Consider the following 123,153-nt stretch of genomic DNA (forward strand, 5'->3'; position numbering starts at 1 on the left):
GGACGTAGATCCTGTCTTGGACGTAACTTACGGATCCAGTCTTAGACGCCTTGAATCCGGCCTTGGACGCCGATCCCGACTTTGAGGCTGCGACGGATCCAGCCTTGACAGACGATCCGGACTTGGATGCCGTGGATCCCGGCTGAGATGCTCCAGTGGATCCGGTCTTGGCTCCAGATCCAGATGTTGACGTGACAGCAGTGAATCCAGCCTTGGATCCCGCACCCGGCCTGGGCGTAGCTACGGATCCGGCTTTAGATGTGGCGATGGATCCGGACTTGGATCCGGCACCATACTTCGAAGGGGAGGCGGAAGACCTGTACGTGGATGTGGATCCCGATTGGGAGACTGTCTTGGAGGCCGAACTGGTTTTGGGCTTGGCCTTGGGAGAAGCTCGCGCATGCTTGTGGGGACGGGGGGATCCAGTGCTAGGAGCAGGGGATGCGCTACGCGGTCGTTTCGCAGCCGACGGATCCGCTCTACTTACAGACGGTAGAGAGACAGAGACGCTAGCAGCAGGAGAGGATCCAGACCGGGGAGAAAGGGGATCCGAGATAGCAGCAGTCACCAGAGTCCGTCGGCGCGCCAAGTCCCGCTTTGATAAGCCGCGATCGCGCTCTAGAACTAGCTGCTGGTGCTGAGCATAAGCAGCAGCGAGTCGATCCCGGAATTTTGTTGCAGTTGCCTCAGCATCTTTCAATTTGTCACCTGGATCGACATAACAAGTGAATATGGGGTTACTGGCAGAAGCCAAAAGAAGATCCACGTACTCGTGCGACGGAGCTTGGATTCTAGCTCCGTTTTCGTTCGCTTGGCATCCGCCCACTCGGTAGCCGCCTTGTCACGCTGAAGTTCGGTGTCTGCCAACTTGGCTTGGACCTCGTCGCGTATTTGAGTCACGCGTACGAATTCTTCAAGCGCGTAATCTCGCCCAGCAGAGGCTTTCTCGAGTGACTCCTTGATATCTTTCAGTTCCTCGGAAAGACGAGCCAGAGCCACATCCGGCGACGAGGGAAGTGGATTCGGCGCGGGGGATCCTCCACGCCCCGACCCTAATGCAGATCCGCCATGGGTGGATCCCACATAGTCATTAGTCACCACCTCTTCTTGAGTCAGGCGCAACTCGTCGCGGAGCCGATCCAAGCTCTCGTCCGCGGCCGCACTAGCAGTTTGGAAGTTTTCCAGATCCCGCTCGAGGTCATGGATCCGGGATTGGAGCTGGTGGATCTCGGATCCGGCGAGCGTCATCTCCCCAAGGAGGTGGTCGTTGTCGTCTCGCATGTCATCCCGCTGACGGGAGGCGCGATACAGCCGTCCAGTCAAGTCGCGGATCTCGACCGCTTGATCGGCCAACAAGAGTCGCAGGTACTGCGAACGAGAAGCCGCACGGTGCTCCCACCCTTGGATCTCCATAGCCTTGTCATGGATTTGGGCTCGCAAGGTTTGGAGTTGGGTGGCGTGCGAAGACGCAGCTTGGTCTCGAGCATCTTGGGCCGTCTGGAGCTCCGCCGTCAAGGTTTGTCCCCGATCGGAAAGATCCTGGGCTAGAGCCCGCAGATCGGTGGGTGACATTGAGGAAGGGCTGACCGGAGGAGTGGTGGATGGGGCCTTGCCCGGCGATTTGCTGGTACGCTTGGTGGGAGACATGTGTCACGTAGAGGAGGAAGCGGTTGTGAATGCTGGTAGTGAACGTCGTGAGCGCTGTTGTGCAGCGCCGACCACGTACAGGAGGCGATTGTGGTGAAGTGCTTTCTCAGAAATAAGAGAATGGGCCTGACGCGGGGTCACTACCCCGAATCAGTGACAATTTCAAGTGATTAGAGAGGATTCGGATCGTCCGGCGTGGATGCAAGTTGCCGGTGGTGGATTAGCCATGACGAGCAGCACCCCGTATGAAACGACGATGGATCTGGTATGAGTGATGTACGGGAAGGCAAGATCCACCAAGACTTATCTCGGATCCACCCTTACCTGGGTTCACTAAGGTGGATATGGGATATACTATGTAACGGTGGATCGAGTGTGGATCCTATGAAGGAATGGTGGTAGGTGTCATCTGAAGGTGGATCTAGTAGCCACGACTAATGAGAAGTCACGATCCATCGCGAGGTGTCCCAGATTCCATACTTCTGAGTCCGGATCCAAAGGGGTGAGGATCCCATACGGAGTGACCTGAATCCAGGATATGGGGACAGCGGATGCAGTGGATATCGAACGTTCGCGGGACAATGGATATTGTGGACGGTCGCAAGACGATTTTGGAGGATGGAAGAGCTCAGATCCATGACGAGTGTACACTTACAGTGAAGTGGATCAAAGCGACCTGGAACCGGATGATGTACCCATAATATGGCGACCATAATGATTACGCCATGGATCCGGTGAATCTGAGGATAATACAGCTGGGATGATGGGTCAAGGAGAGAAAGGACATGCGGCCGAGCATGGTAAGGGATTTAGCAGGTAAAAGACATAGAAGGTAGAAATCCAGGCAGGTATAGGCTTAAGTATCAATACAAAACCCAATTTGTACAGTATCACACAAGTGCCTTTCCGCCCTCAAGAATCGGAGCTACATTGGCCGTACAGGCTCGGAGAAGGTTGGGAATTGCGAATCTAGTGTTGGTAGTGATAACTGGATAGTATATTGGCCAGATCCTACAACCTTGTGAGCTTTCCTATATACGTGCGGATCCGAAGAATTAACCGGATTTACAACTTGGCCGGGTATACCTAAGAAACTCTCAGCTCTCAAGCTTCCGTCACAGGAGGCGGCAAGTACAACGCAAAGAAAAACAAAGGCAAGGGAATACACCCGCAAGGCAACCCTACGACCAGATCCACGATCTAGGCCCCGGATCCATAAGCTCGAATATTCGCTTAGGATTCGGAGCCATCCACGGATGCAGAGTGAAGGTTTTTCCACTGCTGCTATACCCCATCCCCACGTCTCGCGAAGACACTCAAGCTTCACCAATCGAACTCTTCGGAAGTTACCGAGAGAGCAAGACCCCGCCCTACCGACGGGTACACAAGGTGAGGAAAGTTCAGCAGAACACGGATCATCGGGGGACCCCCTCCGTTAGTTGGTGTCTGGGCACAGTTGGTAAGTTGGATCCAGCAATCTCGCAGATTTTGCTGATCCCGCTACACCACAACGACGCAGGCAGTGCACAGAGCGAGCGATGGCTCTCTCTGCGTGGCTTGTGCTACGTTGTTGAACGAAGAGCCCTCGCGGTGTCGCGAAGTTGATGATGAAGTGGTCGAGCAGAGACTCTTACAGTACAAGACAGTGGTCGAGCAAGGGCTCCCACAACACGAGGTGGTGGTCGAGCAGAGGCTCCCACAACACGAGACGGTGGTCGAGCAGGGACCCCTACACAACGAGACGGCGGTAGAACAGAGGTTCCCGCCGAACGATTCGGCGGTCGAGCTGATTGGGCTCCCGTCAAACGATGCCACGGTTAAGCAGGGGCTCCCGCGTGTTCCCGGCCCGGTAGTGTACGATCTCCCGCGCCTACAGGAGGGTGATGCATCGTCAAGTAGCAGTGAGTCAGACTCGAGCGTGAGCTCGAGGAATCCGAAGAAGAAGTCAAAGAGACGGCGCCTGCAACCTCGTCGAGACTCCACGCTCAGTGATAGCCCGCCGATGGAATCGGTCAGCGCGCTTGAGTACGTGGAAGGTAGCCCGAATCGGTCAGGCTCTATCGCAGTCGCGAGTCCGCCGCGCGAAGCGGCGGCGATCACACTCCTTCCAGGCTTGTCCTGGAAGAACTTTCTTCGGGACCTCAAGGCTGGAGACGTCGAGCAAGTATGCTTGGTCACCGAGGCAGTCTCGGTGGATGAGTCAGCAAATGCGGTCGCAACGGACAGTGAACGCTCACGTCCGCTAGGTGCTGAACCTAAGTCCGCTCGAGAGAAACGATTCCAAACGCTGTCCTGGGAGGCCTTGCGGGAGTCAGCGAATCCCGTATACGACACCGCCTGCGAGTACGCCGACGTCTTCCCGGATGAGATCTTCGCCGAGCTACCGGCGGATCGTGGAGTTCAGCATTAGATCGACCTCGCGCCTGGTACGAAGTACGGCATCACCAGACAATGGCCACTTAATCGTGATCAAGTGAAAGCGATCGATGACTTCTTCGAGGGCCGCCGAAAGGCGGGTCACGTGCGTGAGTTACCTCTCCCCAGTTCAGTCCAACGTTCTGTGTGAAGAAAGCTACAGGGGGATGGCATATTGCTCACGCATTCAACAAGTTGAATGATGCCACCATCCCCGCACAACCTCCGATCCCTCGGAAGGACATGGTACTGGACTCCATGGCTGGCAGCGTCATCTACAGCGCCATCGATTTGACCGATGGATTCTATCAGATCCTGATGAGAGCATCTGATGTGCCTCTCACCGCCGTAAGTACATCGAGCGTGATGCTCTAGGAGTGGCTCGTGATGCCACAGGGTCTGAAGAACGCGTCTGCCACCTTCAATCGCATGGTATCCCATGTGTTTCGTCCGCTTCGAGACTTCGCGCCGAGTTACTTCGACGACATCTTCGTGCACAGCCGCGCTGAGGGCAACCTCGGTGCCGCCGTAGTACATCTGAAACACCTGAGGCAAGTCTTCCCGGTGATGCGAGAGAACAAGCTCTACGCAAACCTGAAGAAATGTGTCTTTTGCGCACCGGAGATCCCGGTGTTGGGATGCTACGTGAGCAAGAACGGTGTGCGCGCGGATCCCGAGAAGGTATCATCTATCTGTGCTTGGCCAACGCCGACAAGCCCCACTGAGTTGCGTCAGTGGGTTGGCATGGCCAATTACTTGCACAAGTACACGAAGAATTACGCTGGGTTGATCCAGCCGCTGTCCTCGCTGCTGAAGAAGGACGTGATCTGGGAGTGGAAATCGGACCACCAAGCTGCATTCGACTCGGTGAAGAAGAGCTTGGCGTCTGCGACGATTCTGAAGGTTGCTGATGACTCAAAGCCATTTCACGTCGTCTGCGACGCGAGCGATTTTGCCATCGGCTGTGCGCTAATGCAGTTCGATGATGAGAACATGAACGCGTTATCAGCTATCAGTCGCGTCAGCTGAAGCCAGCCGAGAAGAATTACCCAGTCCACGACAAGGAGCTCCTGGCAATGCGGTACGCTCTGATCAAATTCAGAGTGTACTTGCTCGGTGAACAGTCGTTTGCGGTTTACACTGATCACGCATCGCTGCGGACAGCGATGAAAAGCCCTCATTTGTCGCAACGGATGGCCCGTTGGGTGTCCTTTTTCTCCGAGTACAACTTCGTTGTTCACTACAAGCCGGGCAAGAATAACATTCTCGCCGACGCGCTGTCTCGGCGTCCGGACTACGATCCCCGTGAAGCGCTAGGACATCAGCTGGCTGATGAGGCAGACGACGAATGTGCGGTCTGCGTGTCGTCAGGCATCAACTTGACATATACCATGATCACACTCCCTCTGAGCGACGAGATTGCTACAGCGTACGATGATGACCCTATATACGGTCCCATCAGGAAGCATCTGCGTGTTCCATGTAATGACACGCTAAGTGCCCTGTCGAGGACCACGCGTAATCAGATCGATCGATATCGATTGGACGACAATCTGCTGAAGTACAGCATCGACAGGTTCGATGGACCTCGAGTCGTCGTCCCAAACGACGCTGACCTACGTGCGCGCATAATCCACGAGTACCATGACGCCCCGACTGGAGGACATCTCGGTCGCGAGAAGACGTACGCGGCTCTGTCGAGAGACTTCTATTGGCCGCACATGTGCAAGTGGGTACGCAAGTGGGTCCGCACATGTGAAACTTGCCAGCGAGTCAGACCGGCTTCGACGTCTCAGGCCCCATTGCGCCCTCTTCCGGTCGCCACGGAAGCCTGGCGCTCCATTTTGATGGACTTCATCTTCGGTCTTCCGCCCGATACAGCCGGGCGCACGGGTGTACTTGTGTTCGTCGATCGTTTCAGCAAGATGGTCCATCTCGTTCCGGTGGCAGCCTCAATCACCGCGGACGAGTCCGCGGCCCACTTTGTCGACGTGATTTTTCGTCACCACGGTATGCCGGAGTCTTTCGTGTCCGACCGCGACCCGCGGTTTACATCCGCGTTCTGGTCACGCCTCTTCGAGCGCTTGGGAACCAAATTGCTGATGTCGACTGCGGCACATCCGGAGACGGATGGACAAACAGAACGCTTCAACCGAGCCCTTGAAGACGTTCTCCGCAGCTACGCGACTTCGTACACGAGCTGGAGCTCGTTCCTACCGCTAGCCGAGCTCGCACTCAACAACGCCGAGCACTCCTCGACGGGCATGACGCCGTTCTTCGTGAACAACGCTCGCAACCCACGTGTTCCGGCACTTCTCGCCGTGGGCCACCCCACGGATGCTGGCGGCTCCACCCTTGGTGGGGGAGGATCTCCTTCGGTCGACATCGATGCTGAAGTTATGGTCAGTCCTGCGGACAACGAGTCCGTGTCGTGGTCATCACCGGTACGTGAACCGGTGTCTCAGCACGCACCGGTAGCCTCACCGGTGCCAACAGGCCTACCGGCGCACTGGACGTCAGGGTTATCTTCGGGTGTAGCCAGTGTGAACGCCTTGACTCGCTCTCCGTCCAAGCAGTCCATCGAGCGTCCTCGGCGTACTGCATCTCCGATAACGAGATGGACGTCGCAGTACTTGATCGATCCAGGCAGCAAAATTCGCGAGCAGGCAGTTACCACGGCCCATTTTACACCGAAACCCTCGGTGCTTCCTGCCGATCGCTCGGCAGTTGCGGAATTCGTCATGCAAAGGCAATCCATCTCAAGGTTCGTCCACGACGCACTGCAGAATGCAGTGGACAAGCAAAAGGAACAAGCTGATAAGTACGGTCGAATGAACGTGAATGTATTCAAGATAAGAGATCGCGATCTCCTATCGACCGAAGGAATCTGAGCTTCCGCCGTAACCAACCTCGGCGCCAGCAAACTTGCTCCACGCTTCAAAGGTCCTTTTCGAGTAACCAAGACTGTGGGCGACGCCTACACCCTGGACATTTCGTCGTCACTTAGACCCCACCCGACGTTTTACGTCGGGCGACTCAAGCCGTATTTCCCTACGACGATTCCTGACCCAAACCGGCAGACGGAGAATGCGTCGGGCGACCAGCCCGACGAGCCCGACGCACCAGAGACTCGTCAGTTCGCCAGGCACAATCGTCCGTCCGCTCAGCGCCAATATGAGCGTCCAACGCACGGTTCGAAGCAGTCTCCACCTCGCCCTGGACGTACAGGGCGTACGTCGTATCACCGTGAAGGTCCACCACCGATAATTGACTCGGTGGGTGACGCGCGCTGAATTGTGGTGCGTATCGTTGGCCACGAAGATCCCCACAACTCGGCTGTTCAACGTAACATCCGTAGTCATACTCTTCGCGCGGCCCCTACCGCGCGCCGCTATCTGGTACGTTGGCTCGGTTATTCTCCGAATCATGATACGTGGGAGCCCCGCGCCAACCTTCTCCGCGACGTTCCGGACGTGGCCCACGAGTATGAGACCATGCTGGTTGAGAAGAACAATTCCGCGGGCCACCCCGCGGAGACCGTGAACGAGATCGAGAACGGCCCCGAGAACGACCCGCACGAGGAGGCGACAGCGATGCCGCGCTCTTCGGGCGGACCTGAAGCCCCCCGTTCTGCCCTTGCACCGGGACAAACTGGACCTTGTAAACTACTTATATAGGCCAACCAGTAAAATAAGAACACGCTACTAGCACGAGCAAAGCTAGCAGGTGTTTTGAATCCTCGTGGTCCCAACAGCGGAAGGGTACCAGGCACGGGTAAGCCTTTTACGAGATCACCGAGTGTTCAACACTCGGCTGGAAGAAATAAAAGGGAGGCAATTCAAGCACTCCCAGTCGTGCAAATAGGCAACAATAAGCCGTCACGTAAAACCTCCCGATAATAATCGGCCAATACACAAAGTCTCTTGGCCTTGCCGGATGAACCCTCGCTACAGAGCTTCGAGTTCACCGACAGGCATAACACACACAAGCAAGCTTGACCTGACGCTTACCTTGAAGCCGGACGTCGCTCTGTGTGCTTGAGTGGAAATTCTGTTCTGTATTTAAGCTTACCCTTTCGGGTCTATTCCTAATAAGAAGTCCTAATCAAGTATACAAATATCAAGTGAACAATGATCCGTTATGGATCTTCTTGCATGCCAAGCGTCGTCTGCACCGTCGCATGAGCATCTTTAACGGTCCGCGCCCTGTCCCAGACGGTAAACGTGTCTTCCAAAGGTCGCTGAGTATTCCGCGAGCTCATCCCAACCGCCACTGAGGGTTCGTACCATAGATGGTCCGCTGAATGCGAATCCGGCCAGTCCATTATTAATAATAAGGACAGCCTGGATTCAGTGGCATCTCGACCGTATCCAATATCCGTTGAGAGTTCGGTATTGATGCCGTCGAGTCTCGCACCTTGAAGTCAATGTACATCACATGACTGAGTGCTCGTCGCTTGAATATCTTGGGCGGTGTCACGTCTTTGTCGACGGGCGATTATCCGCAACTCTGGAGAAATCACTACACCACAACTGCCCCTGTCGCTATGGAAGCCACGGTACTGGTGACCGTTGTGACATTTCTTCATTCTCCAATTCACCATACAGTCACCGTATGTCCAAGCGTTTGAATCGAGCCGTGTCCGACGTGTTTCAGCGTCTCAATCCTCGTCGACGCCGCGAACGTGAGCAGCTGGAGGTACGTCAGCTCATCTTCCTCTTAAATCATAGGCGCTTTGCTCATCACCATGCATTACTCGTCTTGGCTCTCAGGAGGGCGACACCGAAGTTTCGAACGCCCTTCATCCTGCTACACTTCCTCCGACGGCAACGTCATCAGCTGGACCTCCGGCGCTTCCTGCCCCGGACGCTTCACCACTTGCTGCAGCTCTTGCAGCACTTCCTGTTGTCGCTGAAGCCACGGAGATGGCCCCTGCTGGTCCGCCCAGCGCCTGCGGATGGTCCTCCACCACGCACCGAGGATTGATTGCGCGCCATGCTGGGCTGAAAATACGGAGGCGTCGGTCGATCATATGATGACCTCGATAATTCCGTACTTGACTGCGATGGCTCGTCACCAAGTGCAGGTCAACGTTGCACCTCCTCTTCCTGACGATGTCCGCACTCAACGTCGCATCGAGACCGCCGTGGGCTTCGACATAGTCCTCGCCGCCGCACAGCCTCTTCGTGATGCGTTGTCGGCATTGCCCGACCGAGTTGTCAGCTTGGAGCGGCAATTGCGAGCTGCCCAGACCGAGGCTGCTGCCGCCGTACGTTCGGTGGCACTCGAAATCATGGCTCGGGAGAACGCGGAGGCGTACCTCAAGGCAGCCAACGCCGAAGTCGAAGCTCTTCGCAAGGACGTCCAGATTCTCCGCGAGTCGAACGCCAAGAACGACGCCATGCTCTCAAGTGTTCAGTCCACCATGGAGCAACATACCGAAGACCTGAATCGTCTGCACTGCGAAGTCCAAGCTCGGGACGCATTCATCGCCACCTTGAACTAAAGCTGGCCCGTGAACGCGAGGTATACAAATCTTCGATTGGCGCGAGCACCAAACAGACTCGGCAACTTCATCTCCTCTCGGTCAAGCTTTCCAAGGGCAAGTACAGCCAAGCACCGAGGGATGTTGCCAGAAGTGGCCGAGAAGATGTTAAACTAGGACGCTCGCCGGGTTTGAATCCGGTACGAGCCGAGCGTTCTAGGTACTGCATTTATGCATTTGTGAACAAGACATCGCTAGATCCAGGTAGCAGGACCCTAGATCCAGTCGATAATACACGTGATCTACATGAAGTGTCAGTTGCCAAGATCTCTAGTTTGCGCCAAGTGGATGAGTTTGCCAGATCCGAAGTCTCTTCAACCCTGGATCTACATAGGGGAGAGGCACGTGGTTATTGGGAGAAGCGCCAACATGGTCGATGGTTTGAGCCTACCAAGGGTGAAGTCACTGCAGATCCACCTAAGGTCTGTCTGGTCACTGGATCCTATGGATCTGAGGATGTTGGATCCATGGATCTGCTAACAGGAGAGTCCCGTGGGTACAGGAAGTACCATGCCCCGGGAAAGTGGTTCAGACAAGCCAAGGTAGGGGGCAAGATCAGCAATGAAAAAGCAATCATACTCCTAGATAGTGGTGCCGAGGTATCTATACTAGATACCGCCTTTGCTCGTAAGGTTGGGTGCCAAGTGGATGGAAGTCGGATCCAAGACTGTGTTGGGATTGGTGAAGGCGTGTACCGTACGAATGGGAGAACGCGGATCAAGATCACGCTGGCAGGGTGTTTGGTATACTGATTCGATATTTGGGTTAGAGACCTCGCTGGTCAAGACGCCATCCTCGGGATGGACTTCATGGTACCAGCCGGAGTGAGGTTGGATCTAGCGGATGGGACACTGTGTTTCCCGGTCGAGATGCGGATCCAGCTCAGTGGACGGCGACCGTTGTACGGGGCGACGATGAAGATCATAAGGACAGATAAGACGACCTGGATCGAGCCCGGAGAGTCTTGGGCACTGCCAGATCGGTTTAAGGGGGTGGAACATGAAAGACTGTGGGTCACTCGGGGCGAGAAATGGGTACCTACCGTAATCCAAGGACCAGGTCGATCGCAATACCTCCAGGTCACGAATGTCAGCGACAAGAGATTATTACTGGACCATTATGAGGAGATCGGACGATGGTTGGCGAAGGACGGTATCCCTAGACGACCTGGATATGTGTCAGTGGGATCCCGCCGCTACAAAGAATGGCAGAATCTGGTGTACGAGGCAACTACCGAGATCGAATCGCTCGGAGAAGTGGAGCTCTCGGCGGAGCCAACTGGCCCCTTGGTGGATCGGCCTTCATATCCGACTCCGCGAAAGATCCTGCAGAGGGATCGACGGATTGAGATCCAAGCAATGGAGGTTGGATCCAGGACGGGGAACGATCCCCAGAGTCGGCCCTTAGATCACGCAGGGTCGGTGGATGAAGGATTGCAGAGGGCTAAAGCCGAACAGCCGGATCCCGCTGATCCACAAGTGGATCCAAGCTCTCCATTGGATAAAGTGCCTGGATCCCTATCGAGAGTGGCAACACTAGTCAAACCCGAACTGTCGGGCTTAAACTCGTTAGAGGACCAACTGGATCCAACTGGTGGTTTCCCTGATACCTGGGTACCTGAACCCCCGAAGATAGAAGGACTGCCAGGCGAGAGAGGGCCGCGGTGTTTGGATCCAATGGTGGATCCTACGAAGACGGAAGATGAGCAAGTCGGTTACCGTGAAGGCGGGGATCTACACGCCGAGGACCTGGGAGAAGGCATGGCGGTGATCCCGGAGGTACCACTGACCACAGAGGAGATCACGATTGATGATATCCAAGTGGATCCAGGGGCGAATGAACCTGCTGAAGTGGATCGTCTGCGTCAGAAAATCTGGGAGAGCCGACATCTGCTGATTGGTAAAGGTAATGCGTTACCGCCCGCTGCCCGCGCAGTCAAATGTGACATCGATGTCGGCGACGCGAAACCGATCGCTCAGAGGGTGAGGAAGGTGGCGCCTCAGTTCCGAGAAAAACTATCGGATCTGATTAAGGGCCTGCTGCAAGCCAAGATCATCAGTTTCTCAACGTCCCCGTGGGCATCCCCAGTGGTAATCATCATCAAGAAGAACGGGGTGGATATACGTCTGTGCATAGATTACCGGCTGGTTAACGGTCTGACTCGATTGATGGTGTATCCGATGCCTCTAATCAATGAGCTGTTGGAAGAGCTGGATAAAGTACTCTGGTACTGCTCTCTTGACATGGCCAGCGGTTTTTGGGTAGTTACTATGACGGATCGAGCTCGCGCGATATCCACATTCATCACACCGTTTGGACTGTTCGAGTGGAACCGGATGCCGTTTGGATTGAAGAACGCACCCCAGATCTACCAACGTCTAATCGATAACGCTCTCTATGGATTCACCCGAATACCGGAACCCAAAAGGGGTGGATCCGGGGAAGATCATACGGAAGTAGATCCATTTGAGGCAGGAGAGCCAGGGGATCCTGGAACCCCGTTCGTGCTAGGACGCAGATCTTACATCGACGACATTATAATCCCGGCGAAATCGTGGGATCAGTTGTGCGAGAGAGTGACGTCCTTACTGGAGGCGTGTACTAAGTGGAATCTCTCTATTAGTGTGGTAAAGAGCTATTGGGGGATGCGCAAGGTGGAGTACTTGGGCCATCGAGTTTCCAAGGAGGGATTGGAGGCGAATTCAAGGACCTGTCTTCATTAGCCGATTTGTCCTTCCCACAGTCGTTACGGGCGATGCAATCTTTCTTGGGCAGTTTGAACTACTACATTCGGTTCATCGAGGATTACGCCCTGTTTGCCGCGGTATTGTACGAATTGAGAGAGGTAGATTTTGCCGCGATAACCACTTCAGCTGTCCGGATGAAAATCCAACAAGCTCTGGCCCGGGAGATGTCGGATCCACGAAGGGATCCAAGTGGCATGACGTCAGAAGAGGACTTAACACAGGAGCTGGATCCACCCCGAGACCAACAGAGAGAGGATCCAGTCTGGATAGAGACGACGGATCAGAACATGGAAAAGGCAGAATCTCGGTGGATCCGAGCTCAACACGCATTCGTGGAACTGAGGAACAGGATCGCGACCACGCCTATCCTCCGTCATTTCGATCCGGAACGTCAACCTACGGTAATAGTTTATGCCAGTGACTGGGCAGTCTCAGCAGCTCTGGTGCAAGAACATGAGGGGATCTGCTATCCAGTCACCTTCGTCAGCCGGACACTGAAGCCGAATGAACTGAACTACGGAGCGGTGGAGAAAGAGATACTCGCGCTCCTGCGCGTATTGGATCTGAATTACAACCTGCTGGTGGGAAGATCCATCCGGATCCTGACCCGACACTCTACGCTAGCCTGGCTGTTCAAGTCGGCCGGGTTGCAAGGACGTTTGGGACAGTGGGCAGCTTTACTCTCGCCTTGGACGCTGGAGATTGTGAAGTGTTCGAAAGGGGAAGACGAGATCCTGGGAGTCTTGGCCGCGAGCATCACTCCTCGAGCTAAGATGGATGAGGTGCTGACTAGGATCGCCCCTAAGAAAGAGCCCAAACGCCGGATCCAGATCCCGATCCCGACGGTACAGGCAGATGAGGATCTGTACGTCCTGAGTTTCGATGGATCCGCTCGCGTACGACGCGGAGGCGGGGCGTACAGTGCAATACTGTGGAGACTACCTGGATGGGAAGTTGTACGGGCCAGATCCACTTATGCGGAAGGCCTCACCGTCAACGAAGCGGAGATTAACGGGCTACTGCTGGGTTTGGATCTACTAAAGGGACAAGATCCGAAAAGGCTGGTGATTTGTGGGGATTCAAATTTGGTGATCAGACAGGTGCGAGGTGAGATTGACTGCAATGCCCCGGCCCTAACACTGTTACGGCAGAAAGTGATGATCCACCTGCGTGGTTGGATGAATCACGAGTTGGTGCATGTCAAGCGAGATTGGAATGCCAGTGCAGATAGCTTGGCCAGCGCCGCTTTACGGAATCTGTAATGGGCCCCTCCATTACATAAGTAGGTAGATTTCTTTACAAAAGTAGGTGCCTCAGCACACGACTAGCGTGTGCTGAAATGCTGTCATGCCATTGGCTGATATATGGGGAGCCAGACCCATTATTAGCCAATTGGACTATGACGTATATTTGAGTGGCCAGGGCTGTGGCCTTGGTCCTAAAATAAAGTCAGAGTTGATTTTTCCTTAAACCTAAGACTCAGTCGTCCTATTGCGAGCTTCCTCAACACTATAGTGTAAGCAAGTAACGGAGTAAATACCTGGCCAGTTACACCTGGTAGCACTTTGTAGTCCTTCCAACGACCAGGTTCGACATGAGCCAAGACCTCGACCACGCTGCCTTTCTCCATCTCACTCGGATCGAGTGGGAAGCTCTCCACCGCCTTGCGGCGGTGTCCGGAGAAGCCGTCGTCACGTCGCTGCTGCGCTCAGCGACGCCCGACGAGCAGCGCGTTGCGGCACAAGAATTCATGGAACGCGAGCTCGCCGATGCGAATCGGCGAGTGTCAACTCCCTCGCGTATCTCCACGAATGACGTCGTGAAGCTAGAGACGTCCACCTACTCCGGTGCCGGAGGAGATCGACTTCCGCTGAATCGCTGGTTTCGAGAGATCGACATCGCCATCGCCTCGAGGTTGATCGAGGCGCCTTCCGCGAAGGTCCATTTCCTCCTCTCGCGGCTGTCTGGGAAAGCCAAGGAATGGGCTCTCGGCAAGTTGGTTGTCGATCCCAACGTCTTCCCCACTCTGGATACCCTCCAGAGTGACCTTCGGCTCGCGTTCGAGCCGCCGCAAGATGAATCCCGAATTCGGGCAGACTTCTTCGCTCTTCGGCAAGGCACGATGACTATGCGCGACTACGTCCAGAAGACACGACACCTCGCGTCGTGCATCGTGTCTAAGCCGATCGATATGGCCTCTCAGGTCCATGTATTCGTGTTCGGTATGCGCGAAGGCATGACGCGTGCCTTACAAGATCGAACCCCTCCACGCTCGAAGAGGCATTCGCCCTCGCCCTACGCGAGGACTACGTGGTCGCGGCGTCATAAGCTCACGCGCTACCTGCTTCAGCTCGGGATTCTGCGCCCGAGCCCATGGACATCGACGCTATCGATGCGACGAGCAATTGTCAGCGTCATATAGTGCGTCGAAGCGGTGCTCGGAACAATCGTTCTCTCACCTGCTTCCGCTGTCGGAAGGTCGGTCATCGCGCGGCGGAGTGCCGCGCGCCAGCTCCAGTGCTTGCGCATGTCGATGCCGAGCCCGTGAGTTCTGACCAGCCAAAAAACGGTCAGGGTCAGTAGGTGCGGGGCGCCCTACTGGCTGGAATGGAGGTCCGAGTCCCCCGGTGGCAACCCAACCTCCTAGCCCTCCTGTGCTGCATGCACACTTTCATGCCACCACCACGCCGAGCGATTCAAGATTGATCATTGTCAGTCTTCATGTCGCCGGTGCCCGGCGACCACTGCGAGCGCTCCTTTAATTAGGAGCGACCAACAACTTCTTCCGCGCGTCGTGCTTGTCGGTACTCCCGTCGGACATCACTGTCCGCAAAGGTAGAGGGGAGGTCGCTGTCAAGTTGGCCGATGGGAAATCACGCCGCGTAGCGCGGCGCGAGATTACCCTTCCGTACACGTTCGACGGTTTCCGAAGCAACGACGACTTCCTCGTCATTGAGATGAATTACGCGTTTGACTGCATCCTGGGTATGCCGTGGCTGACGCGCTATCAACCAGAGATTGACTGGTTGGCCCGGTCGGTCAAGCGCCGCAGTGATTATGATGTGAGCGAGGTGTTCACGCACCTCCTGGTCGCCCAGCAGGATTGGCCTCACGTCACCGTCGTGGACCGGTCATCCACGACGCACGTTGTGCACAGAGTGAGCGATGGCCCTCTCTGCACGGCTTGCGCAGTGCTGTTAACTGACGAGTCCCCGCGGCGCCGCGGGGATGAAGACCAACTGGCGGTCGAGCAGGGGCTCCCGCAGATGTACGAGACGGCGGTCGAGCAGGGGCTCCCGCAGACGAATGAGATGGCGGTCGAGCAGGGGCTCCCGCAGACGAATGAGATGGCGGTCGAGCAGGGGCTCCCGCAGACGAACGAGATGGCGGTCGAGCAGGGGCTCCCGTCAATTGAGCCGGTGGTCGAGCAGTTGGCGCTCCCGCTGAACACTACCGCGGTCGAGCAGGGGCTCCCGCTAGAGGGGGGTGACATCTCGTCCAGCGAGAGCGACTCATCATCCTCGAGTTCGCACTCGAGGCGGCAGAAAGGGAAGTCGAAGCGGCGTCGGCTGAAACCTCGCCGAGAGCCCGAACCAAGTGACAGCTCACCGACGGAGTCGGTCTGCGTGCTTGAGTATGTGGAAGGTACCTCTGGCCGCCGACGAACACTCGAGCTTGTAAACCCACCTAGCGAGGCAGGGTCGATACCTCGACTCCCAGGCCTCTCCTGGAAGAACTTCCTTCGCGGCCTCAAGGACGATGAAATCGAACAGGTTTGCCTGATCGCCGACGCCGATTCGGCGTCGCCCGAAGTGAATGCAGTCAGTGACGGCGACGCTCCCTCGCGCCCAAAGAGCGCTGAGCCGAAGTCGGCCCGCGAGGAGCGCTTCGCAGCGCAATCTTGGGAAGCGCTACGCGAATCCGGCAATCCAGTCTACGAGTCCGCCCGCGAATATAAAAGATGTCTTTCCGGATAAGATCCCAGCTGAGCTACCAGCTGACCGAGGAATTCGCCACGAGATCGATCTCGTGCCCGGCTCGAAGTATTGTGTGACGCGACAGTGGCCGCTCCCGCGAGATCAGGTCCAAGCTATCGATGACTTCTTCGAGAGCCGCCTGCAAGGGTGTTCATGTGCGTGAGAGCACATCGCCGCACTCCAGTCCGACCTTCTGTGTGAAGAAAGCCACGGGCGGATGGCGCATCGTCCATGCCTTCAACAAGCTAAACGACGCTACCATCCCTGCCCAGACGCCGATTCCTCGGAAGGACATGGTGCTCGACGCAATGTCGGGTAGTGAGGTCTTCAGTGCCATCGACTTAACCAATGGGCTCTACCAAAACCTCATGAGGCTGAGCGACATACCGCTCACAGCGGTAAGCACTCCCAGTGGTATGCTCTGGGAGTGGCTTGTTATGCCACAAGGCTTGAAGAATGCTCCCGCCACGTTCAATCGCATGGTATCCCATGTGCTGCGCCCGCTCCGCGACTTCGCACCGAGTTATTTCGATGACATCTTCGTACACAGTCGCGCTGAGGGAGGCCTCAGCGCGCTTGAAGTCCACTTGAAGCATCTGAGGCAAGTCTTCCAAGTGATGCGCGAAAACAAGCTGTATGCCAACTTGAAGAAGTGTATATTCTGCGCGCCGGAGATTCCGGTGCTTGGCTGCTTTGTGAGCAAGAATGGCGTCCGCGCCGACCCCGAGAAAGTGTCGTCGATATGTGCGTGGCCTACGCCAAAGAATCCCACTGAACTGCGTCAGTGGCTGGGTCTCGCAAATTATCACCACAAGTACACGAAGAATTACGCCGGATTGATCCAGCCGCTCTCTTCGTTGTTGAAGAAAGATGTGTCGTGGTCGTGGACTTCCGCACATCAAGCCGCCTTCGACTCGGTGAAGAAGAGTCTCGCCGAGGCCCCAATCCTCGCGCTCCCGGATGACTCGAAGCCTTTTCACGTCGTCTGCGACGCGAGCGATTTCGCCATCGGCTGTGCGCTGATGCAATTCGATGAAGAAGATCGAGAGCGTGTCGTAAGCTACCAGTCTAGGCAGATGAAGCCGGCGGAGCGCAACTACCCTGTTCACGACAAGGAGCTCCTTGCGATGCGCTACGCTCTGATCAAGTTCAGAGTGTACTTGTTGGGTGAGGATACCTTCGCGGTGTACACCGATCATGCATCGCTGAGGACAGCGATGAAGAGTCCTCATCTCTCCCAGCGGATGGCCCGCTGGCTTTCGTTCTTCTCCGAGAACAACTTCGTTGTCCACTACAAACCCGGCAAGAACAACATTCTCGCCGACGCTTTGTCTCGGCGTCCCGACTGCGACCCACGCGGTGCATTGGGTCGACAAGCTTCGCTGGATGAAGACGATGTAGACGAGTGTGCCATGTGCAAGGCGACAGGAGTCAACCTGACGAGCGTCTCCCCGGTAATGCTACTTCGCGACGAGATCCGAGCTGCTTACGAACATGACTCGACGTGCTCCAGTATCCTGACGCATCTCCGCTCTCCCAGCGCCGACACACTGGGAGCCCTTTCCCGCTCTGTACAAAACAAAATCCACCGCTATCGTCTCGAGGACGAGCTGCTGTCGTACAGCATCGACAACTTCGATGCCCCACGTGTCGTTGTCCATAACGACCCCGATCTGCGCTCACGGATTATCCATGAGTTTCATGATGCCCCGCTGGGCGCTCATCTCGGTCGCGAGAAGCCATTTGCCGCTGTGTCACGCGACTTTTATTTGCCACACCTGTACAAATGGGTACGTAAGTGGGTGCGCACCTGCGAGACCTGCCAGCGCGTGAAACCTGCCTCGTCTTCGCAGGCTCCCTTGCGTCCTCTACCTGTGGCCACCGAGGCCTGGCGCTCGGTGTCGATGGACTTCATCTTCGGGCTCCCACCCGATGCTACAGGACGTTCCGGTCTCTTGGTATTCGTAGACCGCTTCAGCAAGATGGTTCACCTGATTCCGGTGTCGGATGCGATCACCGCGGCAGATACCGCGGTGCACTTCCTCGATGCCGTCTTCCGTCACCATGGCCTTCCCGAATCGATCGTCTCCGACCGCGACCCGCGCTTCACGTCGGCCTTCTGGTCAAAGCTCCTCGAGCTACTGGGCTCGAAGCTAATGATGTCCACGGCAGCCCATCCGGAAACGGACGGCCAGACGGAGCGCGTAAATCGCGTCCTCGAAGACGTCCTTCGAAGCTACGCGACGTCGTTCTCCAGCTGGAGCTCGTTTCTGCCACTGGCCGAGTTCGCTCTGAACAACGCGGTACACGCGTCGACTGGGCTGACGCCCTTCTTCGTTAATAACGCGCGACACCCGCGTGTCCCTGCTCTCCTCGCCGTGGGCCATCCCACAGCGCCGCGTGTCTCCACTCTGGGTGGGGAAGAAGCTGCCGACAAGCCGTCTACTCCATCTGCGATGTCTCCGGCGGCTACACCGGTACTGGGTCAACCGGTACATACACCGGTTGCTAATGATATCTCGAGTGTATCCCCTGTTCCCACGTCGGTCAACGCAGTGACACGCTCCGCATCGAGCTCACTTGCGCCAGCTAACTACGCGCCGAAGCATGCGGCGCGACCAATCGACTCCGCAGTCGTCTCCGACTTCGTACTACAGCGCCAAGCGGTCACCCGCTATGTTCGAGACGCACTGCAGGATGCAGTGGACAAGCAGAAGGAGAACGCCGATAGGATCGGCCGCAAGAACACGGCCACGTTTACGACAGGCGAACGCGTGCTCCTGTCGACTGAAGGTATCAGAAACTCTGCGGTTACCAACCTCGGCGCGAACAAACTCGCGCCGCGCTTTATTGGGCCATTTACGGTAATCAAAGTCATTAATGATGCCTACCCGCTTGACATTCCTACGTCACTACGTCTGCATCCGACGTTTTACGTCGGACGGCTCAAGAAGTATCACCCCGCTACGATTCCAGAGTCGCATCAGGCTACTGAGCCGGAGCATGCGTCGAGCGACCTTCTCGACGGGCGCGGCGACCCCATCGACGCATTCGGCACCCGGGAGTTCAGATCTCCGAGGCTGCGTTCCCGTCTGCAAACGTCCGTGAACCGACCCCTCAGCATCTGCAACCGAGCAAAGGATCTCTCGGTTCGACTGACGCAGCTGCGCACTCTCCCCGGTGGCCCGGGCAGTCTGATCGAGAGCCTCATCCAACTCCTGCTGGACATCCCAGTAGCTGTTCAGCAAGTCGTTCTCGCTCTGGGCAGCCAGAGCGCGAGTGCTATCGACGCGACGGCCCTCCTCCTGTTGTTAACGCTGCCGGAGATACCCGCTGGATTGTTGAGTACATCGTTGCCCACGAAGATCCACTTCGCGCTCCCAAACGTCATCGTGGGCTCGCCCACGATGTTCCAGCCGACCGTCGCTATCGGGTATGTTGGCTCGGGTTTCCTCCCGACGAGGATACGTGGGAGCCTCGCGCCAATCTCCTTCGGGACGTCCCGAATGTGGTCCAGGCGTATGAGTCCAGCCTCGCTGCGAACCGCCTTGTGACGCATGCCAGCTCGCACGAGGAGAGCGACTCGAGCGATCACGCGAACGTGATCGAGACCGATGACTTGGTCGACCACGTGAACGGGACCGAGATCTGCGATTTGTGCGACCACGCGAACGAGACCGAGTCCGATGCCAAGAATCTTCACGTGCAGGGCGTCGGCGTGAGCCGGCGCGATTAGAGGCGCGCACGTTCTCGGCCAACGAGCGACGATACTTCTCGATCCACCCGTGCTCTTGTTCACCGAGCGGATACTCGGCGATGTGGCTTCTCCACTCCTCGACAGTCGGACGCGATCCAGTACAAGTGCCACAACCTTCAGCGACCCTCACGTAGCAGATGCGGCGCATGTCCTCCCATGCGCTGGTGCAGACGCGCTCACGGAGCTCCGTGAGCGAGTGCTCCTTGACGATCTCCTCGCGGTACACCAGCCAGCCGACGAAGCTCTCCCCTTCTTCCTGCGTCCGGTTCCAACGCCGGATGAAGGCGCACCACGACTCCTGCAATGCGCCATATGCGACACCCTCGACAGGCTTCTGACGCAGTCCTCGGAAGCGCCGGAAGTGATCCTTCATCGTGTCCAGTGTGTCCGGAGCCCGCGCTCCGGATATGTCATAGAGAGCCCATGCCCGGAGCTGGTCGTCCATCACGCGCGTGCCCCGTGCCGCTGCGGTCGACGACGTCGCCGTCGTCGGTGTCCCCGTCCGCTGTTGATCCATCGTGCTGTTCGTCGTCTTCTCCGCAAGTCGAGTTATGTCGCTCCTGCGCTTCGCAGGAGATGTCTCCGTCTCTGTTTCGCTCCGCCCGTTAGCCAAGTCCCCGTTCGCCATCCTCACGCAGATTGATTTGTTCTTCGCCCACTGCTTATGTTGCATAAGTGCAACTTTAAGAGGGGGGTAATGTAATGGGCCCCTCCATTACATAAGTAGGTAGATTTCTTTACAAAAGTAGGTGCATCAGCACACGACTAGCGTGTGCTGAAATGCTGTCATGCCATTGGCTGATATATGGGGAGCCAGACCCATTATTAGCCAATTGGACTATGACGTGTATTTGAGTGGCCAGGGCTGTGGCCTTGGTCCTAAACTAAAGTCAGAGTTGATTTTTCCTTAAACCTAAGACTCAGTCGTCCTATTGCGAGCTTCCTCAACACTATAGTGTAAGCAAGTAACGGAGTAAATACCTGGCCAGTTACAAAACTGGTCGAATGTCACGCCAAGCTGTCCACATTTCACTGTTACACGTCCTTCTGTCACATCATCTCGTCGATATTCGCGTCGCTCGATAGAACATCCCTCACACGGCACGTCAACTCGTTTTCGCTCATTGGAGTTTACAAACATGGATTCGAACGACGAGAACTTAACTGTCCGGGACGACAACGTTGACACGGCTAATTCCGAACAAGCCGGTGCACCGGTTGAAGAGTCTTCTGAGTCATCAAATACAAGAACCCAGAATATTCTGTCTCACTGGTGTGAGATTTTTATAATATCTCCGATTCACCGATGCATTCATGCTTGAAAACGATGAAGAGAGCAATCAAGAAAACTATGACGAACGGTAGCTCGTCTTCGTCCAATTCCTGAATACAATGACACTAGGTTTCCTCAAGATCCAGGAAATCTCCCTGGACTTCGCGGCCGAAAAACGCCTCTTGTTGATCTGTTTTACCTTCCAAGTACGCCGTAGTCGAGGTCCCGTCGAATGATGAGATAAGAGTTTGACAAACCATTTATTCTGTTCCGTATTGAATTCCTTGTTGAGTCGAATTACTTAATATATTCTTGCAATTAGTCCTCTCTGCCAATTTTTCATTTCATTGTCTCGCAAGATGATGCAGCGAAAGTGCCGAATAAACTGCGATGAAGATGAGCTAAACGACATTTTGCTCTACGTATCCCCTCTGCAACTAGTGTATTTCTCCGTAAGAGCGACGAGAAGATTGTGTTGGGTGCGCTGTCTCTACTCGGATGCAGCACCCGCATCTTCCTCTTCGATCCCTTACGAAACTCGAATTCCGCTGCTTATTCGTTTTCCTGTTCAGAGCGAGTTTTTGCCCTGATTTTGTGCACTCTGAGCGTTGTAATTGGTAGCACTGGGCGCCGTGGCAGCCGGGTTAGCGATGCAGCAGGGGTGGAGCTGGACGCCGTAGAAGCCAAAGTGGCACCGAGTGTGGCGCTAGGCGTGAATGCAACGAGCGTAGCAGCCGCAGGGATAGCGGCAGGACCCTTGGTGCCAGTAGTGGTTTACGTCAGCTGGCGCCTCGAAGGCAACAGCTCTCTCCCTATCACTCTATTAGTGGACCCATGGAAAGCTTCACAGCTCATTAAAATTAAGCCATTCTTTCTTTCGGTAATTACGCCCCGGTGTCTGTAAAAATGGGTTTAGACGTTCGTTGAAAAGGGTAAAAACACACGGACGTTTAAAACGTCTCAGAATAGACATCACTACCAGCACTGGACTGTAGGCGACAGCAATATGGTAAAAAGCGACGAGAGCGTGCTACTGTGTAAGTACATTGTGACATATGCAGTGCAACTGGATACGCTTCATCTTGACGTGCTATTGTAACTGCGTCATTAGTGTAATGCAACTTGTATTTTAAATGCAAGAAGTTAGGCACTGGACAAGAAGTTCGAGGGTAGCACACAGGAAGCGCCTCTAACACCTTTGCATAACTCTCAATTTACTCACTTCTCATGTCTCTGGCTTTGACACAAGTGCCAAGTTCCTATCTACCCAAAAGGCTATGATTATGAGCGCCAACGCCAACACTACGATCGCCTTCACGACCAAGCTCTGCAAGTTCGACGGAACGAGATACCGCGTCTGGGCGCGGCAGCTCCAACTGTACCTTGAGGCGAAAAATGTGTAGGTTGCTGTGCTGAAGCCCGCACCAACTCCAGGTCAAGCACATCACCCATTACAGCAGTGGGATCGCCCGCTGCATCAGCTGCAGCTGTTTAAAAAATTGCTATAATGATCATTCTGTCGGAGCTGAGGATCAAGCTTGCGCTGGCTGCAGCCCTATCGCATCGAGATGGTATGCTGAAAGCGCTACAGAAGATGTATGGCCATGTGTGCGACACAACAGTCGGAGCTTTCAAACGAGACTACATGGCTCTTTGTATTGATGTCGGCGGTGACAAGCTAAAAAACATTAGGCAAACGTGCTTGATGTTGAGATAGTTAGGGTATCACAAGGTAGTACTCGGTGATGTAGAGAAGAAGAGCAACTTTTTGCAAAGCCTTGGGCTCCTCTGGAATGGCTACATCGCCGGACTGGGGACCTGTGCTACGATCGAAACACTATGATTAAGGCGGCCGCTGAGCCAAGGAACCGTTAGATTTTAGTGCAACGCGGAAACCGTGGTAGTGCCCCAGTTGTGCGTGACTGTCGTGTTTTCACGACGGTGACGCACGGGAAAAAGCTAAGTCCGAAGAAGAGAATGCTTCGGCTGTGGGAAGCGCGGCCCCATCAAGAACGAATGCAAGTCGAAGAAGCGAGTTAGTAGTGCCGTCGGTGGCAGGAGCGACCGCCAAGGCAATTGCGGTGGTGTAGATAGCGGTTTTAATTTTCATGTGAGTTCTGTGTCAGACTCGGCGGGCGCCAACTGGATTATCGTATTGAGTCACTTGACGGGTGTGCGTACTACTGTCTGATCTGAGCAAGACGGCCATGGACGTCGTCGTTACGACGGCTAATGGGATGAAATTAAACGCGACGCATTGGGGAAAGCGAGCTTCCATTGGTTACTGGCGGAATGTGTACTTTGGGCATTGTCCTGTTTGTTTATCGGCGGCAACGCAATCTCGTCAGTCAGCGAGATCTTGGCAGGTTACCCAACGATCTTGGACGACGATTTTATGAATGCCCGTGCTGCACACAGTTGTCGAGAGTCTATGTCTACCGAGGACTACCTACGTCTACAGCTTTGTGATTCCCAAACCGCTGGTAATCAAGCTGTAAACGGTCATTGAAGCAGAACGCAAGAAGCGACCCAAGGCGAAGTTTTTCAACCCCGTGGTTGAGCACCAGGACAGCAACACCGAATCAGCTATAGCATATTTTTCTGGTTGAACGCCACAATTTACAAAATAAGCAATTGTTGTGTTGATCGTGGTGTTGCTCGCTGTGCTGCTCTGTGTGCTGCTGTGCGTAACGTGCATTGACTTTCTTCTACAATGTTGTATGTTTCGAAGCTGTACAAATTCTTTACAACAGTGAAGTCGTCTCCAAAATGTCGGAGTTTTACAGCGTGGTAAAAATAATTCGCGCATGGAGAGCTGACATGGCAAGGCTGCAAACGACAAAGTGGAGCGAAGTCTCCGCAAACCCTGAGCTGTTGATAGCGAAAACTAATTCGGACGACATATTCTTATTGTTGGCAAAAATAAACATCAGGAGCGGGCAAATAAAGTGGTAGTACAGCTCGAGGGTGCTTGTTTGAATTCTACTTTCCGACTATGAAGTGGTGAAGGAGCCGTTAAGGTCGACACGCTCGTTGGAACGCGCGCGACAGAATGTTTATTGATGTCATTACCAATTGCAGTGTTCGATGCATCTACGATGCGCTGGGCGATTGCTACGCATTGGATTTATTTTCTCCAACCATGGCTGTTTAAAACCGCCACAGTCACAGATTTTAAGCGTCCACTACCTTGTGTTGCCTCTGCATTTAAGCAACTTCCATTAGGGTGTCGTCATCGTCTCCATTGCTTACAAAAGAGAAGATTCGTGCTCTACATCCTTCTACTACGAGCCAATGTGCGGATCTTCGTATAGCGAAACGATGGAAGCAACTTACACGTCTACGGCTGTTCCATTTCTGAAAGAGTGGCATGATAATAATTCATACCCAATGAAGATTATCCGGTGGAGAACAGTATCGTATGATTAACGTCGCCAAAGCAGCCCAGTGGAACTTCGTGTGGTGTGCTCACTATATCTTAAATTTATTCCGTGTTGAAAGATATCTTCCAGCTTGCAGAAGGTGCCGTTACAAAGGAAGATATCGCAATTATGTGGTTACGTATTATGTGGATGATAGTTATGCAACCAGACGTTAGCCCTGTAGCAAACCAAATTACGAAGGCGATAGAGGCGACTGACTTGGGGCTACTTGCGACCATAAAACATTAACAGGAGCAGTTGCCTTCGTAAAATGGTATTGATTGTTAAGCTGTTACCTCATCTCGCCTTTTTCCGGTGAGCTTTGCATTAGGTTATAATGGAGCTTTACAGCCCTGTTTGGAGCCTCTGAGTACAACATCACGTAGCCTGTTTCGTGTGTAGGTGCGCCAGCAGTGGAAGAAAGGCGGACAGTCTGTTTCTTCTCGTGACCTATCATCAGAGCCAACCTGTCTTGCTCATTCATTAGCTCAAGTAAATACTTTATGTTTTTTTTCAGCTTTTTTCTATCAGCTTGATAATATGGAGACGAGAGCACAGCATTTACTTGCAGACCGTAGACTTTCGAGTGCGTGAGAGAGTGGTGCCTTCATTACTTCGCGGCTGTAGTGTTGGAAGGGGGGGATAGCAGCGGAGGCAGTTGATCGGAGCAAACGCCGTCGAAGTGGTAGCTGTTGTCTTGGTCCATTTTGTATGTGCGCCAGCAACCGCTCTACCGCTTGGGCTACTGCGACGTTTGACAAATGGCTTATGGAGCTTTCACAGTTCCAGTATTTAATATCTTAATAGATGGAAGCCCTAAAATAAATTACGCCTTGTGTTGATTCTTGTGTACGGGAGGTTGGTAGGTTGCTGCAAGACCTGTCGTTTTGCCGTAATTAGGTTGCAGTAACGGGACTTATTAATCGAACTCACGTTAATTTTGTGAGGATGGGAAACCCTGGATAATTATATTTTTTGAGGTTTTGAAAAGATGGCCAAGATTCATATTTTTAATCAATTGATTGTGTTCTGCACGCTATTCAGATCATATCACTGGATGAAATTGGTTCGATTCGACTTAAACGTCGTTTCGAAAGCCTAACCCTAAGTGCTATGATTTGCGAGCACACACTATCCAACTCTAACAACCACTATTATGATTGTAATAACCGCATGCTGTTCCAAATTTAGATGGCCTTTTATTCTCTTCAAACGGTACCTGTGTCGATGCAAATCAACTCATGGAAAGGTTTTACCCATCAACAAGAGTAAATATATTTATGTTCGGTTGGTGTGGGCAATATACACCACTTCATGATAGTCATTTAGGCGCAAATTCTAAATTTAGGGATTGTGGGACTTGTGGCTTTACAATTATCAACGCGAGCAGCCCAGTTCGGTGTATTTTTGGTAGGGTAAATCATCATTTTAGTAGCCCTCGCCAGGTGTCCTCATTAAATTTTTCATATCTCAGGAGCAAGTGCCGATTAACAAAGGTACTGCTCAGACGCTGAGAGGCGGGACGATTTTTAGGATGTTTTAGGTATTAGTTGGAGCAGGTAAGCTAAATATTTTCGTCCGTTACTTAAAGGCCATCGAAATATGTGTATAATGGGGTTAGTAGTCACGTTAACTTTATCTAAGTATTTTTTTGTTCATGAAAAAAGGTCATATCAAAAAGTAGACGTGGTGAAGAACAGACACTCCTGAGTGCCATAAAACTGAAATGCATGATTGATAAGGGTTTATCTAATCCTAAGGACTTAAACTCAGGCTTCCTGTTAAGGCCGAAAAACGACTGATACACCGCGGACAGGAGCAGCAATGCTTGCAAGACTTTCGATCCTATGCAATCCAACATCAGCTACAAGACAGTGGAGAGAAGTGCGATGGGGTCTATCTTAGGTCTGGATGATCAGGTAGTCTTCGAGAGAGTCGACTGGTGTAAGCAGAAAGATGCTACCTCATGTGGCGTGTAGTTCTTAGATATCTTGGAGATGCATATCACCGATGAGACCTGGGAAGCCTGTCTTTATCGGCTACAGGCTTATCTCCAAATGCAATACCTCTACAAAGCTATCGCTTTTGTGGAAAAAGGGTAGTAGTTGTTGTCGGCAGCTAAATCAGAGCTGCAGAAACTTCAATACATGTTTCTTTACACAACAATGGGTCACATATATGCTAGGTTCAGTTCTAAATAATTTGGTGCTACAAGACATGTTAAGGTATATCATCAGTTTCATGTTCCTGATCGGTTTAGCAGCCCTGCATACTTTATCCTATTACATCGGATGCAATCATATTTTACATATTCGATTGGATAATATGAGAGCACCACCCAATGCAAACCAACGTTCATGACTCCAATGACTCGTGTGTACTCAGCTTTCCAGCTCCGCGACCACCAGCGACTCGTCGTTTCTGCTGCAGTAGGCAAATGTCATGGAACGAAGGACTAATGACTTCGACGCCCGGATATTGGTCGCGCAGTGCCAACATTGAAACAATAACAGAGGTGGTGTGTAGCCACAAATCTTCTCTAAAATCGAAAAGTTGATGTCCTTCTAGTAGGATGTTCGGCACGCAATTCCTTTTTTTTAAGGTTGATAGTCCCTGTATCCTGACTACTTGCATTTAAACCATTAACTTGCTGGTGAATATTTAGCTTCCTTTGATTTCGATGTGGTACTTTCCTTGGTGACGGCTCTGGTATCTTCAAAGGTTTTTTTAAAATCCTTAGCGAGCCATTCAGCTTCGTCGATCCACCTGAACGCTCGAATCACCAACGTAAAACGGTGGCGAGCTTCTTGTATATGCTTCAATTCAACAAGCTGTTTTAAACGTAGCGTATCCAAAATTAGATCAGTATGCTAACAAGTCGACATATTCACTCGTCTTTATCGCCATGATTTCGTTCATTGCTCTATCCAGCGGTAGCGTTTGCCTGACAACAGGGATCACCCGCACTTCATTGTAGGGTTTCACAATTACTCTGCTGGAAAGGGCAACACCAGAGTGGCTACCTTCGCCTTCTAAAAAAAACTGTTAAAAGCGCAGCCACGTCTTTAAATTTCGCTAAAGCCGATAGTTTGTGCTCCCGGTATTGTGCCGCGAGATCCAACGCAAATTTTCGAGATTCTTTCGCTTGTTGCCATTTTTGGTGTTCCTTCGTCATCCCTTTAATATTGGGGCGTTCCGCAAACGCTCACGCCCGTATATTGTTGTCAATGCCCCCCCTCCGCATCCGATTTGGTCAATTTTTAGTGTCATCTCGGGTGATTTTGATGTGACTTCTACCATTTGTTGATGAGCTGTACTTATTTTTTTCTCGGTGATATCATGTCTACTCGTGTCCAGATCTGTCTCGTTGTCATGTTACACATCACTGGCATCCAAACACGCCTTTACCGAGCTTTCGTACAACTTCTTTTCGGGCGTGGATGCATCGGTTGGCGAGGGGCGCCATAAAACCAAGTATGTAAGAGGCTTGCACTATCAATGCCTGGCACTCGAGATAATCCAGTAAAGTCCGATTGGTGGCGCTGCGAGAAGCCCACGACGTTTTCTTTCTGAAATGCGTCGTAAAATGCTTCGAGCCATTGCCGGGCCACGCTATACGTAAGAGCAGACTGAAGCGCCATAATCGAAAATATTTGCTCTGCTATCGCCTTCGCTTATTGATACTTCAGCGCGCTGGGTTGGGCTGTGGTATCAAGTGGCTTCGGTGCGGGTTATAGGAAGTATGGGACGCATTGGGGCCTTCCAAGTGGCGTCTGCGCGGGTTATTCGGTTTAAGAAACGCACTCGGGCGTTCCAAGTGGTGGTTATGCGGTTTACGGGACGCATTCGAGTGTTTCGGGTGGCGAGGAGTACACGGCAACTTATATGGTAGAAGTCAACAAAACGCTGTGTTATCAGACTGTGACTGCACAAGGGCAAGCTTTGGGTCTTCCTAGACCTGTTGGTCGAGAGGCGACTGGTATCAGGTTTGAAACGACGTCTAGCGGAGGAGGAAATCGTCGTGTGATACCGTGTCTAGTGAAGGTAGAACGCGTCTTGTGGCTCCTCCTTGAACGGTGTCTAGTGGAGGCGGAACGGGTCGTGTGTCTCACTCCGGAACGGCGCTTAGTGCAGGCGGAACGGGCCCGTGCGTCGCACTCCGGAATGGCGTATAGTGGAGATGGAACGCGGTATGTGGTTCCCTTTGGAACCGCGTCTAGTGAAGATGGGACGTGTCGTGTGGTTCCCCGTGGAACGGCATCTAGCAAAGACGGAACGCGTCTTGTGGATTTAGAATGTGAAGCGACTCCCGGTGCAGAAGCTGATGATTATGCTGGAGCACCTAAAGTGAAGGAGCTTATGAATATGCTGGATCAGTCGCGACAGAAAGTATTCGTGAAGATGTACGAGTTAATAATATGCAATTTGGCCACGATACATGAAGAGCTGACAGCCAAGGTGTCCACTGACCCGGACGAATGGCTTGACATGTATAAGGGCTCGCGTGCGCTCATGGGCGATCGCAAAGCGCGGATTGGATCTCAATCGAGTTGTCGATCGAATCTGGAGCGTACCAGTGGTGTACGAGGAGGTGTTCCAGACAAGTCAGCTGTGAGTATCCCCAGGAGCGTGAATGAAGAAACACTGAAGGAGCGCCACAAGGTGCCGGGTTATGTTGTGAATACGCTGAAGGAACGCGTCAAGGTGCCGAATGCTGGTGGAACCACACGGACGGAGCGCGACAACATACTAAGTTCGGAAGAAATCATGCTGGTGGAACGCCGGTTAGGGAACGCTGAGACGCTGCAATGACCCAAGGCTACGGCTCGTGCTGGTGCTCTAGACAGAAAAATTATTGGCAGCATGCTCTTACGACCAACATGGAGCGAGGTACCTCCAGTCAGGGATAAAAGAACGTGGTTTTGACCCTGGTCGGGGAGCGTTTCCAGCGACGCTAGGACGCTGCCAAATCCCAAGCTTACGACGTGCTCTAGCGTACAGGACTGGGAGTGTTTGGCGTGTGTCATTGCGACCGACACGGGGCAACGTATCCCCAACTAGGGATAAAGCGACTTGGAACGGCGAGTTACAATCCTGGTCGGGGAGCGCTTCCAAGGTATTTCGGCAAAGCGTTCCAAAACAAAATTGGATTGGAACGCGTCAGAGTATCCGTATCACACTACGCCGATGGTCACCATGGCGAAAACGATGCGGGTGGCAGCTGAGAAGGGTTCGTCGAGGCCGACAAACACTGGTCGGGGAGAATTGTCATGGTATATGTTCATCTGCCAACCTGGCATGATTCGAGGGAACGCTCCCTAGTCGTGGGAATCGTGATGTACGTGCCTGAAGTGGCACCAAGCTCAAGGACGGATGGGAGGCGAGGTAGGAGCCACATTAGCGGTGAAGAAGGTGGGTTGTCACTACAATAAGGACGGATGTCGCCTCTCGGGTAGCTGTTGGTACTACAGGAGGAGGTGTCATGTTTAGGAACGCGTCGAAGTCCGACGCGCTCCGGTTTAGCTGACTAGATTCACGTTCGGCTTTGCGGAGTAGGAGACACTAACTACGTTCAACGAGCTTCACTTTTACAACCTTTTACCTCTCCACCGTGCGTGAGGCCACGGTCGACGGCCTCGCTACGGGAATCTTCGACTTCCCCTTTTCTTCCTATCGACGTGGAGCTGCTACGATCTGGGGATGGAACAGCTGCGGAAGGCGTTCCAAAAATTGTATCGTTCCGGAACGACCCCGTAGTACGGGGTCGTTCCGGATGTACGGGCCGTACATCCCTGTCCGGTGACAGCTGCTGGATTTGTCGCTAATGACCGAGCGTCGCCAATTACATAAGGAATACGGTAATGCTAAGCTGATATTTACTGTTAAAAATATCATTTTGTCATCAGAAGAAAATATTAGGTATTTCTTGCATTAACTGGTCTACCAGGTGATATTATCACTTAGGCCCGTTGTTAGCCAATCTCACTAGTGGACAGACTTCCTTAGTGGATAGAGTTTTTTCTACACCAGGTTGGTTGTCAACGATATATACAGAAGTGGACGCCTTGGTGGATAATGCCAGTTCAAACCGAGGCGGGAGGGTTGACATCTATAAGAGTAAGTTTTGGTTTACTAAAATTAGTTTTCTTGCACACAACTTCAAAAAGACCTACGACCTTACTAAGCATGTACACGACCTCCGCAGATGATGTCGCTACAGTTCTTCGTGTCCGCCAAGAGTCACAAGCACGACTCGCACTGCTACTGTGCAGTCTGTTGAGGCGTTCCCGTGGAGCCAGATACTCTCGCCGTCGTGTGGACCCAGATGAGGAAATTGCTATTCTCCTCAGAGAGAACATGTTTGAGAGAACGTTTAGAATGTCTCTCACCAGCTTCGTGCTACTGTTGAGCTTGCTTACGCCACACCTTCAAGTTAACGAGCGTCAATCATCTAACTCTAGTGGTGAGGATCCGATTTCCCCGTGTATAATGCTTATGGCTACACTATGGTATCTAGCTGGAGGATCTTACCTGGATATTCGACGGACTGTTGGCATTCACTGGCGCTCTTTTTACCGTGTCGTGGACACTACAATGTCCGCCATTCTTTCCCTGCGAGAACTACACATTAAATTCCCATCTACAAATTCTGAGAGGGAGACTGTAATGAAGGACTTTGAAGAGATCAGCTCGGGTCATGTTCTGAGGGGGTGTCTTGGTTGCGTCGACGGATGGCTCTGTGTGATTCAATCGCCTTCAGTGCGAGATGCTGGTACGGTGGGCTCCAGTAAATACTTTAGTGGTCACTACTGTTGCCCTGGAATCAACGTTCAAGCAGTATGCGATGCAAAGTGTCGCTTTACTGCTGTTGATGCTACCTACTCTGGAAGTACGAATGATTCTCGAGCATTTCGAGAGACAGACGCATACAGAAGCCTCAATACATTTGGATGTGGGATGTACTTAATTGGTGATAATGCCTACCCTGTATCCGAACATTTGCCGACACCTTTTACTCCAAACTCAAGACGAATACCATGATTCATTTAACTTTCATGTGAGTCAACTGAGGATTCGAATTGAAATGGCTTTCGGCCTTCTAACTTTTGAAAACCCGGGTGGACGGGGATCTGATTCCAAGTTAGTGGATGCATATGGCGTTCACTTACAAATCTCTGATTGGGCCACTACATGTATTGACAAATCCACTAAATTAGCGATTCTTTACCATTAAATGTCGTGTACTCGTAGATAGTACAGAAGTTCCCGCAGCATCCACTTCATATACCCCTTTGTATCGGATAACAGGAATCGGAGGTACATTTGACAAATTACCTGATCGCATCAAATTCATTATGCAAAATTATCAGACGACCCCTACGCTTATTGAGGGTGACTTCTATAGATAGGTTGCAGTAACGACTCCCGTGATTAATTACCGTAGGCACTGTAGCTCCTTTTTGCGTGCAAGTACTTTTCTTCAAGCTTCAGTTCGTAGTAAAGTTGTGAGCGCTAGCTATTATTAATAGTAGATGCAAAGCCCTTCAATAATGCTCTTACAGTTAACATGTAACAAAAATAATACCAGTTCTCACAAAGGGCGCAGCTCACATGTTCATATCATTATTTCAGCTTGTCTTGTTGGTCTTCTCCCTTTGCTGGTCCAGCAGCAAGCTATCCATGATGCTTGCGGACACATAGTCTGCTCCTCCTTCCTGACTCTCAACTCGGGGAGCAAATTTATTCTGCCCCGCCAGCTTGAGCTCAGCCATTGCCAAACTCGCTTCTTCGGTGCGCCGTACTCCGTCCTGTAATTCGTATTCACCTGCAGACGCCAGCGAGACGCTTGAGCGGCCTACTGCTGGCGATGTGGATGTTTGTACTAATGGATCCGAAGCTCCCAGTACAGCCGCTGTCGAGTGGTTCATTGTACCAAGTGTTATTGCGCTAGCTGGAGCTGCGTCGCTCGTGGGTTGCAAGGGGCGACGCATGCTTCCGACGCTCGTGAGCTCCGAGCGGATCTCGTTGAGCTCCTCGATGCCACGCTGGAACTCGCGCTGTAACTTGACAATATCGTTGTCCTTTGTGGCGTCGAAGAACTCTTTCTTGGCTCGGACGATAGCGCCCACACTTCGCCCACTGTACACTCCCACGAAGCGCCCGATCTTGGGCAGCTCTCGCCGTCCAAGCAGGAAGCCCGACATCGTGACCGTCACGAACACCGTGCCCCAGTGCACCATACTTGTAATAATGGAGACTGTGTGGCGGACACCAAGTGCACCACAAAATTTGTGATCTACTTTAATTTTATAAAAGTATATCCGGATAATCAAACATATATCCGGATATAGATCTGACTCGATCCTGGAATGGCTTCACAACGCAATAAAGAACCCTCATACCATCCATGACAGTCACTGCCCACGGATTCCGCTGTTACATAACGTAATTACATGTATCCAACTCACCTGTGAGCATGTCAGGCCAAGAACGCAGTCGCCACTCTTGAATTTGCTGCTCTTCGGTCACTTTCTCTACCACGATTCTGCTCGGGACTCGAGTGCAGGCTCCTGCAATGGTGTCGTCTGCTGCGCTGAGCATCGAAGCTTCAGTAAGAGAGAACAAGTTCTCGTCCATGGACACAAGAGACGACGTCAAGTCTCGTTGGTTCAAGACTCGCCAACTGCTGCAGAGTATCCAAAACTCCCCTTTCTGGTCGCATCGATGGCTCGGTTGGGCTTTCGTCTACGTCTCGGTATTACTAGTCTTCCTTGTGGATCGCTCAGTCGGACTATCGGCGCTCATCGAGATGTACGGAAGTGACAAGGACCACACGCTAGGAGTGACGCTTGGAGCACTGGGTCTGGGTATGCTTGAGGACTGGATCTGCGCCACGTACCTCGTCGCCGTGCTGTGGCTCATCGACTTCTTCCTAAGCCAGACCCTTGGCGCCTCCTCTGATAGTATGACGCTCCAGACTTTCATCAAGTGGAAGCGGCAGCGAATTCTTCGTCGTGGAGTCACGTTCGTGACTTCGTGGCTTCTCTTCGTGGCCACCGCAGCTCCGTTCGCTGTAGACATGATGCTGGTTCGTCTTCGTAGCATGCGTTTCACCTTCGAGATCGTGTCGATGGCCATTGCAGAGAGCGACATGGTCAGTAGCGTAGCCATCTCCGACTCTGAGTACAAAGAGGCCTACATCACAGGCACAATCCTCGCTCTATTTGCCACGTTCTTCGCTTCAGTCCGCACATGGACGTCATGGGCAGATCTCACACGCTGGAACCCGACCAGCCCACACCCTTTACTGCATCTCGTAAGGAGAATCTGCTTACGCTTCAAGAAAGACGACGAGCTCTGGACCCCAAAAGAGGAAATACATCACGGTTCCTCCTCATCTAGCGACAGCTACGACGACGTGAACGAAATGTTACTGGAGAACGGGAAATTGGTCCAATACGCACACACCACCACCCCAAATCGCAGCTACAGTCTCAGCAACGAAGCCTCTGATCGTTCTGATAGCGACGTCTGTGAGCGACCTACGCTGTGCGCACGAGTGGCGCTTTGGCTTCACAGTGCTGACTGGCTACGACTCAGTATCGAACTTCTCGTGGCTCTTGTGGCGCTCGTCTTCCTCCCCGTAGCCATCTTGGCAATCAGTCAAACGTCTTCCCCACTCATCGCGAACGTGGCTTTGGACACGACAATCAACGAATTGTTCGTGCGAGCTCTGAAAGTGACGGACATTGGCTTTGTGCCTCCAGTCGCGGACGGCACAATCGAAGACGCGTCCGTGTACATCCATCCAACCGAGAGCTACTCGCTCTCTGCTAACGACTCGCTCTACCGACTAACCACCGGGTTCAATGGAGATCTGGCCTTCAACGTGAGTGTAAGCGACTCAAATCCGCCCAATGTCGTCGTCATCGTAGTGGAATCTTTCCGTTTCCACGACTCGCACTATTTGGTCGGAGAAGAAGATCCGTCCGAGCTTTTCAAAGGTTGGAATGGTACCGTTGTCCCGAATTTCGACAAGTGGGCGAAGCGTGGAGTGGCCTTCTCCAATCTCTGGTCCAGCTGGAAGACCAGTCGGTCGCTTGCAAGTCTCCTATTCGCACAGATCCCGTACGACGCCACACAAACAACCGAGACAGCTGGAGCTCGACGGGATGTCGAACTCGCTGGGATGCCCCAATTTTTCAAGACAAAAGGGTACGACACTTTCTTCACGACTGGAACGGATACTTCATACGACGACTGGGATGTGTTCCTACCAGCTCATGGCTTTGATTCTCTATGGGGTGAACAAGAGATGATGAAGTATGGAGAGAGTGGTATGGGTATCTCGTCGGAGGACTGGGAAGGCGAAGCTCATCGGAAGTTCCGCTGGGGTGTACACGACGACGTGAGTTTTGAGATTCTGGGCAATTTGCTGATCAACAAGACCAACGAACAAGCCGCAGATGCGAGCAGAACACCGCTGTTCCTCACGCATTACACCATCTCAAGTCACGTGGAGTACGAAGCTCGTCCGACGTGGTACGTCGAGTCGGATAAACCAGACTTCTCTGCGCTCTACGACGGCGAAAAACACGCTGGAAACGTCAAGAAGTACTTAGAAATGCGGTATTTTACTGACATGGAGCTCGGCAAGTTCATGGATCGCATGGAGACTGCAGGTGTACTGAACGATACCATCGTCCTCATTGTGGGAGATCACGGTCAAGCTCCAGAATTCGGGAATAACACACCCGAGAAGCGAGACGTTTCTTGTACCCACGTGGCTGGAGCTCTCATCGCTGAAGGGAGACTCGGTGACTACGTTGGCCTCAAGATCGACGATGCTGCTGAGCAGTACGACATCCTCAACACTCTGGCGGATATCGTCGGTGTTCCTGAAGAGGGATTCGAGCAGGATGGCATTGGTCGGTCACTCAAACGCAAAGTCACGTTTGGAGAACGCGTGGTATACAGCAACAACCCAGCAGTCAAGAACTCGGTCGTCCGAGGCCATGAACGTCTACGTTACGACCGCAGTACCGACTCGGTTCTCGTCCACAATTCCTGGAGCGATCACGACATGAAGATCGACCTCTTTCCTGCTCTGTCGACCGAAGAGAAGAACGAGTGGAGAAGCTGGCGCGATCAGGGGCGTGAGGTCACTGCGTACTTCAAGAAACGCTGGGAAGAAAAGTGTCTGCTGTGCTGACGCGAGGAAGCGGACAGCACGTTAAAGATGTTGATATACCAGTGCATTATAAACGTCTTCAGCTGCACCTTGGGTTGGCTAATGAATACTTAACTAATGCTTTTTAATCGTCGCAACGGCTTAGCACTTGGCTGCAAAAAGACATCTCTTGTCCCACCGCTTGACGTAATATTCCGTGAGTTGGCGGCCGTGATCCCGCCATGTGAGCCACTCGTTCTGCTGCTCCAGAGTCAAGTCGGGGAACAGATCCACGTGCATGTCGTGGTCAGCCTTGGCGTCATGAAGAAGCACAGATCTCGCTGCACGGTCGTAGCGCAGACGCTCCGTACCGCGAACAATCGACATTTTCCGGCTGGGATTGTTGCTGTACACCACTCGCTCTCCGAATGTGGCTTGGCGTTTGAGGGATCGACCGACTCCATCTTGCAGAAATCCCTCTTCAGGAACACCGACGATATCCGCCAGAGTGTTGAGGATATCGTACTGCTCGGACGCGTCCTCAATCTTCAGCCCCACGGCGTCTCCCAGTCGCCCTTCAGCCACCAACGCGCCCGCAACATGATGAACGGACACGTCTCGAGCCTCCGGGATGTAGTTTCCCGCTTCCGGGGCTTGACCGTGGTCGCCGACCACAACGACGATCGTATCGTTGAGGATGCCCGCAGCAGACATGCGGTCCATAAACTTGCCAAACTCCATGTCCGAGAAATAGCGCATCTCCACGTAGTTCTTGATACTGGCCGCGTATTCCACACCGTCATACAGCGACGAGAAGTCTGGCTTCTCTGCCTCAGCATACCACGTGGGGCGCTCCTCGTACGACACGTGGCTGGAGATGGTGTAGTGCGTCAGGAAAAGCGGCTTCTTCGCTTCCCCCTTGGCCATACGCTGTCCCTGCTCTTTGGTCTTGTTGACCATGAGATCGCCCAGAATCTGGTAGCTGATGTCGTCGTGTACGCCCCAGTAAAGCTCGCGATGTTCCTTGCCAAACCACTGATCAGGAGTGATGCCCAGATCACTTTCCGCCAAATTGATCATTTCATCCCGCCCCCACACCGTATCGAAGCCGTGAGAGGGCAGGAACGTGTCCCAGTCGTCGTAGTCTGTTTTGCAGCCAGTCGTGAAGAAGGGCTCGTACCCTTTAGCTTTAAAGAGCTGCGGTAATCCGTCCAGTTGGTAGTTCTTCTTCCCGCCTGTCATCCCCGAATCTGCCACACTGTCGTAAGGAACCTGAGCAAACAGAAGACTCTCCACGGATCGACTAGTTCTCCAACTCGACCACATGTTGCCGAAGGCCACGCCACGCTTGGCCCATTTGTCAAAATTAGGCGTGACGGTGACGTTGCTGCCTCGGAACAGGTTTGACGGGTCTTCCTGCCCCACGAGGTAGTGCGAGTCGTGATACCGGAACGATTCCACCACGACAAGCAACACATTCGGCGGGTTTTCGTTCTCCACTTTGACGTCGAACGCGAGATCTCCGTGGAATCCAGTGGTGCGTCGATAGAGTGAATCCTCTCGAAACAGTTCATAGTCCTCTGTATCGGTATGGATGTACGTCTCGGCTGAGATGCTGCCGTTCGCAATCAAGGGCAAGAAACCCTGAGACGAGACAAACAGCGCGTGCATGAAGAGCTCATTCAGCGTCGCGTTCAGTGCCGCGTACGCCACCAGCGCTGAGCACGCCTGACTTAGCGCCAGCACCACAGCAGGCAGCAGCACCAGCGCCATGACAGCGACAACGGCCCTCACGCGTCGCCCGCACCATCTCGCGCTCTTCTGCTCCGTCTTGTCGTCCAGTACAGTCAGCGAGACCTCGTCCGCCTTGTCACTAGGGACGTTCTCCGTACCCAGAAACCCCGTCGTCTCCTCCTCCTCCAGTTTATCAGCTCGCTTCAGTCTCATCGCCACCACTCGAATAATCTCTTTCGTAGGACTCCAACTGGTCAGATCTGCCCAGTTATTGCTGGCTCGGACACAGGCAAAGACGGTAGCTGTAGCCACGGCCATAGCTGCACTGATATAAGCTTGATTCACTTCGGCGCTCGAAATCTCGGCGGCGCTGGCGTTATTCGACTCGTGGATGGCCATTTTCACTAAATCGAAGTTGAATCGCATGTCTCGGATGCGAACGAGCAGCTGATCGGCCACAAAGGGCACCGACATGAACGCAAAGAGCAGGAACGACGCAAAGAACCGCACGACTGTCGCTTTTTGTCGTGCTCTGCGCTGTCGTAGGTCACGAGGCTTCTGGATGCTCTCGTCTTCTTCGGCCTCGGCCTGTTGCTGCTGCTTGATCCAGCGATCGACACCCCACAGGGCAGCAGACAGGTACGTGGCGCACACGAGGTCTTGCAATGCGCCGAGTGCCACTGCGCCCACTTGCACATCCAGCGTCGCGTCCTTTTCAGTGCCGTACATGGTGATGAGACTGCGCAGAGTCAGCACGCGGTAGGCGCTGAAGAAGAGCAGCGTCGTGCAGTACACGAAGGCCCAGCCGGCGCAGCTCGGGGCGGGAAGCATTTTGGGCCTACGTCACGTGAAGCGCTTTGGAGACTGTCGACGGATTTGGAAGCGGTCGTGGGTACGTTTGCTGTTCGGACTGGCAGTTTGCAAGGCTGCGTATACAGTGTATACTGTATTAAAATGGCAAACGAAATCACCCCTGCCTATTTTTAGACAGCTGGCTGTTTCGTTTCGACGAAGGGTACAAAAGCGCGTGTCCCAGTCATGATCATGAGACGGGAGGCAAATACAATGGGTTCATCCATCAACAGTGTGGATGGAGCACCATTGTTGTACAGATACAATGGATCAGCAGTGTGGATGGAGCACCATTGCTGTACATGCACAGCCCTTGCTGCCATCAAGCCGCTGTACCAATGCGAGGTAAGTTAGGTACTTGTACATGTATCGTGTAGTTTTTGTCGTGAACGTTACGTTTCCGTCTGTACCATGCGTTCGGAGGAGTCCTGTCAGGGAGGACACGGGTAAACAACGAACCGATAATTTACGCATAGCCCGGAGTGTTTAGAATCGATCAGCGAGCGCTGAATCGTCAACGCTTCAGATTTTGTTTTTGAACTACGCACCATGCGAACAGCCTCGATGAAGAAACGCCACTCAGTTTTAAGTGTGTCTACAGAGGACTCGGATGCGTTAAGCTGAAACCGTTGAGTTGCGGCAGCAATAGTAAAAAAAAAGATTCAATCGACAAGATTGAATCCTTTTTTGTGAGAGGAAATAAATTCAAAGTGGAGTAGGATATAGTATCCAATGGATACTACAATAATATCCATGCACTTGCCGAGATTACTGGACGCTGCCTGAATCATCCCTTTGCCAACGTCAACAGGTGACAGTCGAAGACCATCGACACGTGTACCAGCAACCTGGATTTTCGACGCAGAATCATGCATTGATTATTCTCGAGAACAAACTAGATGTTCAGTACCAGTAGTACAGTACTTGAATCAAGTACGCTTTACGTTCAAATACGCGCATCAAACGCAAATACGACTTTCAACAATCTTCTCCTCATAAAAAACCGTCGATTCTACATGCTGCACTCTGCAGCTAGCAGACATTTGTTATCCCATCGAGCCGCAAAGTATGAGTTGAGCCACCGACCATTCTTCCTCCAGGCGAGCCATTTATCTTGCTCCTCCCTGCTCAGAGCTGAAAACTGATGGTTTGTCATGTCGTGGTCAGTGTGCACGTCATGAAGCAAAACCTCGTTCGAGTGGCGATCGTATTGCAGGCGTTTGTTGCCCCTTACAACCGACATTTTGTGGCTCGGATTGTTGCTGAACACGACACGCTCTCCAAATTCTACCTTGCGCTTGAGCGATCGTCCAACGCCATCTTGCAAGAATCCTCCCTCAGGTACACCGGTAATGTCAGCCAGTGTATTTAAAAGATCATACTGCTCGGCAGCGTCTTCAAGCTTGAGTCCGACGAATTCTCCGAGTCTTCCTTCTGCGACGAGAGCTCCTGCGACTCGAGTGGCTGACAAATCCCGTACTTCTGGTTTGTCATAGCCGTATTCAGGTGCTTGGCCATGATCTCCAGAGATAATAACGATGGTATCGTTGAGAATCCCTTCTTCAGCCATGCGATCCATAAATTTCCCAAGCTCCATGTCGGTAAAATACCGCATCTCGAGGTAATCTTTCACAAGGTACGTGTATTCTTCGTCGGCATAGAGTGCAGAGAAGTCCGGTTTGTCAGCTTCAGCATACCATTTGGGGCGCTCTTGGAACGGAATGTGGCTCGATATAGTGTAGTGCGTAAGAAACAGAGGTTTCTTGTCCTCACCCTGAGCCACACGCTCACTCTGCTCTTGTGTCTTGTTGACGAGTAGATCACCCAGAATCTGGAAACTCAAGTCGTCGTGGACGCCCCAGTAAAGGCCTCGCTGTGCCTCACCGTACCAGTCATCAGAGGAAATATTCAGATCCCTTTCGGCAATTTTCATCATTTCGTCGCGACTCCAAACGGTGTCAAACCCATGGGACGGTAGAAACGAGTTCCAGTCATCGTACTCCGTCTGACATCCAGTAGTGAAGAATGACTCGTATCCTTTGTCCTTGAAAAGCTGCGGCAGGCCAGCAAGCTCCACGTCCTCTTTCCCTCCCGTCTATCCCTGAGTGCTCCACGTTATCGTACGGTAACTGTGCAAACAAGAGGCTTTTCACTGAGCGGCTAGTGCGCCAACTGGACCAAAAATTGGTCAAAGCAACGCCACGTTTCGCCCACTTGTCAAAATTGGGTGTTATCGTGATATTCGACCCCTTGAAAAGGTTGGAAGGGTCGTCATCACCGACGAGATAACGCGAATCGTGGAACCGGAACGACTCCACTACGATGAGGAGAACGTTTGGAGGGTCGTCACTAGTGACATCGACATCGAAAGCCAGATCCCCAGTGAAGCCGGTAGTGCGTCGGTAGAGCGAGTCGTCATGAAAGAGCGTGTAGTTTTCGGTAGTCGATTGGATGTACGTCTCAACCCACGGCGTGCTTCCATCCGTTTCAATCGATAAGCCCAGGGAAGTATCGCCCAAAGCATGGGCGAATAACTCGTTTAGAGTCGCGTTTAGAGCTGAGTTAGCCACAATAGATGAGCATGCGCTAACTATCGCGATCACGAGGAGAGGGGCGAGGACGAGAGCGGTAAAAACGACAGCAACTTGACTTCCACGTCGATACAGCACTACCTTGCTGTCTTGGTAGTTGGTACTTGAGTAAGAAACATCAGTTGCCAAAGCACAGAAGCTCAAATTGCTAGGAGTGCTTCTACTGGAGTTCCTCCCCGACTCGTCGAGCTCCAACATGATTTCCGCGTTGTCGTCTTCTTCTTCTCCACCCCCACTGCTAGATTTCGTGGAGACTGACTGGAATCTGCGTTCTTTCCTTGCCAATCGTGCTTCCACAAGTGCAACGATGTCGTGGATTGGATTCCATCGCGAGAGCGTCGACCAGGACGTAAACGCTCGCACAGTAGCAAAGAGAGCAGCGACAACAGCTGTGATTGTCGCCGTCATGCACACGTCCTTCAACTCTCTGCTGGTCACCCCATCAAACGCCGAGTTTTCCTCGCTCGAAAGCGCTTGAAACGTGAAGCGAGCTTCTCGTAGACGCACGAGCATAAAATCGGTAGCAACGGGCCCCACCGCAAGTACGAACAGCATCCAGGAGCTCGAAAAGACAGAAATTTTCACCATTGCACGCTTCAGCTTGTCGTTTCGAGTGGCTCCCAGAGCACCATCATCCGTGGTAAAAGCCCCAAACGTTTGCAGCAACATGTCGACAAGCCACAGCACGCAAGCGAAATAAGTAGCGCAGATGAAATCTTCCAAGAAGCCAACGCATAGAATCGTCGTCTTCACGGAGAAGGTGCCGTCCTTGGAAGTTCCGTACATCTTGATCAACGCAGTGAGCGCCGCGCACCGGTAGATGCAGCAAAACAGCAGCACGGATGCGTAGGCGAAAGCCCACCCGAGCCAAGGACGAGTCCACAGTTGCCGAAACCACTCAATGGACCACAGGGAGGGCCGCGAAATGTCGACCTCGGACACGGACCGACTTTCCTCAAGAACGACCATCTCGGTCTTCATCATTAAGCGCAAATTAATTTGTGAGCCACCGTCGCATTTATTAATCGCTCTAGCGCTCAGATGCGTCGTCATGGGATCCTTCCACAACTTTAATTTCTCGCAACGCACATCTTTTCACGGACGGTTACCCCAAGATCAAAGTGCAGAGCGCACGACATCGGTTTTAGTTCTACCTGCAGTGCTCTCTGCATCAGAGATGAGGCTCGGAATGCGCGGACCAGATTCGGTCAAGTGCGAGCTCCAACTAGACCTGACTCAAAGGAGTGAGGCTCAATAGCTAATGAACACGTACGCCTGTAAGAAGTTCGCTTCCGACGACGCGGGAGAAAGCTCATTGTGTGCTCGTCATCGTGCTTGTCTTCACGAACAGAAAAAAAAATTGATACATGCTGCAGTCATAACCGTAACGGTTACAGTTTACTGTTATTAATACCTCCGTGTTTAATACCCATCGCAACAGTGTACAGTATTAATAACGAGAGCTGTAGCCAAATCATGTGGCAACCAGATGTGCCCAGAAAGTTGGTGACTTGGTCTTCCTCGTCGAGTTGAAAAGTTCCGGCGTTTTTCCTCGATTCCTGGTCATGAGCAACCTGCCCACAGTGATTGATTTCCCTTGACCCGCATTGAAGCCCATGCACAACTCAACTGACGGTGGTGCTGGAGGAGAGGCCACCCGTATCGGATACCTCCAAGATCAAAGGACCTTTCAACATGATCCGAGTCGTCAAGGAATCGTCACTTTGGAGTCGGCGATGGCTCGGCTGGGTGTTCGTCTACACCTTCGTGCTGCTCTTCTTCTTCATCTACCGGTGCATCGGTCTCAAACCGTTGATCCTGATGTACGGGACCGAAAGGGACTGTACTCCAGGAGTCGAAGCTGCTGCGTTGGCACTCGGATTCCTCGAAGACTTCGTGTGTGCAACGTACTTTGCGTGTGCCCTTTGGGTGTTCGACACGGTGAAGCACATGGTCGGTCATCGGGTCGGTGATCAAATGCCGATAGCGTCACAGATTTGTGATAAAGTCTCGACGTTTCTGGTGTCGTGGCTTCTTTTCGTCGCCATGACAGGACCATTCGTGGCGGATCTGCTCATCGTAAGACTTCGCGGTATGCGATTCACGTTCGAATTGGTCGCCATGGCGATTCACGAGAAAGATAACGCCAGCAGCGCGTCCATTTCTCAATCAGAGATGAAGGAAGCGTACGTGAACGTGGCTGGTATGGTGATAGTAGCGACACCCTTCTCGACCACTCGTGTCTGGGCGGTTTGGACGGATCTTTCGCGTTGGAATCCCGCATTTGCATTGATGGATCTAGCAACGCAACGAAGCTCGGGAGCTCAGAAGAGCGACGACAGCTGTGCACAGAAGGCGAAGGGGGATCAAGGAGAGGCGAATCTGGAAGCTGGAGAGAGCACGCAGTACCTCGTGTCGACGTCACCGAGCAGTGACGCGTCCACCGACACGTCGTTACCTCCAGAGAATCCTCAATTCGATCGGTTGACGCTCTTCAGACTCTGTGCGTTGCTCGTGCTGCTGGCACTCGGTCTCATTATTGTACCCATCCTTGTACTCGCTATAAGCCATGGGTGTTCATCCCTTGTGGCTTATTCAGGACTCAACGCAACGCTCAACGAGTTATTCGTCCGTGGCGTTGATGCCACCACACAAGGCTTCGCACCTTCAGTTGCCGACGGGACTATTGAGAGTGCCACGATCTACATTCACTCAGCTACAGAGAACTACACTCTGTTCCAGAACGACTCGCTTTACCGACGCACTACCGGTTTCCACGGAGAGCTGGCCTTCGACGTGAACGTCTCTGAGGAAGACCCTCTTAACGTTATTCTCATCGTGGTAGAATCCTTCCGATTTCACGACTCCCACTACCTGGTGGGGGCCGACGATCCGTCCAACTTGTTCAAGGGAAGCAACATCACAGTCACCCCAAACTTCGATAGATGGGCGAAACGTGGGGTGTCGTTCAGTAACATGTGGTCAAGCTGGCGGACAAGTCGATCAGTGGAGAGTTTACTCTTCGCCCAGCTGCCATACGACAGTGTGGCTGACTCAGGAATGACTGGAGGCAAGGAGGATGTCGAGCTCTCCGGTCTGCCACAGCTCTTCAAGGCTAAAGGGTACGACCCTTTCTTCACTACTGGGTGCAAGACTGACTACGATGATTGGGACACGTTCCTGCCTGCACACGGCTTCGATACTGTTTGGAGTCGCGACGAGATGATGGAGCTGGCGGAAGGATCCCTTAACATCTCGTCTGATGAATGGTATGGAGACGCTCATCGAGGCTTTGGCTGGGGGGTACACGACGACCTGAGCTTCCAGTTACTCGGAGATCTACTCATCAACAAGACAGTCGAGCAAACCGAGCGAGTGGCTCGAGGGGAGGCCAAGAAACCGCTCTTTGTGAGCCACTATACCATCTCCAGCCACACTCCGTTCAAAGACCGCCCTACCTGGTACGCTGAAGCCATGAAACCCGATTTCTCTGCACTCTATGAAGACGAAAAGTACGCCAATGTTGTCCAGGCTTATTTAGAGATGCGATACTTTACAGACATGCAACTCGGTAAATTCCTCGACCGCATGGCTGACAAAGGGATTCTCAACGACACTATCGTAGTCATTGTAGGAGACCACGGACAGGGACCAGAAGACGGTCTGGATGTCCCCGAAGCTCGTGAAATATCAGCTACCAGAGTTGCTGGAACTATTATTGCTGAAGGACGACTGGGTGACGCGGTGGGGCTCATGATACAAGATGCGGTGGAGCAGTACGATATGCTCAATACACTGGCAGACATCACTGGCGTCCCCGAAGGAGGCTTCTTGCAAGACGGCATTGGGCGCTCACTCAAACGCAACGCCACATTTGGAGAGCGCGTCGTATACAGTAACAACCCTAGTCGGAAGATGTCCGTGGTGCGTGGTCATGAACGACTGCGCTACGATCGCTACTCGAACTCTGTTCTTCTCCACAATGCTGACACGGATCACGAAATGGAGAATGATCAGTTCCTCGCTCTTAGCCTCAAGGACAAGACGGACTGGAGAACGAGACGCGACGATGGTCGTCGCTTAAACGCCTACTATTCGAAGCGCTGGGACAACAAGTGCTTACTCGCTGGGGAGTGCTAGAGGAGGAAGAACTGGCCTCTTAGATTTTATTTTCCAGTTATTAAAGTTTTCTTCTTTTGACATCAGAAGAGAAGAGAGGCTACAATTGATTTACCAGTGCTGAAGTTAGCCTCTCTCACGTCTGTCGCATGACACCCGCCATGTACTGTATCAATGCCGGGGTAAGATATACCACTGGCACTGGAGTCCAGTCTGGACGCGGTTGCTATAGTTGTACCATCGATTCTGGGCAAAATAATGATTCGGCACTGCAAAGCTTGCAGTGCAAAGTGTGCCGCGCAATAGCTTCAAAATCCGGTGTTTTCGTTTGTAGCGTAACACTGCACACGCAAAAAAACGTGTGGGCGACGGGGGGAAATACCATAATCCACTGGATATCCACCGGATTATTATAAATCCAGTACTAAAGTACTGGATTGTAATAGCCCTTTCCAAAATACAGTACAGTCGAAAGCCGTTAAGTACGCAAAAGGACCAAGCGAACTTATCCAATTGGATTTCTAGGATTACCAGTAGAATGCTTTGGTTTGTGAGCTTATGTCTCGTTTAGAGCTTCGATCTCAATTCGACCTCAACCTCTTTGCCTCAAAAGCCAAAGAATTTATAGAAGCTGATTTGAGCCCCGGTCATGATTAATTCTCAAAACTTAGGTTTAAGCTGTGAGCGTACATGTAGCACTATTGGCAGTTTTACAGGAATAACAGGCGCCTCAAATGCATGTTTTTTATAATTTGTTAGCTCTGCTGAATCTGGCAGCTGAAACCAGTTACAGAACCGATATAAAAAGACGCTCGCATCGGGTTCAATTTGGGAACCTTGATAAAGCAGGCGTGATATGCTTCAGTCGATGCGTAGATTGTCGTTGTTTTAAAAAAAACGCAAGACCGCGTATTTGTACGATCGACAGTGTTTCTTACTCCAACTACAGTATCAGTATTTCAAGATCGAAATTAGCTTAACTGGCATGCAAGAGTGTGGAGCCCGTCTAAACTGCAGCCTGCGAAAAAGATTAGATAAGTTGTCCAAAAACTGGAGAGTGAGATTCATCCTGTTAGCCATAAGCTTACGCTAATTAATAGGTACCACGAAGAGGAAATGATGAAGAACCTTATCCTCAGCTCAAAGATCCGTTTCGCTATAGTTGCCGCGCATAGTTTCTCTTTTCAATAAACTAGGTGGCTGTAATAATAAACCGAGCCTCTATAAGCAGCCGTACAAATATAGGTTAATGACTTAAAGTTATCCAAAGTTACTAAGCTTGCAATTAACCCAAGCTTTATTAAGGTGATCAGTAGCTCTAATCGTCGAAGATGGCTACACAAGCCTTATAAATAACTTGCAGGCCCAGCTGCTTGTTGCATGATGCTGGAACGATATATCGGACGCAAATGCGCTACACTCCTGCACGCAGCAAACTACCTCAAGTTTTTAATGATACCGTTTATTTTATATTAGCTAGTCATAATAACGGGTTGTCGCGCTGAAAAAGAATTAGTTTGGATACCTACAGCTGCAATTATCACTTTCCTGCCGGTCGAGAGTGACTCTACGTATGCGGACACCAATTTTTGCCGCAGACTTACAAAACTGAGTCTAGCGCGCGTAATTTGGCAACGCGATAACGTACTACCTACTGTACTTTTGACGAAAGGCTCGCTCAACGAAAGTTTTTTTTTTTAACTTTTTAAGTTCGGTGTGCGAACTTAATAATTTGGCGACAGAAGCTGCATTTTCTACTGGCCTCCAGGACAGCCCAGTACTTTTCTACTAGATTATGGTAATTCCTCGGGCGACGTACAGTACATGAAAAGCGTACCGTCAACACCAGCAGGCAGCCAGACTGTACATCTATCCCTTTGCTGAGCAAAGGAATAGATGTCAATGTCCTGGCTCAAAAATCATCCTTATCCCGAGGAGCTGTTCACCATCAGAAACTCGATCGTCAACTCCACGACTGTGGATCTCCAATTCTCTCGGTTAACGTCATTGTGCATTTGTCGGTGTTGGGGCCCCACCGAGAGAATCGGCTTCGAGCAACACGGTCAAGGTTACGATGGCTCCCAACGCGCCCACGTCAACTCGGGACACGATCCAAGCTGACGTTGCCGTCGACTCTCGTGTCAAGGACGAGGTCGTGTCCAAGGCTTCTCAGGCGAGTCGACTGAGTGCATTGGTGCAGACAATCGAAGAACGAGGTTATCCGTGGCTCGGCTGGGCTTTCGCCTACACCTTTACACTATTTTTTCTGTTCGTTTACCGCTGCATCGGATTGGGTGCGCTGATTTCCATGTACGCTAGCGCTGACGATGGCACTCTGGCGGTGGTGCTCGGAGCCTTGACGCTGGGGTTCTGGGAAGATTTCGTCTGTGTCACGTACTTGGCGTGTATCCTCTGGCTGTTCGACAAGCTCAAGCCCACAGTAGCCAAGCGCTTCGCTCGGCACGACGGAGCAGCTATTCGAGTTGCTGGCAGAGTGGCTACATTTTCAGTATCATGGCTGCTCTTCGTGGCGTTCACAATTCCGGTCGTAGCTGACGTTCTCATTGTGCGTCTGCGGGACATGCGCTTCACCTTCGACATCATCGTGATGGCCATCCAGGAGAAAGACAATGCCAGCTCGTTCGAAGTATCGAGCGAAGAGATCACCGACGCCTGTGTCAACGCCATCGCTCTCGTTCTGGCTGCGACATTCTTCGCCTTTGTGCGTACAAGAGCTTCGTGGGCAGACCTCGCAAGGTGGAACCCGACCCACATCGCATTGTCTCTAAGTACTTCGTATGCTTACGATATCTTGCGTTTGACTGGTAGCACCAAGAATCAGCTCAACTCGAGCGACACCAAAGCTCAAGACCCCACGGAAGATGTTGAGCTGTCGACACTGAAAAAGACCCAGAAAGCTGACGACAAAGACACCAAGACTTCGCGCTATGTGACAGTTGATATCGACACGTCTGAGATGGAGACCACGTCATCGGCAGACGACGATAACGACACGACCCAATGCCTACACAATGAGGACCCTCAGCGAGTGGACAAACGTCGCTATCTTAAAAAAAGTGTCATCGCATTTGTCGGTCTGGTTCTGCTCCCTTTGCTGATCATCGCAGTGAGTTGCGCGTGCTCTCCTCTCGTCGCCTACTCGGCACTGAACACGACACTCAACGAAATATTCGGCCATGCTTTCCAGCCAGATGTTGACGGTAGCACCTCTGCCATCGACGAAAAAGACCTCCCATGGGTCGAGACGTACATCCACCATGCAACGGAGAGTCACGAGTTATTCGGGAATGACACACTCTACCGACGCACCACCGGGTTCCAAGGGGATCTCGCTTTTGACGTCAAAGTTAACAAGAAGAACCCACCGAACGTTCTCCTCTTGGTGATCGAATCCTTCCGATACCACGACTCGCACTACCTCGTAGGGGACGAAGATCCGTCCAACCTCTTCAAAGGCAGCGACATGACAATCACTCCCAACTTTGACAAGTGGGCGAAGCGTGGTATCGCGTTACGGAACTACTGGTCCAGTTGGCGCACGAGTCGGTCGGTGGAGAGCTTACTGTTCGCCCAACTTCCCTATGACCACGTCACCAAGTCCGGTATGACTGGCGGGCAACATGAGACCAATTTGTCGGGTCTACCGCAGCTCTTTACGGCGAAGGGATACGAGACTTTCTTCACGACAGGATGCAGAACGAACTACGACAGTTGGGACTCGTTCCTTCCAGCTCATGGCTTCGATACTGTCTGGAGTCGCAACGAGATGATGGCACTCGCTCAAAGCGACTTGGGGATCAAGCCTGGCGACTGGAAAGGACCGGAACACCGAGCACTCAACTGGGGCGTGCACGACGATTTGAGTTTCCAGCTTCTGGGTGATTTATTCGTGAACAAGACCAAGGCGCAAGCGAAGCGAGTAGCCAATGGAGAAGCGAAGAAGCCGCTATTCCTGACTCACTACACCATTTCTAGCCACGTCAACTATCAGCAGCGACCCAAATGGTACGACGAGTCCAAGAAACCCGATTTTTCGGCTTTGTACGAAGGCCAAAAGTATGCCGACAACATCAAAAACTACCTCGAAATCCGGTATTTTACCGACATGGAGTTCGGTAAATTCATGGATCGCATGGCTGAGGCTGGTATTCTTAATGATACCGTTGTGGTGATCTCCGGAGATCACGGCCAGGGCCCCGAGTTCGGTAATGACGTCCCTGAAGATCGCGATGTTTCTGCTACTCGAGTGGCTGGCGCAATAGTCGCCGAAGGACGATTGGGTGACGCTGTGGGGATGGTCATGGACGACGCCACGGAGCAGTACGACATCCTGAACACACTGGCGGATATTACAGGCGTTCCAGAGGGAGGCTTCGAGCAAGACGGTGTGGGTCGGTCACTTAAGCGCAAGGTTAAATTCGGGAAGAGAGTCGTGTACAGCAACAATCCGACACGAAAAATGTCGGTAGTGCGAGGACACGAGCGACTGCGGTATGATAAGGTGACGGACTCGATGCTGCTGCACAATCCCGATACGGATCACGACATGAAGAACGATCTACTGCCTACTCTGACGCAAGAAGAACGCGCCGACTGGATTAGCTGGCGCGATGCCGGACGTCGTATCAACTCTTACTACACAAAGCGCTGGGAAGGCAAGTGCTTGCTTGCTGCAGAGTGTTCGTAGATACGAGCGAAGAGTAAGCGGATAGAAATAGAAATGATACTTTATTGTCAAAACTTTAAGCTGGATCTGAACGGCACTTTGACATTAATTATTGCAGTTTTTCAAGTCTTAGCTTAGAGTACACTGATGATTGCTTCGACCACCCCTGCTCCCAGCATCACAGAACCTAGGAGCATCATTCCACATAGGAAAACCTGGCGCAACCGGTTTCCACACGTTGAGGGCTCGTCACTAAACAGACGCAGGTGGAAGAATGCAGGCAGGATAAAAGCCAATAACGAGCAGCACGTCGAGCCGATGAACGAAATAAATCGACCAAAATCTACAGCGCAATCAACGAGTTACTTAGCCATATTCACTAACGTTACCGACCAGGGACTTCTTACCTGGAACACCGGCAGCGATCACCGCAGTGAGCAGCACAACTCCAGCGCGGAGAACAATTCCCTTTTTCTGAGTCGTTTGTGGGTTCTCAAGCTTGTTACCACACGCCACCATTGGCTGTAGCACCTCAAAGACCGGGAACAGCATCACGGGGTACGTGAAGAAGAGTCCCAAACACAGGAAAACCTTAACGAGCGTGACCAAGCCGCCGCTTCCCTCGAAATTAAGCGTGATAACCGCGTCTGTGTCGTTACCGAAGGCCAGATATCCGCAGATACCGAACGTGGCGTACAGCGACGTGATGATCACGACTGTGCACACGAGAATCGGCATGAAGTTGTGCTTGTTGCGCATCGAATTCTCCAGCGGCAACACCATTCCCACCCCTTCGAAACAGTAACTCGCCACTCCGAAGAAGAACGGAATGGCAGACACCACGCCTATAGGCTCAATGTAGTCGTGATTTATATCCATGTAGCCCAAATCGATGTTGAGCACCACCAGCAGCCCAAGGATGCACATGAAATCAGCGAGGAGCGCCACATAGGCCAACTCCCTCATGTGCCTTAGTAAAGTAAACCCAATAAGCGGCGGCACACACACCGAAACGACCAATTGTTTCGATACGTCCAGGAATTTGTGCGCATTGGATGCGATAAAAATCAAATCTGCACGAAAAGAAAAATAAATAATTACCATCGAATAAACTACAAAACGTAAAATGGCAGAAATCTTACAAGCGATGCAGAATCCAGTCTGCGAGATGACGAGAGCGGTGTTGACAATGGCTGAACCCATTTGACCCATCGCAAAGTATCCGATCTCTCCATACTTGGTGACAGTCTTGCCCTGTTGCTTCAGTTTGTATTTGCATTGCACCACGAGCATCATGGCGTACGTGCTCACTGCAGCTACTCCAACTAGCGTCACAAAACCCACCTAGAAAAAAAAAATGTCAGTGATCATTTAATCGCAATGGCGGCAATAATTGTTGCCATTTCGCACCAAAATGCCGCATTTGCGGAATGCGTAGGGCAAGCCCAACACTCCGGAGCCGAGGAAGGCGATGCAAGTGTTGATAAAACTCTTCAAGTCACTGCAAAGAAAAGATTTCATAACCCAATTAGTCAGTCATTACACTTTCCCCCTCTACTTTGCATAGTGATGCAACAACGCACGAGGTGAGATGAAGTGCTGCCTCTGCATGCTCGTGTGTCCCCGGGCTCTCGAGACGCTTGGGCACCGCGTTGCTTACGTCATCGCCCACACGAACACTGAAGCTGGAAGTGGTGGAGCACGTATCAGATTGGCTATCGAGGTCGACGGCTTCCAGGTCAGCAGGCTCCTGTAGTGCCGGCACGTCGACAGAGGAGGCTGCCATCTTCGATAGTGACGTTGTAAATGGAGAAATCCATTAAAGTGCGATTATTACCCTTTGAAGCAGATGGCTACAGAATGCTTATTAGAATGCTTTTTATTTAAAGGCAATTTCATTACTGTAACGTTAGATTCGGTAATACTGTACAACTTCCAAGGTGGAAGTCCTGTACAGTTACAGTGAAGTTTATTAAGGCGGCCTCGGGTGACTCAGGAAGATTCACCTGAAATTTGGCGACGAGAAGAAAATGGTGCTACATGTAGGCTAGACGAGAAGAAAATGGTGCTACTGTACATGTAGCCTACATGTACATTATTTTAATGCAAAATGTATGGGAGCTCGAGCGTGGGAAATTTTTTTTTGCCTTCGCACTTTAATACTACAGTGCTGGCGGTTAGTAAACTGCCACCCTTGTTTTTCGATAGATTTTATCCAATGCGAGGTTTTTCTGCACGTTCTTGGGACCAATGAAAAGCGCGCAGTAAACCGAAGCGGACGCCACTCGATTCAGGTAAATCGGCCATTTCCTCCCCTCACCACAGAAAAAAAACGCCTCCCTTGCTTGAGGAGGCTGGCGGTTAGTATACTGCCGGTGCGTACTTTGCAGCTAAGGACGCGTTGTTTTGGCGTGTTCTTCTAATATAACGATGCCCAGCACCATACAAGTGTACTAACATACGTTTGTGCATGTAAAGATACTACTAGCATGCCTAGAGGAACCAAGCTCACCCAAGAAGAGCAGCATCGTATAATAGTATTTCGCGAGGCAGGGCTAAGCGAGCGAGCAATAGCGCAGCGCGTACGTCGCTCTCGACCAGTTGTACACGCACTCCTAACCGATCCAAAAGGCTACACGAAATCTAAAAGACCCGGACAACCCAAGAAGTTGACACCGACAGCTCACCGCCGACTGCTCCGTGAAGCTTCGAAAGGCAAGCTGAGCTCTGCGGAGCTCAAAATGGCCTTAGAGCTACCGGTAAGTACACGGAGGATCCGTGAAATCCTACAAGCCGACCCTAACATGAAATATGAAAAGCGTAAAGCTTCCCCCGTGCTAACAAAGAAGCACAAGGAGGCTCGTCTCAAATGGGCTCGTGACAAGGTGACATGGAGTGAGGAAAAATGGGGAGCCTGCGTCTTTTCAGATGAAAAGAAGTTCAATCTCGATGGACCGGATTGTATGCAGTACTATTGGCACGATTTACGCCGCGAGCCTGAAGTCTACTCTACTCGCCAAAGTGGTGGTGGGAGTGTCATGGTCTGGGCTGCATTTTGTGCTAGTGGTAAGTCTGAACTGGTGATTTTGGAGGGCAATCAAAACAGCGAGCGGTACATTTACACGCTCTCTGAACATTTGCTGCCTTTCATTGACCGAGTGTACGGTCGGGACTGCATTTTTCAGCAGGACAACGCGTCCATTCACTCCTCCTCCGCCACGAAGGCGTTATTGAAGGAGGAAAAGGTCAATGTGATGGACTGGCCAGCCAAGTCACCGGATCTTAATCCCATCGAAAACATGTGGGGAGTACTCGCGCGTGCCGTCTACGCTCAAGGACGGCAGTTTCAGACGAGAGAAGACCTCATTAAAACAATTCAGGCATCTTGGGCGACGATCGGACACGAACTCATTAAAAAGCTGATTCAGTCGATGCCGAGGCGCTGCATCGCTACGCTAGAGCGTCACGGTGCTAAGACGAAGTACTGAACCGAATACTAGCGTCTAACTAGCTGTAGATATCCCTTTAGTCGAATTGGCAGTATAGTAACCGCCAACGAGGCCAACTTCAACTTCACCTTTTTCACGATTGCAGCAAGCCTACTTGGCCGATTGACCTGCGTCGAGTGGCGTCCGCTTCGGTTTACTGCGCGCTTTTCATTAGTCAAATCCATGTACAATAAAGCCTCCTATCGGATAAAATCTGTCAGAAAACAAGGGTGGCAGTTTACTAACCGCCAGCACTGTATTATAGTTTTTGTGAGTATAGGCCATCCATCACATACATGTATGTGGTTTCAATTAACGTTAATGGTCATTATGCATGGACGGGTTTCTCAGATTCAAATGCGTAATGAATGGGAGCCTCGAAATTTGAATTGCGATTAATGCCATTATCAAGAGCCCTGCATCTAGCCTGGCAAAACGTGTTGAAGTGGTCGACAAAATACAGTAATCAGTGATCCGCTGGTTGACATGAGCACCCACACGCGTTAAACCAACAAAAGGCTCCGAAGTGAGCGCTGCCCTCTTCCGGGGCCCGCTCAAGTCCAACCAGGAGAGGACCACTGCGAATTTGGTCCGCCGCGGGCTTCACGCGGTTCACTTTTTAATTCGCTTCATCAGACACAACAGCTCTACTAAAAAACATGGGTGTTGCCTCGACCGTCACGCAGGAGCACGTGGACACTGTGAAAAAGTATGTCGCGCTGCGTCTCGAAAAGCGCACTAAGGAGACTCTGCAACTTGTGAGCGATGGCATCCAGTTCTACAGCCAACGTGACGGTTGCTACCAGGGCAAAGAGCAATTCCAACAGTACCTGGAGAAGACTAAGTGGGAGCCGCCGGCCATCGAGGACGGCGACGATGAGCACGTGATCGTTCGTGGTGTAGTCAAGATCTTTTACATCCCCATCTCGGTCAAGTCGACCTTCTCCTTCAGCAGCGAGGGCCTCATCTGCAATATTCACACAAGCAAGGCGTAAACCAGGCTAACCCTCGACAACGTCGGTCTCCCCTAAACTTAAAAAAAAGTTTTATGATAACGGAGCTCTTTAGCATTTTCATTCGTATTTAAAGTGACGATCACGGTAGTCAAATTGATACCGTTTAGCCTCCCATACATCGGCCCAATCATTAAGGAAGAGCGAGCGTCGCGCCACCGCAGCCTGCAGCATTTCAGACCCTTTGAGCCCCATTTCCTGCCAGCTGAGACGTTGATCCATCGCATCTCCATGACGCAGGACGCGTCGGCGCGTCCCAAGAGCCCGAAGAGTCCGAAGAACCTGGAGCTGTTCGGCAAGTTGCACTTGGGCATGGACCACGTTCTATCCAAGCTGCTGCCGGACGCGCCACCGCTCCCGGATGCGCTCAAACTGCAGACCGAGACGCAGTCGGTCGCCACGACGTGGGTGCAGATCACTGAGGTGTTCGAGAAGCGCAAAACGATGCTGCAACGTCGTAAGGAGAAAAGCAAGAGCAAAAGCAAGAATTCTGCCACCAAAACGAAGAAGAAACTCAAAGAAAAAGAGCCCGAGAAAAGATCAACGACTAAAACAACAAAGAAGAGCAAAAGCCGCAGCTCGAGCGCGTCTCCACGCAGTGCAAAGAGCTCCGAAAAGGTCAAAACGACCAAGAAAGCCTCCAGCAAGAAATCGATCCGTTCAAAGACAGAGAGCGACGTTGCAGAGGTGAAATCGGAGGAGCAGCTGAGCTCATACGACAAATCTGTGCTCAAAAGGCTCCGCAAGCTGCCGATGTGTCAGAACGTGGAGGTGGGCACCAATAAGTACAGGGCGATAGCCATGTGGATGGAGCTGGACAAGGGTAAGAACTCTGCCACCTCTGCGAACTTGATGGAGTTGCTGACCAAACTGCAACTTGAAGCAGCGTCGGGCAAGCAGAACAAACCAAAACTGAGTCGCAAACGCTCGCCGGAGTCGTTGGATGATGCGCTGCGAGCGGAGAAGAGCAGCAAGCGGAAGGCGTTGGCGAGAGAGCGGAGACGGAGCAGACAGGAGTCGTTCGTGGATGAAGATGAGGTTGTCTACGAGTCTGGAGACGAGGAAGAGGAGGCGGAGTACAAAGGAGGATACTCCGATTCAGATGAAGCAGAATTTATGCCCGAGTTGGAGAACAGTCCACCGCCGGAAAGGCTCAAGAAGCGCAGGACGTCGAAGAAGCAGAAGCAGGAAGCAGTCAAGCAAGAGAAGACTGCGGCGGATACGACGCAACTTTCCTCCAAGGACCAGCTAGCTGCAGTAGTAGCGAAGATCCGGGCAGACGATGTGGTCTCAGGGAAGACGGACCCCAAGTATTTATCCTACGAGAAGAAAGGCGCGCCTGGCTCTTCTTCGGTCTCTGCGATCGAGTTGGATGATAGCGAGGAGGAGGAAGAAGGAGAGGAGCAAGAAGAAGAAGAAGAAGAAGAAGAAGAGACCAAGGGTCAGGACTCGTCCACTGACGACGAGAATGGCATGTTCGACCTGAACGAGGAAGACGTGTATATCGTCGAGGCAATTTTATGCGTCAAGGAAGGACGATCCATCATGTCGGCGGGACGACGTCAGCAGAAGGAGATGGATCTGTACCTCGTCAAGTGGGATGGCTACAACGAGCTCACGTGGGAGCCGGAGGAGAACATCCCGCAGCGCCTCATTGAGATGTTCCGAGAGCGCGAACGTGCCAAGCGAGCGTGTCAGTACCAGATCAAGGTGGCGCATGAACGCCGAGAGGTGATCAACGTGACGACGCAACAGAGAGAAGTGCTGTACATGATCCAGTGGATCAACCAGGAGAGCGCCGTGTGGGAATCGCGGTCGACGCTCCCAAGCAAGACGCAAGTGTGGCTGGACAAGGTGCTGGGGGCGCCTGCTGCCAAGAAGCGCCGAGAGACGAAAGTCGTCAAGCAGTATATCTATCACTAGCAGCAGTGGCGGGAGAGCTGCGTCACCAAAAGTGAACAAGTACAAAATGAAAATGAATCAAAGTCTTGTGAGTAATTGACGCCGGTGTTTGCGGCTTTGGACACGGCTGGTAAGTAGGCAGAGGAGGGACACACTTGTTGTTGCCGTGCTCTGTGCTTCTTTATACGATACGGTCCAGTTCCGTCGCGTACGCAAGCGTCTCGCCCACTAGTCTCAACGAAGGAATGTCCGAGGCGCCGAGAGATTTCTCTGGTGCCTTGAACCACACGCGACCTTCGCGTACGACCCACTCGGTCTTCTCCTCCTTAATGTACGCGCTCAACTCAGCAGCCGAGTCGAAGATGAGCATCTTCTGCGCGTCTGTGAGTGAGAGACACTGGTAGGCCACCTCCGCGCAGTCGGCGATGTTCTCACGCACCGTCTGCAGCAAATGTGAGAGGAAGAAGGGGAAGTACGCGTTGGGCACATTGGTGCGCGACTCCAGCACCTTGTTGTACGTTCCTTCCATCAGATATTGCTCCAGCTTTACGGCGAAGGCGATGTTCGGGTCCTGGCGACTCTGCTCGGGGAGCAGCTCCAGCTCGTTGTGGAACTCGGCCATGCGGTTCTCCACTAGCAACTGCAGCAGCCTCGTGCCCAGGATCGGATAGTGCAGAGGCGACGGCTCCAGTCCGCTGTTAAAGTAGACCTTGAGCTGGATCATACTACGCTCGAAGGCTGTCATGTCCTCGCGGAGGATGCTCAGCAAAGTGGCGCTCTCCAAAACGTGACCTACAGGGAGAGCAGATCAGCACAATACACTCGAACAGCAGTAGTTGCAGGCTTGTAAACCACGTACGCGCAAGCTGGAGCTCCTGCTTAGCAGTTGGAGAGTCAACGCCGCAGGGAGGTAGCGCTGGTAACGTCGTTAGTGCCGTCTGAACGTCGAAAAAAGAACGTCGCATTAGTTTGAGATTGGGAGGACATTATCTGCGGTAGAGCACCTTGAGCTGTGCGAGGAGCTTAGTGGCCTCGTCCACTTGCTTGCCATCAACGGCGGCGCGAAGCACCTGCGCTTCCTTGTCGAGAGCCTCGAGATTAGCCGACATCGTCACCTAGGGGTACTGTATTGATCTTTGAGGGAATCTTCGGGTTGACTGTCACTCAAATGGGGGACTGAATGTGTCATATGACATCTACTTAAGGGTTGACAGAATTTATTAAACCCTTGCCTAGCTCCAACAATGCTCAGCAACAGCATTGCAGCATTTACCACTTGTTAATCTTTATCGTAAGCCGTGATCTGTTCGACCAACTTCTGCACGGGGACGAGACTCGCATCGTGAGTGAAGACAACGTCATATAGGTCGAGATATTCGTCCAGTTTCTCATCCACGTGCACGTTCAGGAAGCCGACGCGGATGATTTCATTTGTGCTCAAACCTTCGGCCATTCGAGCGTCGCCCTGGGAGTCTCCAAGCAGCAACACATTGCGACGCTTTCCCAGCTGACGTTCCTTCCAGAATGGCGAGTCGACCAGCACGCGCGCAGTTTTGTTCAGCGAGTGGATGAGCTTTCCCTCGAAGCCTTCGATGACTCCCCCGGCGTCAAACCGCATCATGTTGGACACCACGCGCACGTTGCTTGGCGTAAATGTCTGGTTCCTCGACTGTGCTCCTCCACTCCGCTTACACTCAGCAGCAAATTCCTGTTCTAGTGCAGCGTGAATGACGTCATAGAGTCCAGCCGAGAAAACGAGCGTAGGCACTTGCAGGTCATTCAGCAGCTTGAAAAGTGGGTGGAAGCCTTGACGGAAGCTTAACGAGCCGAGAGCAACGGCTTGATCCACCTGCTTCTTCGTCAACTTGTACTCAACCAGCAGCGCGTGTGCACTGTTCCACCATTGCTCCATGAACGGCAGCTTCTCTGCAGCAGACAGTGTCGGTGACATCTCCACTGGGTAGAACTTTGCAAAGAGTTCTTGCTCCCCTGCACACACCTGTGGCTGCAGCACACTGCTGGTCATGAGCAGTCCGTGGCTGCTGCTTTCCTGCTCTAGTGGAGTCTTGGGATCCCTACGTTGCTTGTAATATGGTGTCAATGTTCGGTCGAAGTCGGCGATCACCAGCAACTGGCCCGCTCCATCCTGCGTGAACCTTTTCATTTTGCGAGCGAACACATCTGGCAGCATTGGCAGCGTTATCATCTGTTACCGGAACAATACATTCACTGGTACACAATACTATCCTACCTGGGTTTCCGATGATCATTCGAGGAGAACGGCGTTGGTGGCCGTCGCTGTAAGAATGCGCATTAACAGAAGGACTCGCATCGACTTCAGAGCACAGGGTTATTGACCTGGACGCCAAAGTCGACCCGCTTGTCACCGCACATAGCGACAGGAGCCTGAAGCGAGGCGAGACAGATCGACGCCACGCCATGCTCGATTTTTAAAAATTACGTGCCCTATTATAAAGAGGTCGCAACTTAGGAGGCCACGAAAGGGTTAATATCGTTAGAAAAAGTGCTTTTTGCAACCACTAATAATTACCTGTACTTTATTAATACCACTTCTGGTAAATTACAGGTGTGCTTTTACCCCTCTTAATACCATTTTCGACAGATACATGTGCAGCGTTAGACAAATCAACGTCACCGCGGTGTTACTGGTATTGAGTCAATAATACTGACGTTGATTTATCTGTAGCTGACGTGGTTCAATAATCATTTGCTCGTCATTGCATTCCGTCCACCACGACGTATCTAGATTCCTCGAGTATCAGAGAAAGATTACCCCGTAGTGTCCTAAGTTGCTGCCTAGAAGTTACGCAGGAACCTGTTTTATATGTGTCATTGTGGAGCGCCAGCGAGTAGTGTTTTCAATAGCGAAGACTTCCAACGAACATTTTGAAACTAATGGAATTTTTAACCCCCCCCCTATCCGGAGAAGGCATCACAAGATCAATGCTCGCCGACATCATTTGCTCGTCATTGCAATCTCAACAACTCCGGCATGGCGCCAAAGGGAAGCACTTGGTCCACAACAATCACGGCAGCGCAAGTTCTATCCTTCCGTTCAGCAGATCGTACTTAAATTAAGGCTGTGTACACTGTAAAATAATGTAGTACAGCCTGTATGCTACATGTACCAGGATCACTAGAGCAAGTGTTGATACAGTCCTGAGTCTTTCAAAATGTTTGACCATCTGACAGGCTTAAATCGGTTAAATACCGGTTTTCGTTGGAGACCTTGAAGTTGGAAGCTACTTCTCATTCGCGAATTCGTTTAGCACAGCACAAGCGCTTCTTCGAGCAACTGACCAAGCAGCGCAAGTGTCGACAAACCACGTTCCACTTCCTACCGACTGACTCCAACCCCCAAAGAAGAAGATAATGCAACACCAAGTGAAGGAATACTTCCCCAACGTGCCCAAGATCACGTTCGAGGGACAGAATGCCAAGAGCGTCCTTGCGTATCGCGAGTACAATGCGTCCGAGGTGATCATGGGCAAGACTATGGAGGAATGGTGCCGCTTTGCCGTCTGCTACTGGCACACCTTCGGCAACTCGGGCTCCGACCCGTTCGGTGGCGAGACGTACACGAACCGCCTCTGGAATGAGTCGCTGGAGAGAGCGAACATTTCGTCCCGCGAGCGACTTCTAGAGGCTGCCAAGTGCAAGGCTGATGCGGCCTTCGAGACGTTCACCAAGTTGGGTGTCAAGTACTACACGTTCCACGACGTGGATCTGATCTCTGAGGGCGCAAACCTGGAGGAATCTCAAAGCCTACTGGACGAGATCTCGGACTACCTGCTAGACAAGCAGAACCAGACGGGCGTCAGGTGTCTGTGGGGAACCACCAATCTATTTGGTCATCGCCGCTTCATGAATGGCGCCAGCACCAACCCCGACATGAAGGTGTTTGCCCATGCGGCGGCACGGGTGAAGAAGGCGATGGAGATCACACTCAAGTTGGGTGGACAGAACTTTGTCTTTTGGGGAGGCCGCGAAGGGTTCCAGAGCATCCTCAATACGGACATGAAGACGGAGCTGGACCACATGGCGGCGTTCTTCAAGTTGGTAGTGGCCTACAAGAAAGAGCTGGGTGCTACCTTCCAGTTCTTGGTGGAGCCCAAGCCTCGTGAGCCCATGAAGCATCAGTACGACTACGATGCGGCGACAGTCGTGGCCTTCTTGCACACCTATGGACTCCAGAACGACTTCAAGCTCAACATCGAGCCAAACCACACGACACTCGCGGGTCATGACTACGAGCACGACATCTACTACGCCGCCAGCTACAAGATGTTGGGCTCTGTGGACTGCAACACGGGCGACCCGCTTGTGGGATGGGACACCGACCAGTTCCTCATGGACGAGAAGAAGGCTGTGCTCGTCATGAAGAAGATCGTCGAGATCGGCGGCCTCGCACCCGGGGGCCTCAACTTCGACGCCAAGGTGCGTCGCGAGTCCACGGACCTCGAGGACATTTTCATCGCCCACATCGGCTCCATGGACTGTTTCGCTCGCGGTCTGCGTCAGGCGGCCAAGCTGCTGGAAAAGAACGAGCTGGGCGAGCTGGTTAAACAGCGTTATGCTTCGTGGAAGAGCACGCTGGGTGAGCGCATTGAGCAGGGCCAGGCTACACTCGAGGAGGTGGCAGCGTATGCGAAAGAGTCTGGTGAGCCGGACCACGTGTCTGGTAAACAAGAGCTGGCCGAGTTGATGTGGAGTACAGTAGCTCTAGCTACCGGTATTTGGCAGGACCATGTTACATGCTCGCTGACAAAAAACTGGTGTTGACTTTGGCTCTTTTTTTTAGTGACTTTACCTTTGCAAATAGTGTTGCTATTATAGTGAGCACCATCAGATTCTATAAACCCAGGTTTTATGACGGGGGTGGGTGGGATAAAGGTTATTAATAGTCAAAAGCCTAGCTCTGTACCTTTTTAAATGTACATTTATTTAAAAACCAAAAACTACTACAGGAAACCGTGAATTTTCAGAAATCCAATCAGAGGTAGCTGTATAAGCTGCGTTAGGGGTCGGAAAGATGCCCCGGTTATGAGGGTTTATGCTGTATGTACAGCATAAGGAAATATAAGCATGCTTTCACTATGGCCCTGGCGTTTGCACATCCTTCGGTATATAAATTTTTATATAACGGAGGAAAAAAGACTGATCGCATTTTTCCATAGGGTAGGGGCTACAGTACCATTCTCCAGGTTCTCGATTTTTGGAATGCAATCTGACAGTTTGAAACGATCATTCAGATTAAATATTGCATTTTGGAGGAGCCTTTCGCGCCAAATCACCCAGGCCAGTCAGTTGAGATTTTGCGCGGGGAGAAGAAAAGCGATGGTGGGGACGCGCGGCAGCGCTCCACGTGAAGACGCAGCGGTAGTACCCGAGGAAGAGCGTGGGACAAAGCACTTCCGTCTTATCTGGCCGGAATTTAAGAAACTGGGGTGGACGTCCAAGGCTCCGCCTTCTCGCGATATTGAGACGTGATGGAAGTACATCCTGCCAGGTGGTAGTGCTAATGGCACTGTTGGCCTCGACTACGTCCTTGGTGAGCAAGCCGTGATGGACTACGCTTTGAAAAGTAAGTGGCTTGTGTATTGTTATGCTATCTGTGCTCTAATGGCTTGTATCGCATATGCAGTGAGCCAGCAATCAGCTATCGACCGAGTCCGCGCCACAACAGCAGCTGCAGCTGCTAAAGCGACTACTACACAACTTGCATCAACTGTTGGGCGTCAATCGCCTGGGCACAAGCCGTCCACGAAGAAGAGATCGTCGTCTAAGTCCCCAGCTAGAAGGTCTAAGCCTCCTACTAAAATGGCGACGGCCACGTCGCCACGTGCGAGCACCTGCATCCCAGTCAGCAGCGTATGAAAGGCCGAAAGGTAGGTACACTCCATCAATTTATCATTAATCTGTACGTGTAATTCTGTATATTTTACTTTACTATGATACAGCGCTGGCAACAAGTGCATCTTCTGCAAGCGCTTCCAAAATTCCACCACCTCCAACACTTGCGGCACCAAGTCTGGTGTCACCAGAAGGTATGCTACAAGGAATATTTTACATTATGTCTATTCATGCTAATCTGTGTATGCTACAATGCATCGTATTTGCTGTGCTGAAATTTGTAGAACCCGATATAAGCCGGGCCTTGTCTTCTCATACAAGTGGAGAAGAACCTGCGCCGAGTAATAAGAAGAAACAAAGTCCGGCGATGTCCGGTGACGATGGACCAGAGCAAGCAGATTCATCAAGAATTGAGGAGGAAGTAACACCAGGCACGCCGCTAAGGAACGTACGTTGGTTTTTCTGCTGTATATGATGCATACATGTTACACCTAACCTGTATCATAGACTGTATATTATGCATCAGTGATTGATTTATATGGAGATGGCGTTGACGAGGGAAATGCGCATCGCGACGATGACAGCACCTACCAAGGGCTGGACTCTGGTGATGAATCTGAAGAAGGTGACTTGAATGAGTGGACGAGTATTTTCACAAGAAAGAAGCCAGGGAACGACGGGCTAAGGCGTCTGGAAAGCCTGTGACGCCAAATAAGAAGACGAAGACTCGCTGGGATGTACGACAAGTTTCTGTCGGTGAAGCTCATTTTGCCGCACGAGCTCTGTGTGTACATAGCACTTCTCGTTGCACGGACGGTAATGCCTAATCGCGAAACATTTGCTAACCATTGGCTCAAGATGATGTCGTTGCAATTCCAAGAGGGGGTTTTGGTCAATTTTTGCCTCGCGACAGGCTTCTCGATATCAGCCGAAATCTACACTTCAACAGCAACCAAGACCCCCGTGCCAAGACCGATCGCGCATGGAATATCCGATCTGCAGTGAGCGTTTTGCAGCAGACATTCATGAATTCATACATCACTCCTGCAGAATTATCTTTTGATGAAGCGATGCTCCCTTCCAGATCGTTCTACAACAGTACCCGAATGTATATGAAAGATAAGCCGCACAAGTGGGAGGCGAAGCTCTTTATGCTTTGCTGCGCGCGTTCTGCTTACTGCATTCGATAAGATTGTAAATGTCTTTGCTGTATTAGCTGGGTTATTTAATCTGTCTATACAGCTTCTTGTTTGATAGCTTCGAAGTTTACTGCGGGCAAAAGCAACACATCGCAGAATCGGGAGTTGTGGATATGAAGTTGGGCCCTGCTGCGGTTGTGAGGAATTTGCGAGCTGTTTTTGAAGACAAACCTCCTGACAAGACGATGAGACTCGTGGTGGTTAAAAGGTTCTATATCTCTATCGTTCTGGCGGTACAACTGTTGGCCATGGGATTCTATACAATTAGGACAATTATGACGAATCGCTGCGGATTTTGTAAAGCAGTGGTGGCTAAGAATAAAACAGACCAAAGGACACTCCGCGTGGCTCAGTGACATTTGCTCGCTCAAAGCATGTGAATAATATGGCTGCAATTTGCTGGTGGAACAGCAAGCCTGTTCACTTTCTCTCTGTTGGTGGAAACCTCACGCTTGATCGTGTGGCACGCAGAGAGAAATTGATTTCGCAAGGGTATCCTTCGATCGCTTTCACATACTGTGGAATACTGATCTTTGCTTTCAAGTAGACCGTGCTGATATCTACCCCATAGAGTGTCAAGCTTAGTGCTGTCGCAAAGGCTACCATCAACCGGAAGTACGACATACGCCCTTTTTGTGAAAAGGTACCCAAGAAGTCAATCCCAGGGCGTTGATAGGTCTACGAGATTCGCGATAAACGAATTACAAACCCTTGCCGATCAGCCGAGATTTCATACACCCAGCGAGTCGTGATCAGTTTTGCGTCCTCGGCAACTTCCTCTTCTAGATTCTCTCTCAACTCTTTTAGCTCCTATTAAAGCCATTTCTTTCAGTTCAGCATTACACCAGAAGTTGATGTACTTCGAACGTTTTGCCTCTTGTCGATTCCGAGGAACTGTCACATCATTTTTTGGTGGGTCGTTCTATCCAATACACGTACAGTACTCTGTACTAAATTCGTCACATAGTCATTCAAACAACTGGGTCGATGACGCTCGTGATACTTTCGCGAGCTCGTTTCACTTTCGGCTTCTGTGCGCTATGTCCTGCACGACACTCCTCCGACGGCGTCTCATCCCGCTCGTATTTTTCAATTATTTGACCACAAGTACTTTCATCATCATCACCGTCTTGATCCTCTTCGACAATGTCTCTTTCGTCATCGAAATCATCATTATTAATTGTAGATCCGCACACACTGGCAGCAAAATCATTGCCATCATTAACTGTATTAGTCTCCTCATTCTCACATATCCGAAGATACGATAGGTCGTGCTCTCAGATGCTGAAAAATAAGCAAGGGATCATGCGCTTTTCTAACCCGTGGTAGAATCGCTGAGTGGGCTTTCTACAGTTGATTTTATGAACATACGGCCAAGTGGGAAATGTATTGATAATGAAGTTGGTCAAACGGGGGCTACGACGTAATCCCCTCGAATCTGGCTCAGCTGGTATTGATCCTGAAAGCGATTCCGATAACATTTTTGACCGGCTAGATTACGCTGATCTTCTGGCTGAAATGGACGTTGACAGGATCTGGCAATGGAGCACGAATCGCTAGAATATCCATCTTGTGGCCAGAGCGAGGTAAAAAAAAACAAGTGGTGATCCTTTTGAAGAAATTGCTGATGACTCTAAAGTGGAGGCCACACAAATATCCCCAAAGACTGTTACGTCAGATGTGAAGAGCTGCGATAACCACAAACGTATGGTAGCTAAGATCGTACGTGATGAAGCGCAACGCAAATTGAAACCTGATCCGATACTCGGTGTGTAGAAGTACTTCGATTACCACCTCCAAAACCCCAAATCCGAAGGAAACTGAAATAAGGACGGATCACACCTCAGCCCAAGTTTGCTGCAATTATGGTGTCTTCGAAAAGCACCACGACTTTGACTCAAATCACACAATGGGCTAGCTTTTGTCCTAGTGTGGAGAGGGTCTAAAATGTACTCGACCAATACCCAGTTAGGATGACAAACGAGTTTTTTCAAGCTCGTCCTGTTACTTGTGAAGTTGCGCATCAAGACAGCGAGAACAAGGTCATTGATCAACTTTTTATTATTCCAGAAGCTTTACTGGAAAAGGCTGACGCGGCGATTAAGCAAAAGAAGGATTCACTTGCGAAGAACAATGAGGATGCCCCGTGGGGCTTGCTGGTTTCGTTTGGATCTAAAGACCTTGCTCTGCACCGGTATGTGGACCCTTTTGCTGTCGTGCTAAGGGTGCTTCACGAGAAATAAGGGTGCTCCAAATTATCTCTTTTTAATTGTCTCTGTTTCACTTTGCTATTTTGCCTTAATTTTTTCTCAGCAGAATGAAGCAGTCTACATACTACAGGCAGAAGCGAGGGGGGTTATTGAAAATACAAAATGGCTCAAGCAAGAGGGGCGCATAGCTCAGCCCATCATGTAGAGCCATTTTCGTTGGAGACGAAAACAAGTGGATTGCTGCATTTTGGTAGTGCAAGAATGTATGAAGCGCTGGCGGAAGATGCTCTTAAGAAGTACTCTTCGCTATCGCACACGACTATATTGAAGACTAAGTCGGGGTCTTTGTTTGTCAAATTTATTGATGTTGCTGCTGAAATACCTTGCGACGTGAGGGTGAACGATGTAGTGATCGATATGGGCATCAATATGGTTGCGAATTGTGTCGAAGGGTGTGTGGCGTTGTCCTATGGGCAAATTTTCCAAAGCTATGGCTGTCTGAGACACCGCTCGTGATTCTACCACTACATCTTAGCAGAATACAGGGGGGCTATCAACGTGGAGGTGGCATTCCCTACGACGTTAAGCGTGAATTTCTACGAGCCACTCCGCCAGCAGCGACATCGGATAGAGATCACCAATGTGTGGAAAGACAAGTTGCTACCGTATTTGGACAATTGGCATTCAGAAAGTGGAGCCAAGGAGCCATTCCCGTAAGAAATTATTAAGAGGTGGGTTAACGAGCCTGCGCAGCCCTACGTCTCAAGCTGTGGTCTTATGATTCTTGGAATGATTTACACATTCGTGCGTAACGCCCACAGATTCAAGCGTCATCGTTTCACCGAGGCGTACACGCAAGTTATGAGATTGAGACTTTCGTGGCTACTGTTGTGCACAACAAAGAGGGCTACATCATTGAAGGGAACATCAAGAAAAGGCAGGAAACAAATGAAGCAATTAGCAAGGTTATGTCACCAAAATGAGCAAAACCTCAAAAGGCGGCAGTGAACTCAAGTTCTTAAAGAAGAAAAAAAAGAATGCATTCTTCATATTATCCATTTGCCGCCGCTTCACTGCCCTGAAGGATCACGCCGTAGTAGCCTGATCACTTGCCCCAGTAGAACTCCTTCTCATGGAGTGTAACCACTTCACACAGGGGTCTTTCCGACGCTTGCAGTCAGCTCGTTGATTGCCTCGGCTTTTCGTACGAGCATCTCTTCGATCTTTTCGCGAGCGAACATCAGATAATTTAGCGCCTCCGTCATTGTGTGCACCTTGTCTTGAAGCTTTTGAAGCTCGTGGGCTTTGGAGCGCAGGCGCTCGCGTACCAATAATTGCTGATCCATGCCAACATTCATTTTCGGCTCGCGCTGGTATTTGGTAAAAGAAGCTGAAAATAAGATGTGCCTTGGTTTAAAATTCTCACTGGCGATGTCACTATTGTGAAACTTCGCTTCGATACGCTACATTGTTGGTAAATTATTTTCGTAATTAACGGTGACTTTAGAAAAATGGCGCCGCAATGCCATAAGGGTGCTGGTAGGCTGTCGTATTGTTGTAACCTAATGGCGCTCTAACGCCATTCTGTCGAGGGGGGGGGCGAAACACGCCCTCCAAAAATACTACGGGTAATACATTACCAAATATTAGAGCAGTACATTAGGATAAACTTTATACTGGGAGATAGGTAGCGTAAGCTAGCCATTGGGAAGCCCAACGAGGTTTAATTTGTCGTCAACTGGAGGACTTCCGAAATTTGCAAATCACAAAAAGAAGAAGCCACACTTTCACGCTTGCTTTTGAATGAAAAGGCGCTCGCAAATCACTGCACAAATTGTTCGGACCGGTTTAGCGTCTCTCCAATTTGTGAGCGGCTGGTGGCTCACAGGTAGCTGTACTCGGAGGGCAGTGACGCTCCGAGCTAATTGAACTAACATCACGCCTCATTTCCTGATCTACTTCTTACACGATGGCACCTTCCAAGTCTAAGACAGGCCGAGGAAAGAGCTGAACCGGGCCGGAGCTGAATCGCATGTTGACTGCGGTGGAAGACATCCTTCCTCTGGGAGGCAATGAGTAGGAGACTGCTGCAGGTCGATACGGCAAAGAGCTCCCACGCGAGTTTTCTGAGCGTGACGCTGACGCCATCAAGAGGAAGTTCTTGGCGTTGAAGAACGCTTTGAAGCCAACGGGTGACCCATCTTGTCCGGAGGAGGTAGCTCGCTCTAAGCGCGAGTACTACAGGATGGAGTCTAGTTCTGGTGTTGAGGCGTTTGAAGACACGGCACCCGCCAACACCACGAGCACCCCTGCATCAGCATCACCAATTGCCGAAGCCCCAGCCCCATCACCGTCTTCTCCCAGTGGAACAGCTTCCACCGCTACTTCTCTAGCAGCTGAGTCTGCGATTCCTACCACAGCGCCTCCAACGCCGTCTTCTGTCGAAGACAGCGCAAACGCAGGAGCACGTTCCGCTTCTCAGCGATGCGGTAAGACGCCAAACGAACTTGCCAATTTAAATGAAGTGCTCAAGCGTGCCCGTGCTACTGCTGAAGATGCAGAGGTTTCTCAAACGGTCAAACGCAGGAGGACGATCAACAATTTGCTGGGCAAGCTGGAAAAAGAGAGCGGTGGTTTCACCGATATGGTGCAGGCAGTCATTGCTATGGAGGAACGTGCTGCGGTACGTGAGTTGGAATATCGTAGAGAGCGCGAAGAACGAGAGGCAAAGAGGGAGGAGCGAGAGCATCGCCGTGAAGAGTTGTTTTTCGTCTTGATGACAAAGCTGTTGGGCGACAAGCCGAGCCCAACCAGCACCTAGCGTAGTTGCACATTTGCGGCAAGATTCGAAACAGTATAACCATAAATACACTCGTTTTCTAAGCGAACACCTTCGCATTGATCGCTCCCAGCTTAACCTGGATAACTAGGCTTACAGGTACTCTGAAAACACGCTTCGGATCTGACTGAAACCTGTTTTTCTAACACGAAGATTGTATAGTCGATAGATGTTTCGCAGAAGGCGTCCACGTTCTTGGGGGTCGAATGGAAGGCGCAGTTGCAGACGCCGATAACAACGCTCGGCGGAGCCCATGCCCCAATCGGCTGCCTGTCGGACCGATGTAATGGCGTTGCTAAGCGCCACCAAACCGAGTCGGCATTCAATGTGGGCTCGTTCTAGATCACCATCTTTCAGAGGCGCTCGAATTCGTCCAAACAGTGAACGACTAACGGGAAACGCCGAGTCCGCGACAACGCCACACCCTTCGACTGTCCGCAATGGATCCGACAAGCGTAGTTGTAGCTGATGACTCGTCTCGCCATCGTTCCAGGAACCGGGAGGGTTGTGCCGCCCCCACACAAGTGTACCATCGACACCATAGCACAATGTGCCTGTCACTGAGACCGAATGCAACCAGCCTAGTGTCAGCAGTAAATGTTAGCAAGTAGAACGCCATCCAGTTAGAGTCCAACTTACCGTAGTAGTTTGCATTTGTAGATCAGCATCGGTGGGACTTTGGACTCGATAATTTTTACCATCTACAAAACCCACACGCCTTCCAGAAGAGGCTCCTTTGCTTGCCCTTGACGCGACCACTGACGCTGTTGCTGTTTGAAAGGAAAGCGCACTTGAGCATCTGGAAGCTCAAGCAAGGCTGCATCTAATGCAGCCTCTTTTTTTTTAGGACACGTGATAGTGTTGCAGGGGGGATTCCAAAGAGCTCACAGAGCGTCTTAGCTTCGCCAACAGCAGTGTAGTAGTGTAGCACGCACGCTAAAGCAGCATGCTTCACTACTAATGCAGGAGGGCGCCCACGACGGCCAAGACCTGACGCTACGACGTAATACCTTGAGAAAACCTTCAGTAGCTCGTCAAAAGCACCAGGTGGGATTGACACGGTGGCAACGAATCTGCCTTCGGCTCGTCCAGCGTACATGACGTGTCAAGGAGACTGCAGAGGTGAGATGAGCGCATCGCTTGTCAAATAGTCCCTCTCTCTGACCATCATCCGCAGGCGCAGCAGCAGCAAAAGATGGTGTCGTGAACGCTTCGTCTTGCATGGCTCTTAAATGGCCACCAAGATGGTTGGCGGCAGCATTTCCTTCAAATGTGAGTCTGTTTGTGTGAATTTTAATGGCTCATAGCTCTTGCTTGCGCTCGCATTTGGAGGGGTAGGTACTAGCAAACCGATCGCAAAATGAGATGCGATCGCAGTTGTGCAGTTTTTGGAAGTCTTCCACTGGGTCAACGCTCATGCCACATGAATATGTGGTCACATCATAATGCTTTGTAAAATTAAACTTTCAACTCAGGTGATCTGTCAGGAATTTTCGTGCAAAAATCAACAAAGAACTCCTTATTTACAGACGCCAGGCAAAGGCAAAAAACAAAAATGCAATTATGTATGACTCGTTGCATCCACCAACTATTTCGACATAAAATGGACGAAATCTGAAAAACACATGTAAGCTTAGGGCTAGAAGGTACCGGTGAGACTGTCGGTATGAATCTCTACGAGTTCGTTTTTCCTACGATTGGTCCCTAGACCAACTATAAACCAATTTAAGTCTATTACATAGGTGACGCATACATGTTATTTTTTTTTCAACAATATCAAATGAGTTTTATTCGAACATAGGCAATGTGTCGGAATCCCCAACGTTATAGTGCAGACTGATACACGCAAAAGAAGAAGTAGGATAAGAAGAAGAAGAAGAAGGGTGGGGGCGGGCGCTTTAATATAGATCAAGTCGTTATTTATTAGAAAGTAGGCATTAAAAAGTAAAAAGAATCCATTTTTCTTTGTAGTTACTTAGAAGTATTCTTGATTTGCATCCCGAAGAGTACATAGCAGAAGTTCTTGTAGCGAGTTCTCTCCAGTTCTTTCTCTGATAATGGTTCCGTATCAGTTGATACAATCTTGTCTGGTGACAATATGTATGCTGACACGTTGTAGTCGAACCAGTGAGCCACATATACGCCACAGCTGAATCCGTCTTGTTGAAGCCACGCGCGAAATTCTCGAATCTCCAATTTGTAGGCTGGGTCGACTAGTTCCAAAAATACGTTTACCACCTTCCTTTTCACCTCATCTTCGTGTTTCTTCTTGTGAAAGGGGTCGTAGATCCAGATCACGCGTCTCTTCATATCAATTATAACTCCACACCAATGTCCGTAGTCGATATTAATGTAGATTGGACACAACATTGCTAAACCATCGTGGCATATGCTGAAAAGCTGGCTCTTTGTGTCAAAGAGTCGATTGCGCTGGTCATCACCCTCGAAATACGAAATGTCGGGTTGATTGCGTGAATATTTGGAGGGGGATTCCACGATGCCTCTGCTGCAATTCGTTGCGTTGCGCTCATCAGACACTCATCACTGAGCCATCCGTCGTTGCCAAATCTAGCAAGCTCGGCAAATTCCACGGACACTCCACCAGAATTAACAGACCCACGTAGATCTAGCTCTAAAACAGTCTCCACAATCGCATTTCTCTCTTCCTCCTCATCAGGATTTTCAAACTTCACACTTTTAATCCATGATAATAGCGCCTTTGCGCCACGAACAACGGATGCCATGGAATGCCGTTGCTGCATAATTGCAATATCGTTTGCCCGAGACGTCTGCACCTTCAAAATCACCACGGCAACATCGTCATGGAAGACATCCCTCCCATTGTTTGCTTTCTCGCGGAGTATCACGTTTTCAATTGCAGTGATACACTTCTTAACTAGCGCAACTACAATTAACGGTTCATATATATGTTAGTTTCAATTTACACAATAGTTGGTATCGTGTCGTCGGTAATTGGTGCAAAATTGGTATTTGGTACCCGAATACCAATTATAGCCCACTGCTTACCCATTAAACCAATTGTGAACCAACTATACCAACGCGAGCACAAGATAGCAAACTTACCAGGCAGAACACCACGGACTTTGGTTTCACATGCGTCACTTGACGAATCGGTGAGCAGTTTCGCCTTTTTGGACGCTTGAAACCCGCATCTGTATGCATTAGTTGAAGACCGCTAAACACGTCTTCAATCTCAGAGAGCGTAATTGCCTCGTGCAGCGCAAGCTAGGCGAACTTGGCGAGCGTAACATCCCCGATTGTAGTTAGGCGGTCGGCAAGTTCTTGGCTCTCTTTGTACTCCTTTTTCCGTTTCGATTTCCTTACAGCCTGCTGCAACCGTGGCCGTCCAGACGGACGACTTGCTTCGTTCAAGACTATTATGGTTCGAGCCACAGCTGAGGAGCTATTTGATCACTACCTGAATGCTCTGAAGGAGCTATGTCGTGGGAAGTTGGCATTTGTGGAGTATTTGGAGACCAACTTGCTTTCGTGCAAGGATCAATGGTGTACATTCCGTCGGGGTGAGCTGCCGCATCTTGATAATAACACGAACAATAGGCTTGAGGCTAGCTGGGGTGCTGCCAAGGACGTATTATCCAGACACTTCTATTTCTACAGCAGGCAGCTGAAGACGCTTACAAATTCAAGACTACACGGATCGGTCACCGTGTAAATCATGGCTACGACCGAGAAATGAAGATGCTAGCTCGTATAGCCACTCATCATGCGTGTAATCTCGTGGAGGAGCAGTACATGGCCTGTCAAAAGGCAGACTACACAGTGGAAGCTGATGGACTGACGTCAACGTTTCAAACTCTCAAAAGCAAAGTAACTCAACAAGACTATGCGGTATGCTGAATAAAGGTTTTGATGTGAAGCTTCTCGAAGTTCGTAAAACCGTACTCACGTTTACTGGTTTCTCGCTTGAGATAATCGATCACATGAAAGTGATACAGGATAATAGAAGCCTCTGGAAATTCAGCCTCGAGTGTGGATAGCTCGGTAAAATCCTTGTCAATAACTATGACTTGGATTTCCTTCCAGCATTCGATGTTGATCTTGAATGCAGAAATTGCGTTTTTCATGTTCTGTTTAGTTTCACCATCAATCAGTGACTGCTGCGCAAACGCTCCACACCCGAATTTGTCCGTCACCATGAAGCTAAATAGCCGATACCTAGAAATGAATAGTTGAGCGTGGTTAAAAAGATATGATAATATAAGCTGGGCATAATTGGTAAGTAGTTGGTAAAGTAATTGGTAACGCAATTGGGTATCGAACTATTACCCGAATATACCAACTATAGCAACAGCGTCACCAACCAAATGAATTACATCATTCAGCTCACCTGTTGATGTTCGTGCTATGGGTCGCATCAATGCAGACCTCCTCAGGGAACAGACGCGCCATGCGTCTCATGTGACTCGTCTGGAAGGCAATACAGCTCGTTAACTGAGAGTCAGTGTCTCGGTAGACCCTCACCACGTTACCGGGGCCCTCGCTGAAGTTCTCTAGTAGCTCCGTAACGCGAATGTTGTCATCAGGCGAGGTGTAGGACTCACGTCTCATCTCCGCGATCATGCTGTTTACATCTTGCGTTTGAATAGGCTTTCCAGATACATCTTTCACGTATCGGAGGATTTTTTTTCTTGGCTCCACCTTCATAAAAACAATCGTAGTGATACATAAATAATAAAAAAATTCCTGGTTGCTTGCGGCGTACCTTGCCACATTGTCCGAACGACGCTCCGAGTACCAGGTGACGTGATCTTTCGCGTCTCTGCGTATGTATTGAATACGTTCTCGGCGATGGCGTGGTTGTGCGTGGAATCGTGCAGCTTCACGCGCACGCGAAAAGAACCATCCTCGTCGACGAGCAACAATGCATTCAGCTTCGCAGGACACTGAATTCGACGTGTTGTGTGATTCGTACGCTTCCCCTGCCCTTTAGGCTTGAATTGACCTCCGTGAGTGCATGTCCAGCCCTTCGTGTAGTACCACAGTGATTCTTCCCATAACTTTGGCTGCGTTCCCCGAGCCTCCGCTTGCCGAACACGAGTTCAATTGCGATCTCTAATTGAGTTGCTCGTCCGCAGTTTGTAGACTTGGAATGTATCGCGTTGGTAGCTAGGAACAAAATAGAATTGACCAATTAAAACAAAATTAAGTAATAAAATAAATTGCAAATAATTGTACATACCCGCTGAATGCCGCCTCCATATCATCCCACGAGTCAAATACCCCAGCGAAGGGCTCACACACCACACGAACCTTGGCTGGATCAGTGTCGTCTGGATCGCGGAAGTTTCCGTCAACTGGCAGTATGACATCAGCGTCGGCGACGCTCCTCTTCGTCTTTTTGGCTGGTCGATGCGTGCTGATCCCTGGTGACTTCACGCCGCTGCCCCCCGGTGTCTTCTCGTCACTTCCCTCAGCAAGCGTCTCGTTATGCGCGGTGTCTCCCGCGTTGCTGCGCTCGCCTCCTGCCGTCTGCACGCGCTTGGCCTTCTTTGCGTCCTCCATTTCAGCGAACGGGGAATAAGAAATGAGCGGGCAGGAACGGTTTGAAATGTCAAAACTTTAAAAATGGCCGATGCTACAGTCCATGCGTCGACTCAGTTTATTTTCCATGTAATACTCCATGTAATGTCCATGTGTCGAAATAAATTACTTACCACTGTTTTTAAAATCCATAGTGAATGGAAGTTGTTAGACCTTCGCAAACGAAAGTCCTCTGACATCTCTCGTACATACCGGTATACAGAAGTCAGGAGGTCAACCATACGCATGAACATTAGGCGGGTCGATTCCAGTTTCAATAGAAATGAGATTGTATTAGTTGCATTATGGCTTGCTACCGTGAAGCACGAAGTGAAGGATGCGGAAGCGTAACAGCGTTAGACCAATCGGAGTTACGTCCAGCGACACACTCTTGTCTACATATCGCCAAAACCTCAACATTACGTAGAACCCGCAGTTGTATCCGTCTGTCTGGATCGGTCCATTGACGGACACAACTTTGAAGTCGTCGCTGAGCGTAGTAGCCAGATCCCACGACATGCGGTCCAGTACGTCCTTGTACGTCTTCAGGTTCATTGAGTCGTAGTACAGGACATTGTTCTGCTTGCCATCCACGATCATTGCACACCAATGCATTTTCCCAAAATTTACAGGAATGAGCAGTACATCCGCTTCAGTGAGTAGTTCCTGAACCTTTGTCTTCATTTTTTCACTCATAGATTTCTTCTTCTTTGACGCCGAGGCTGCCTCGACACCGACGATGCGAACGCCGGTGCCCGTCCTGTACAATCTCGCGCAAAAAGCCAAAATCAGCGCATCATTAGCCCATTGGGGCGGCTTGAGACGGTACAGCATCGCGTAGTGGTAATCGTTGCCGTCAATTGGGATGGTATCTTGGGGATAGGCGCGAGCAATTGCCTCTGCCATGCTCTGAAGTGTCGATTGTTGTGCTGCTGGTATGGCGCTGGCTGCATCCTGTGTTAACCATTTGGTAAACGCCATTCCATCATCACACGAACGCTTCACGTTTGCTAAGTATGCCATGGCCTCAATCTGTTCGCGTGAAAATGTTCCGATACCCGCGATGTAGACACACTCGATCTCCGGGTTTTGTCCGTTGCTGTCCATGATTTGTCCAGGTATTGTAGATGTTTCTTCGTCTTTTTGTGTAGTTTGACTCTGGGTGAGTACATCGATGGCTGTTTCATTGGTGTTGCTCACAGGCAGCACGGCAACGCACTTGTCCAACAGTTTGGGTGGAAGTAGGTAGAACGCGTTTTCATTCAGCACAGGCGCACTCTCTCTAGTGTACTTGGGTTTCTTGCTACCCGCGTTGTTGTACTTGGTTTGGAGTGGCAGAACACGACGTAGAGTGTCTTGAAGTGGAGGCTTCTCAAGTTGAAGACTGCGCGCAAGTTGTATTAATGTCACCTCTCCAAGACATCTTCTATGGGCTTCTGACTCGTTAAACAACGCTCGTTTCTTCTTGTCGTCTGCTTCTCTCTCCTTTCTGTTCAACCGGGGCCTACCAGACTTCGCAGCTTTGGGGTTCAGACGGATGCGCAATCCACTTTCAGTATTTTTCTCTTCGTTGTCATCAGGAGTGGTCTCAAGCGCAAGCTGCTCCATTTCGGGCTTGGTTCCGGTTCGATTTCGACTGGTTGTCACTGGAGAGGTCACTTCATCTGTTTCTGTTTCTTCTCTCGTGACTGGAACCTTCGTTTTTTCAACCTTTACACGTTTGCGCTGCCTAATGTTCCTCCATTGTTGCACGACGAAGTCTAAATGCTCACGGTACTCGTCGTCATCAGAGATATCGGCTAGCTCACTGCATATAGCCTGGAACGCGCTGACTGCCTCCTTGTACTTAACATTAGCGTCAAGCACCTTGTGTTTCGCCTCCCCTGGTTTAAACTCATTAAGCACAAAAGTCCGCGGAGTCATCGGTTGTTCAGCAGGATGTAACCATCTAAATGAATGACATGTCAGACCCTCAGTACAACATCAATATTGGATATTACATGGACAACTCACGGCTTATACGTGGATAAATTGTGAGTTAACCCACCTTTCATCGATGCAACTCAGCGGTATTACGCTTCCTGGGGCGTTACTTCACTTCCGAAACGCGATCGCGTGTTGACAAGGCAGACGCATTGCAGAAGCAAACGAGCAAGTGCAGCTCCACGTTTTCAAATCCACAGCATGCGTCTTGTGTTTACCCGTCACCTCCACGAAGCCTGGATTTGACTTTAAGTCGAAATTGAACTTGTCGACCTTTGAGCATGCCATTACGTACTCCTTCTCCACGTGTGTTGCTACGAAATGCGTCGTAAAGCGCAAAACTTCGCACATCTCCTCGTCGTAGTTGCGGTTGACACGTAACCCGATCCTAGTCTTGTCGAACACGTATTCACTGGAAGTCCTGGCATCAGCACCCACAAGGGTCTTCACGGTGTCCGTCATGGTCATGTTGGAGTTTACCCCGTCCTTAAAATGCCCAAACCAATTCTCTAAATGGTTGTTCGTGTGGACGCGCAAATGTGCCAACCGTGAGCGTTGGTACATGACCCACATCTCCGTACAAGTGTTCCAGTTTTCATCCATGTAGTTGTAAAATGCCATATATCCAGTCCTAGTGCAAAGTGCCTTCATGGAGGTCCAATTGGTCTCGTAGATCTCTGAACTTAAGGCATATACCATGTTGTGGACTAATGCGTCGATGGCGTCGTGATCGTCCGACGAAAGTTTACCATATTCTGGCTTCCTGGACGCTGTGCGGAGATATTTGATGACGTGAAAGACGCAAATCAACACGCGCGACTTAGGGAAGTACCGACGCAACACGCGGATCTCATTCAGATCTTTGTCGACCATTATAACTTGAACCTTGTCGCCAATCTTATCGTCAATCCGAAATAGATGATCCAGCGCTCGGGACATCTGCCAATCGGCGTTTCGTTCGAGCAAAGACTGTTGTACAGGCTGCCCACGCCCATTGTCGTCTATCATCATGAAGGTACAAAGCTGGTAGTTGTATCTAATGCACATTACATGGACAAGAATCGCACAATACATGGACATGACATTAAAATAAGCATGGACAATACACGGACAAATAATTGCACAATACATGGGAGGACTTACCGATTCGTTTTGTGGGTACAGTCCACAAGCAAAAGCTCTGGAAACCTAGTAACCATGTCGCGCATATGTCTGGAAGTCATACTGATCACACCAGAGTGTCCCGCATCAGTTTCGTCCACCGTGACTACGTTACCGTCAATAGCTGCGAATTCCGCGAGAGTTGCGGCGCAAGCTTCGTCGTCATTCAACCCTCCTCTTATCTCTGCTTTAACACGTTGCACAATGTTGTCCACATCCTTCTTGACGAGGTTCTCGCCTCTCCCCAGAAGATACTCATAGATGCGTGCGCGCTTTCTACCGTACATCACCATGCTGTCCACAGCATCCTTCGTGTCCGTGTCGTCCAACCTACGGTTCTCCGCGTACGTCTTGAACTGCGCTGTCCCCACCGCATGGTTGTGCTGGTACACACCGTTCTTCACGCGAAGGCAGCATAAGCCGTCAACTTGCACGAGCTGCACCACAAATCGAAATGGACAACCGCATCCTCGGACGAAGTGCTTGGTTCGCAATCCGCTGCTCCTGTCTTTTGCTGGCCAGCCATGTGTGCAGATGTATGTGCGTTGGTAAGCACCCCACGTCTCTGGTACGTACGGAACATCCATTCCCTGCTTTGCTGCCGCTGTTTGACCCAGCCGCTTGTTTCTCAATACGCAACTAAGCGTTGACTGGATGCGGATGACCTGGCGGGACTTTACCGAGTAAGCCTTCAAATACTCATTCCACGCCGACCAGCTCGGATACGTCACGTCTGCGGGGCCCTCCACAAGGGAGGGAGAGTCTACGACCTGGACAATACATGGACGCTTGAAATCGTCCGTGTCAGGCGAGGCGTCGTCCGAGTTTGCAGCCGCGCCGGAGGCTGCGGAAGCCGTGGTGTCGATATCTGAAGAGGAGTCGGACGATCCACCCTGTATTTACAAATAGATAACGCACGGTTAGAAACACGTTCACAGAGACCACAAACAGCAAGATAACGCACCTCAGACGTCGCGGAAGCGGGTAGACTGAGCGACATGGCCGGCGATTGCAGCAACGGTTGATCTCGTGACGTAGGCTGCGGCGTGCAGGTAACGGAGCGGCGGCGGCGGCAATGCTCGAAGGGGGGCGAGTTTGGGTTTGAAAAGCAAATGAAAGGCTGGTGTGATTGGTACAACTACCGGTATACAGTATTGTACCGGTATTAACTACATAGATCACATCGTGGACAATACACGGATGAGAGTTGGACAATAATTGCACTCAACGACTGGGTTGTTTTTATAAATTACCGAATGAAAATATTTTACATCATGGACATTACATGGAGTATTACATGGAAAATAAGCGGATTTGACGCATGGACTGTAGCTTTTCCGTTTAAAAATCCGAAAAATATAGTTTGTGGTTAGGTTAAAGTCGGTATTTTGGATTGTACTTTTTCTACAAAAACAGCTGGTGGATATAGGCACTTTCATTATGTATTCATCGTCCATTTGCAGTAGGGAACGATTGCGACGAAATTCACTTATAGATTCTGTTCGTGTTGGCATCACAATCGCAGAGCATTAAATTCTGTTTTTATTTGTGTTTTTGTGCGGTTGAAAAGGTCTGCAAACTTTGTGGTCTGTGAATTCGCCAGCACCTTATTAATGTTTGGTGGTTGGTGGTATAACTGTGCTTGGACATTCTCCATTCACTCGAAAGCTTGTACTCAGCTTTATCATTCAATGGGAGCATCGATCTATAAACCTCCGTGTGTGAACAAGTGCAACAACAGCATCGGACTTCCAAAACATCTTACATATCTAACCCGCACGACCCCCCCCCCCTTCCTAGTTCTATCTCCCAGACTCATCGTTGCCAACGAGTCTACTTTAGTAGTCTGAATTTCAGCCCCAAATTGAGGCGGCTTTCAGACTCTGAAAGCCGTCTCAATTTGGGGCTCAAAGTTTGAGCCAAACCCATTCGAACAGCAAATCTTACACATCTTACCATCGTGCATGTAAAAAATTGGTACCGATATCATGCACGGCGTACAGGAATGAAAATCGTCAGCTTGGATGGCTATCCTAGCTATTACTCGCGTGCTCGCATTGTCATCGCCACAACGCATTCCTCCGCTTGACGTGTCCAAACCAATCTTGCTGTCGAAACAGGTTCAATACAGTTCACGCAAATGCTCGGACACAAGACCGACACAGTGATAAGCGTTCAGGCGACAGAAGACACCGGTGCTCGCAATGGCACGACACACACAGACCGAGTGGAACCGAATACCACCGACCTTATGTCCCTTGTCAAGTCAAGCCAAGATACCAGTAACCTGCAAAGAGACCCGAGAGAGTCTCGCGTGTCACCTATCGCCAAAATCCTCTTCCTCGACGGTGTACGTGGGGCTGCTGTCATCTTTGTCGTCACACAACACACCGGATACATGCACGACATCTTCATGGGTGCTGTCGGAGTCGACGCCTTCTTCGTGCTCTCCTCGTTTCTGCTGACCATGATCTTCATGAAGAAAAGCATCAAGCTCCTTGCCGAGAGCGCGTCGTACCGCAAGTGGGGGTACACGTTGGCCGACTATTTCTCCAAGCGCTTCTTCCGCGTGTACCCGCTGTTTGCTCTCTTGTCGATCGCGCTGTGGCTCATGCCGTTCGAGTACAAACACCGCTATTATCTGGTGAAACAGCCCGAAGATTTCAACCTCTTCAAGACACTCACGTTTCATCCGGAGCACCGACACTACCTCATGTGGACACTGCCGTTGGAGATCTCGTACTATTTCATCTTGCCTGCTTTCGTGCTGACTGTTCTGAAACTGGGTCACTTCTGGTGGATGGCATTTGTGCCCTTGTACGTCTGGATGATTCACGAGGGTCTGTACACGACTCGAGACAGCTTCTACCGTCAGCCACTGAGCATGCACCTGCCGACGTTTGTGGCGGGGTCTATGGCGGCGATCATTTTCGTGAAGCTGGAAGCGTGGATCAAAGCAACGAGTTTCAAGTTCCGTACTCTCCATGTCGTCGCTCTTCCGGTCGTTGAGGCCATTTTGATCGCAGTCTACCTCAGTGTGGTCTTCCGTGGACTTTTCTTCAATTGGTTGGGCATGCCATTGCCACCATCCACGAGATACATCATGCCGTTCACGAGTGTCAAGTTGTCTCTGCTGATAGTCATCGAGATGGTCCGGCCGTCCACGGTCTCCCAGGTCTTCGAGTGGATCGTGCTGCGGTACTTGGGCAAGATCAGCTTTTCCGTGTACTTGCTGCACGTGTTTGTGATCTTCACGCCTCCGATCAAGCAGATGCCGAACTACTATGACAAGACGTTCGCCGTGTTTGGTCTTGTGATTTTGTTAGCGACGGCGTCGTACCACTTAGTGGAGTATCCGTCCCAACTACTGGCACAGAGACTCTCCCGGATGTTTAGTCGACTCGCGTCGTACGAGCATGAGAAGATCGAAACGGACTTCGACGCGTCATCTGAATCGAGGAAGACAACATCAACCCTAAAGGAGAAAGTAAGACTATCATCCACGAACTGAAGTACTCTGTAGTATTTCCATGTTTAAATTGGTTAAAAATATTAAAGGAGTTTTTTTTTGTGAGTCGTGAGTATCATATTTCTATTGATAAAGGACAACTGCAGTGGAAGCGTCGGTTGGCCTCTTGTGCGCCACGTACACGTATAAAATACCGCGGTTACTGCTGGATCTGGTGCAACAGAAGCTCGACAGGCAGCAAACTCGAGTCGTTGGTAAGCACAACATCAAAGCGTTGCAGGTACAGATCCAGTTTCTCGTCTGCCCCGTCGTTGAGGAATCCAATGCGGACGATTTCTTCTTCCTTAAAGTCCAATCCGTTGGCCATATTCGCGTCACCCAGCGAGTCTCCCAGCAGCAAAATGTTGTGGCGCTTTTCCAGTCGGCATTGCTTCCAGAAGTCCGTCTCCACGATCGCACTCGCGTTCTTGTTCAAGCTGTGAATAAGCTGCAGCGACAAAAGTAACCGTGAACAAAAGAAGCTACATACCGTACTTTTGTCTAGAAATTTTGGTCGTACCGTTCCATCAAAGCCCTCAACCTTGTCGTTTTCATCGAAGCGCATCATGTTGGAGATGACGTGAACATTCTTCGGAGGCGTCTTGGTTGCCGTCTTCGCATACTCCTTGTTCAACACGGCGTGGATCACGTCGTAGAGCCCGGCGGAGAAAATAAGCGTGGGCACATTCTCTCTTGCCAACAGGTCGAAGATCTCCATGAAACCCTCTCGCAGCGTGATGTCGCTCTCCTCCACCGCCTTCTCGACAGCACTCTTGGAAACGCCGTGCTGGATCATGAGCTCGTGCGTCCTCGTCCACCATTTGATCATGAACGGAAGTTTCTCCTCCTTCGAGAGTTGCGCTGATTGTTCGATCGGGAAATATTTCTCAAAGATCTCGCGCGCCACCGTCTTTGCTTGTGGTCCCAGCGCCTCGCTCTCCATCAGGAGGCTGTGACTGCTCAGAGCTTGGTCGTCTGGTAAAAAAAAAACAGTTTTGTTGCATATTCTTTTAGGTTAATACGTTTTTTTACCGTACTCATTAACAATTCACTGTGCACGTGCCTGTGGGTTTGTAGGCGGGAGTGAGCGTGTAGTCGAAGTCGGCGATGACGATGAGTTTGTCCAGTCGGTCGGTGGAAAATTTCTTCCACTTGCGGGCGAACGCGTCTATGGTGACAGAAATGCATGAAGGTCAGCCAATGCAATTATTGAGAGGAAGATTTCGTGGTCGTGCCTGGATCGCGGACAAACATCATGGGCTTTCCTGGCGGTCGGCGGTGGCTGGAACTCGATTCAGAGCGCGCTGTGTTGGAGTCTCCACGGCAGCTCATCGCAACACCCGCGCCAGCGAGGGCCACGCCAGCGGAGAAGAGAGGCGAAGCTCGAGTGAGGTGGCGGAGACTGAACATGATGCGTGTCAAAATAATGTCATAATGAAGTACTGCTCGAAGCAAATAGAAAAAAAAACATGTTTTGCTTTTTTTCAACTGCATGTATTAATACGCTGGTGGCATAATCGCAGAGAAGAAATTATACTACCGACTGGAATAAAACAGATATAGTAGTATCGTAAAAAGGAAACTATTAATACTTTATCTCCTTCTCATTCTTCGAAGAATTTAGAAGTATGAAGTAGTACTACGTTGAACTTCGTAGTAGATGTTTATCCTGGATAAATTATCATGCAAACTAATAAGATTACCGGTAAAGTAAAATCTAAGAAAACAATTTTCCTCAGTCATGCACGACTATCACAAAATAGTACAATATCAGTCATTTTTTTACGGATACTCTTCCTCATAGACAAGCTTCGAGTCGAAGCTATTGAGTGTAATATTATTTTTTCTGTCGTCTACGAGTTTGTAGATAGACGTTGTGGTGACCGAGTGTCGTCTGCTTTGGAGGCAGAATGGGACGCTGAGATCGCTGGCGTTGCCACCACGTGTGATTGGTGGGGGCTATGTGTGTGGCCTGCATGGGGCGGTGGGGGTACGGGGCCTCGTCGTCGAACAACCACAACACCATTGGACGAAATGATCGAATGGTGAGAAGGTGGGTGGGCTGGTATGGGGTCATGAATACTACGATAGGGTGGAGCTGCAACTTCATTGGAATGCCGTCGTGTAGCGGTGGAAGGTGGAAATTCTCGCCTCGGTGGATGTGCTGGTTGTACAAGTGGTCGGAGAGCTACCATACCGTTGCTGACTGTAACGCGACTGTTGCTCTGTGGTTTCCTGGCTGTGAGCACTCCAGAGTGACGATGGTCACGCGGTGGATTAGGTGCGATCGGCAGAAACCCTGAGCCAGACGACACTGCTGATGAATTGCTTATCATCACAAGGTTGCGACCGCCACGCACCGAACTTGGTCGTTGCGTGGACCCTGATCCACTAGCGTGTGGTGGAGCATTTGCCGGTGTGACTACACGCAGAGAAGAAGCTTTTTGGGTCTCTGAATGTTGCTGGTGCTGGGGTGGGTGATGAGGGTTTGATCTGCGTCTCGGGCTTTCCTGGACGCCGTGGGAACCTGAGTTCTGACGAAGCGGTTTCCCAGAAACCTCAATACGTTTACTTGTTCCAGTAGCAGCAGAACTTACGTCACTTCCACCTGTTCGAACGGTGGAATCCTGTTGTCGATTACTCTCACGACGAGCTGCACGGTCGGTCACAACGTTAGAAGTGTTACCGGGTGTGGGTACTGGAATGGCACGATTTCGCATAATCCGTTGGAGTTTACTGTCGAGAAGGTAGTAGGACGCCGTGACGCGGTTGAATAGATTCTTTGATAATGCCGACTGCACCTCATCCCCCGGCAATCCCAGTGATTCCAATTGACTTAATACAAGTTTGTGCCGTGTCTTGAGCTCGTCACTGTTAGCTCCCCCGCCCACATCGTAGCCGGATATGTCGGGCTTTTGCACACCAGCCAGCCACGGGTGCTGCAAGATCTTGTCTACAGTGTAGCGTTTCTCGGGGTCCGTCTCAAGAATGCGACGGATTAGGTCTTGCACATTCGCCGATAAAAACGTCGGCATCTTGTAGTTAGCACTTAAAATCTTCTTGTAAAGCATGTTGGTGTTGCTATCCTCGAACGGAAGAAAGCCGCAAACCATCGCAAAGAGCACCACACCCAGACTCCACATGTCAGCAATGGGGCCGCGATACAGTCGTCCTTGGATCATCTCGGGAGCAGCATAGCAAGGCGAACCGCAGGCTGTACGCAGCAGACGTCCACCGTCGTGGGTGTTACTTAAGCCAAAGTCCACAATCTTCACAAGAAGTGTCGAGGGATCCGTAGCATTGTGGCGATTGGACTGGAGCAGCAAGTTTTCCGGTTTCAAGTCGCGATGAGTCACTTCGTTTGAGTGCAAATACGCGAGTCCTTCTACAATCTGGCGGAAGAGAAAGGCGGCCTCAGGCTCGCGAATGCGATGATGTGCAACGATGTACTCGAACATTTCCCCTCCGTCGATGTGTTCCATAATGAGAAAGATCCGATCTGGAGAATCGATGACCTCGTACAGTTGGATTACGTTCTGATGCCGATTGCGCTTGAGAATTTTAATCTCGCGTGCAACTCGCTCCACATCTGCCGCCAGGACAATTCGTTTCTTTTCTAAAATTTTCACGGCAACTTTTTCACCGGTCGGCAAGTGTAACCCGAGCTTGACCTTGCCAAACGTACCCTTGCCAATGGTCTCACCCAACACGTACTCTCCGACCACGTCACCATTGTTCTCTCCACTTGCATTGGATGTGGCATTTCCTGTAGTCGCAGAAGATGTCGATGCTGTGGAAGCCTCCGTCGCTACTCTCTCGGGTTCTCGTCGCTGTTGCTGCTTGTCCTGGTCCCCTACAGTTTTCGAGTTTGATGGCACTCCTTCTGCCTGTTGCTGCTTCTGTCTAGTAGGCGAAGATTTGTCGGGAATGTTCGTCTTTCGCCCTGGAGACTCGGGCGTGGGCGGAACGGAGGGGTTCATGACCGCAGTATTTCCCTTATTTGTGTTATTCGCTGTCATCTCCTCTCAGCCTCAGCGCTTCCTAGCAAGTTAGTGGATTGTGTTGGTAAGGAGTTGCTCCGGTTTCACCGGCGGAGGGCGACAATATCCTCGCACGGCAGCACCCACGGCAACTGCGGAGGGCAAGACCTGTAATACCCAGAGCCAGCAGGCGACAAGAATCACTGCTCTATCACTGCACTGCAGCAAAGCACACAACGCCACAATCGGCTCGGATCGCCAGAATAGGACACGAGTTTTGTCCCAACCACCATTTTCGCAACGGTGATCGCTATTAATACGCGTGTTATCGCTCTACTCCTTCCTGGTGGACACTGCTGTTATCTGCTCTATCAACATTTGCACTGGCACGAGACTCGCGTCGTCGGTGAACACGACATCGTAGAGTTCGAGATACTCCTCCAAAGCTTCGTCCACCTTCAAGTTGAGGAAGCCAATCCGGATGATCTCGTCGGCGTCCAAGCCATCGGCCATGCGTACGTCGCCTCGCGAGTCACCGAGCAGAAGAACGTTGCGACGTTTGTCAAGCTGACACTCTTTCCAGTATGGCGAGTCCAGCAACGCATGCGCCGTCTTGGTGAGCGGGTGAATGACCGGACCGTCGAAGCGTTCGATGCGGCCTTTTGCGTCGAAATGCATCATGTTGGACACGACGTGCACGTTGTCGGGTGTGAACTTTTGTTCGTCGGGGATCTCCTCAGCTGTGATGTGCGTGCAGTTATGCTCCGCTGCAAACTCCTTTTCCAAGGCGGCGTGGATCACGTCGTAGAGTCCGGCAGAGAAGACGAGCGTCGGCACTTGCTGGTCGTGTAAAAGTCTAAAGAGCGAGTGGAATCCTGGACGGAAACTGAGGGACCCCGACGCCACTGCTGTCTTGACCTGATCCTTGGAGAGTTGATACTCGACTAGCAGCGAGTGGACGCTCTCCCACCATTTGGCCAGGAAAGGGAATTTCTCCTCGGCTGAGAGGTTTGAAGAGGTTTCCACGGGGTAGTAACGAGCGAAGAGTTTCTGGTGAGCAGTTGCCACTTCGGGTGGCAAGGCGCTGCTGGTCATGGGCAGGCCGTGACTACTGTTTTCTTGCTCCAAAGGTTTTTGGGGGTCGCTCTGCGGCTTGTAGTACGGTGTCAAGGTGCGGTCGAAGTCGGCGATCACCAGGAGCTGCTCTGGACCGTCCTCGACAAACTTTTTCATCTTGTGGGCGAAGGCATCTGGCAAGTTTGGCGCCGTTTAGATAAAAATCATTAAAATGACAATCATTGCCACAAACACTCTTCGTACCAGGATCTCTGATGATCATTCGAGGGGTGCGACCGTGGTGTCCGTCGTTGTAGGACAGCGCGTGGGTGGACGAAGCTGGGGAGGAATTCGCTGCGGTAGCGCTGAACAAGACGAACGAGGCACCGGCAGCAGCGCAAAGCGAGCGGGGGAGGAGATGACGCCAAGTCATGGTCGAAGAAGAAACAACAATGGCGAAAACGAAATGGGGCGAATTGGCAAGTCGGTGCCTGTGGCAAATTGTCACAGGGATGTCAGCCAAAAAGTGAAAGTTTTTTGTCAGCCAACGATGGATGCCACTACAAAATGCAAAATTGTCTACAGGTTGATCTCTTCTATCTCTTCGCCTGAGGTTTTGCGCCTTGTTTCCTTTTGTCGATTTGCCAAGATTGCCAGCGAGAGACTTCGTTTCGATCCCCCAGACGACTTCTGCTTCCCACCGATTGCTGGAGACGAAGTTCGGGACAGTCGAGACGAAGCTGTTCGAGACGATGGTCTGGTTTTCTCGCCCTCTTCGTCGCTATCAATACGTAAACAAGCGGTGTCGCTCACGAGCTACATGCAGAGCTTCTCAATGGAGCCCAAAGTCTTTTCCAGATCCTGCATCCGCTTGGTTTTGAGCCGATTACTCTCCGCCAAAGCCTCGAGTCGAGCAGCGACGTCTTCGTCCACCGTGTGCCGCAAATGTTCGATCTGAGACTGTTGCAACTCGACCCGTCGGCTTACGCGCATTCGGTCTTCCGCTTCCAGTAACTCACTAGCTACCTGTCTCTTTACATGACGCGTCAACTTGCGAGATGCCGTCTCACATGGTTGCGGCCACTTGTTGCCGGTCTTAGGCAACATGATGAGAGGGTCCACTTTCGTGAAATTCACACCATTGTTTCCATTACGGAATTCGGCAATGACACGTTTCGCATCTGCCACAAGCAGTTTAAATGCTGGCGAGAATCCCTTTGAGAATGGATATTTGCGAAGTTGCTCCATTTCACGTCGAGCAGCTTGCAATGCCCGCTCTTCGCTGGGAGAAATATCGGCATTGGCATCAACCACATCTCCAGATTCGTCCCAGCCCATGACGCGATCATTCGCAGCCGTCGCTAGCTCTTCGTCTTCCTCTTCTTGTTCAGTGATTGTCTGCATATACGCGTCGTTGAGAATGGCCAGGAAAACGTTCACCAAGATGAGCAGCAACAGCAAATAGTACAAAATGTAGAAAACGGGACCTGCCACTCGATGGGAATCCGCCATGCCCGCGTAATCCAGCTCTCCAGCCACAGCTTGCAATAGTGTTACGATTGCCACACCAAGAGAGCTGAAGCCACGCACATCCAGCCCAAACAGCAGTAGCCCGATCTGTGCAAATGCGCAGATACAAACCAGGAAACACACGAAGAACCAGGCCAGATCACGAGCAGCACGACCTAACATCCACAGCAAGAGACTCATGCGCTTCGATACTGTGGTGTACTGCAGAAGCTTGATCCACACCAGCGCCGCATTGATACTCTCGATAACACTTTCAGCATACAGAACAGTTGCCAGGCCTTGCAAGTTCGGAATCTCTTCCAGCGACGCCGACGTGATCGCTTTTGCAGCCGTCCCACTCATTGTTCCGTACGCGAGATCGATCGTGTAGAGTCGCACAGCGATCGTAGTCGCGAAAACAACGAGATGCATCGCTGTAAGTAGATTCCAGAGAGAGGCAGTCAAGAACCCCTTCACACCGACACGATACATTTCTTTCAGCATGCTCCACCACTGGATAAGAACATAGAGCACCACGACACCCTCCAACACAATCCGTCCCGTACTTGCCGAAGAGTAACGAAAGAGACGCAGAACTGCATCTGAGAGTTGGACAAACGCGCCACCTGAAGCTGGGAACTCGACCACAATCTCCACAATGTTGAAAAGCTGTAGATACGCGTTGTAGACGGTAAAATCCACGACCAAGGCGCGTGTAGGAAGGTCGAGGTATCTGTCGGTCTTGAGTTCTGCCAGCCTCTCACGAGAGAGTGTTCCGTTCAAACCTAGATCCACGACGTAGCCGGATCCTGGAAATGATACGCCAGTGTAGCCCCGCACACTCATCGCATGTGTCACTTTGGCACTGCTCCAGTTGTACGCGTGTACAGCGGTAGGAATCGCCCCTCCCTCCCCATTTGGGTTGGGATCTGTGCAGAGATGGATTCCAATTGGCTCCTCGTAGACACAAGTGCACTGAACTGCACACTGCGCTGTGCACTGTGAAGTGTAGCGAAACCTGTCGACACCGAACGCTTCACCGCAGATCCGTTCGCAGTCGGAATAACACGTCTGTAGATGCGTATATGTCTTCGTGACGGTGTTTAATTCCAGATCATTGAAAAATAACCTCGCTGTAGCGTAACTTATCGACGCAACGATATCTTCGCTGTTGAGAATGAGACCGTAGCCTTGTGTTTCCTCCACGTCACTGGCAAATTTCCCGTAGCAAAACGGAACAATCGTCTCGTACTCGGGAATTTGACTCAGCGATGGACACGAGCCAGGCTTCACGCGCAGAGCTCGAAGACGAACGCCGCCCAATAGGCGATTGGAGCACGCAACCACACTTCCCGTTTCAGACGATGCGGTGGTGGTAGTATCGCTTTCCTGTGCGACACCGAACACGACATCAGCAAAAGGCCCTTCAAGGAACGCCCACATCTGTGCTTGATCGCGAATTGCAGTGAAGCTGGTCGGGAGCAAGGAGCTGCTGCTAACACTGGACGAAGTCGACGTGGAGGATGCTGTGGAGACTGTCGGCACTGTGAAGGATTGGTCCACGAGTGCAGATTTTAGTCGATTGGCAAAGTAGAAAGCCTGGATGTTCTCTTCAATGACGGTCGTGGCCAGGATGAAGAGGATGAGAAACACCACGTAGCTCAAAGCTTCCACCAGACTTCCAAACGGCACTGGGTTCCTCGCTATCCTTTTAATTCTATCATCACGCTGGACTTGCATAGCTGGATCCGTCGCTACAGATGAGGCGTGCGGGTCTGGAGTTGAGGATCTTGGTGACGTCGGAGCAGCATGTGACAGCTCAGTACTCTTGCCATCACTGCCTTCCAGCTTTGCATCTTGCCCAGATTCCACCTCAGAATCGTCTCCAACACGATGTCGTCGCAGCATGTCGATGGCGTCTGCTGTGACCGATCCTGAACACCCGACTCTCTGTGTTCTGCACGAAAGGACACTCAAGGACGACGACCTAACGAACAGTCTCCATTAAACCGCCACAACAACAAGAATAATACTGCGACAAACCAGAAAAAATGTATAGCACACACATATGACAACTCAGTCTACAATGAAGCATCAATGACGCACCAGCCTGTTGCCCTGTTGCAGCCTGATCATCTCAAGCCTTTTCCGCGCTGCCAGGAGGGTGAGCCCCTCCCACAGTAGCTGGACTAGCATTAATTACAGTCTCCGTTGACGGAACTGGCGACTGCACCTTGGCCGGACTGGGCGTCATGCTGGGGTCCTTAAACTCTACGCGTCGCTTCTTCGTGGTTGTCGCATTTCCTCCTCCTGACGTCTTGGACCTCGCTTCCTCCACTAAAATATCCTTGAGCAGCTGAAACTTGGCGTGTTTTTGCTCCGTGAGCCCCTGCAGCTTCATCTCCAGCTCTTGCAGCTGTCTCTTGGCCGCTGTCACGGCGTCTTCCTGTTTTTCTGGAGTTTTAGTCTCCCCCTGTTCTTTTTCCTCACTCTTGCTCTCCTCTGCATCCTTCTCTGCAGCAGCCTCATCCGCCAGTCTTCGATGTCTGATACTGATCATCTTGCGCCAGTTCTTTTGCATGCACCGGCGGCGAATCGCACTAAGAAAAAATAAAGTCCCAGATCAGTGGCAAACATAATTTTTAAGTCAATTCTGAGCAGAACTCACCAGCGGATGGCTTCATGTTTTGCGTCGCGCAGACGAATGGGTGATTCAAGACGAAATGTGTGCGGTAGTATCGCCTCCAGATCTCTAGGGCCCGCGTACGGCACGCGCGGATTGCGCGCATAAGGTCGGCCGCTCATCTTGGCGTAAATATAATAAATGAGGACAAGCTCCTCAAGTAAAATTCAGTGACCAATCAACATACGCCTACAATGATCTCGCTTTAGTGACATCGACGCAATCTGCCCCGGCCAGAACACGCTAGAGAGAGAAAACAAACGACACCAAACGCACACAGTCGAAACCGCCTGCTCCCGCGAATAGCCCACCGCCAAGGTAGCCACTGCAGCAGGTCTAGCGCTCTCTCGTGTCCCTCGCCTCCGTCACATCGCCATGAAGATCGTCGCCATCGGTGCGTGTTTCCCCTCTCCATTGCCATCTACCATGCACTACTGTAGCAATTACATGAGCAATAAATTATTTTTATTTAAACAAAATGGATCTGACGTAATTTCGCCGTGCGTTTCGATAGAGTTGCTGCGTCAGGATGGCCAGGGCCAGGATCCGATTATTCTTTCAGCAAGCTTCGAGGTGTCTTCATTCGGCTACTTCCAGCGCTCTGGGTACGCTCCGCAGCGCAATGCTGTAATTGTCGGTAGAGGATGGGACAATCCGATTTTTCTGACTGTGATGGTGCTTATGATGCAATTGCTCCTACATATTGCAGCGTCCGGGAGATGATCAACTTCTTCAGTCGGACGTTTATCAAGCGTACGGAGCCTGGTCAGCGGCAATCCATCCAGCACGAAGAGTACAACTGCCACGTGTACGTGCGTCGCGATGGACTCTCGGGTATCGTGGTGTGTGATCAGGAGTACCCGCCGCGTGTGGCGTTTGCGCTGCTGAATAAGCTCATGGATGAGTATGACAAGTCTACAGGGTAAGTAACATGGCTACATTGCTGCCACGTCACTCCAAGGATATTAATCGATTTGTTGTCATAGTGGCAACTGGAAGACGCAGTCGGGCAACCCGCAGGAGTTTGCGGCTTTGACAACGGCTCTGGCTGAGTATCAGGATCCGTCCAAGGCCGACAAGATTTCGGCAATCCAGAAGGAGCTAGACGAGACCACCGCCGTGTTGTCCAAGACCATCGACAACGTGCTGGAGCGCGGTGAGAAGCTGGACGACCTCGTGTCCAAGTCACAGGATCTCAGCAGCCAGTCCAAGGTCTTTTACAAACAGGCCAAGAAGACCAACTCGTGCTGCGTGGTCATGTAAGAAGCTACGACGTTTGCCGATTTTCCCCCGTGGTCCCTATCCATTTCATCGATTGGGTTCTACTACAAATTGCATTTCTTCCTCTACTTTTGTGTGCTATCGTGAACAAACAAAATGCTTTTCTTGCACTTGGACGCCTATTTATTCTACTTCCGCTTAGGAGAAGCAGTCGTTTTGGCTTTCCTTCGCGGTCGAAGAGAGCGGTTCATGGCTTTACCTCTGCCTCTGCCTCTGCCCCTGCCCCGTCCTCTCCCTCTACCGGGACTTGCGGTTCTTGGTGGTGCAGCATCGCTCGACTCGTTGCTAGCTTCATCGCTGTGTTTTCGCTTCGATGCCTTCTTGGAGTCGCTTTGCACACTATCGTTGTCACCAGTCCTGGAACTTCTTCTGCTATTGGTCTCCGAGAGCTCATCGTCGCCTAAAGAAAACAATAAATGTGTCAGTTAATCGAGCGGCTCAATAGCTCCAGACTTCAGGCCCACGCACTGTCATCTTGCTGTGCACCAGAGTCTTTCCGGTGACTGTTTCCACCTCTGCCTTGATAGGAATTCTTTATCGTCTTGTGGCCTCCGCAGGTTGGACAGGAGTCGACGGGGTTTAAAGCATTGCCAGAAGGCAAACCAGCGTTTTCTCTCAGCTTGTCCAACTACACATCAACGAATTTAAGGATAGGATATAGCGTAAGTGATCGATAGGCTTTCGCAAGGCATAGCTACCGTACCTGTGACACAAGCTGGTTGATAGACTCGAGCTGATCACTTGCAAGCTGTTGCGCATCAATTCGTTGAGCTGCAAAATACATCCCAAGAGTACTTGTAAGCCACTTGGATGAGTCATATACATCGCAGATTTCGTTGACTTACCTTCAGATTTTTGCAGCTGGAAGCGTAATCGCTCGATCTCGCCCTTCATTTGCAGCGAGTTATAGCGCTCTTGCTCCCACTCGTCCATATTCTTAGGCAGATACGACGGAAGCCACTGGAGTGCATTCGGACCGACAGCAGCCACTCGCTCTGGCAGTCTACTCAGCGGACTGATCAAGAGTCCCGTGTCAAACGGGGTGATCGGGACCGTGGACGCAGGGAACTCGATCACTCGACGGTTCTTCGACTTCTTCGAGCCCGTTCCCGGCAGTGGCGTCATAATCAGTCGTCGCTTCTTGCCTCTGCGTTGACTTAATTCTTCTATAGACTCGACCGCCGATTCGTCTTCTGATGACAATTCTTCACTTCCATCGCTAGACTCAGAGTCCTCATCACTGTCGTCCAACGGATACTCAACGGCCCCGCTGAGCATACGCAGCTTGCCATTAGGCTGAACCAGCTTGCCAATCTTCTCGAAAAAGCGCACTTTCAGCTCTTCTTCGGCCTCCGCATACTTCATGTCCGATGGCAGCACTTCCACACTTTCTTCTTGAATGTATCCAACGCCACCGAAGTCCAGTTTAACCTCCAGTTGCCTTGTTTCTAGACGCAACTCGAGCACTCGACCAGTTCCGAATGGCGCACATTTCACACGATCACCGACACAAACCTCGTCAATCTCCGGGAGTTCGATGCCCTGCGCTTCCAGCGTCGCCTCAAGTCTGCTCTTCTCACGAGCGAGACGCAAGAGGCGGCTTCCTCTTGCTTCAAGCTCCGTCATAATGTCCTGCAGTGCACTCGTACGACGACGACTTGACTCCAGGCCTTTCGCAGTGTCTGCCACGTCGCGACTCAGCGCACGTGTCACGCGATCGTGCTGCTTCTTCATGCGCTTCATCTCGCCTACCTGCCACAGCAGCGTGCAGCGATGTCTCACGAAGGCTCTTTCTAAATCTTCACGCTCAATTCTCATGGCTTGAAGCTCACGTTGGGTGATGCGCACAGCACGGCGAGCAGCCGGTAAAGACTCAACAATCTCCTCTGGTGCAATAACGCCGCTAGGTCTAGAGCGACGATTCTTTAGCGCTGCAGCCAACGGCATGTCGTCTTCACTGTCGTTCTCGTCCACTAGAAACAGTCTACGATGGTCCTTATCGCCAACATTCGGACGTCCGCCAGGCAATTTAACACCCGATCGCGCTTCAAACGTCGCGAGTTGATGCTGGATGCTCTTAATGTCAACCTGCGCCTCGTGGTGTGTCAGACACGTGACGCCGTCCACCTCCGGTAACAGTCTTGGCTGGCGGTCGTAGCGCTGGCCTTCGTGCAGATGTTGCATTAAGTGCAGACTATTAGGACCCAACGGTAGCTGCTCCATCTCCCTGTACGCCTTGCGCTCGGCGTCCTGATCGTCTACAGCGTCTCTCCGCTTCTGCGGTCCGCGTCTGAAGCACAAGGATGATCAATGTCGAGCTTCCCGGAGCAAAATGAACGATCAAATAGGACGGTACATACCTTCGTTTGCCCTTCTTCATATTGTCTAGTCCCTCGGCGTCCTCAATTTCTCCAAAACCTATGGATTTATTGCCGCGAAGCTTGGCGCGGGCCTTGCCTAACAACTGATCGAACGTCTCTGTCTCAATCATAGTGCAGCACAGAGAGAGCACGCACTAGTTGCAGCTGATGCTCGTCTGTACGCGTGGCGGGATGTTGTGGCGCTGCAATGAGCACAGGAAGTTCGTGCGCAATGAGACTTGACACACGGAGGGAGAATGGCACCAATTCCCTCTTTTTATGTTTCGAACCGTGGAAGGACCACTTCAAACGTTAAAATCTACAGTTTATTTTGGAAATACTGTAGTACTGTATAGATTTTTGCAAAATGACCAGAGGTTTGTTCTGGCTCACAATTTCACCTACTGCCATGGCCGGGTGATGATGGCGGTAAGTGTTCACCTTTGGTATGGCATATGCTTTTCCATAGGATTGTTGATTTTACAATAATCGCAGTGATTAAAAAGACCGCTCTCCAAAGGCGCCGCCGCGCGGTATTTAATAGGTAAGTGCATCTGGAGTGCAGAGACTTTCAGACCGTTTCTCCGGCATGAAGCAGCAAGAAATAAGCTTCGTCAACCTAAGTTATTTATACATGTACAACCTCCATTTTGCGCACCATGTGGGGCCAGCTCCCTTTTCAGCCAATCAAAAGAAAGTGCCTCACGAACAAAGTCAGACAGAAACAAAACAGACGTAACCACGCATGATCTCCAACTCGACGCGAGAGAAGGCCAAAGCCACCAAGGCCTATCTGGAGCAGAAGTATGCGACCATGAAGCGCGAGCGCGAGGAGAGTCGTGAGCGCCGCAATACGCTGGAGCAGCAGATGGCGGCGTTACGCCTCACGGAGCGCAAGAAGGAGCAGTACCGCCAGGAGCTCCGTTCCAAGGAGCTTCAGAGCTTGCGGCATCAACGTAAGCGCTTGGCCGTTGGAGACTTCCAACCACTCGCCGTTATCGGCCGTGGTGCCTTTGGAGAGGTTCGTCTCGTGCGCAAGAGAGACAGCGGGGAGATCTTCGCGCTCAAGTCGCTCGAAAAGAGTGCAATGGTACTTAAGAACCAGGTGGGTCACGTCAAGGCTGAGCGCGATATCTTGGCCAGTGCCGACCAAGACAACAACTGGCTTGTCACGCTACACTACTCGTTCCAGGATGACCACAGACTGTATATGGTCATGGAATACTTGCCCGGTGGAGATCTCATGGGTCTGTTGATGAAGGAAGACACGCTGAATGAGGCCACAACGCGCTTCTACGCTGCGGAGATGGTGCTGGCCATCCAGTCTGTGCACGATCTGGGCTACATCCATCGCGACATGAAACCGGATAACGTGCTGCTGGATGCGCACGGACACTTAAAGCTCACAGACTTGGGATTATGCAAGAAGATGGACTCGCGAGTGGACTTGCTGCCGGTCTCGCAGCATGCTATGGACCCGGAGCAAGCTGCTGCGGCCGCTGCTGCAGCTACAACAAGAGGAGGAGGCGGCGGTAACAGCGTGGACGCGTCGCGTAGCAAGCCCTTTTCACGTAACAGGCAGGTGGCGTTCAGTACGGTCGGCACGCCCGACTACATCGCACCGGAAGTGCTGGCCCAGAAAGGATACGGAAAGGAATGCGATTGGTGGTCTATGGGTGTGATTCTCTACGAATGTCTGGTGGGCTACCCTCCGTTCTACGCGGATGAACCTGTGCAGACGTGTCGAAAGATCGTCAACTGGAAGCAGTCGTTTGGGTTCCCTCCGGAAGCCATCGCACGGCTAAGTCCGCAGTGCATGGACTTTGTCCGGAGACTTATTTGCAACTCCGAGAATCGCTTGGGTACAGGTTCCGTTGAGGAGATCAAGCGACACCCGTGGTTTAACGGGGTGGACTGGTCTACGCTGCGTTCCATTCGGGCGCCGTATATTCCTCCTGGAGGCGGTTCCCAGTTCGACTATGTGCTGAACCAGCTGCAGGTAAACAACCCCGAGGAATGCGGTCCGCAGTATCAGGAACTCGTTCGCCAGATTACATCGAACTTCGACGAGTTCACAGAGCCGTGCGAGTTGCCTGCGCCGACGCCAGTTCAAGCGTCAGCAATGGGTCGCGTTCCTCCTGCAGCGCCGATCAACGGCGCAGGCCACGACAATGGCCCAACGGCACATGAAACAGCGGGACATGCGAATGAGGGCGAGCTACCACAGGCTTTTGGGCCGGACGGCAAACCCCTGACGTTCAATAAGTTCATTGGCTACACTTACAAGCGCAAACCGCCGGTTCGAATGGCACTGAACGACGGTCTCTTTGATAACGGAGCCGCGGCTGTTGGCAACGAGGGTGACCATTCCTCTGCGCCGCTACACAGAGTTACTCCTCCTGGGAGCTATGGGGCCCACACGAACGCCGTTCCGGACTCAGCATCCAGCACGGCGGGAAGTTCCGCAGGTTACGCATCTCGTCAAAATTTGGACGGCGGCAGTGAGCGCTACGGCTACCAGTGACCAGTTAAATTGTGTAGGTAGAAGTTGCCTGTGCGGTGGATTATCTACAAAGCGTGTGTTCCATGTTAGATGTGGCCGTTGCGGACCAAGCGTTTTAGACCGTTTTCCAGTGCGTTCATTTCCGCCACCAGTCTAGATTCTGGACTCAAAGGGCACGTTGGAAGAGACCTGGACAGTGGAAGCCATTGATGAAGCTGTACTCTAGATACCGTCCACAAAGCTGTACATCCGTATATTCTATACCCTTTCAGATTTTACCCTTTAAAAGATCCATTGTTTCAAATCGATGCTTCCTCTTCACTGTTCATAACCTGCAGGAAAAGGGGTACATGTAGATGTACAACTTTGTGAGTGGCTATTGTTTCGTCAAACAGCAGATGGTGATTGGCCATCGAAGAAATTTTCGGATCGGATATCAAGCTGCAATGATCAACCCTGATGTGCTGGCGTGCGACTCCATCAACAGGGTTGTCATTCTGTGGAGCCCGACGTGCAGATTGCATTTGCTGATTTCCCTTCTTGATCGCGTTGCCAAGACCTCGCACCTTCCGCTAAAATGCAGGACATGGACCCCCAGTCGACACGAGCGCAGTTCACACAGGTGACGACACCTGGCGAGCTAGCTCCGATGCACGTGAGCAAGGTAAACCACTTGCCTTCACCGACGATGGCGATGGAGCTGGACACGCCGCGTACCTTTGAAGTGGTCGCTGGTGACGGGATCCCCACGGGCGCGTGGGCTGCTGGGCTTTTCGACTGCTTTGATAATCTCATGCCCAACTGCTTCATGGTCACCTTCTGCCCGTGCGTTGCGCTGGCGCAGCTATCGACGCGCCTGGGCGTCGCCTCTTACAAAGTGGTGTTGAGTCTTCTGCTGTTCGTGATAGTAGTGGAGCTCACCATGTTTACACTCGTGTGGACCACGGCCGAACACGACGACGACTCGAGCGACGAGTACCATGACTCGGATGACAAGGTGGTCAACGTTACCTTCGTGATCATCACGCTCATCGTGCAGATGTTGCTTTTCGTCTACATCTGGCAGCTTCGCATCAAGACGCGCACTCGCTTCCAGCTGCCAGGCAATGCGGCTACGGACTGCCTCAGCTCATGGTTCTGCTCTTGCTGCACCGTGGCACAGCTACGAACTCATGTTCGCTGCTACCAGCCAGGAGGCTGCTCGTTCGGAGCGCCCGATGTGCTTCAGGCCTACCCGGGCAAGTCGTACGCTGTGTAAAACCCACCAGCTACTGGACGCAAGTACCCGCCATTTATGTCTGCTCGCTTTATATAAGTGTCCGTTGCACAGAATATATTCCAAACCCTTTGACTACCGACACTTCTAAATTTAGACGCCTCAAGCCATCACTCAGTTATAATCAAATGAGGTTTAAGAAGCACTTTGCGATTCGTTGTCGTGAGTTCCGATGTCTGACTTCCAGAAGCCTCCGCCGACGCAGGAAACGCATGCCTACCCAACTGTGTATGCGACGCCCGTTCAGACGGTGGTGTACGTCGAGAATAATGTGCCGCAAACACGTCGGACAGCTGAGGACGAGCAAGGCGTGATGGTCGGCGCGTGGTCGGTCGATTTCTGGGGTTGCTGCGATATCCTGATCCCGAACTGCTGCATGGTGACGTTTTGTCCGTGTGTTTCACTAGCCCAGATCTCTGCGCGCTTGGGTGTTGCCCCGTATCGGCGCGTACTGGTAATTTTCCTGCTGCTTACTCTTGCTGAGGTTATCGCCGGCCTGTACCCGTCCTCTTCAAACAATGATTCGAGCTGGTGGTACAGGTCTGAGAGAGAATACTCGGGTGACGATGAAAGCGAGAGCAATCCAGTACAGTCATGGACTATCACGATTGTGAGGGCTATCTTTTTCGCGTACATTTGGCATTTACGTCAAACCACTCGCCGGTTGTTTCAAATTCCAGGAGGCCCATGCGGTGATTGCTGGTCATCATTCTGCTGCTCCTGTTGCACAATGGCGCAGATCGCTACCCATATCAAGAGCTACAAACCGGGTGATTGCAGCTTTGGGCCGCTAGACGTGCTGCCTCCGTACACCGGACAAACCACCTCGTAGATGATATCTTACGAAACCCTCCCATAATCAATAATGAAAAGACAACCTTGGATATTTAATTTATGCCTACATATGTCTAGTAACGACTCGTAACTTACGAGTCATAAGAGCCCCGCTGTTTTTCTCACGTATTACCATATTACCATACGATGCGGTAAAAGATACCTGCGTTGCTCTACGTATTACCGTATTACCATACGATGCGGTAAAAGATGCCTGCGTTGCTCTCTAACGTTACTGCAATGAAGGCAGTCTCGACCTTCCGCCCTTTGGAGCCTTCACTTCTTGATTTTCTATAAAGCCTCCAGCAGCTTCGTCTTCATCGAGTCGTCAAACTTTAACCACCATGAATCAAGCTCCCAGCACCCAGACACCAGCAGCACCCGTGGAAGCCCCGTACTGGGAACAGCAGAACGGTACTGTCCAGGCCGCCAAGCCGGGTGTAATGAAGGATCTCGAGAGTGAAGACGGTTTGACAAGAGGCCAGTGGCAAGTCGGCTTCTGGGATTGCTTCACGACTCTCATGCCCAACTGCTTCATGGTCACGTTCTGCTCGTGCGTCTCGGTGGCTCAGATTTCAGCACGTCTTGGTGTTACCACGTACTCGAAGGCCCTTATCACCTGCTTGGTGATCATCCTCGCGGAGTATGTGACTAGCGGTATCGCCGCGAGAGCAGCTTCCAGCAGCTACACAGTCGAGACGAACTACACCACGGATGGAACGTCGTACACGTATTCGACTAGCAGCGATTCTGGGGCTGCAGTTATCGTGTACCGAGGAGTCACGATTATGGTCCATGTGCTGTTTGCTCTGTTCGTGATGCACCTGCGCACGACGACTCGCGAGCGCTTCCAGATCCCCGGCAGCACTCGCAACGACTTCTTCGCTGGTTTCTGCTGCTCCTGCTGTGCTCTCGCCCAAATGGCGACCCACGTCAAGAGCTACACACCTGGAAGCTGCGAGTTTGGCCAGGTGGCGGCCACGCTGCCTCCTTACACGAAGTAGACGGGAATGGTACACGTGCATGCACTTGTTTTGTCGTTGAAATAAATAATGTGAGTGGTACTGTACCGAAAAAGTTGAAGATGTTAAGGGATCTGGGTGTCACGAAGTGAATACCCACAGCCATCACGTGCAGCTATGATCGATGGCTAATACAGCTCAGTTTCATCGACGGTGATAGTTATCACATTAGTGTATATCGCTTCTTGAGACTCACTTGCCAATCTTCCCAGTATCGCTAATCAAAAATGGACGAACAATATGTCAAGTCGAATCGCTCTGGTGAATTAGATCATGCCCCATACGCTGCGCATGTCGACACTACAGCTCCGAGTGCCCCGAGTGCTCCAGGCACAGGAAACTCCTTTGGAACTTGGAGCACCGGGTTGTTCGGCTGCTTCACCCACCCTATTCCGAACTGCGCAGTGGTCACGCTGTGCCCGTGCATTTCGGTTGCTCGAGTCGCGTCAAAGCTTGAGGTTATGGAGAAGTTTTCGGCAAAGTTCAGGCTGACCCCATACTGGTTCGCGCTCTTTTCGTCGTTTGTCGTGGTGGTGGGGCAGTATGTGATGCTAGCTCTGTTCATCAACCAAATTTCAGTCATCGTCACGAGCGACAAGGTCGTGTGGGGCTACATAAAGTACGAGTATAACCACTGGGGCGAGGACAGCACATGGTACATCTACCTCATCCTCGCTGCTGTCTGCTACGCACTCTTCTCCCTTACGGTCTAGCCAGACCGGCTGCTGCGTGCGAAGACACGCAGCCAGTTCCAGATCGGCGGAAATTGGTGCGAAGACTGTTGGTCGTCCCTGTGGTGCCCCTGCTGCACTCTGGCTCAAACTGCCACACAGGCCAAAAGCTACACACCAGGCAGTTGCACTTTTCGGCCGCCACAAGCCGATACGCTGCCTGCATACAGTCAGCAATAGCTACAGTAAGCGAGACTACGTGGTTACGATCAGAAGCCAAGCGTCGTGAACTTGCATCGAGTCACTAAAATTGCTTCTAACAACCCAAAAGGGTTGTCTTCGGCGAGCGATATCAGGCGACCTGCTCGCACGTTTCCGCCGATCGGGCGCCATATATGTGTATGTTGAAGATAACGCTAGTTATTTTCCACACTTTCCAAGCTCACATCTTTGTTATGCCTGTAATTAACAAGGGTGAATGTACCCAGCACGAGCGTTCACTGAACGCATTAAAAGTCCTTTACGTGAAAAGTCACCTGCAGCTTGACCTCGCTCATTTCTTAATTCGAAAGCTGCAGCTTTCGAATTAAGAAATGACCCCACTGCCATGGCCGAGCCGGAGCAAGCCTACGCCATCCACATCGACGACCCTAAGGGCAACAACCTCGGAGCCACGGTAGGTAAATGGGAGGTTGGCTTCTGCGACTGCTTCACGCACTGCGTGCCCAACTGCCTCATGGTCACGTGCTGCCCATGCATCTCGCTCGCCCAAATCTCGGCGCGTCTCGGCATGATGGACTATTCGCTGGCTATGGTGCTGTTCGTCCTCCTCTACGTCTTTACAGGAGGAATCGGTGCTATCGCAGGCGCAGTTTGGCTGTGGCAGGCGCGTACCAAGACCCGCGAGCGTTTCCAGATCCCTGGGAGCTGCTGCGGAGACTATTGCGCTGCTTTTTGCTGCGGATGTTGTGCGATGGCGCAGCTGGCGACGCACATCAAGAGCTACAAACCCGGAAGCTGTGACTTCCTAGCCCAGGACACGCTACCTGCATACAGCCGCTCGTAAAGCGGTCGAGCTGAAGCGGAGTACAGCTTGAAGATGGTAAAACATAGGACAGAGGACTTCGTAATGTAAATGATTTTTCCTACTGATTCTCCATGGTAGAAGACAACTGGTACTGTGGTTACTCCGGCGGAAACCAACCACTAATGACACGATACCAGCTTTAATTTCCACAGCGAGTTGCAGAGCTTATCATGTTAAGCTATGCAGCGGAGGATTTGCAGCGTGTGTTTTCCATGTTGAGAGATCATCGGGACGTTATCGATAGTGCCGTAAACCTGACATGGTTTTGATGATGCGTCCAGCGATATGAGAAAAATGAACGCTGGTTAGCCCGTGTTTTGAGTCAGCTTTCGGCATTCTGAAAGAGCTGTCACCAGAATTACTATGACGGTATAAACACGGTATCGGATGTCTTGCATCTCTCCGGACAGCAGACCATCACGAGGCAGTTGGCCACACGCGCTCGCAGAGATCGAGTTTCTCTCGTTGATTTGATCAAATTGGTAATTTAACTAACAAGAGGCTACACGATCAGCACTGGCCTCGAAGTCTCGCTTGATGCGTAACCGCCAGCTGCTCCATGATGATCACTATTTTGGAATACCTTCAGCGGCATCATGAAACCCCGTGTTATTATGCAAATTCCTACTCAGGAATCACCGACAATTGGACAATACCAGACAGTGTCTGGCAGACACGGACAAAAATAACCACCACACTTTCACGATGTCGGGTGACAATAATGGCACGCAGTTTAACACCTGAAAAAGGGAGGTGGACCTGAGCGGCTGCTGCACACACAGCGTGCCTAACTACCTCATACCATCTTGTTGCCCTTGCGCTGCCATGGCCTCCGACTTGGCATGATGGACTTTACAACTTGTTGCTTTTTGCTGCTCTTCTTTACTGGAGGTTTGGTGGGGCCAGCAATCTCGCCCTGCAAGGAGTGGAAGGAGACATGCGAGATGTAAGAAAAACCGGGCGGCAGCTGCGGAGACTGTCTGGCCTCGGATGTTGAGCGATGGCTCAAATAGCTACCCATATCAAGAGTTACGAGCCAGCTGCGATTTCGGGGCAAGGACACATTGGCACCTTACGACCATTAGAGATTCTCTAATAGAGAAGACGTCGAGCTGAATAATCTATCTGACTCTCAGCATTCATAATACGTTTATAATAGCGACATCGCGGTGCACTTCACTTTATTCTGACGCCGTGCAATAGTAAATTCACCTCCAGCTTCGTGGAGGCTCGATGGTTTACCATCGATGGCTATAGATAACTACATAGAGTTTTTAAGCGGCCTGCTTGGCGATCTCGGTCGATGTTATTTTATTGTACGAAACCATTCATCTCGTTCTGACATTGCTCAGTCTCATTGAGAAACGGCTTAGTTAGGCCATATCTGTAGTTGCCTATTGGCTAGTTTCGTACGCTGTGACTCAAGTGACGAGGAAGCACCTCATTCCAGCTTTAGCCCATTTAGGCGTACTAACTATTCCTTTGCATCCTCATTGTGCGACTCGCAAACTGGAAATTGAGATGGCCGATCTGGAAGCTGAGAAGCCCTACGCCATCGCAGTGGAGGAACCCAAGGCAGACCCGGCTGACGGCAAGTCTGCGGCTGGAGAGTTCACGGCCGGAAAATGGGAAGTCGGATTCTGTGACTGCTTCAAGCACTGCGTGCCCAACTGCCTCATGACATCGTGCTGCCCGTGCGTCACCTTAGCACAAATTTCCTCGCGTCTCGGCATGATGCCATTCAAGTTTGCCTTGCTGCTATCGATTCTGCTTCTCATTTTCCCCTGCGTCGGTTCCCTTATCTTTGCCTTGTGGATCTGGAGGGCTCGAAAGGAGGTGCGAGAGCGTTTCCAGATTCCAGGTGGGTGTTGCGGCGACTGTTTGGCCTCATGCTGCTGCGGGTGCTGCGCCATGGCTCAGATGGCCACTCACATCAAGAGTTACAAGCCTGGAAACTGCGCTTTTGGACCCCAAGACACCCTGGCTCCGTATCAGCGCGCTTAGACCGCCGACCCCCCCCCCTCCATTTCGAGAAGCTCGTATTTTGAAGGCTAATTATGAAACCATGAAATACGAAAGCTTATCTTCTTCCCACTTCCCTATTTGTATCACAAGAACCTATTTTACTACAATGGAGTGCAGCATCATAAGCTGGGGTACTTTTCTAACGTTCAAAAACCTCTAACGAAACCACGATGCAGCCCCCTTACGCTGTTCCAGTTGACGATGTCGCCAAGGTTAATGCAAACGCCGCGGAAGTTGTGGTGACCATTCCGGCTGAAGAACTGAAGCCCGACAGAGATCCGTCCGGGATCTTGCTCGGCGAATGGGAAGCACCTGCTGTACGCACTGCACCCCTAACTGCCTCATGGCAACCTGCTGCCCCTGCATTTCAGTGGCGCAAATCTCTGCTCGCCTGGGTATGACGACGTACACCTGCGCACTGCTCACTTTTGTGCTGCTGTTCTCGTTTACTGGTGGCCTCGCGCACGCGGTTCTCTTCGTGTGGATCTGGCAGCTACGACAACTGACCAGAGAACGATTTAAAATCCCGGGTGGGTGTTGTGAGGACTGTTGCGCGTCCTTTTGGTGCTCTTGCTGCACACTCGCGCAGATCGCTACACACGTCAAGAGCTACAAGCCAGGAAGCTGCGACTTCGGACCGCCAGACACATTGCCACCATACAAGAAGGCTTACGGTAGCACAACAAACTCCTTAAAATAAAATTTAACCGTTGTGCAGATGGCCGTATATGAAGGCTTATTGTGGCTTCCGATGACGAGGCGCCTCATAGTGTCCCAACAAAGATGTTGTAGTGGACAATGTCCACTGGACATGCTCATGTCCACTACAGATCGCCCATCATTGTTTAATACCCCACCAAACATCACAATCGAATTCACTCTGAAAGAACGATATCCCCGCGAACCATGGCAAAATCTAAGTCCCCGTCACTCTCGCCAACACAAAATGAAGATGATCACCCTTACGCCGTCCAAGTTAATCGCCCCATGACACCGCCAGGAACCTTTTCTCCAACACGCAAGGAAGATAATCATCTCTACGCTATCGAAGTCGATCCCCCGGTGACCCCAACAGGGAATTTTCATCACGGATCCCCACGTGCTCGAGACAATGGCGTTGGCAACATCAGGATGGGAGGCTGGGAGACGACCTCGTGCTGCGGCTGCTTCAAGCACTGCGTGCCCAATTGCTGCATGGTCACGTTTTGCCCGTGTGTGACGCACGCGCAGATTACAGCTCGCTTGGGAATGGCGTCGTATTGGTGCGCACTCGCCACACTATTTACGTTGGTGGTGCTGACCGGCGGCACGGTGCATGCGATCCTCTTCATCTGGATCTGGAAGGCGCGTGCGCTAACTCGTGAACGCTTCCAGATCCCGGGTGGCTGCTGCCGAGACTGCTGCGCCTCCCTATTTTGCCCGTGCTGCACACTTGCTCAGATCGCCACGCACATCAAGAGCTACCAACCTGGAAGCTGCGACTTCGGACCACCAGATACGCTGCCACCCTACTCGCGCACGTAGGAGATTAAGGTAGAACGAATAGCCGTAGATCTTTCGATCTAATGAGAGCAAGAACATCATAAGTCCAGCACCAATGCTTTCCATGATATTACATGGCGTGTCCTCTATCGCGAGCGCAGGGGTTAAGGGTATTTGACAAACTAGTAATATAAAGTAATAATATTACTAATGCTATTTGAGTATTAGTGCTATTAATACAGTATAGTGTGGTATTCACTATTAGTATTAGTATTACTCAGGTGAGGCGATATTATAGTAATCTGAACAGTACTATTTTACCAGAAAGCCAGTGAACAAGCAACTGCCCCTCATTGAGCACTCATCGAACCTGTGGCTGTCCTGCGTCGTTTGCCATTTCAGAAAAGAACTGGATACCGCCATTGCGATCGACCAGGATTCGACGGCTGAAGATGCCTTGTGCAGTTCATGGCTGTGTGGAAGGTCCTGAGCTCAAGACAGACTCTTGCACCGTATGCGGAAAGCCCACTCACCACCTGTGTGCAATCGGGGTATTTGAAGGAGACACGTCGTCGTTGAATGAAAGGTAATTTGCTCATTGTTGTGTCTTATTTCCACGTCTAACCCTCTTCTCTGTTGATACGCAGATTCTGCAGTCAACCATGTGTAGAGAAGATTTACCCGACCGCTAAGGACTCTACACCAGCCGTGACGACCTCTTCGACGGTCCCCGCCGCTACATCTTCTTCTACGTCGAGGAATATCTGGGCTGGATCCGACTCCGATTTCGTGCCGTCTCCTGAAGTCGCCGTGGCATCAGATACTGCGGTTGTGCGTCCAGTGAAGCGTCGGAAGGTTGCGGCGAAAGGGAAAGTGGCCAAGGTGAAGGCCATTAAACCTCCTCTGGATGGTAACCTACGTAGTGTGCTGCCTCCTCCCCCGGCCTCTCCTGTTTCTGACTTAGGGGTCCCGCTTTCATTGACACACTCAAGGAAGGTTGGTACTACTGATTCTGTCTGGGATCTAATTCATGTATTGGATAAACCCTACAGAAAGCGAAATCCGTGAAAGCCTTCCACCCAAGTGTACCGCAACATTTGTCTGCTGTGCTGTGAGAAAATTCAAGAAGCTCTCTCGTACCCTGAGCTAGACCCCATGACCAACAAAGATGTTAGAGTCGCGTACACGTGCAAGCTGATAAGGCGGTCTGTGGTTAACCATGCGGCTTTTGAAGCTTATTTCCAGTCGACGAAGGAGTCTACTAGCGTGTGGTCAGCTTTGTCTGCAGACGACTGGGTACTGGCAACCGAGATGGAAGCGGTAACGCACTTTATCGCCAACTTGGCATTGGTTGAGGTGCAAAGCGAGAATCTAGTATCTTCATACATGGTAGTATTCCGGAGACTTGCCGAGAAGAAGCTGAAATCGTTAAATTTTGACACTATGGTTATTGAAGCCCCTCGAGCAAAGAATGGGAACGAGGCAAGTCATCGACGGGTAGTAAGAAAGCTTGACCAGTTCACAGAAGCTGGGAAAACGTGCCTGCGAAGGACTCTTCTACAACTGCAGTCACGGTTCCCAAACGTGACGAGGGAGGCTATGGTGTGTATATTACTGGACCCTCGTACTAAGTCCAGCGCCAAGAAAATTGCTGCGGTTGGCAACGTCTCCCGCAAAGAGGAGAAAGCCACCTACAAAAATGGTCTGGAATTCCTTCGAGACGAGCATCGAAAAGTGTTTGCGCAGATGGCGAAGGTGGGCAAGATGCCATTATCGCAGACTTCATCGCAGAGCAGCCTACTCAGCCAGGACTTGAATTCCCCGCGGTTTCTTCTCCATCATCGACAGGCTGGGACGACGAAGACGAGCTCTTGCTCGGGGCACCCATCGTACAAGTAAGACCAGGGAGGAGGTCAAGGAGTCGGAGTTAAATGCAAGAGCGGACAGTATCATGAACGAGTGGCTCGAGATGGAGCCTGAGTGGCTCGAGATTGCACAGCGCCAAAACCCTGAGACCAAGAAGGAAGATCTGTCCTCTGCAATGACAACGGACAGTCGGACGGGTATGTGCTGGTCGCTGCTGGGGTTGTACCAACACGTAGACGTCCTGCAATGATTTCGCGACGAAGGCGAGAGCCAATGCCCTTCAATCGCGCTGCTTGCACGTATTCATCTCGGCAAGATCTTATCGTCGGCGTTTCAAGAGCGAGTGTTTTCTACGGGGGGAGTAATTATGGGGCCGCTTCGTACCAGAACAGATAGCAGGCGATCGGAGAAGCAGCTACTACTGCGGCACAACAGGAACGAGATTGTGATGATGAAGCAAGACGCGCGCAAGTCGCGTGACTCTTCGAAAGCGGTAGAATAGTACTTTGACCATTAGTACTAATAGTACTAATATCAATACCGTGATGAGATTTCAGTACTATTATTAGTATTACCGGGAAAAAAATGGCCTAGCATTACCGGTAATAGTGCTACCGCCTTTTTGGCGGTACTATTAACCCCTGGTCGAGCGTGTTGAAATGGATACATGTGCTGTAATTTCCTGAAGTGGAACGTCGTTTTATTGGTGTTTCCACACAGTCAGTGTGCGGTGCTTTGGCAAATCTTTGTGCGGTCTCATTTAGCGTTTGTATAATCGCGACCTTCGACAGCTTCCCTGCCAGGCTTGAGCTTTCTCTCCGGTCGTTCGAGTATCTCCGTCAGTCCTAAAGTCTCCACTTCAAGTTCAGAACCGTAGCGACGTCATGAAGGAGGACGTCAAGTTCCAGTTCATCTGCTTCGGCTTTGGCCAGGCTATCATGCTGCTCAACGTGGCGTCTGGCGTCTTGTCCAAGTACCTGACGCTTGAGAACGCCAGTCTGCCCACGCTACAGAGCACGTGTCTGTACGTGATACTGGGGGTGGTCTACCTCGCCGTCCGCTTCGTGCGCAAGACGCCGCTTATCGGTGTACCCTGGCGGTTCTACGTCATTTTGGCCGTCGTCGACGTGGAGGGCAACTACTTTGCCGTCAAGGCCTACAACTACGCCAACTACGCGACGCTGAGTCTCATCCTAAACATGACGGTGCCGTTCGTCACGCTCTTCTGCTACCTGTTCCTCAAGACGCGCTACTCCATCCGCCACTACGTCGGCGCGTTGATCGCTCTGTGCGGCTCCATCGTCATCTTCGTGTCTGACTACACGTCGTCCGCCAACGGAACCAGCAGTCGCGAGGTGCGTGGCGACATGTACGCACTCATCGCCGCCGCGCTCTACGCTACTTCAAACGTGATGATCCAAGCGGTAGTCAAGACGCGCAACGTCGACTCGAACATCGAAGTGCTGGGCTTCCTGGGCTTCTGGGCGTCGATCGTGTCCATTATCCAAGTTTTGATCCTCGAACGTAGTCCAATCGAGGCTGTCGACTTTACAGACCGCGTTTATGGCTACATGGCCGGCTACGTCTGTGTACTCTTCGTCTTCTACACCATCACGTCTGTCTTCCTGCGTTGGGCTGAGTCACTCATGTTCAACCTCAGTCTGCTCACGGGTCCGATCTTCACGGTCGGCGTCTCCTACCTCATCTTCGACGAAGCTGTCAACAAATGGTACTGGCTGGCGCTGGCGCTGGTGTACATTGGTCTCATCTGCTACAGCACCGCCCCTTCCCCCAAGGAGAACGTCAAAGCAACCGAAGACAAATATGTCAATGGAGACTATGGTGAGGCGCTTACACCCGACGCCACTCGCTACGCCTAGTTTTCAGCTGCAATATTTCTACTTTAATCGTCAGCGTCCTTTTGCTGTTTCTGAAGAGTTTTATCTGTAGTAGTCGGTGCCATGTTGCGCCACGAAAGAGAAAGCCAAAACCTGCGAATGCTCCAGCTTGAATTTAATTAATTTTACAATCTGTCGGCAAGCAGAATTCCTAGAATGCTGTAGCTACTGTAGACTTTTTAGAATTTGTCTCGCTTCAATGTATCCATCTTTAGGACCCTTCTCAAACCTCTTTTTCAACCAATCATAGCGCCATAAATCTCCAGCCATTCGAGCAGTTGAATCGATCCATGGACCCGCACCTGTACCAGCGAGTTCTACTGGCCGTGCAGGCAAGTCACTCGCCTCTAGCGTCGGCGAGCGACCGCCAAGCTGCCTATGCCTTCTGTGAGGAATTTAAGAGCCGCGAAGACTGCGCACTGTACGCCGTAGCGCTGTATCAGCGCCCCGGCGGCGCTGATTCTCTAGAGCTCCATACTCGCCAACACTTTGCGCTGCATGTGCTGGAGCATTACGTGCTGACCAGATGGAGCGCCTTGCCGCTTGAAGAGCAGCAGAAGATGCGCGTGGAGCTCGTAGCATTGCTACTCAGAGAGAACCAGTCCGACGCCGCAGACGACCCTGTGTTCGTGAAGGAGAAGAAGGTCTCGCTATTGGCTCAAATAGCCAAGCGACAATTCCCTCAACGCTGGCCAGACCTGCTACCCGAACTACTTAAAATCTGGCAGACTGGCAGCAGTAGACAAGTGGAACTTGTGCTGCTAATTCTACGGTCTTTAGCGGAGGATTGCGTCAGTAGCTCGTTCAACACGTCGATACCCCCAGCGAGGAGGAAGGATATTCTTCAAGGGCTAAATGTGTGTCTGCCACAGCTGTTTCCCGTAGTGTACCAGGAACTGGAGAAGCAATACGCAATTTACAAGGCAGCAACTGCAACTCCAATGCAGAAGAGCAGGAGTCAGAGACTCATCCATGCGGCGCTGGATATGCTTAAAGAATTTCTCGAGTGGATGCCGCTGGAGCGACCTGTGGACCCTGCAACAAATTTTATTATCGTTGCCGTATTGCTATTGGAGGAAAAGGAGTTTAGAGTGGCAGGAGCGCAGTGCTTGGAAGTGTACATGGCGAGAGGCTTTGGCAAGGAGAACCGAGCGATTATGCTGCAGAGCATCAGTCAGATTCTTGACAAGGTGAACACACTGGATCTGACGACACTAGAGCCCGATCTGGAGGCGAATCTGCTGTTCCACAAGAAGGTAAACGACATGTTGGTGACGTGGGGGACGTGTCAGCTGGACGTGCTGCTGTTGGACGGGCCTGGAGACCAGGAAATGGCGCTGCTGCGGGTGATTCTCCGCAACTTGTGCAAGTTATTCGCTCATCCGAGTTTGATCGTGACGGAAGCGCAGATTATTCTGTGGCTCACGGTACTGAAGAACAAGACGATCCTGAAGCAGGGAGAAGCTTTTCTAGCAGAAATTCTGGACCAGCTGCGCCAAGTCTCGTTCGATAAATACTTCAAGCTTGGCTCGCCTGAGCGTGAGAACGCAGGACCTCAAGACAGCGCTTGTGACTGCAGCAAAGAAGAGTTCGACGACCACAGCGAGTACATTGCTTACTACGGGAACTTCCGGGGACGTCTGTACGCTCTGATTCGTGTGTTGGTGCAGCTGAACCCCGCGATTGTGCTGCAATCTTTGCACGACCGTCTGGTATTCGTTCTATCTCAGTATGCTGCAGGAACAGACCACTTGAGCCCCGATCGCGGGTTTTGTACTGACCTCAGTACTGCGTATCTGTACCACGAAGGCATTTCGTCTCTGATCGACTGCATCGTCAAGCAACTGCCCGCGAATGCGATGGGAAACCCCACGAACCGTCAGGCTTTACAGGCGATTCTACAGGCCATCCTATCGTACAACACGCCCGACCCGCTGCTGAAGTTCCGTCAGCTGCTCGTATTGGCGTCGTTCGCCAAGTATTACGTTCTGGATGGCAGCACCCTTACAGCTGTCTTTGAGATGCTCTTCGCTAACATCAACTTTGTGCTGTCGGGAGAGGACGTGCACGGGAAGATGAGCAGCGGCACCATCAACGTTCGGAGACGAGCGTTGGCGTCTCTTGTGTCCATCTGCCAAGCGATCCCCGCGCACATTTTGCCAGTCTTGCCAGTGCTGTGCACGAAGGCTCAGGAGTTGTTTGCGGCGGATCGTGTGACGGATACGGAAGGTGTGATGCTGTATGAAATGCTGGTGTTGGTGTCCAACTCGATGGAGAACAGAGACGAGCGTGTGCAGTTCGTGCAGCAGATTGTGCAGGACCCGCTGTCTAAGTGGACTTCTCCTGACATGACGGCGCTCGTGAGCTCTTCGCAGAACATTGTGACCGCTATTGAAGCGGCTAGCAACGACGAAAAGTCGAAGAAACTACTCGGAATGATTATTAAAACACTCACGACGTTGTACGGCATTGCCAAGCGCGCTGGAGTGACTTTTTTACCGAAAACTACCGAGAATTCGGGCGCATTTGAAGGCGCGTGGCCTCACTTACTGCCGAACTTGTTGGCGCTTGTTCGCTCGCTCCACGGGCTCCAGGATCCGGCAGTGAAAGCTGTGGTGCTGAAAACGTCCAGTGCCTGCTGGTTGCTGAGCGTCTCAGTGGATGAAGTCGCTCAACTGCTGGGAGGGAAGAACCAGCTCGAAGAAGAAGAAGTGGCCAAGCTGCCGGTCGCCTCCAGGTGGTCCAAGTGGCACAAGAACGTGCGTGACATTTCGTACCATTTGATGGGCGTGGCGGTGGGCCAAACGAGCTTCTACACGAACCCTCAAGTGGCTTCAGTACTGCGGAATAGCATGCTCAGCGACTTGGACTTGATGGAGCATCGCCACTTGAAAGGAGCGCTGGCTTACGTGTACTTGCCGTTCCTCAAGAACTGCCCCCGAGAGCTGTATCCCTCTCTCCTTGACCCCGTTCTTTCGACGTTGTTTGGTCACTTCGCCCAGCGTTTAGCAGCCATTCTCCAGCGCTCAACTAGTGGAGATAAACCAGCGCAGACGCCGTGGAGCGCTCTGGTTGTTGGTATCGAAGACGCAAAGCAGGAGATTGCGCGCGAGAAAATGGTCATGGAGCTGACGCGTCAAGCTGTCGACTTTATCGAGTACGCTATCGATCCGAAGACTGTGGTGGGCACCGACACAGACAACCCGAAACACGTGACGAGTCCGGAAGATGCCTTCCTTCGGGACTATATTCTGACGCAGTCCGGGACGTTGCCGTTTGCTATCGGCGCAGTTTTGGTGCAGGTGATTTGCTGGAAAGACACGCTGAGTTGTCGCAAGGCGGTGGCTCTGGGTGACAAGCTGGTCAATGTTCTGCACGCCGACACCAAGTACCACGCTCTTCTCGGTCGCGATCTCTTCTCCGCTGCGCTGCAAGGAGTTCTACGCGAACATGTTGGCCACGTCAAGGAAGACGGACTTAAGTGGGAGATTATCAACTTGGCTCGTAACATTTACTGCAGACTGACGCTGGGGTTGATCCCAGTGGAAGAGTGCAAAGGAATCGATCCGTGCAACCAGCCTCTTCGTCCGGCGTCGTCGCTGTGTTCTGCTCCACGTGAGATTCTGCTTTCTCTTCCGGACGTTGCGCCTGGACAAGTGGAGGCGCTTGACACGCTGCTACGTGAGAAACACAGTATCAAGACACAAAAGAACGCGTTCAGGGAGCTGTTGGAGATGCCAATACTGGCGATTCGACGCGAACAAGCGCTTGCGTCGGGCTCAACGTCGCCGCTCGCAGGAATTCTGGGCAGCACGAGCGCGTCGGCCAAGACAATTGTCGACATTCCGGAGAAACTGGTGATCCCCAGTAGGGAGTTTGAGAACCAGATCAAGTGGCAGCAAGCGCAGAACCCGAATCTAGACACGCAGACTCTCTTCGGTGCCCAGTGAGGACGAAATAGAATTTATACGAGCAGTTTCTAGTAAATAAAAGCAGCTCACTCGAGAGTTTTCAAGACTGTGGAGCTACTAGGACGCACTTTGGGTCTGTCCGGGAGCTTGTGTCACTTTCGGAGCGTTGGCTGGCTTCTTCTGCGGCACATCTTGGTACACCATGACATCGTCGCCGATAGCGAGACCGTACTTGTCGTTGAATGCTGCGACGTCAGGCACGTCGTCTCCTTGTCGACACAAGTAGAAGGTTCTCTCTAAATGATACATGAGTGCTGGGCTGATGTAATGGAACGCCACGCTGTCAGGTGCAGCGCCTCCCTCTTTCCCCCGCACGCCGCCTATGTGCTGATGATACTGCACATACCAGTAGTTCACTCGCTTCGGGTCTGCGAAGAACACTCCTTTGGGTTTATCTGCATGCCACCGCTCGCGTCCTTGATGGTCCCGTGTATCCCACGGGTAAACGTCGTGCCACATCATGCAGAACGAGATAGACGCATCATCCGGCAGCATTTCACTGTGTCTGTCCGACAGACACGTCCAGTCGGGTAAAATGTTGACGATCTTGTCCATGTACAGGCGATTCATGACGTAGCCCGGTCCCCCAGAGTTAAACACCCAACGCTCCCATCTCGACCTCCAAATGGACTCGAGCGAGTCGTCCACGATGTAGTAGCTCACCAAGTCCTGCGTCAGATTAAACCTGTGTCCCATCTGCATGGGTTCTCGCTGGTACGTCTGCATGATCTCAGGTCTCCGGAGATAATGTCGTAGATTCTCCATAACAACGTACGCGTCGTCGTCAGCCTTGTAGAACCAGTCGTAATCGTGGCGGAAGTGCTCGTGCACGTAGCGAAGCGTGGCCTTGTGCTTCTGCCACAGATGGTTGTGGTCAGCGATGACGTCCATTTCGATGACTTCGTAGCGTTGCTCTTTCTCGGTGCCTGCCGCCACCACAATCGTGTCTGTCGTGTTGCTGAAGAACATGAGTTTGTCGCAGCGCTGGCCCCAGGTCTCGGCTACGGACTGCGCGCGGGTCTTGTGGTGCACTGAAATGGTGTTCACGAAGCAGAAGATCTTAGGATAAACGGAGTTTTCGTGTAAGTTCTGCGGTGGCGGACGCTCCGGCGTGACTTTGACCAGATCCAACGCATAGCGAGAGCGAGCGATGTCGAGGGCGCAGAGATCGGCCTTGGAAAGGCCCGTGACCGGGGGTGGAGGAAGCAACAAGTCCGAGCTTGCGGAGGACGGCGGGATGATAGTTAGGAGCTGCAAAAACTGGAGGAGAAGGACGAGATGGTGTAGAAGATGTGGGGGCGATATGGAGGACTGTGCAGCCCTGTGGTGAACGTACGGAGGCGTCATACCGACTTCTTGATGAGTATATTATAGGTCGCGACTGACGTGGCCGGGTTGTCAGTTTATCTCTGGTTGTTTGAAAACCCCAATGATATATTCAGAAATATACTGTTAAAGCTGAATAAAAAGCCCCTTTCTGTACTTTACCCCCCTTGTTTTAATTTAAGTAAGTCTGATAAAGGGGGGCATATATTAATACTATTGATAAAGGGGGGCATATATTAATACTATTAAAATTTGAGACCCTTTATCAATTTTTTTAGTTGTTCAATTAAGTATTTCATTCATTTGTTTTATTAAATCATTTTTTAAATTATAAGCATTTTGTTTTATGTCTTTTTATTTTTTTTAATTTATTTTCTTTAATTAATTTATTTTTTACAAGAAATATTCCACTTACAGCTTTTGGAATTTTATATTTAATTATATTTTTTAAAAAAATAAATTTTTTAGCTGGTTATTTCTAATCAAAAATCAATAATTGTACCGATTGAACACCTTGCGGTACTTGCGCCGAACACGTAAGGGAACGTCGTAAGTTACTGCGTAGCGTTTGTACTTGATGTTTGTATTAGTCTTGTATGGACCTGAAGGGTAGGTATATAATCTGTGAACAAGTTTTCTAGCGAATGTCGATAGTGATACGGTATTGCGTAGCAGTGACAACACATCAATGTCGTAACTTGCCACACACATTCAGCAGATGGCCAAATGTGTGCACCGTCACAAAACTCAGCTCAGATTATACGCAGAAGAAGGTACGTTGATTCAAGCAATTTGCATTCTGACAACACGAATACTAACCACTCATCAATTGAAACGCAGGCGAGTGCTACACAATACCACTATCGTTCTCGTCGTCACCGTCGTCGCTACCGTTCCCACCGTCGCTACCACGATCGCGAAGCTGGAGCTCCCGTCGTGTCTTCTTTCTTCGCCCAGCTTTCTGCCCAGGTCTGCGAAGTACAACGCGCTTCCCAAGGTTTGCTGGAATAGCTTGACCGGCTTCAAAATCGCCATGCCAGATTTCGAAGCATGTCTTGACCCCACCTTTGTACTCCCTGCGTATCTTGTGGCACAGCCAGCACTTCGCGTTATCAATTGAGCAGCGCTCACAGAAAATATCGTTGCAAATGACTTCTTTTTGCTCGTGCACAATAACGCACAAACTTTACAAAACCTCTGCCGACGCTTCTGCACTCCGCTGACGGTGACCGAGTCCTCCGATCGCTGGAGCGCATGCGTGAGGCGGACTGGTGTGCGTTTGCGTTTCTGGCTGGACGGAAGTGGTGTAGCTTCTACCCCGGCAAAATCTTCGACTTTGAGCTGCAGGAACTGGTTCTATAGGACACGTAATCACTCTGAGCGCATCATAGGTGCTGTCTTCTGTATCTTGGCTGCTTCCTTGTGCGTTATATACGAGTTCATCAACGCCAGGTCTAGGAAGCCTAAAAATAGGCTTTTGTAATTCACTTCCGACATCTCGTTAACAGTTGAAGCGAGTGTGACTGGAGGCGAAGTTAGTCGAGGCGATCAACTCCACCCATCCAGTCCTGGTAGTCGTTTACGGCGGCGGGACACTGCACTTGGATCGCACCAACCCTCTTTATTTTTCTTTCGATCGTCGAAGGAGACATCGCGGAGCCTGTACGCAGGTAATAAACATGCTCCCGATCCCACCAAATGTACGTGATCATGCTTAGGATGGCGATGGAGCGTGAAAGTGCGAAGGTGCCACGGGGAATACTCGCAGGACGAGTCTTGCTGGTCAACTGGATGTTCTTGTCAAGCCCGAGATGATTTGTCATCACAGTTCCAATAACGTATGTCTTCATACTAAGGAGCTTCACCGCAAACAGTACCGGCGAGCAATAGCGGTCAACAACGACCGCATGCCACTCGCGTCGAGAATGAGCATCCAGCACTACCTTCAAATTTCGCAACACGACAGCAGCACCAGTCTCAAAATCAACGGCAGGGCTCGCGCCGTCTGCATAGTCTCTCCTCCCGACGTAAGCTTCAAATTTAGTCAGTTATGACATTGAATGTTGTTAGACACACCAAAAGCTACAAGTTCCGACAGCAAAATGTGGACAAAAAAAGCTGTGGCCGTAGGCAGCCTTCGCATCACATATCATAAGCAGTTTGGACCCATAACGATGGGGCTTGTCAGACATAAACATTCGGGTCGTGTTTCGTTTCGACGTGGAGGGAGAAACGTCCTCATCAAACGAGAAGACGGAAGGGAGTGACCAGCCAGCCAGATATCGCTGCTGAATCTTGTCGACCACCGGGCACAACTTCCACAACTTATTGTAGCTGTGATTGGTCGTGTTGTCAACGAAGTGAGGATCGCGCATTATGTTCTGGCATCTATCACGAGTCATGTACCGGCCAAAAATACCTGCTGACACGGCGCTGTCCTTCACTATTGACCAGTGCGCGGAAAAGCCCTTCTTCTGAGGACACATCATGCGCGCGCTGAGAATGCCGACGGCATGCAGGACCTTGTGTGTGGCGTACACCAGGGCGACGATCGCTCGGCCGCCTGTGAATATCTTAGGCGCGCTTCTCTACCTGCGGAAGGCAGTACCGATTTGTCTCCGCGGCGATCGTCACCCACAACGATTTTGGCATGAAGTATAACAAAGTGAATAGTGCGGCCGCCATACGTCAAGCAGTTCGGCGACAGGCCTGGCCTCCTCCGTACCTAGTCCAGTATATACCGGAGTAGTAGTCTCATACTGTGTTGAAGCTGGACTCCACTTGATAGCCCGTCGAGCTTCCTCTCGTCCCTTGACTTCTGCACGGGTGAGACTGCTGTTGCCAACTGCAACGATGCAAGAAAGGCTTCGTCCATTTCGGCCGCATCGCGATCTGACAGCACATCGTCATCTTCGCTTGGCTCAGGGATGCTAGCATCGATATCACACACCCCATCGTCTTCACCTGCGCCTGAACTGTAGCTCTCGTAGTCATCGCTGTTTTCCCCGTCCACCAAATATTTAACGTCGCCTTTGGCTTATGACGGTTTTTTGGTCGTAGCCGAGGTCCAGGTGCTGCGACTCGCTCCTCGTCATGACCACTTTCTAGCCCAGAGACGTCTAAGAGCAAGTGCAAACCAGCACCGGCTTCGTGTTCCTCCTCGTTGACTGATAGATCACCTGGGGAGAGGCCAAATGCTCTCGTTACAGCAGCCTGGGACAACTCAACCTCATCTTCACTGGGCGGGCCGAAAATTTCAGCGACTGTATTCTGTGAGAGGTATACGCTGGTATCAGTCTGGGAGGTTCGAATTTCATTTACTTCTGCCCTTGTTCAGGTTCTTCATCTCGACCTTCATTCTCTGTACGCACTTCAGCATCTGTAGAAGGTTCTTCTACTAAACCGGACTTGAATGCGTAGTCTACGACGGCGATCTCACCTACGAACACATGGTTTTCATCATGACTTGAATAACGCCACTCGATCTGGAGTCGAGTCGGGCACTTTGACGTCGACCCCGCCGCCCGAAGCTGCCGCCAAAGGTGACCAATATCAATGTCGCGTGCAGCAGCAGCCTGAGCGGCAGGTTTCTTGCGTCGAACCGACCTAATGCGCGCCATCCAAGAGAATCTCGAATGAATAGTCAGTGCTACTTGTCGCGCATCCACTCACTACGACCAGGCTGACCCCCCCCGTCCAGGCTTTGTCTCGCTCATCAAACACCTCTCGCAGCTTATATCTTGTCAGTGCTGACAAAAGGCTTGATTAAAGTATTGAAAACCCAGTTCTGAGCCATTTCCTATTCTTCTTCTGGCAATGTCGTACATACTACCTTCGTCCCACAAGACATTTGACATTTGGTTTAAATGTGGTACACATTAGAGTGCTAGAGCCATTGGATTGGTCAGTTTATTTTATAATAGCCACAGCTAATTGGTGTGTTTTCATTATTCTCTTTAGGATTGGTGGAAAATGAACTAATGATTCGTTAAAGCTCCACTAAGTTCGATTTAAACTAGAATTTTCAGATTACATTTGTGATGAGTGGGCGATCCGTTTACAGTCGTGCACCTCCAATTCGGCACCGGTATCAGTCGATACCCTGCCAGATTTTATGATTACGCGAATCAGATGCGCAATTACCTTCGCCCATCACCACCCTAGCAATTAACCTCAACGATTTTCCCCTCCTCGCGGAGGGTTGACACGCCGCATCGATCTGATTTTAAATTTTGGATCGGACGTCTTCATACAAACACACACTTCGATTTTTACCGCCAAAGACAATGGGACATCGCCCTTCCTCCTACATGTCCCTAACTCTAGCACAAGTCAGATCCTGCATGCTCTCACTCCGAACTTGCTCGTTGGGCAACGGAGCTCAGCGTGAAGGAGTACAACTACCCGGAGGCAAACACCTAGTCGAGGGTAGCTGTACCGCTTCCAGCAGCGCACAGGGCTGTGGTTTTCGCAAACTCCCGCCTAATACAACTGCCGTACTGCAGCCCATGGACCAGGGCATCATTAAGTGCCTGAAGAATGAGTACCAGAACAAGAAGCAAGCCGCGGAGCTGGAACTGTTCTACAAGGGTGTTCCTTACACGCCGGTCGACGTTTACTCCGCCATGAAGTGGTTGTCTGAAGGCTGGAACAACATATCTGCAAAGACTATTAGAAACTGTTGGTGCCACACAGGCATCGTCTCAAAACTAAACATTAATTTAGTACTGAATTAACAAAAAAAGTATCAGTGCACTGGATTTGCGTTTGTTTTTTGCTTTACGTTGTGCACTTATGCCCTGGCACTGTTGATATGGTCCGCCCTGCCGAATTGGAGGTGCACGACTGTATATGCGTGGAGGAGCTTAATTTATGATTACGCCTTTCTAATTTCCAGCTGCGAAAACAAAACTAAAAAAGGTCACTTCATGAAGTGTGGCGAAGAGTTTCCCCTCGCACCCCAGAATCACCCAAACTGTGACAATGTTATCTTCCTTCGGTGACCCATTAAATTAGCACAGCAAAGTCGTAGCTGTAGCGCTCGTAACGAGCGTTCAATTGAATGCTTTAGCGTGCTATTGTGAATTCCGCCTAAATCTGGAGACCTGAGCCGATTGGTCAAATCCAGCATCCGCAATGTGATTGGTCAAATCAAGTTGCAGTTGATAGGTACGGCAACCAGCGCGCACTTGCGGTGAAGACTCTTCTGATAAGGCAGCACGGCGGTGTAGAGGGAACCGCTAGCGTCAGCACTTGCTCAGGTAAATAGTTAAGATATACCTGCATAATAATTATGCTAGAAAATAGCACGACGCTTCTGCTATAAGGCAATTAAACTCACCTTGTTGATGGACTCTAAATGTATTTCTTTTTGATTCGAGAAAAGAATGGAGAATGCAGTACTCAAGCAACACGCACATCCTAACACAGTACTACACAGTCTCTACGGGTACTACAATCTTGGATATTCTCGAAAAGAGCTTGCCCGTGTGTATAACAAGTCAGAGATCACGCTTGGCAACTGGATTCGTGTCTATGAGAGTACAGGAACATTCGAGAGAGCTAAAACAGTGGCTGACAAGAAGTTTTCTTCCGATCATCGAGAATGGCTGTGTGATTTCTTTGATAAACATCCCCTTGCATACCTAGACGAAGATCAAGATGCCTTCATGCGTTTCACTGCACGTCCTTTCACACGGTGTCCATACTTTGCCCAAAGTTTGTGTATTATACCCTTGAACGTAGATCCATTAACAGCAAAGCCCTCTAAAGAATCGCCTGATGAATCGCGCTGACTAACCGTAGTTTCTACGATGGGCTGAACAACCAGCTGAAAGATTGACGACGTGGTGTCTGACGGCGCCGCCGGCGACTGTACCTGTGTGGGAACTGGAGACGATGAATAACGGGAGATAGAACTCGCTGAGGGTGGTGTGGGGGACCGTGTAGCAGAATGCCGAGATGCTGAGCCTGGTGGAGGCGTTGACCGTCGGACTAGTGCTGCTGTTGTGACTCTAGAAGGCGTCGGGCGTCGAGGCGGCGCTGAAATCGAAGAAGACGGCGAGTGTTCAGCCGGCGCCGGAGCCAGAGCCGAAGGTGGAGCAGGATGGGCGTCAAGTACCGGGCTGCAGCTTGTGTCGTGGGAAGAAGTTCCAGCGTGTAGTGTAGTTAAGCCCGACGATGAGAACCCCCTGATTGGAGTGAAGTTGTTTGTGTAGGTGTACGAATACGTTCAGAATATGGCGACACACGTGCAGAACGTGGGGATGTCCGAATACGACCGCCACCGCTATGCACACAAGCAGAAGTTGCTGTCTGTAGTGGAGAGCGTCGCGGAGTCCGGGGCATCAAGGCTCAATATTAATCACTAGCTAGGATGTTGCCGTTTCCTGCAGACGGAAACCTCTTGAATATTAATAATCTATGCAATACGATAGGCTGGGGGGAGAATGGGTTGGCGCGATTTACCAATCCCCCAATCCAATTTGGAGTAGAACGCACAATAATAGCGTGCGTAAACGACGCGCAATGACACAAAAAGGTTAAATATCTTGTGGGACGGAGGTAGTATTAAAATGAGGACGTCGTAAGATACGACGTTCGGAGTAAAATTTAAATCTTCATCATTTATTTATATTTTATAATACTTATTTAGTTGTATTTATTATCTAGTTTAATATTAATATTATTTCGTTTGAGACATTACGGCCTTCTTGAAGCTTCTTCTTTTAGAGCCCCGTACTGAATTCGATTACGTGAGGCCCGTCGCTCTAGAATTCTGGTCAATCTGGCAAACTTCTTTGCACTCTAGCCCCATTCTCGTATTTACCACGCGCCGTAGCTTTACTATCGGCACGGGGAGAAGAAGTTGGCCACGGAGACCAGGAAGATCGGCACGCGAGCTGCCGCTCGCAAATTCGCGATCGATCGGAAGTGTATCCGTCCGTCGCTCGAGTTATATGCACGCAACGCGTTCGACGAGTACGACGACGAGCGTCGCTGTGTCGACGGTGCGAGGAGCTTTAGGTGTTCTAATTTATCCTTGCCGACGAAGGCAGCGACGTGGATATCTACGACATCGAAATCTACTTCGCGTAAAGATTCCGAGCTATAGGCGGTAGAACTTGTCTCAGTACTTGTTTGAGGCACCTTAATACTGTAATTGAACCCCTCTGTATTTGAAGCCCGGGCTTTTAATACCGCTTTAACAGTTGTTTAATTTTTTTAGCTGCGTATTTAGCTATTTTTTGCAGCTGCGTAAAAATAGGCTAAGTTAGATACACCATACTACCACGAAAAAAGTTATTTCCTTTATTTTGGATAAAGTTTTCTTTAGTAGGGCTTCATCTTGGGCTTACACATTATCCTTCTCGCAAGATGATACACCCTTGTCTTCTAAATACGGTATTTCCCCATTTTTGCGGCTCATCTGTGTCAAAGGAAACGGTTTACCTGGTCGCCTTGTTCATTAGTGGCAACGGGTGATGACAGGGCTGCGACTGGGGTGACAGGGGACACCAGTCCAACTTTAGCGAAAACTTAACGGGGGATGTAGCTAGAAAAGAGCCCGAGAGCATGAAAGCACCAGCTCTAGCTGGAATTAGCAGTGTTGCTAAGGGGCTTTGAACAGATGTATTGGCGGTAAGGATAACATGGGAAATGTCGCCAATGACTGGCAGAGGGAGTTAATGTTGAATTTTGAGCCTTCTTGCTCCATGAAGAAAAAGCGTGCGGGGAGAGTGTGGGGGTGTAGTTGCTGCCATTCAGCTCGACGCGGTATGGATGCGCCCTAAAACAAATGCCGAAGCGCAATACCAAGTTTCGGTAGTTATATGAATGGTGAGTGCGTCTGCCACTCACGAGAGTAAATACGGGGAAGGAGCTACCAAGAAGATGAATACTAACGGACACTATGACCGTCAGTTTACCGACGAGGAACTGGATAAGCTGGAGGTCACGAGGCGAGGGGTGAGCCCGAGAAGTACAAAAATGAACTTAAGTAGCGATGCTCTCGGTGGACGAAAGTGAAGTTTTTCTATGTGCAAAGGCGGAACGCAGACGAGCAAGAACGCCGACACTCGCGGAAATGTGTGCGGTGCTCGGGATCTCGAAGGAAGTGCTGGATCACACTCGGGAAAGCTTGTCAGGAGAACGTGGAGCGCCAAAACATCGGTACGCCGAAAGCTTCGGCTGGAACAAATCGATCGAATCGGGACTTCCGAGAGATCGATGAACCATAAGGGCAGCCACCAGCAGCCGTTGGCTCAGTCTCAGTATGTAATTACGAGGTCGTGATCTCAGAAGGATCGGATGAAGACGCGGAAGAAGGCGCATTCGTGCAAAAAGTATGGCTTGTCTCGACGATGCGGCTATTCTCGCGCCACGGAGCCCTGAAAAGAAAGCTGAAACGTTGTCACTTAGATGACCACTTAGATGACCGAAGCCGAGTGTACGAGCTCTTAAAACAAGAGCATGACGCTAAGAAGAGTCACGAGCTCGGACATCCAAATGCCCTAACACAGTGATATCGCAGAGAATATAAGTCCACTGCCTGACAGGGTGAAAACAGACCCCTGGACGAGAAGGCCCTACGCAAGTATTTTTTTTATTCAGGTGGAGCGCGAAGTGAGGCTTTCCTATATAGATTCGTGACTTGGGCTCGACCCGACCATTCGCGACAAGTTGTGTTACAGGGACCCCTCCCGTAACCGGCTTGTTCGCTGCGGCCGCTGATACAAATATATTGAAAAATGACGTTTCAGTAAAATAGCCGAGGAGACACCTAAATTCTATTCCGCTAATGCAAGAAGAGCTCCAAATCCGCGAGGACGGCCTGGACCGCGCGAAGTCGACAGCGATGAGGCCAGATACAACGATTAATGTGTCGCTTCGGAGGGCAACGCGTCATGTGTAGCGTCGGAGCTATGTATGCACTATTGGACGGCTTCATCGACTGCTGTCCGTCCGAATAGCTGGTTCAGTCACCAGATTCGTCATCCAGCGTGTGCTGAAACGACTTGGACGAGCTTTCGAGCCCTCTTTGACCTTATATAGAAAGTCTGGACAGTGTCTCGGGGTACAAAACACGTGCGAGTGGATTCCGTGATTCTTGGAAAGCAAGAAATGACGCCTCTCGATATACACTACACTTTCTATCGGATTGGAGGATGTGAACGAAGCTCCAATGATTTTAACAGGACAACAAGGTTTTATCCGAGAGAACGCAGCGAAAGGAGAATTTGTTATGACGGTGCGAGCGGTCGATATTGATACTTCCCCTTCATGGTGGCCGACTGTTTGTTTGTGGGCACAATTCTTTCAATGGACTCGCTATACGCTCCGTGCATTGACCGTCTTGGAGGAACAGGAAATGATGCAGAAGTAATCCGGGGACGTGACGAGGGTCGACGAGACATAGGCCACCACAATCGCCACGGTGGTGCATTTCTACCTGACTGTCAGTGTGGTGAAGTGCTTTTTCAGAAATAAGAGAATGGGCCTGACGCGGGGTCACTATCCCGAATCAGTGACAATTTCAAGTGATTAGAGAGGATTTGGGTTGGCTGGCACGGATGCAAGTTGCCTGTGGTGGATTAGCCATGGCGAGCAGCACCCCGTATGGAATGACGATGGATCTGATATGAGCGA

The 123,153-nt window shown here is 51.2% G+C and overlaps 31 protein-coding genes across 31 annotated transcripts; 18 read left to right on the forward strand and 13 right to left on the reverse strand.

Annotated features, from left to right (window-relative positions):
- Positions 1-32,411: 32,411 nt before the first annotated feature.
- PITG_07894 (sulfatase-like protein) lies at positions 32,412-33,023 on the reverse strand (the record flags this gene model as incomplete). Its single annotated transcript, XM_002904061.1, has 1 exon — positions 32,412-33,023. The coding sequence occupies one exon, from the start codon at positions 33,021-33,023 to the stop codon at positions 32,412-32,414; it is 612 nt and encodes a 203-aa protein (XP_002904107.1).
- Positions 33,024-33,311: 288 nt separating this feature from the next.
- On the forward strand, positions 33,312-36,052 carry PITG_07895 (sulfatase-like protein; the record flags this gene model as incomplete). The annotated part of the gene is made up of 1 exon (XM_002904062.1): positions 33,312-36,052. The coding sequence occupies one exon, from the start codon at positions 33,359-33,361 to the stop codon at positions 35,993-35,995; it is 2,637 nt and encodes an 878-aa protein (XP_002904108.1).
- Positions 36,053-36,115: 63 nt separating this feature from the next.
- On the reverse strand, positions 36,116-38,518 carry PITG_07896 (sulfatase-like protein; the record flags this gene model as incomplete). Its single annotated transcript, XM_002904063.1, has 3 exons — positions 36,116-37,771; positions 37,910-38,224; positions 38,306-38,518. 3 exons carry the CDS (start codon positions 38,516-38,518, stop codon positions 36,116-36,118), a joined length of 2,184 nt encoding a protein of 727 aa, XP_002904109.1.
- A 1,033-nt stretch (positions 38,519-39,551) lies between these two features.
- PITG_07897 (sulfatase-like protein) lies at positions 39,552-41,021 on the reverse strand (the record flags this gene model as incomplete). Its single annotated transcript, XM_002904064.1, has 3 exons — positions 39,552-40,634; positions 40,693-40,888; positions 41,005-41,021. 3 exons carry the CDS (start codon positions 41,019-41,021, stop codon positions 39,552-39,554), a joined length of 1,296 nt encoding a protein of 431 aa, XP_002904110.1.
- A 1,804-nt stretch (positions 41,022-42,825) lies between these two features.
- Positions 42,826-45,270, forward strand: PITG_07898 (sulfatase-like protein; the record flags this gene model as incomplete). The annotated part of the gene is made up of 2 exons (XM_002904065.1): positions 42,826-43,474; positions 43,520-45,270. The coding sequence occupies 2 exons, from the start codon at positions 42,826-42,828 to the stop codon at positions 45,268-45,270; spliced, it is 2,400 nt and encodes a 799-aa protein (XP_002904111.1).
- Positions 45,271-47,323: 2,053 nt separating this feature from the next.
- PITG_07899 (sulfatase-like protein) lies at positions 47,324-49,957 on the forward strand (the record flags this gene model as incomplete). Its single annotated transcript, XM_002904066.1, has 1 exon — positions 47,324-49,957. The coding sequence occupies one exon, from the start codon at positions 47,324-47,326 to the stop codon at positions 49,955-49,957; it is 2,634 nt and encodes an 877-aa protein (XP_002904112.1).
- A 113-nt stretch (positions 49,958-50,070) lies between these two features.
- PITG_07900 (Amino Acid/Auxin Permease (AAAP) Family) lies at positions 50,071-51,722 on the reverse strand (the record flags this gene model as incomplete). The annotated part of the gene is made up of 5 exons (XM_002904067.1): positions 50,071-50,279; positions 50,344-51,009; positions 51,079-51,280; positions 51,347-51,437; positions 51,520-51,722. 5 exons carry the CDS (start codon positions 51,720-51,722, stop codon positions 50,071-50,073), a joined length of 1,371 nt encoding a protein of 456 aa, XP_002904113.1.
- A 2,088-nt stretch (positions 51,723-53,810) lies between these two features.
- On the forward strand, positions 53,811-54,450 carry PITG_07901 (uncharacterized protein; the record flags this gene model as incomplete). Its single annotated transcript, XM_002904068.1, has 1 exon — positions 53,811-54,450. The coding sequence occupies one exon, from the start codon at positions 54,084-54,086 to the stop codon at positions 54,417-54,419; it is 336 nt and encodes a 111-aa protein (XP_002904114.1).
- Positions 54,451-54,668: 218 nt separating this feature from the next.
- On the forward strand, positions 54,669-56,360 carry PITG_07902 (chromodomain protein, putative; the record flags this gene model as incomplete). The annotated part of the gene is made up of 1 exon (XM_002904069.1): positions 54,669-56,360. The coding sequence occupies one exon, from the start codon at positions 54,669-54,671 to the stop codon at positions 56,358-56,360; it is 1,692 nt and encodes a 563-aa protein (XP_002904115.1).
- Positions 56,018-57,463, reverse strand: PITG_07903 (26S proteasome non-ATPase regulatory subunit, putative; the record flags this gene model as incomplete). The annotated part of the gene is made up of 3 exons (XM_002904070.1): positions 56,018-57,131; positions 57,199-57,277; positions 57,344-57,463. 3 exons carry the CDS (start codon positions 57,446-57,448, stop codon positions 56,521-56,523), a joined length of 795 nt encoding a protein of 264 aa, XP_002904116.1.
- A 155-nt stretch (positions 57,464-57,618) lies between these two features.
- Positions 57,619-58,806, reverse strand: PITG_07904 (pyrimidine 5'-nucleotidase (UMPH-1)-like protein; the record flags this gene model as incomplete). Its single annotated transcript, XM_002904071.1, has 2 exons — positions 57,619-58,520; positions 58,591-58,806. The coding sequence occupies 2 exons, from the start codon at positions 58,778-58,780 to the stop codon at positions 57,619-57,621; spliced, it is 1,092 nt and encodes a 363-aa protein (XP_002904117.1).
- A 926-nt stretch (positions 58,807-59,732) lies between these two features.
- Positions 59,733-61,142, forward strand: PITG_07905 (xylose isomerase 1; the record flags this gene model as incomplete). Its single annotated transcript, XM_002904072.1, has 1 exon — positions 59,733-61,142. One exon carries the CDS (start codon positions 59,733-59,735, stop codon positions 61,140-61,142), a length of 1,410 nt encoding a protein of 469 aa, XP_002904118.1.
- Positions 61,143-67,654: 6,512 nt separating this feature from the next.
- PITG_07907 (uncharacterized protein) lies at positions 67,655-68,803 on the forward strand (the record flags this gene model as incomplete). Its single annotated transcript, XM_002904073.1, has 3 exons — positions 67,655-67,666; positions 67,703-68,305; positions 68,624-68,803. The coding sequence occupies 3 exons, from the start codon at positions 67,655-67,657 to the stop codon at positions 68,801-68,803; spliced, it is 795 nt and encodes a 264-aa protein (XP_002904119.1).
- Positions 68,804-79,643: 10,840 nt separating this feature from the next.
- PITG_07909 (uncharacterized protein) lies at positions 79,644-80,484 on the forward strand (the record flags this gene model as incomplete). Its single annotated transcript, XM_002904074.1, has 2 exons — positions 79,644-80,407; positions 80,460-80,484. 2 exons carry the CDS (start codon positions 79,644-79,646, stop codon positions 80,482-80,484), a joined length of 789 nt encoding a protein of 262 aa, XP_002904120.1.
- Positions 80,485-82,528: 2,044 nt separating this feature from the next.
- On the reverse strand, positions 82,529-84,694 carry PITG_07910 (5'-AMP-activated protein kinase catalytic subunit, putative; the record flags this gene model as incomplete). The annotated part of the gene is made up of 1 exon (XM_002904075.1): positions 82,529-84,694. The coding sequence occupies one exon, from the start codon at positions 84,692-84,694 to the stop codon at positions 82,529-82,531; it is 2,166 nt and encodes a 721-aa protein (XP_002904121.1).
- A 294-nt stretch (positions 84,695-84,988) lies between these two features.
- On the reverse strand, positions 84,989-86,144 carry PITG_07911 (cytosolic 5'-nucleotidase III-like protein; the record flags this gene model as incomplete). Its single annotated transcript, XM_002904076.1, has 2 exons — positions 84,989-85,905; positions 85,976-86,144. The coding sequence occupies 2 exons, from the start codon at positions 86,142-86,144 to the stop codon at positions 84,989-84,991; spliced, it is 1,086 nt and encodes a 361-aa protein (XP_002904122.1).
- Positions 86,145-86,290: 146 nt separating this feature from the next.
- Positions 86,291-89,128, reverse strand: PITG_07912 (Polycystin Cation Channel (PCC) Family; the record flags this gene model as incomplete). Its single annotated transcript, XM_002904077.1, has 2 exons — positions 86,291-86,468; positions 86,532-89,128. 2 exons carry the CDS (start codon positions 89,126-89,128, stop codon positions 86,291-86,293), a joined length of 2,775 nt encoding a protein of 924 aa, XP_002904123.1.
- A 229-nt stretch (positions 89,129-89,357) lies between these two features.
- Positions 89,358-90,025, reverse strand: PITG_07913 (uncharacterized protein; the record flags this gene model as incomplete). The annotated part of the gene is made up of 3 exons (XM_002904078.1): positions 89,358-89,363; positions 89,424-89,820; positions 89,889-90,025. The coding sequence occupies 3 exons, from the start codon at positions 90,023-90,025 to the stop codon at positions 89,358-89,360; spliced, it is 540 nt and encodes a 179-aa protein (XP_002904124.1).
- Positions 90,026-90,168: 143 nt separating this feature from the next.
- On the forward strand, positions 90,169-91,252 carry PITG_07914 (synaptobrevin-like protein; the record flags this gene model as incomplete). Its single annotated transcript, XM_002904079.1, has 4 exons — positions 90,169-90,297; positions 90,418-90,508; positions 90,613-90,825; positions 90,890-91,252. The coding sequence occupies 4 exons, from the start codon at positions 90,279-90,281 to the stop codon at positions 91,164-91,166; spliced, it is 600 nt and encodes a 199-aa protein (XP_002904125.1).
- A 60-nt stretch (positions 91,253-91,312) lies between these two features.
- PITG_07915 (uncharacterized protein) lies at positions 91,313-93,407 on the reverse strand (the record flags this gene model as incomplete). The annotated part of the gene is made up of 5 exons (XM_002904080.1): positions 91,313-91,383; positions 91,432-91,553; positions 91,649-91,812; positions 91,888-91,955; positions 92,030-93,407. 5 exons carry the CDS (start codon positions 93,405-93,407, stop codon positions 91,313-91,315), a joined length of 1,803 nt encoding a protein of 600 aa, XP_002904126.1.
- Positions 93,408-94,289: 882 nt separating this feature from the next.
- PITG_07916 (protein kinase, putative) lies at positions 94,290-96,068 on the forward strand (the record flags this gene model as incomplete). The annotated part of the gene is made up of 1 exon (XM_002904081.1): positions 94,290-96,068. The coding sequence occupies one exon, from the start codon at positions 94,290-94,292 to the stop codon at positions 96,066-96,068; it is 1,779 nt and encodes a 592-aa protein (XP_002904127.1).
- Positions 96,069-96,583: 515 nt separating this feature from the next.
- Positions 96,584-97,305, forward strand: PITG_07917 (PLAC8 family protein; the record flags this gene model as incomplete). The annotated part of the gene is made up of 1 exon (XM_002904082.1): positions 96,584-97,305. One exon carries the CDS (start codon positions 96,625-96,627, stop codon positions 97,303-97,305), a length of 681 nt encoding a protein of 226 aa, XP_002904128.1.
- A 190-nt stretch (positions 97,306-97,495) lies between these two features.
- PITG_07918 (PLAC8 family protein) lies at positions 97,496-98,155 on the forward strand (the record flags this gene model as incomplete). The annotated part of the gene is made up of 3 exons (XM_002904083.1): positions 97,496-97,582; positions 97,628-97,821; positions 97,903-98,155. 3 exons carry the CDS (start codon positions 97,496-97,498, stop codon positions 98,153-98,155), a joined length of 534 nt encoding a protein of 177 aa, XP_002904129.1.
- Positions 98,156-98,452: 297 nt separating this feature from the next.
- On the forward strand, positions 98,453-99,187 carry PITG_07919 (PLAC8 family protein; the record flags this gene model as incomplete). The annotated part of the gene is made up of 1 exon (XM_002904084.1): positions 98,453-99,187. The coding sequence occupies one exon, from the start codon at positions 98,502-98,504 to the stop codon at positions 99,159-99,161; it is 660 nt and encodes a 219-aa protein (XP_002904130.1).
- A 453-nt stretch (positions 99,188-99,640) lies between these two features.
- On the forward strand, positions 99,641-99,892 carry PITG_07920 (uncharacterized protein; the record flags this gene model as incomplete). The annotated part of the gene is made up of 1 exon (XM_002904085.1): positions 99,641-99,892. One exon carries the CDS (start codon positions 99,641-99,643, stop codon positions 99,890-99,892), a length of 252 nt encoding a protein of 83 aa, XP_002904131.1.
- A 565-nt stretch (positions 99,893-100,457) lies between these two features.
- PITG_07921 (PLAC8 family protein) lies at positions 100,458-100,916 on the forward strand (the record flags this gene model as incomplete). The annotated part of the gene is made up of 1 exon (XM_002904086.1): positions 100,458-100,916. The coding sequence occupies one exon, from the start codon at positions 100,458-100,460 to the stop codon at positions 100,914-100,916; it is 459 nt and encodes a 152-aa protein (XP_002904132.1).
- Positions 100,917-103,143: 2,227 nt separating this feature from the next.
- On the reverse strand, positions 103,144-103,621 carry PITG_07922 (uncharacterized protein; the record flags this gene model as incomplete). Its single annotated transcript, XM_002904087.1, has 3 exons — positions 103,144-103,251; positions 103,293-103,571; positions 103,619-103,621. 3 exons carry the CDS (start codon positions 103,619-103,621, stop codon positions 103,144-103,146), a joined length of 390 nt encoding a protein of 129 aa, XP_002904133.1.
- A 221-nt stretch (positions 103,622-103,842) lies between these two features.
- On the forward strand, positions 103,843-105,559 carry PITG_07923 (PLAC8 family protein; the record flags this gene model as incomplete). Its single annotated transcript, XM_002904088.1, has 3 exons — positions 103,843-104,482; positions 105,101-105,440; positions 105,497-105,559. 3 exons carry the CDS (start codon positions 103,869-103,871, stop codon positions 105,557-105,559), a joined length of 1,017 nt encoding a protein of 338 aa, XP_002904134.1.
- An 836-nt stretch (positions 105,560-106,395) lies between these two features.
- Positions 106,396-108,190, forward strand: PITG_07924 (Drug/Metabolite Transporter (DMT) Superfamily; the record flags this gene model as incomplete). Its single annotated transcript, XM_002904089.1, has 3 exons — positions 106,396-106,507; positions 106,880-106,938; positions 107,180-108,190. The coding sequence occupies 3 exons, from the start codon at positions 106,396-106,398 to the stop codon at positions 108,188-108,190; spliced, it is 1,182 nt and encodes a 393-aa protein (XP_002904135.1).
- Positions 108,191-108,498: 308 nt separating this feature from the next.
- PITG_07925 (exportin-5-like protein) lies at positions 108,499-112,222 on the forward strand (the record flags this gene model as incomplete). The annotated part of the gene is made up of 1 exon (XM_002904090.1): positions 108,499-112,222. The coding sequence occupies one exon, from the start codon at positions 108,499-108,501 to the stop codon at positions 112,156-112,158; it is 3,660 nt and encodes a 1,219-aa protein (XP_002904136.1).
- Positions 112,223-112,236: 14 nt separating this feature from the next.
- On the reverse strand, positions 112,237-113,561 carry PITG_07926 (glycoprotein-N-acetylgalactosamine 3-beta-galactosyltransferase, putative; the record flags this gene model as incomplete). Its single annotated transcript, XM_002904091.1, has 1 exon — positions 112,237-113,561. The coding sequence occupies one exon, from the start codon at positions 113,524-113,526 to the stop codon at positions 112,237-112,239; it is 1,290 nt and encodes a 429-aa protein (XP_002904137.1).
- Positions 113,562-123,153: the final 9,592 nt, after the last annotated feature.

The sequence above is a fragment of the Phytophthora infestans genome, genomic scaffold (genome assembly GCF_000142945.1).
Source record: "Phytophthora infestans T30-4 supercont1.12 genomic scaffold, whole genome shotgun sequence".
Taxonomy (NCBI): domain Eukaryota; phylum Oomycota; class Peronosporomycetes; order Peronosporales; family Peronosporaceae; genus Phytophthora; species Phytophthora infestans.